This window comes from Durio zibethinus, chromosome 20 (genome assembly GCF_047325235.1).
Source record: "Durio zibethinus cultivar Kanyao isolate XHJ-2024 chromosome 20, ASM4732523v1, whole genome shotgun sequence".
Lineage (NCBI taxonomy): Eukaryota > Viridiplantae > Streptophyta > Magnoliopsida > Malvales > Malvaceae > Durio > Durio zibethinus.
This window is the reverse complement of record NC_143181.1, coordinates 6,541,513-6,685,691: the sequence shown is the minus strand read 5'-3', so window position 1 is coordinate 6,685,691 and position 144,179 is coordinate 6,541,513. Positions and strand designations below refer to the sequence as shown.

Below are 144,179 nucleotides of genomic sequence, written 5' to 3'. Positions count from 1 at the left end.
CAAATTTTGGATAATCTCCTCCATTATATTCAACTAAGGCTTGGAGTTCAAGAGCAATTAAATTTTTATCCAGTTCTTGAATTTTGAATGGATAAAATCCTACTTTAAGTGAAGTTCTTCAAGGTTAATCAATGTCCTTCATAGTAAGCTTCAACTTTATTTTAGCTGAATGCACATAGTCACCATTATGGAAGAAAAACATGATAGCTTCTTTGGTTTACTTTGGTCGAATGTGTGGGAAGCTTGTAGAGTCTTTGTGCAATGTATTCTCTTCATGGCTAAGCAAAAAAAGCATGATTATTTTTAAGTTCTATCTTGGTCGAATGGATTGAGATCTAAGTAAGCTTGTGCATGCTTGAATATGGAACAATATGGGTAGCATGGAGCTTGAATAGTTAGGCCAAATATGAGCTTTACATAATTATATGCATGTTTTGCATAAAATAAGTCTTGAGCTCAAAAAACTTAAGCCATGAAAATAGCATGAAAATCACCAAAAATTTAAAAAATTTTAAAATTTAGCACCATTTTAACATTTAAAATCTCTATATATTTTGCTATTATCACCCTTCTCGATAGGGCATAAACTAATAAAGCCTTCTCACAGCAAGTAACAAAGCTCATCGTCTTAGCCCTCTACCGTCACCAAATGTAAGCTAAATATGATAGCACATAAAGAGCTTTCCACGGTAGATTCTCTTCTAGCCAAAAAACTAAGGACCGAAACTTTCTCCTTTCTTGAAAATTCTGAGGCCAAAGTCTTAAGACCCAACTCAAAAAAAATTTACACCAATCTAAAGTACACTTCCAACGAGAACCTACTGAAGAGTGCTAATGTAGCCAAAAGGTTTTATAAGGTTGCAGTCCCTTCAAGTAGTAAGTATCATTTTAGCTCGATTTTTATTTTACAATTGTTATTTTATTATCTTTCTAAGTCTGAACTTTACTTTTATTTTACAATCTACCAGAAGCTTTTATCTCAGTCCTTCATTCGTGCCAGTTAAGCCTAGCACCACGCATATATGACAATGGCCTGCATGTTCAAGGTTGAAGATGACCTAACTATCTAGAGTGAAGAAAACTAAAAAATGCTAAGTCTCTTATCAATTTACAATCCAACCTCAACATTTCCCATAAGAAAGAGGTCGAGCAAAAAAAAATGGATGAGAAAAAGGCTAAGCTAGAAAGTGTGTAGCTAGAAAAGGCTTCAGCAGAATCAATTAGATATTAGGCTGGGCTAAAGCTCAAGTTGACATTGCTAAGCTGAGGTTTCAGCTAGAGGCTGAGGTGAAAGAAAAATAAATTAAGTAAAAGGCCAAAGAGGTGTGCAGAGATAAGGTCATCTGAGAATTCATGGCCATTAAAAAATACACCCAACTTCAAGTAGAATTTTTTAGGAATAACATTCTTGGGCGTTCGTGCTCGCAAAGGATAAGATGCTTTTTAAATATGTTGACCTTAACCTTGATCTCTTAGACATCAACCTTAATAACATCAGGTCGAGGTCTCCACCACCTTCATCTGAAAGAGATGAAGAAGAGGACAAGGATAAAGCCATAGATGCTGAGCTTGAAGCTACCTTTGCACGCAAGGCCAATGAAGAGTCTGCCACTGCTACTGCTGTTGACTAAGGGAATGCTTGAGGGGTTTTTTTTTCTTTTGCTCTTTTTTATTGATTTTGGTAAATTTTTATCCAAGTATGAGGTCATTGTAAAGACCTCAAACTAGATTCGATCACTCACCAAAACTTTTGTCAATCATTTTTCATAACTAACTGATAGTGATGACCTTGATGTTGTAATGAAATTTAATATTTTTATTAAAGTCTTAGTTTAGTTTTTTTTTTTATTCTCATTAATTATTCAATTGTAAGTTTGAGCTCAGACAAGCTAATCGATTCATCGAATAATCACAAAGCTCAAGCTCAAACAAATTAAGCTTGGACAATTAATAATGACTTGATAAATTTGTCGTCTGATAAATCAGATAAGTTTTAGCTCAAAATAGGTTGGACTTCGCTGGTTAAGTCAGTCAAGGCTTAAGTTTAGGACTCACAATAAATCTTAATCAAAATAACTTTATTTAATAATTTTTGAATTACAAGTATGAGCTTGATTCTGTTTGAGTAATTGGTAGTAAACTTTCTAATTATCTGCATTCCATATCCTCAAAATATGATTACTATTCTTATCTTGCAATCTGTAGATTGCATCATATACGACCTCCTAAACCACGTATGTCCTTTTCAAGTCGAGGTAGCTTGCCACCTCGATCGTTTACTCTTAAAGCTTTAACTTTTTTTAGTACTAGATCATCTTTCTTTATGATCTTACATCAAACTCTCTTCTTGTAGTAGTTACATGCTCCTTACTGATAGGTTACTATTCTATTTAAAGCTACATGTCTCTATGTTTTACTAAATCTAGGTCAACCCTAAAGGCCTCTTCATTTCCCTCTATTGAATAGAGCTTGACTCTCAGGCTAAAAAGATTGATCTTAACAGGCACTACAACTTCTGTCCTAATTACCAAGTGAAAGGGAGTCTCTCCTGTGGAGACTTTTATGGTTGTCCTTAGGGTCGATAGGACTTCTAGGAGCTCATTGACCCACTTGCTCTTAGCTTCATCTAGTATTTTTGTCAAGGGATAAAAAATTATTTTATTAGACACTACAGCTTGTCCACTAGACTAAGGATGGATAATCGATATGAATCGCAAGTCAATGTGAAGGTTGAAGCATTGATGTTTGAACCTTGGGTTTTTAAATTTTTTTTCATTGTCTGCTATGATAAACCGAGGTAAACTAAATCAACATATTATGTTTTTTCATCAAATTTTTTAACTTGGGTTTCCATTGTGGTAGTTAGGGCTTCAATTTTAAGCCATTTCATTAAATAGTCAACCACTACTAGAACAAATCTCTTTTACTCTGTAGCTAGGGTAAAGGGTTCGAAGACATTCATTCTCCATTACATAAAGGTGTCGTAACGATTTTGTGTCCGCCTGATGAATTTGGAAATGAAATAAAAAATAACGGAGTTGCCACCAATCTTTTATGGCTAGGTGCGATTGGCCACCTATTAAAACATATCCTTTTAATGAAATCTTAAAATTAATTAAAATTTATTAAGAAGATAATTTTAGGGTCTGTGCAACAGTCTGAGTTCAGGAATCGGTTACGTGTGGGGAAAGATTAGCACCTCCACAGCGCCCATTTAAAAATGGTACCACTTAACTACGTGTTATCCTTTTATTTTGATAAAAATACAATCTTATTTTTGGTGTGTTTAAAAAATAATTTTCTTGATTTTTTCATTTACTGAAAATTAGTTTTTTTTAGTGCTTGAATTTTATTTGAGAAAAATAAATTAGAACCCTTTTACCGAAATAATTCTTAAAATGTTTCAGTACATTGGTAACATTAGAAGAACATTTTCTCACCTAGAGATTTTTTAGGCATTACTTCTCGAAATACCTTAGAATTTTATCTTTGGGGACTCAAATTTATTTTTCATAAAAAAACTATATCATGCATTCAATGCAGAATGTTACCACATTGATGCACATATTTTTATTTTTTTTTTAAATTTTTTTTAATTTTTTTTTTAATCTTTTCATTTAAAACTTTGAAGAAAATGAAATTTTTATTATATTAAAAATTTTCTATAAATATTCAATACGTTGATAATATTTTAAAAAAATCTTCTCACCTAGGAATTTCTTAAAGCATCTCTACTTGAAATACTTTTAAAATCCCATCATCGGATAAAATTTTTTTTCTCATTTTTATTACTTATTCTTAATTTATTAATTAATTTTTATTATTTTATTAAAGAAAAGAAAATTTTTTATTGTATTGAACATTTTTTATAAATACTCCAATACATTTGTAGCATTTAAAAAAAAATATTCTTACTTAGAGATTTCATAGGTATCAGTACTCGAAGTACCCTTAAATCTCATCGCTGGATAAAAAAATTTTTTTTCTTATTTTTTATTAATTTTGTATTATTTTTATTTAATTATACTTATCAAAAACTTTTATTATAAAATTTATTATTATTTATTATTAATTATTATTATAAAATAATAAAAATTTATTTTGGTAAATTTAAACATTTTTATATACATAAATATTAATAATAAATTTTAAAATAATATAAAATAATATAAAAAATTTTTTTTACCTGAACCGAACAGGCCAACAATCTGATCAACGTGGTCTGGGTCGATTGATGATTCGATCCGATCTGATCTGATTGGTTCGGGTTCGATGGTTTGACATTGGTTTGGTCTGATTTGAGTTGGCTCAACTGGATTGGTCGAGAGGCAAAAGGAGAACGGGTCATCAGGTCGAGTGCACGGATCCCAGGTCGGGTTGCTAGTCAACGAGCGAATCCTTTGGGGCCGAAACAACATCGTTTTACTATATTCCTAAGCGTTGTTATTTTGAAGGCCTATTTAAAGGCCAAATCAGCTTTTTTTTAGTCTTCTTCTTCTTTCTCTCTCTTTCTTTTAGACAGCTCCCCTTCTCTCTCTAAAACTCAGAATCCGATGACTACTCTATCGTACCGACCACTGTTGGTGTCGGTCGTCGTTTGTCGATCGTCGAAAAAATCTAAAATCTTCGATATGAATGTTCCCAGCCTCCTGGGTTTAGATCCGAGCCTAATTTTACGAAAAAAGGCTCCAAACAATGGGGATTTGGCTTGAAAGGTTTCGGCCAAACTAGCTTTTCTTGTTTCTATGATTTTTTTTTTGTTTTCTGTAGACTGACGCTGTGGTTCCCATTCCAGGGACTATTAGTTTGCTTATATTTTGGTGTTTGATTTTTTTGTAGAAAGCTTCTTTTTTTTTATCTGACAATGTTTTTTTTTATTTATTTATTTATTTTTTTGTAGGGTTTCTAGGCTTCTTCCCCCTCATCCTTCTTGCAAGTATTTTTTACAGCTCTATTTATAGAGTAAAAAGAAGATCAAAATCTCAAAAAATCTAAGATTTTGATTACCTACGGTTAGGGCAGCCACCGACTGTCAGAACGGCTGTCGGTGGCTTACAGCGACTGTTAGAATCGTATAAAAAAAAAGATAAAAAAAAGAATCAAGAATAAGGTGAGGACAAACAGACAACTATTTTATTTGAAAAAAGAGAAAATATTGGGCATAAAACCCTTTTTTTTTTTTTAATTTATAAAGTTCCTCTAATCAAAGACTCAACAACTTTAAAAATTTATATTGAAAAAACTCTTCTAAGCAGAGGCTCCACAACTTTAAAAATTCTTAAAAATGCTCCTCTCAACAGAGGCTCAATAATTTTAAAATTCTCATCTTAGAAAAGCTCCTCTAAGTAGAGGCTCAACAACTTTAAAATAACATCTTGAAAAAAAGCTCCTCTAAGCAGAAGCTCAACGACTTTAAAATCTCATCTTGAAAAAACTCATCTAAGTAGAGGCTCAACGACTTTAAAAATTCATCTTGAAAAAGCTCCTCTAAGCTGAGGCTCAACAACTTTAAAATTCTCATATTAGAAAAGCTCTTCTAAGTAGAGGCTCAACAACTTTAAAATATTATCTTGAGAAAAAGCTCCTCTAAGCAGAGGCTCAACGACTTTAAAAATCTCATCTTGAAAAAGCTCTTCTAAGAAGAGGCTCAACGACTTTAAAAATTTATCTTAAAAAAGCTCATATAAGCAAAGGCTCAACGACTTTAAAAATTCTTGAAAATGCTCCTCTTAACAGAGGCTCAACAACTTTAAAATTTTCATCTTCGAAAAGCTCTTCTAAGCAGAGGCTCAACAACTTTAAAAATTTATCTTTTCTAGAAATTGATTTTTCATCTTTAAACAAGTAAATTTTTCTCTTTTGACATCTCTTGTTAGATCATTGTCTTTATATAAACATCAAAATCTTATTATAACTGCTTATGGATGCATGTACTGAGTGCTCTAAATGCAATGCATGTAATGCAATCAAAATTATTCATCATAGTAAAAAGGTTCTCGAAATCTCTCGCTTTTTGCCCCTCCCCTTTTTTTTTTATCAAACTTCTCAACAATTGCCTTATAACCAATCCATTCTTAACAGCTATCCATTGTTTTCTTCTCCAACAATATTTTTTTCTTTAAAAGTTTGCAACATCAATGCTTTTTTCATCTTCTTTCATCTGCCTTTGTCAACTTTTAAAAAGTAATACCAAGATCTTTCATGTTTTTTTTTTTTATCATTTTAAGTTCAAGACAAACAAAATGCAATCACGCATTTCTCTCATTCATTTGTAAGGTGAACAAAGATATCAAATAAGGTAATATAATGGATAGGCATTATTTACAAAGAAGAGCTGGCATATTTCATTAGACTGATAATAAGTGCATGAAAACAAAAGTGTTTGAGTTGAAACAAAAGTGTTTGAGTTGAAACAAAAGTGCCTAAGTAATGATCACAAGAAAATCATGAATAAAATATTCCCAGATTCTTTTTCTAAAACTAAATCAGATGACTTTCTTGATTCTTCAGAACTCATCAAACTACACTTGCCCTTTTTACAAGGTTATCTCTTGATGATGCTTTCCTTTCACATCTAAGCTACCTTTTTTAGGTTTTCGGCTTAGATAAGCCATCATTTTTTCATTTTTTCACTCTTTTTTTTCAAGCAAAATATTTCTTTACAGCATCTAAATTTATCAGAGTAGGTAAATCACTTCCGTCCATTTCTGCGAAAATCAATGCCCCATCAGAAAAAGCCATTTTCACCATGTACAAGCCCTTCTAATTTTATGTCCATTTCCGTCGATTGTCATATTGATTTGGAAGGATCCTTTTCAACACTAAGTCTCATTTCTTAAAGTGATGAGGGTAGATTTTCTTATCATGTGCTCTCATTATCTTATTTTAATATAATTACCCATGATAAAGTGCTGTAAGTCTTTTCTCTTCAATAAGGTTCAATTGTTCGTAGCGATTCTGAACCCATTTTGCTTCCTCTAACTCTACCTTCATCAAGACTCTCAGTGAGAGAATTTTCACTTCAACCGATAACACAGCTTCTATTTCATATACCAAAGAGAACAAGGTGGCCCCAGTAGATGTTTGAACTGATGTTCTATAAGCATGCAAAGCAAAAAACAACTTCTCATACCAATCTTTGTAAGCATCAGTCATTTTCTCTAGGATTCGTTGGATATTCTTATTTGTAGCATTTATAGCCCTATTTATTTTTGAATAATACAGTGTAGAATTACAATGACAGATCTTGAACTGAGTGCATACTTCATTCATCATTTTACTATTTAAATTTTTGATATTATCAGAAATAATTATCTTTGAAAGCTTATATCTGTATATTATCTCTTTTTTTAAGAATTTGTATACTATAGATCGAGTCACACTAGCATACGATACAGCTTCTACCTACTTGGTGAAGTAATCAATCATTACAAAGATGAATTTATGTCCATTCAAAGCTTTTGTAATGATTGGACCAATGACATCCATGCCCTACATAGAGAATGGCTATGGAAAAGCCAAAATGTACAATGCTGATAGTGGAACGTGAATCTTGTCAGCATAAATCTGACACTTATGGCGTCTCTTAGCATAATCAATACAGTCGCCCTCCATTGTCAACCAATAATAACCAACTTTTATGATTTGTCTAACCATCGTATGACCATTTGTATGTGCCTCATAGACTCCATCATGTACTTCTTCAATAATTCTTTTTGTTTCAGCTGTATTTACATATCTTAAGAGTACTTGATTTCGACCTCTTTTGGAGAAAACATCTTCATCCAAGAAAAAACTCATAGCCAACCTTCTGATAATCCTTTTATCATATTTTATCGTATGCTCCGAGTATTGCTGACTTTTAATATATTACATAATATCATGATATCATGCCCTCTCATCAACTTTTTTTTTGACATTTAAGCAATATGCTGGTACATCTTTCACACCCAACTTTATGGGTTGGATCTCAGTATTTACATCTATTCTAATCATTACAGCTAGAGTAGCTAGTGTATCAGTAATTTGGTTTTTCTCTTTGGACAGATGCTCAAATTAAATTTCTTCAAATTGCTTGACCAACTCAGAGATGTATTTATGGTACCGGATTAACTTGGAATCTCTCGTCTCCTATTCACTTCATAACTGATAAATGACTAAAGTCGAATCTCCAAACACATCTAACACTTTAATCTTCTTTTCAATTTTTGCTTGCAAACCCATAACACAATCCTCATATTGGATCACATTATTTATGCAATTAAAATTTAACCTGGCTGTGATGGGGTAATATTACCCATTAGAAGATATCAAAATTGCCCCAATACCATGGCTAAAGCATTAGCAGCTCCATCAAAATATATTTTTCAAGACTTTACAGCAAGTTTGTTTTCTTCAATGGCCATCACATCTTCATCAGAAAAATCTAATTTCATTGGCTTATAATTTTTAACTACACGATCAACAAGGAATTAAGTTATTTTACTCTTTTTAATAGCCTTTTGAGTCACATAAACAATATCATACTTTGAAAGCATAACTTGTCACCATGTTATTCTCTCAATCAATGAACGTTTCTCGAAGATATTCTTAAAAGGATCCAACTTTGCTATAAGCCGAGTGGTATGATGAAGCATGTTTTATTGGAGCCTTCGAACTGTCCAGGCTAATGCATAGCACATATTCTCTAATGGTGAATACTTGGACTCATAATCAGTGAATTTTTTACTCAAGTAGTAGATTGCTTGTTCTTTCTTGTTGGTTTTATCTTTTTGCCCCAACACACATCTCATTGAATTTTTATGAACTATTAAGTATAAAATCAAAGGTTTCCCTAGAACGGACGACACCAATACAAGTGGATTCGATAGGTATTCTTTGATTTTGTCAAAAGCTTCATGACATTTGTCATTCCATTCTCCTGGATCATATTTTTTATAAAGCTTGAAAATGAGATCGCACTTGTAAGTGAGTTGAAAGATGAAGCGAGCAATATAATTCAATCTTCTCATAAAACCTCGCACCTCTTTCTAGGTATAGAGAGGGAATAAATTCTGAATAACCAGTATCTTATCCGAATCAACTTTGATTCTTCTTTTACTGACCATAAAGCCTAATAATTTTTTTGATTTAGCATCAAATGTACATTTGGTAGGATTCAATTTCAACTGAAATCCTCTCAACCTATCAAACAACTTTTTGAGATTGACTATATAATCCTTTCTTTCATGAGATTTTATGATCATATTATCCACATACACTTCTATTTTTTTATGCATCATGTCATGAAAGAGTCACCATTACTCTTTGATAAGTGCATTAACATTTTTCAACCCAAAAGGCATGATTTTGTAATAGAATATCCCTCACATAGTCACAAATATGGTTTTCTCCATATCATCCTAAGCCATCTTGATCTAATTAAAGCCTGAAAAGCCATCTATAAAGGAAAATATAGAGTGCCTAGCAGTATTATCCACTAGAGAATCGATATGGGGTAGAAAAAAGTTATCTTTGGGACTTGCCCTATTCAGGTTTCGATAATCGACACTCTTCTCACTTTTTTATCTTTCTTAGAAACTAACACTATATTGGCTACCCATTTAGGATATTTTACCACTTCCAAAAATCCTACATCAAATTACTTTTTTACCTCCTCTTTAATTTTTAGCAACATCTCTGGCTTTATGCACCTTAGCTTTTGCTACATTAGCTTGCATTTTGGTTTCAAAAGCAACTTGTGTTCTATAATATTAGTGCTAAGTCCTGACATATCCTAGTAAGACCAAGCGAACACATCCATATATTCGTGGAATAACTCTTCTAACTTCTGCCTTTCAACTAGTAAAAAGGATGTACCAACTTTAACCTCTTTTCTGTTTTCATCATCTCTCAAATTTACTAATTCGATAATTTTTTGGTGAGGCTCTATTGGCTTATCTTCATGTTTTATTAATTTTAACAAATCAAGAGATAGTGTGTAATTATCTAAATCTTCTTCATTATCAAGTTTGTCAATATGAATTAAGCTTTTAAAATCGAATATGAGATTATTATCATGATTATCCTTGTGTTCATTATTTGAGACCCTGCAAAGGGTAAAATGAAGAGAACATTGGCACAAAAAAAATGAAATGACAAGAAAATGATTAAGGCAAAAATGAAAATGATTTGAATGAATAAAAGTGAAAGTGAATAAGAGAAATGTATACGCATTTTTCAAGCTTTTTATTAAAATATAAACATAAACACGTCACAAAAGATCTCCTAATGCTCATAGAAAGCAATTAGGGATTTAAAGTTTCATAGTACATTACTTTTTCAAAGTTTTAAAGACAACAAGTAGCTTTATAACTTTTTAATTATCTACCTCAAAATCTAGAGAACAAAGGTACACGATAGCTCTTCATTTCAACTCTTTTTTTCTCCATCATCCACCATTTGAATGATCAGCTCTGAAAATTCTTTCATGAATCCTGCCCTTACGGCGTCAGATAAATCTGAATAAATATATCCTCTCGAATGAAAAGAATCATAGAGGTATAGAATGATCATAGGCTCTAACTCTGGCTCACATCCCCTAAGATTAGCTATCTTCTTATCTTTTTTCTCATTCATCATTTTCATTATGTCCCCTTTTGTTGGCTTATATCCCAAGTCGAATCTATCTTTTTTTTCAAATATGATCGATAGCTTCATGATTTCTTGTAGATTCTTTCTAAGTTCAACTTCAAGACACCATCCCATCTTGGTAAGCTATTTGACTATCATTTTAGTTTTCATAAACAAGTGTGATAAATATAATTTAGCTCTTTCAGTCACATATGTTGCATTGACAATCTTGAAAGATCTATAAGAGCATTCTAGTGCTTCATCTGTTAATTTCACATAAAAAGTATTTATCGATTGAGTTATCAATAAATCTTCTTCTCTTGCTACACATGTTAGCTTTTCTTCAATGATGAATTTAACTTTTTGATGTAATGAAGATGGAACATTACCTGTTATATGGATCCACGGCCTATCTAATAAGTAACTGTATAAAAAAAAGATGTCCATAACTTGAAATTTCACGTTGAAAGTGCACGGGCCAATCTGTAATGGCATTTTTATGTCTCTCAGTACCTCTCTTTGGGTTTCATTAAAGGCTCTCACTATCATATGACTAAGTTTCATATAAAATCCATCAACAGGGAGTTTCACCAAAGTAATCATAGGTATAACATTGATGGATGAGTCGTTATCAATCAAAACCTTAGCTATTATATGACTTTTACACTTTATAGTAATGTGAAGAGCCTTGGTACTTTCTCGACCTTCAAGATGAATCTTTTCATTACTGAAAGAGATATAGTTTGAAATTGTTAAATTACCAACAAGCTGTTTCACATATTTAACAGAAGCATTATGAGACATATATGCTTGATTGAGTAATTTTAATTAAGCATTGCGATGTGACTCTGAGCTTAGCAATAATAATAATAGTAAAATTCTAGCTGGCATCTTGTTAAGCTGTTCTATCACACTATACTCGTTATGTTTTATTAACTTTAGAAATTCACATGTTTCACTCTTAGAGACTGGCTTCTGACATTCTTTTTTTGAGACTATGATAGGATTACTCTGACTTTTCTTTTCTTTTTCTACTTTAGCTTTCTCTTTTTTAGGTTTTTCTAGAGCCTCTGGGATACAACATCTCTTATTTCGAGTCATACCTCTTACGCTCGTTATGTTTGTAGTATCTAGGTTGATTATGATATCATAATCGTACTTTCACGATATTGCTTTATCATTCTGGTATGAAAAAAAACCAAAAACTTTAATTGTTACTATTGGTCGAAAGATGGGTTTTTATAGCCTTGATGTTGACTTTTCATCATAATAAATTGTTACTAGTCTACGTATAAACTTATTCTTTGAATCAATAGTAGACATTTTAGATTTCACCAATTTTTTTCTTTTTTTGGTAAAACTCTATCCGACCCATATCCATAAACTTCTGCACTTTTTGGCAAAATTGGTGACAATTCTCGATAGAATGCCTCAAAGTACCTCTGTGATAATTACAGCTCTCAGTTGAGTTAATCGTTTCAAAGTAATTCTGAAGTTCTAGTGACTTCAATATGTCAGCTTTAATCAAGACTTCAAACACCTTAGCCACCGAAATCTTAACTTCATCTATTTTTTCCTTCACATGACTTCTTTACCCATCAATTAAGACATTTATTGATGGTTTGGTATGGTTCGATAGAGGGTTTCTATTAACATTTTGAGTCCCTTGTTAGTTGGTATCAAAGTGTAACACCTTTTCATTGATTAACCCCTGCACTTTACACTTTAAAGTAGTACAGTTCTCAGTGAAATAACCTAAATTCTCATAGTGATAATCGTAATATGCATTGGGGTTATACCATTTGAGAAATGAAGGTTTCAAGGGTTCAACAACAATAAGAGCAAGTAAATATTTTTCAACAAGTCGAGGATACAAATTTGTGTATGTCATGGAAATGGGATCAAAAGTGAGTTTTTCTTAGGTATTTTTTGAAGCTCTCAGACCACTATTAGAACTAGGTTTCTATTCTGGTCTTGTAAGTGCAGTAGGATGGTTGTATATGGGTGTTCGAAAGGATGGCTGAAAATGGGATGGATAAGCTGATGGTTGTAATAGCTGGTATGATTGATATGGATGATAGATGGATGTAAAATTGTTTACAGGAGGGTAATGGGTTTGGTAGACTGATGCAAGGTAGGACGTGAAACCTCTAAACTATTGCCTCATATAATTTACTGCTTGGGCTTCATTCTATTTTTTTTTAGCTCCACCTTTTTTTGCTCCACTTGTCTCTCCTGTATCAAGCTTGCTATTCTTTATGATATTTTCAGTGATCTCGCCCGATATCACTATATCTGTAAAGTTTTTTGTTGTATTGCCTATCAATTTTTCATAATACGGTGCTTTCAGAGTATTCATAAATAAAACAGTTGTCTCTTTCTCGATAAGAGAAGGTTAGACTTGTGCAGTCACATTTTTCCATCTTTGTGCATACTCCTTGAAGCTCTCAGTTACTTTTTTTTTCCATCCCTTGTAAAGATAGACGATCTGGAGCTAAATCCCTGACATGTTAATATTGTGTAAGGAATGCCATTGTAAGCTTTTGCTAGGAACGAATACGAGTTCTGTATAATTGAACATACCATATAATTGTAGAACCCATAAGGTTATCTTAAAATATGTGCATTAACAACTTCTCATCACGAGCATGTGCTGTCATATTTCTACAGTACATGATGATATAAGTCATAGGGTATTTCGTGCCATCATATTTTTTAAATTTAGAAACCTTAAATTTAGGTAAAATTATCACATCAGAGACCAAACAAAGCTCGATTGTATCTGTAGAACCATAAAAATTCATTCCTTTCACTGCTCTAAGCCTTTCTTCCAATAGTTTCATATTTTTTTGAGCATTAGTATCTTTCACTTTTTCAGGTATCTTTATCTCTAGCTTTTCTCTTTTTTTTGGATCATCTAAATCATGAACCAAGATTGGTTCGAGTGGTTTTTTCATCATAACAGGATTAAAAAAATTTTGAAACTGTCCTGGAATAAGTGTTGATGTCATTCTTGGATAAAGATTGGAATATCTACCAAGAGTAAGAATTTGTACTCTGGTTCCTTGAGAAGGTAAGGGTGGCTATGACTCGAATCCTGAAAGGTATATAGGATTTGTTATATTTGGAGATTGCTTTTAGAGGCTAGGATTTTCTTTCACTATTTTTTCCTTGTCAAGTTTTTTGAGCATATCCATTATTATATTGAGATCCCCTTTTAGTTCTTCTTGAACTTTTTCAATTCTCTCAAATCGACTGACCTGTTCTTATTCCATGATTCTTGTCTGAGTCCTGGTGTTGTATGAATAGCGAGTGGGTTGAGTTAAAATTTTTGAATAACGAGCTATTCTTGAACCTTTATTTTCATAAAAATATTTTAGAAAAATCAAAATGCCATATGTCAAAAATTTTATTTTTTGAAAGAGAATAAAAATGGTACAAATAATGCATGAATGCAAGTGAGAGATATTTGCTCTTAGACAAATTTTATCACTAAAAATTTTCATTGGTTTCATACAATTTTGATTACATGGGATTTATCATCCTAGAATTATATTTATAGAAGTGTTTGACTTGCTCATAATGGTCTTTCGTCTCGTCTAAAAAGTTTACTAAGTGCTGTCCATATTCTCCTATGGGATTGACTTCTTATCTTAACACTTCTACCTTTTCAACCATCTTTCATGCCTTTTTTTATTGCCTTACAAACTTGACTGGTTATGTGCTCTATGTACTGTTACCTTCTTAAACTTTTTACTTTCTACATCATGCAAGCATCTTTTTTTAAATCACATGTGCAGATCCAATCTTTTTTCTTTCTTTGCCACTCATCTATTATTGCTAAAATATAGTTCTTGTGGTCTTGCAGTTGTAGCTCTAACCCTTGGATCATTTGGTGAAGCGATTCTTTCTCATTCAGTACTTCTAGGTGCTTTCTTCTCTCATTCGCGATTATGGCCTTTAGCTTTTCCTTTTTTTTTAACATTCCACCAATCTTGCTGAAGCCATATTATACAACCCTTTCTAATTTTGGCATTCTTGAAAGATTCTGATGGCCTCTTCTTACTTTTTTTGAGTTTTGCCCTTCCATTAGTTCATTTCTTCTCAGAGCTCATCCACTTCACTTTGTCGACTAAGGTAAGACTTAGTGACCTTTTTAGTCTTGAATTGGACTCGTAACCTCTTATTTTTTTGGTATAGATCTTTCAAATCATTATTGATCACATCTTGTTCTTTTATAGCTTTTTTCAATCTGTTTCTTTATATCTCTACTTCATATTTTAATTGTCCCACTTTTTCGTGAAATTTTAAATTTTTTTTTCTTATTTTTTCTTTTTAGCTTCTAACTCTTTCTCCACAAGCTTAATTTTTGATAATTGCATTTCTTTTAAAAAATTAGCTGATCGATGTGAGCTATCATCAAGAGAAAGTATTATATCTTTAGGTCACTTTACTTTTCAAATTTGATAATCGAGGGTGACTTTATCGATGAGAGGCCCTAATCTTATTTTTTATATTTTTTTCTATGCTTAGATCAACTGCTCCGAGGTTCTTTGTAGACTCGATTCCCCGTAAATGAATTCTACTTGGGCTAAGCCATGAATGGCAAGAATAAACTGCTTTGCACCAAATTACCTAAGCACCATTAACGGAGCATAACTTACAATGCCCCATAGCCCTAATAACGACATCCACGGCTCGTTTCCTCCATGATACAATAAGGGCACATGGGGCATCCAAGACGTCATCCATTTGATTTCATCCTCAATAAGCCTTCGTAAGAAAAGGACCCACTCCTCATTAGTCTTTAATGTCAACCATTGGCTTTTACGAAACTCTTTGATTGGTGCCTTATTTCGAAGATAAGATTTTAAAAATACATTTTTTCCACACTTAAAATGACTTCTAACCCACACATATAATAGAGGTGCACACCTTATAAACAGTCTTTTTTCCATTTTATCGATAAAAATTCAATGACTTGATGGCTTCGGCTAGGACTGTTGGTGCAGGATTAATTGCTTGGGTTTCAATTTGCTTAAAAACATCTACCACAGTTATCTCAATGTAACCCAAAATCTTCGAAAAGATTACCATGCCATACAATGCTAGAGCAAACATAGCTAAGCCTTGATCATCATTCAAATGCCCTTGAATGAAATTTCAGAGAAAGTCCTAACGGATGTCGAGATGTTCACCTTTAGGCTTCGCGAAAGAATCTATGGTTTTTACTTTTACCTCCATAAGCTTGGCCAACTTTTTATCTAGATACTGTAGTTTTATCCCAAGCAAAATTGAATACTTTTCAATAGTTGACACCAAATCCTTTTGATTAAAAGTGAAGCATCTATAAGATGGATCCTAAAACTATATAGTTACCCTGACCGACTGTTCATCAATCACTACTGAAATGAAAGATGTAATCTACCCAAATTTTTTACAAAAGCTTTTTTTTCTTTCTTCGCTTAACTAACCCCAGATAATGGTTAAGTCTTCTAAATCATTTTGTGTGAGATCCAAGTGCACATTTTTGGGTAACTCAGACATATAATCGATAGGCAAGCAGTCTTCACTATTTTGTTGGGCTTTTTTTTGACCAAGCATATACTTTATTTTACGGCTCACATGGGATATTGACTGAGGATGAGCAAATTTGTAATTCTATGAGATCCATGAAGACTTCTTAGGAAAAAACTGTCCTAAAGCAAATATCTTGATATAGAACAGTATGATATGATTAAGTAAAAAAGAAAAAGAAAACAAACAAAATTGAGTTAGTGTAAGGATGTGGTTTGAGAAAAAATATTTTTTTGTGTTTTGAGATTTTTTATTTTGTTTTGTTTTGTATTAGATGTAGGTATTTCCTAAGAAGGTGGACGGGGCTCTACGTAAGGCCGATTTCTTAGGCTTATTACATGTTGGGTTTGGATTGACATGTATCTAAAAGTTCTCAAATTATTTTTCATTGTTATCCATATTGGACTAGTAAGACATCCCGATCTTTACCCATTAAAAGCTACGAACGAAAAGGATTCAATTTGAGTGAAAGTATTTCACTTGCCATTATGGAGGTTATCACCTCACAAGGGCATAGGTACTCTACTTCCTCATATAACGGATGAAACTAGGGTATAGAGCTCATGCATGAGATGCATCATGTTATTATATATGCAAATATATTCTAATTTATTGAGAGTAATATATACAGAAAAATAAATCATAAGAGGCATAGTAAAAGAAACACGTATGAATTTTTTTCTTTTTGTTTTCAATTTGTTTTTGTTTTTAACTTTTTTATTAAAAGTGAAAAATAAAAATCTAAGAAATTGATTAAAACTGTTTAAATCAAAATTTGAGAATAACACGTAGTTAATTTTGGCCTAACTCTCGAAAACAAATGGTGTCCCCAGTGGAGTCATCAAGCTGTTGTAACGATTTTGTGTTCGCCCAACAAATTTAGAAATGAAATAAAAAATAACGGGGTCGCTACCAATCTTTTTTGGCTAGATGCGATTGGCCACCTATTAAAACATATCCTTTTAATGAAATCTTAAAATTAATTAAAATTTATTAAGAAGATAATTTTAGGGTCTGCGTAACAGTCTGGCTTCGAGAGTTAGTTACGTGTAGGAAAGGATTAGCACCCCCCACAGTGTCCATTTAAAAACGGTACCACTTAACTACGTGTTATCCTTTGATTTTGATAAAAAATAATTTTATTTTCGGTGTTTGAAAAATAATTTTCTTGATTTTTTTCATTTATTGGGAATTGGTTTTTTTTAGTGCTCGAATTTTATTCGAGAAAAATAAATTAGAATCCTTTTATTGAAATAATTCTTAAAATATTCTAGTACATCGATAACATTAGAAGAATATTTTCTCACCTAGAGATTTCTTAGGCATCACTTCTTGGAATGCCTTAGAATCTTATCCTTTGGGGCTCAAATTTACTTTTCGTAAAAAAACTATGTCATTCATGCAATGCAAAATGTTACCACGTTGATGCACACATTTTATTTTATTTTTTTTAAATTTTTATTAATTGTTTTATTAATCTTTTCATTTAAAACTTTGAAGAAAATGAAAATTTTATTATATTGAAGATTTTCTATAAATATTCCAATACACTAGTAATATTTAAAAAAAATCTTCTCACTTAAGGATTTCTTAAAGCATCTCTACTCGAAATACTTTTAGAATCCCATCATCGGATAAAAGTTTTTTTTCTCATTTTTATTACTTATTCTTAATTTATTAATTAATTTTTATTATTTTATTAAAGAAAAAAAATTTTTTTATTGTATTAAAAATTTTTTATAAATACTCCAATACACTGGTAGTATTTAAAAAAAATCTTCTCACCTAGAGATTTCGTAAGTATCACTACTCGGAATACCTTTGAATCTCATTATCGGATAAAAATTTTTTTCTTATTTTTTTATTAATTTTGTATTATTTTTATTTAATTATAATTATAAAAAACTTTTATTATAAATTTTATTATTAATTATTATTATAAAATAATAAAAATTTATTTTGGTAAATTTAAACATTTTTATATACATAAATATTAATAATAAAATTTAAAATAACAAAAAATAATATAAAAATTTTTTTTTACCTAAACCGGATCGGTTAACGATCCGATCAACGTGGTTTGGGTTGATTTGACGTTTTGATCCAGTCTGATCCAATTGGTTCGGGTTTAGGGTTTGACGTTAGTTTGGTTCGATTTAGGTCGGCTCAATTGGATCGATTGAGAGATAAAATTGAGAACGGATCATCGAGTCAAGTGCGCAGATCTTGGGTTGGGTTGAGGTCGACGCGCGGATACTCTGGGATCGAAATGACGTCGTTTTGCTATCTTCCTAAACAACGTCATTTTGAAGGCCTATTTAAAGGCCATATCAGCTTTTTTTTAGTCTTATTCTTCTTTCTCTCTCTTTCTCTCAGACAACTCTCATTTTCTTTCTCTAAAACCCAAAATCCAGCGATTGCTCCATTGCGCTGGCCATCATCTGTTGATCGTTGAAAAAATCTAAAATCTTTGAAATGAATGTTTCCAGCCTTTTAGGTCCAGATCCGAGCCTAGTTTTACGATAAAAAGAATCCGAATAGCGGAGATCTGGCATGAAAAATTTTGGCCAAACTGGCTTTTCTTGTTTTTGTGATTTTTTTTATTTTTTGTAGACTGGCATTATGGTTCCGTTCTAGGTGCTATTGGTTTGCTTGTATTTTGGTGTTTGATTTTTTGTAAAAAGTTTCTCTTTTTATTTTTATCTAACAGTGTCTTTTTTTATCTATTTTTTTACTTTCTTTTTTGCTTCTCCCCCCTCTTCCCTTTTACAGGTGTTTTTACAGCTCTATTTATAAAGCAAAAAGAATATCAAAATCTTAAAAAATCTGAGATTTTGATTACCTACGATTAGGGTGACCACTAGCTATCAGAACAACTACTAGTGGCTTGTAGGTGGCTGTCAGAGCCACTGTCAGAAAAAAAAAAAGAAAAAGAAAAAAATAAAATAAAATGGTGTCTACAGAAGGGTCAAGGGCTGATGATAAGAGTTAGCTCGATTAATAGGAATTGTTGAACATAGATGAATCTTTGGCACTTGCCAGATCTTTTTACTAGGTCAGTAACATCATTCTTGACAGTTGATCAATAACAACCCTGTCTAAACACCTTGTAGGCAAGTGGTCGGGGTTCGAAGTGATTTTCATATATTCCTTCATGAATTTCCCTAAAGACATAGTTTGCCTTATCATCGTTTAATAATCTTAGTTAAAGTAGGCTAAAGGATCTCCTATATAACTTTTCATTAATTATGACGTGCCAAAAAGCTTTCCTCATTAGAGCTTTAGCTCAAACCTTGTCTTTAAGTAGTTTTCTTATGATCAGGTATGCCTTGATCGAGGTCATCAAAGATATTTTTTCTTTAATCTATTTGATCAATTTTTTTTCAATGCTTTTTTGTGTGAATTCTTCTACTAAGACTTGGCTTAGATTTTTTGTTATCATCTCTAAAGCCAACTTAAATAGGAAGTCTACCAATGTATTTTTTTACCTCAATATTTTTCTAACCTTAAACTTTAAGAAGGTGGCGATGAAGGTCAGTGTTTTGTCTAAAAATTATTGGATCCCTTTTTTTTAGCTTTAAACTCATCATTTATTTGGCCAACCACTAACTGAGAATCATTGTGTATGATAATGTGTTTAACATTCAACTTAGTTGTCAATTTTAGGCCAGTTATTAATGTCTCATATTCGACCTCATTATTGGATACTCTAAATCTGAATTTGAGAGCGTACTGGTATCGTAGGTCTTCAGGGCTAATCAGAGTGAGGTTGGCCCCATTACTGTGGCAGGTAGTAGATCTTTCAATAAAATATTTCCATTTTTTTTTACTTTCTCACTCTTTTCAAACAGCTTGTCAGCATAAGTCGATGTGTATTCTATGATGAAGTCTGTTAGGACTTAGGATTTTAAAGCTATCATAGGGAGCATATGGAAGTTGTATTCACTAAGTTCTACTACCCATTTGATTAGTCTACCTGATAGCTCTAGTTTTTGTAAGACCTGCCTGAGCAGTTGAAAGGTCAATCCATAAATTGTATGAACTTGAAAGTATGACCTAAGTTTTCTAGTTGAAGTAATCACTACGTAAGCCAATTTTTCTATCTTGATGTAATTTATTTTAGACCATGCTTATGAAATATACTAATGTCTACCTTTTTTTTTTTTTTTTAGACTAATGCCAAACTAACAGCCTGGTTGGTGGAGGTTAAATACAATTATAACATCTCATTGAGCTTGACTTTGAGAGAATGGTTAGAGAGAAGAAAAAATCTTTAAACTTTTCAAATGCCTTCTGACACTGAGAAGTCCATCTAAAGTCAAAATTATTATTAAAAATCTTGAAAAAATATAGGCAACGCTCTACCAACTTGGACATAAACCTGCTTAGAGCGGTTATTCTTTCTATTAGCCTCTACACATCCTTTACTAAGGTCAGTGCACCTTTTTCACTAAGGTCGATGCTTTTATATCTAACATGGCCTGAACCTTCTCTAAGTTCACCTCTATCCCCTTTCTATTGATCATGTAGCCAAAAAACTTACCTAATGTGACTTTGAAGGTACATTTACTCATATTAAGTCTCATGTGATGTTTTCTTAAGGTATTAAAGATCTCTTTTAGGTCTTTTAAGTGCTCGATTAGACTCTTACTTTTCACTATCATGTCATCTACATATATTTACATATTCTTATCAATTTGATTTTTGAAAACTTTGTTGACTAATCTTTAGCTGGTTGGTATTTTTTAGGTCGAATGACATGGCTTTGTAATAATAGAGGCTTTTTTCAGTGATGAAGGCCATTTTTTCTTTATCTTCTTTTAATATTTTGATATGATTATGGCCAAAATATATATCCATGAAACTAAGAATGTCATGTTCAATGCTACCATCCACTAGCCAATCTATGTTGGGAAAAGAAAACCTATCCTTTGGAAAGGCTTTATTAAGGTCAACTAAGTCGACGTACATTCTTTATTTTTCACTGTGCTTCTTGATCATGACTACTTTAGTTATCCATTCAAGGTAATGGACTTTCTTTATGAAGCCTGCCTATAATAGGTTACCAACTTCTTCTTCAATAGCCTTTTATCTTTCTAGGGTAAAAGTTTTTTTCTTTTACTAAACTAGTTTCATGTTTAAATTGGTATGCAACCTATAGACCATCACTTCAAGGCCAATTCTTGGCATGTTCAATAGTGTCCAGGTAAACAAGTAAGTCTTATGTTTCAAGAGTTGGATTAATTATTTTTTATGTTGAAGTTTAGTTTCAATTTGCATGCATTTTTTTAGGGTGCTCTCCTAGAACAATATAAACATGAGATCTTTTTCTAGTTTAGGTTGGTTCTCATTTATATCAGGTTTTTTGTCAATTGTTTTTTTCTACTCAATCAAGTCCTGACTGTGTCTTGCAGAGAAGATCTTGAAGTGGCAGTTAGTATGTTTAGTAAAGTAATAAGTGATGAGAATGTAAAGCTAAACAAATGTATGTATTTTCATTTCAACTTCTTCTTTGGTCGATGTATTTGTTTAATCCTATTGATGTTTATGTGTTCATGCTGATTTAAGAGCTTGATCACTTGTAGAATCTGTTCAAAAGTTACAAAAAATTGTTAAAAGTGTGGTTTGTACTGGTCTGGAGCTTAAAAGCTCAGAGTGACTTAAGAAAGTGCTTCTTTCAAATTATTTTTCTATTATTACAGGTGTTTACTCTTGCTTTCTTATTTTTTTCATTCTCGGTTTCTTTTTTCTCTTTTTCTTTTTTTTTGATCTTAACTGAACTATCTATCTATTTCCTAGTCCTTCCTTTCATCATTGTAAAAAAATAGTGTCATGCCATAAATTAGTCTTCCTTAATTTTTTCAATCCCATGAAGTGTTGAAAACTTTATTTTCAAACGAGGATTTAAGTCTATGAGTCGCATAACAAATTGACTAGATTAGTCCATTATCATATTATAGGCTGATGGGACATCTACAACCATAAACTCTATGATTGAGGTGATTATTTTTGGCTCGATTCCCAAAAAAATTGGCAATTAATGGTTCATTTGATGGTTACTTGCTCATTCTCAAATATGATCAAAGTAGTGGTGATCGAGTGTAATTGGTCTTCCTTAATTTTTATTTTCTTTATGGTGTTATAATGTAGGACATTAGCTAAGCTTTCGTTGTCAAATAAGATCTTCTCGATCATATAATTGTACACCACAACTATGATTACTATGGTATTGTCATAAGGATATTGAATTCTTTTTAAATCTTTTGAGCTAAAAGAGATCAGCCTGTTTTTCTAGTCCTTTTCATTTTTTTTGTAAAAGAACCAATGGCCATGACTAGGCCCTGATCAAACTTTCTCTTGGCTAAGGTAGAGCTTCTTCCAGTGATTACGTTAGTTACTCTGACAATAAGTTAGTTGTCAGCGGGTTAACCTTCATCCTATCTTTACTCATCCTTTTAAAATTTTTCTCTTTTATTTTTCTCCTGTCTGTTTTTCCTATTCCTTGTAAGTGCTTTATAGTCTCTTTTGTAGTTTAACCTATTTTGAACTTGTTTTCATTGGTTCACAAAACTTTTTAGCTGGCTTCTTTCGATTAGAGTTTTAATTTCATTATTTAGATCAACACAATCCTCGATATTGTGGCCTCTAAAGGCATATTTTTAGGTTAAGTCCCTTATTATGTTTTGCTTCAATATATTCGACCAACTAAGCTCTAGGTTTCTTTCAATTTACATTAGAATCCTCTTTCAAAAAGTATTCAATATGGTATAGTTTCTTTCTCTATTAGGGTTTTTGGCCTTATGTCATCTTCTTCTTGGGGGAGGATCATAGAAATCTTTACCTTTTTTACAATCGAGGAAGAGATGAACTTTTCTCATTTCAGGCACCGAAAATAAGGGATAAGCCTTTCTCACCTTGGTTATTTCTTATTCTAGCTTTAACATTTATATATTTTTAAGCCATAAGTAGGTCATCGATCAGCTTCTTTAGTGGTTTTAGGGATAAGGTTAGTTTAAAATGATACTCTCTATCATTGAGTTCACTTGTGAAAATGGCTATGATAGTCATTTGCTTTAAACCCTTTGCTTGTAGAGCTTTTGTGTTAAAATGCATAATATAGTCTTTGAAAAACTTATTTTTTCTTTGATGAATTGACATTAGGCTTAAAGTTGTCTTTTTGATTCTTTAACTGCTTACAAAATGGAAAATGAATGAGTGGTGAGCTTTCTGAATGTTATGATTAACCTTGGTTTGAGGCTGTTATACTAGGACTGAGCTACCCTTTTAAGGGTGGTGGCCAGTCCTTTACACAAGCATTTAATCTGCACCTTATACCATCATATTAGTCGTATAAAGTTTTAAATGATCAAAAAGATCAAATGTACCGTCATAGGTTTCCAAGGTTAACATCTTGAATCTTTTTGGAGGCATGGCTTTGTTAATCTCTTCAGTGAAAGATGAGGTCTCTAAGAACTTGAACTTGTCCTCAAAAGTGACTGTTTTCTCTTTTAGTTCCTTTTTCATGGCCTACATCTGAGCTTATAGGTCTCTATTCAGTTGGGGTTCTAAGTTAGTTTATTTTGATTTTTGGTTGTGGCATATGTCAAATTATGGCTGGGGTAATGATAGGCAGCTAAAATATCGTGTTCTCTCCCTGAAGGCTGAGAAAACTTCTACTTCCTCATAACTCGATTATCTTTCTGTAGCTTATCAGCCAAAGGTGACCAAATCGGGCACTTTTGAAGCTTGGAGTAATTATAATGTGTAACATTTGTTTTATAGCTTGTATCTATTTGGTTAGGGCTTAAAATTGTTCTATGGTCTGACCGACCTGTTGTGGGGTAAGCCAGTCTATTTGTTGGCTATTATGTGTTTTCATTTCACAACCGTCTTTCTTTCCTCAATAGCTTTCTTCCTAAGTAGCATGATTTTAGGCTTGACTAATGGATATAAAGCCCCTACTTGGTGCATCAAATGTTTGAGCCTAGCTCCAACCTAAAGGTGTTCTTGAAAGGAAAAAAAAGGAAGAAAACAGTTAGGTGCAAAGGTAAGAAGTGTTCTCTGCATTTTCATTTCGATGCGCAAGTTAAAAATTGGTATGAAAGAGGTTGAAAGGAGAAAAAAGTAAAAAGTTAGGAATAAGATGGAATGGAATGTAGTACTTGGCCATCTAATTTTTTAATTTTTAATTTTTTGAATAATTCATATTAGAAAAAAAAGACTACATACAGACCTCAATAGGATGCTTTTTTTAGTATATTGATATGCATGCATGTGTAAAAATTCATGAATATCCATAGACTATCTCTTAGAGTTGAGGACCACTGATCCACCAAGTATAAAACAAATTCCAGAATTACCGGTATCTTATAGAGCAATAGAACATGACTCTTAATAAGTTGTTCCACTAACAATGAAAATGACTACATTCTATGTATAGAAATGGAACATACATCATTGAAAAATTATTACTTGATTTTTACATATCATTCATTCATCATATATGTATTTATCATTAATAATATTATCTTACACAAGAGTGTTCCTAAATCATTATGTATTTTTTTGGGTCGAGCTATCCTAGAGAGGGAAAATCCTAAAAGCACAGAAACGGTTAACAATAAAGGTTAGGAGTGGTTCTAGTATTTGTGCTCTGACATTCAAGTTAGAGATTGGTTTTAAAAGAAAGAAGGAAGGAGATAGTATGAAAGTGTATTAAAACAAGATAAATACGAGGTACCTGGATGGTACTATTTATGCCTATGAAATGAAGGTTTTTACCATCAATTGTCAACAACCTTGGTCACATCATTACCCATTCTTTCAAATATAAGGTAAAAAGAAGGTCTAGATACGATAAAAACTCTTGATCCTTCTCCTTGAAGCTTTCTTGGATATTCTTTACAGTTCACCTTTTTCTTAGACAAACCCTAAACACTAGATTGACTTGATTGTTGGAATGCGTCTTGGAGAATCAATTTTAGCACCTCTTTATTGTGTTTTCTTGTTGAAGGTATAAACTAGTCCCAGCTCATCTTTTATATCACCATCCAACTCACATTCACTTTAAACACCCCTGACTACCATGTTACCATCGAAAAGGGCTAACATCTAGACTCTTTGCCATAAAGTGAGCTTGACTCGCCTAAAAAGGACTTACCTAACTACCTCTACTAACATCACATTAGGGCATTACCTCACAGTTGACCAATTGGCTTCTAACTTGTTTGGGATTATTAAATGCAACCCATACTCATCCATGTGGTCCTTCCTCAAATTCCACATAAACTTACCATCAATCTTCAACAATCTTGATTACATCATTGCCGTTTCTCTCATATATAAAGTAAAAAAGAGGCCTAAATATGGTAAAAATTTTGAATCCTTCTCCTTTAAGCTTTCTTGAACATTTTTTTGCAATTCACCTTTTTTTTAGGTAAATCTTAAAGACTAAACTGACTTGAGTATCGGAATACATCCTGAAGAACCAATTTCGATGTCCCTTAATTGTGGTTCTTGTTGAAGGTATAGTTCAGTCCAAGTTCATCTTCTAGATCACCATCTAGCTCACCTTCACTCAAAACAATATCAACCAAGCCAATATGAGATTATTCTAGTTTTCGAAATATCTATCCCCTTTGGGTAGATAGATCTTCTAGACTAATATACTTTTAACTGTAATGCTTCATGTTCACTCCAAATTACTAAACACATTAACCCCTTTTCGACAGGTGATTATATAAGGTAATTTAATAATACTCACATTCCTATACATGAGAAAATCTTGAAGTTTCAATGAGTGAGCCACCTTAGTAGCCAAATCCCTATATTAAGTTATTATGTACTCTCACACCAGGAAACTTAGATTACCCATAATTATAGTTTTGTATACATGACTAAGTGTATGCATTTTGATCACTCATTGTAAGATACTTAACTATAATGTATGTCTTTAGATCATTAAATAGTTGATTATTCATGTGCGAGACATTAATAATTAATGCGTATCTTGACAAACCATTATAGATATGATCGCTTCTTATGAGATACTTAAACTGAATATATCTCACTAGATTAATAAGTAATTTATTACATTCAAAATTAAGTGTTTAAAATTTATGACTAAAATAATATTTAATAATCCATAATTTATTCTTACATACTATCTATCACAATATAAATTTAACAAATAAATGATGATAGATAACCTAATATAGTCACACGAAAACATAAATTAGTGTAGACAATAATAAAAATAAAAGTTACTAAATTTATTTAATTATGCACATAATTTAAGGTCAAAAGTACGTAAATTTTAAACAACAAATAAAAAAGGTATATATCTCCAATAAATTCTTAGCATGTAAAAATATTTTATCATAAAATAATTTATTAGAAATCATGTGCATAACATCTAATAATTATTGAATTATGCATAAATATAAAATAATAAATATTTCATACAACAAAAATTTCCAAAAAATACTAAAAAATCATAAATAAAATTTCAACTAGGATAGAAGAAACTGGAGCTTAAATGGTGGCAGGAGTGTCTCCCACGCACCACAGCGCTGCTTCCTAAAAGTGGATTTGTTTGGCCAGCGGGCTACTTCTTTTTCAACCTCCAATCGGTCAAGTCAAACCCAACTGAGGTAGATTTGTCTCGTTTGAGTCTACAACTTGGTTTTTCTTCAATTCTATATGTATTTTTATACTTTTAATGTAATTAAACCCTCAAAACTAAAATTAGAACATGAATTTACAAAATCCGTGCTTTAAGTTGCATCAAAACAACTTAAATCAAGATAAATGAAACAAAACATTTTCGGGCTCAATATCCATGCTAGACTCGCTTTCATTTCTTGATTTATTCAATTTTGATTTTTTTTTCTTTGTGTTTTAATGTAATTAAATGTGCTAAACTTCAATTAACACATGTATCTACAAATTCCATACTTCAAGTTGCATCAAAACAACATGAATCAAGCTTAATCAAATTTTGGGTTTTATGTCATATTTTTACCCATTTATGGTTTTCATCAAAATTGATCAATTAAAACTCAAATTTCATGCAATTAAAACAAATGATTTAACTTTTAAATACATTGGTAACAATATTCAAAAACCTATTTGAATTAAAACATATAAAATATCAAAGTTTTAATAACAACTTGAATTTTACTCAAATCTTGAATAAAAACCTTTATGCCTTGATTCTCTCTCTATAAAATGAATTACTAGAATTTGTTAGTATGGTTTTTATCCTTATTCAAGGCAAACAAAAGCCCTTACCTATTTTCTAGAAAAAATGATTGGAAATTAAGATATTTGTAACACAAAATTTTACCCAAAAACAATGTTTTTGATTCAAGACAAATTTAAAAATAATATTTTGGTTCTCAATCTCACAAAGTGTGCTCTAGTATCACATGTAAGTATAATTTAAAATTTAAAATCTATATGTGATTATTAGAAGATCAAATTTATTCAATTGTGTACTAATTTGGGCAGTTATAATTGATACATATGAACAATAGTAACCTTCTACAAAGAATAGGTGTTTCCCTTCGTTTTTTTTTGTTGATAGTTCTTAATCGGTAGAAACTATTAATTAGAAGTAAAAAGGATCCTTAATTAATTTTATTAAAACCTTAGAAGTTTTCTATCAAAAGTTTACTAGAATAAAAATCTATACAATAATCAAATCATATTATGTAAAGTTTACATATAAGCAATCGTTTTAAATTATCTGAACTTTTAAAATTATATTGTATTAAGATTAAATTTATTAATTGACTTTATTAAATATTAAAATTATCTATTAATAATTATTTATTACTAAAGAAATTCTAACATGCTTATACTGCCTTCGTATTTATATGTTTACCGAGAACATAATTGTAGTTAGCAAACATCACTAGCGACATTGCACTGCACTAAACTACATAACTAGAATAATAATGAGAGGACCGATTCTTTCTAGCCACCAACATAAAACAAAAACAGCGTACTTTGTGCTCTCCAAGTATAGGGACCAATTCTCTCATTATTAGATAATAATTGAGTTTTGATCTTGATTTGCTCTTTCTTAAGTGGTTATTATATAAATATATATATATATATGTAATAGGTGTGATTGGTACCAACCCCTAAACCACTCTCCCCTAAATTTATTTTTTATTGACTTTAATAATAATGCTTTTTGGAGAGATGATTGTGAAGTAAGGTGAAAAGGATCATTTGTCTAATTTATGCCAGTAACGTTTGTTTGGTTACGATTGGGATTAGTTGAGAATAGTAGCATGGATAAAGTAATAATAATGTTGATGAAATGTTCGCTAAATAATTGCTAAAAATCTACATGGTCTAACATTTGGTGACGTAAATTTTGGTCATTCGAGCAAAATGCCAAGTAGCTTAGTGGCAAAAAAGTCAAATTACTCATTTTTAGTTCCAAAGTTATCACAAATTTAAGATTTAAGATTTAATATTTAAAATATTTTTTATATTTTTAAATCTCAAATTACGATATTTTTAAAAAACAAAATATTATACTAATTAGTAAAGTTTTTCTTCCTTGTTTTTGGCAATGAAGATTATTTTGGTTAAATTTGTGTTAAATTGAGCAACGCAAAGAGCATTAGCCAGCTATCATCTCAACGCTCACCACCAAACAAAAATAAAAATAAAAATAAAAAATATTCCAAATGTTTTTCTTACTTCTTCTTCTAACACGAATAACTGCCGCCCTCTCGCATTTTACACAGCCTTGGATCACACAGCAAAGTCAGCTCTTTCTTTCTTTCTTTCTTTCTTTTTTTTTTTTAATTTTAAAAGCAAATAATAATTTGAGTAAAGACTTTAAAACCTCAAAGTATAAACAAATGGTATTTTCAGTTTCATTTGTCCTCTGAAAGGTTTTTAAAGATGAGAGGCCCTTCCCTCAGTCCCAAAGAGGCCCGTCACCGCGTCTCTGCTTCCGCGTCGGTTCCTCTCCTCTCATGCCATTTCTTCATTAAAGTTTAGGATTACTGCTTATCATTCAAGTACCTGTAATTTTTTTTAGTAAAAATGTTTACCTCAATTAGTTAGTCAGATCGAGCTTTTTAGCATTGTTGTTTGTTTGACTAGAAAATACAGTAAGATCTGTTTGCATTTTTATGCGATTTTTTCTTTGATTTGCGTCATAATTATTCTAGTTATTTGAAGAAATTTCCTATTACGATATGTATTTAATATTTATGCTTAATTTTAGCTTCTTAACTGTTGAAAAAAGATCAAATATGAAGTAGATTGAGCTAGGCCAGTCGGCACTCTCTACCTTTAACTACTTAAGCTTTCAGCTGTTTACATTAATTCTTCTTATTTTCAATCTTAATTATTTTTTGCTGGTATTGTGATTTTTTTATGGAATTATTTTTTATTGTAATAGTCTTTGCACGGAAAACTTTCCGAGAAATATGTTTTTGGTATAAATAATGCTTTGCTAAATGAATGTACTATGATCTTTTGACTTCTTATCTGATGAAAACTTTGGACTCTTCATCATGTTTTAATTGATTTTTGAATTTGTGATTTACGCCAAGATTTGAATTGATTGAGGGTTGCATTGTGCTTTTTCAGAAATTTAAAAGTTATGGGATGTAAAGCTTTGTGGAATTAAAGTTAGAAATTAGATCTCAACTTGGAATATTTAATGAAATTGTGAAAGCCAGAGGTAGCAGCATGATTAGTGTACTTGTACTATGCTAATCCTTTTCTTATTAATGTTTTGAAAGTTTTTGGATGTTGCTTGCATTTTTCGAAGTTACTTTCCTTTTGCAAATCACGTTTTTGATGCTTCCGTTTTCCCTCTCTATTGACATTAGATTTGCTTCCGATTATATTATTATACTTTGAACTAAACTATAAACATGCCTTTTTCTATTAAAACTGCTTTCGGTATGAAGAAGCTTTGTTGGCTTTTCAGATTTTTGAATTCTTTCACTCTTTTATTTACTTTATGCATGTGGACTGACGCTATGATAATTGCATTCTTTCAGTGAAGACACAAGCAGAAGAGGTTTTCAAAGAAACAAAGTTTTTAACGATGTTGAGAAGGCCCTCCATGTTCCCATTCGATACAGGAATTGGAATTGCAAGATATCTACCTTGAAAGCTGTGCTGGTTATAATTCTATTGGGAACACTTTTCACACTCTTTCACTCTCCTGCAGTTTATGTTTCAGATCGTCCATCCAATTTTGTGTCTCGGTATATTCTACCACCAGTTTATCTTTCTGTTTATTTTCATATTTTACTCTCTTTTACTTCAATTGTTTTCTTCTTGAAAATAAACCTTGTGTGTGTTTGAGCATGCGTATATAAAAGAGCATGAATGTGAGTACAAGTGTGTGACTGTATCTAACCACCTATCCAGCTAGCATGGGTAAGAACCTCAATATCTCTGCTTTTAACCTGACCACCTTGAATTTCCAGTACCGAAAGGCCAGGAGCAGCGAGTTTGTTGGCATAAATATATATATATGTTTAAGATTACTCTTATTTCTGTTTTATTTTTTAGTTATTTGAAGTAGAATTTCGTTACATGCAGGCCTGGTTTTGTAGACAGATGGATAAGAGAGAGTGCTGCCACAGATTCGCGTTATATATCAATGTTGGATGTAAATTGGGACCAAATCTCGAATGTTATTGAAAAACTGACGGACAGGGAAAGATATCAGGGAGTTGGCTTGTTGAACTTTAATAATGGTGAAACTGATCAATGGAAGCAGCTGTTACCAGATGCTGAGCATGTTGTTCTGCAATTGGACTATTTGGCAGACAATGTAATTTGGGAATCCCTGTTCCCTGAATGGATAGATGAAGAAGAAGAATTTGAGGTTCCTAATTGTCCTCCTCTACCCAGTCTTCAGGTTCCTGGAAAACCACGGATTGATCTTATTGCTGTCAAGCTTCCTTGCAAGAAGTCAGGAAAGTGGTCAAGGGATGTTGCACGTCTACACTTTCAGTTAGTGGCTGCAAGGCTTGCCGCGTCTGCTAAGGGTTTTCACCCAGTGCATGTGCTTTTCGTGACTGACTGCTTCCCCATCCCAAATCTTTTTCCTTGCAAGGACCTTGTTGCACATGAAGGGAATGCTTGGCTGTATACACCAAACCTGCATGGGTTAAGAGAAAAGATTCAACTGCCAATAGGGTCATGTGAACTTTCAGTTCCTCTCCAGGCTAAAGGTTAGTTTCAAACCAGTTTCTTCAAGATATTTGTTCATACAAATTCTTCTATTCTTCAGTATAACTGAAGCTGGCTGGTTGAAATTTTTATGTCAATATCAACTTTTTACCCATTTAGTTCTTTTCACTAAGATAAGAAGCTCTGTTGAGGAAACTTGAATGCATAGCTATAAAGATGAGGCAAAATTATTTTTTTAGTTGGTGACAGTGATTGAGTATGATAAATGAGTCTGTGACATCCTAAATTACTGACCTAAATGATCTTTTTGATCTCTATATTTCTTCTGAGCTAGGGTGGTCTGAAGGAATTCTAGTTGTTGCTGTTCCCCCCTATCCCCATTTAATCTTTTCTACATTTTACTCTATTTTTTCTTGCTGATCTGGAAATTTTCCATCCTGTAATAATGAGTTGAACTCCGGCACCTCTTAATGGGTTACAGAAGGCTTAAACTAACTGAATTTTCTAGTTTCCCAAGCCTGAAAATCTTTAAATTAACTGAAATAAATTTGAGCAGAGTATTTCCATTCAGAGAGAGCACACCGTGAAGCATATGCAACAATCCTACACTCTGCTCATGTATATGTTTGTGGAGCCATTACTGCTGCTCAAAGCATCCGCATGTCAGGTTCAACTAGGGACCTTGTGATACTTGTTGATGACTCAATCAGTGATTACCATAGAGGTGGCTTGGAGGCTGCTGGGTGGAAAATTTATACAATCCAAAGAATCAGGAATCCAAAAGCTGAACCAGAAGCATATAATGAATGGAATTACAGCAAGTTCCGTCTGTGGCAGTTGACTGATTATGACAAGATCATTTTCATTGATGCTGACCTTCTTATACTTAGAAATATTGATTTTTTATTTGAAATGCCAGAAATTTCTGCTATAGGAAATAATGCTACGCTCTTCAACTCTGGTGTGATGGTTGTCGAACCATCAAATTGTACGTTCCAGCTACTAATGGATCACATAAATGAGATTGAATCCTACAATGGTGGGGATCAGGGGTATCTGAACGAAATCTTCACTTGGTGGCATCGGATTCCAAGACACATGAACTTCTTGAAGCACTTCTGGGAAGGTGATGAGGAGGAGAAGAAACAGATGAAGACTCGCCTCTTTGGAGCCAATCCTCCAATCCTCTATGTCCTCCATTATCTGGGCAACAAACCATGGCTATGCTTCCGGGACTATGATTGCAACTGGAATGTGGACATTTTGCAGGAGTTTGCTAGTGATGTTGCTCACAAAACATGGTGGAAGGTACATGATGCCATGCCAGAAAATTTACAGAAGTACTGTTTACTTAGGTCCAAACAGAAGGCACAGTTAGAGTGGGATCGGAGGCAAGCTGAGAAAGGGAATTACACCAATGGTCATTGGAAAATTAAGATAAAAGACAAGCGTTTGAAGACATGCTTTGAAGAATTCTGCTTCTGGGAAAGTATGCTGTGGCATTGGGGTGAAAAAAATTGGACAGATAATGCAACTGCTACTGCTACCCCATCACCTCTTGCTACCAAGAAGGTATCTCTCTCTTAATTATGACTTTTCTTCTTTCAACAAATTTTCTGTGCAGGTCAAATAGTCAACACAAAGAAAAATATACATTGAGTTCCACTAATGGTATTTGAAACTATGTCAGTTTTGAACTTATTGAATATTCAATAACTTTTGTAAAATGCATAGATATTTCTCTAGTTTTGGAGGCATTTTTTGGTTGGATGATTGTTCCCCTACAATACATTATTGCAAAAGAAATTGATGCTTGCTTTGCATTAAACTTTTGTAAGAATAGTTTGCAATCTCTCTTTTTGAGAGTTTCTTTCTCCAGAAGAGTTTGCCCTTAGCTTTGTGAGTCTTCTGAGTCTCATCTCAGTTTTCTTTCTTTTTTACTTCACTGTAGTGTCTGGTAAGCGTTTTCTTGTTTTTTTTTCTTTTTTTGGCGTCTTGGTTAGAGTTGAATCTCTCTTATAGCTTTGTTCATCTTTTGCTATAGGATTCGTCTTAGTGTGCCCTAGGTTTTGTTGTTGAAACTCAGAATTTGTTTTAGGTTTCTTCTTGTTTGGCTTCACATTGGTATCACATTTGTATCAAAGTTTCAGGATTCTGTTTCTTCTGCCACCGATTCGCATTTTTTTAAAGAATTGAATTTAAATTTTAATCCCTAATATAAAAGTGGAAAGTAAGAATAGAATTCGAATATAAAAATAAATAATATTGCATGCAGGTAAAATGAATTATTTTAAATTGGATTAAATAGATTTATGTATGTAAAAATGAATTAATTTGAAGTTTTAATATCAACTCATTAATTACCATTTTATTAGTGTTATCAATTTTCTCAGTTTACATCTTTATATTTTATAGCTTTTTCTATTTTTGTTTTAAAACAAATAAATTACTATGTAATTTATTGATTTAATTAATGAATATTGAAATGTTATTCATATTAAAAATCAAACTTATTTACCAAATGTTTTCGGATGTAAATAAAGTGAACAAAATTGAGCCCATTGTACAATTCCTTTCTATTGCAGACACATCCTTTGATTAACAGTAAAGGATAAGGCGTGGTGTTCAAAATAAGTTTGATAAGCCAGCCAACCGTGATTTCTCACAGCTTAGAAGTTGGTCAAAATGTCGGCTTGTGAACCCTTTAATCAAAGATTCTATGTGAAAACGATGGGATATGCCCAGTTTGCTGTGAGGCGTTGTATTTTACAACACTTCGGCCTTTGAGTCTTAAGAGAGTTGAAGACAACCTGTTCCAGAGACGCTTAATTATCACTCTTACTTCCTGGACAGGCAGGAAGTACATACGCATGTTCAACGCTGTGTTTTAATTATGGTTATTTTCTTTCTATCCAATTCTACCAACATATATTTACTATTAAAAACTACTAAAAATACCCTCGTTAAGTTTGATGTCACAAGTTAAGTGACGTGAAAAAAAATAATAGACACGTATCATTGGAGTTTACAAATCCTGATAGCAGAAATGGGAATGATTAAAAGTTGCGTAGAAAGAAAAACGGCAGAATCCACTACACTTTTGGTTGCCCAGTGGCTGGAAAGTGAAGTGCACTTGGAATATATGCGTTTGTCTTTACCTGTTCCATGCCAAAAGCAGCATATTTGCTTTCATCGTCTTTCATTTTTTCTCTACTTCAATACTGTCTTCAAACTTTGCTTTGATTAAATGGTTATAACTTACAACTCTGTTTTCTTTTGGTATATATACCATTATTATACCTTGCAATTGAAGGAAAAGATCCATGCAAGGGTCTTTTTATAACAAGTTGAGCACAAAGCAATCAGAAAAAAGAGAGAAAGAGAATGTAAGACATAAAAATAGGATAATATACTATTAAAAACAGCAAAATATTGTAGCAGAAATTATTTATTGGCTCAATCGCTCTTCACATAGTATAAAACTTTAAAATAAAAGTGCCCTTCATCCATGGATAGGCGTTCACTAAGCATCCATGCGAATCATGCATCTCAGACCCTCACCCTTGAGCATGTAGTCAAATGCCTTGTTGATCTCAGAGAAAGGGACAGAGTGAGTGATGAACTTATCCAGGTCAAGCTCCTGCAACATTTAGAGATAACAATGTTACTTTTTATTGGTACTTGTATAGATAGAGCAGAACGAGGTAGATTTGCCTCAAGTAAGAAAAATGAAATAAAAGAAATTTTTTTAGCAGAAGCATAAACTCACCTTGTTCATATATTTCTCAACAACAGCAGGAATATCAGATCGAGGTTTGTAGTTACCGAAAAAAGTACCCTTGAGAGTCCTCTCGTTCAGTAGATTCACTGGATGAGTTTTAAATGCATCATCTTTGTTAGGAACACCGACAAGCACAGCAACACCCCAACCCTGAAAATAAGGGATTTCAGCTAAAAAAAGACAAATGTAAACAGATATAATCTCTATCTATGAATAAAGGTTGTGAGACTAAATTACATCATGGACACATTCAAATGCAGAAATCATGGCCTGGACGCTCCCTGTACATTCAACACTTCGATCAACTCCTCCGCCAGTCATCTCAGCAATCACCTAATTATTAGAAGCAAAATGTTATTCTCCATAGAACAAAAAATCACTATTTCATTTCTAGCATCAATGCTTCTGTAATACAATAGTCAATAGCTAGCTACAAGGATGTGCTTCACAAATCAGGATCTCAAACAAGTAGATTATATAATGCAGCTTTTATTTAGGGTGATTCCAGTAACCATACGGTTGTCTCAGAATCCTAGAGGATTTTTCGAGCTTGAGGATCAGAAACGTTAACCATCTGTGATACCATTTGAAACTAAATGAACCGAATAAAGAATTGAATTTTTTAGTGGGAACCAACCTCTTGAACAGGTTTGTTGTGATCTTTAGGATTCACAAACTCTGTAACACCAAATTTCTTGGCTGCAAGAAGTAATAAGAAGAAACATGATCAATTTGCAACTTTTGCTTAACTAGGAGCATAACCAATCTTTGAATAACAACTAAATCAATGCTACCTTCTTCAAATCTGTTGGGGTTCAAATCAACACCAATTATCCTAGAAGCCCCAGAAACTCTTGCTCCTTCAGCAGCCTAAATTTCACAAAAGAGAATTAAGGATAAATCAGTGCAACACTTCTCTAGTTGCCTAGAGGAAAAAACATAAAAGCAACAAGGATAACTCACAGCAAGGCCAACTGCGCCGAGTCCAAAAACCGCAACGGACTGACCCTTTTTGGGTTTAGCAACATTCACAGTGGCACCAAAACCTACAAGCATGGAAGAAAAAATAAGCTGTGAAAGAAGAAATTTATTAACATCACTTATGTATCCAGAAACAGGAAAAAAAAAAAGGGACAGTTGTCCCCAAGTTCCAAACCTGTTGATATTCCGCAGCTTAGAACACACACTTTATCAAGTGGAGCATCTGGATTAATCTTGGCAACCTGACCGACATGGACAACGGTGTATTCACTAAAAGTTGAGGTGCCAAGAAAATGGTAGATAGGCTTCCCATTGATGGAAAACCTGGATTTTCCATCATGAATCATTTCACCCCTATCAGTGTTGATTCTGAGGAGATCACACATGTTACTTTCTTCTGACAAGCAGTGGCGACACTCCTTGCACTCTCCAGTGAAGATAGGGAGAACATGATCACCTGGTTGGAGATCAGTCACGCACTCACCTACACTCTCCACAATCCTAAAGGCCGGCAAGATCAAAGAAACTGGTTAATACATGAGAACTTGGTCAATTAATAGCCAAAAATAAATCAGTGTAAGAATGTTATTTCAGAAACTAATAGGACATCCAATCCAGTTAACTAAATCCCGAAAAATAACTAATTATACATCTTATTTAAACTGTTTTAAGGCCATTTCAAGGTTTACATCTCATCTCTTAAGCATTTAGATATGCACATACCCTCCAGCTTCATGACCCAGTATGCGAGGAAACAGAGGATTTTGTCCCTGCAAAAAGAGGAAAAATGATGTCAATGATAACGCGATAGAATGGACTCAGAGGTTCATATAACAGTATCAAATGTATAGCCTTAACGAAGGAATCAAAACAATTCTAATATTTTCAAAATAAACAGGAATGTTACAGATTGTTCACAGATCATTAAATTACATTGTGGGTTGTCAAAAACATTTATGATCGAAATTCTTTTTCCTAACAAAAGCTACATGGTTTTACCAATTACATATGTAGAACCAATCACCAAAAACAAGTCATAGGAGAAGTGTAACCTTGGCATCCCAGAAGTAGACATCGGTGTGACATAAAGAAGTGAAGAGTATCTTAATACGGACTTCATTCTTCTGTGGTGGTGCCACTTCCACTTCTTCTATTGACAGTGGCTTCCCTGACTCCCATGCCACCGCAGCTACAAACCACAAATATTAGCAAAAGAAAAATGATCTCAAGTCAAAGAAAGAGAAAGTTTTAATAATAAATCCTAAGCATCAAAACCTTAAAATCAAAATAATGAACGAAAACTAAACCCAAAAAAAAAAAAAAAAAAAAAAAAACCAACAAAGATAGTGATTATGTAACCACAAATAAATTGTTTTAGTATCAGACACTGAGATCACCTTTGCAACGGATGACCTGACCAGCAGTACTCATGCCTGTTTAATTTTCTCTGACAATTACTAAAGTAAAGAGAGCCTTCTTATGTAATCACGTTTATTGATACGTAGAAAAATACCACAACTAAGTTCTATTTATAACAAAAGGAGCTATGGCAGAAAAAGCAAATTTACAAGAATGTCCATATAAGTTCTTTGGATTTGGCAAACTGCGTAATGATTAGTCATTGTTTCCAGCCGATCTGTGTCTGGTTTTGGATTAGACCGCTGTGTTTGAAACATTTGGCTTAACCATGGGCGCCTCTGGGAACAGCCACGTAGCCTGGTTTAAGTGCTTATAGTTGTTTTGGATTTCTTTTTTTGGGCAAAGGTCGTGTCAACGTCGGATAGTAAAATATATTAGTATAAAAATACTACCAAAAAATGCTTCGTCCTAAGTACTGTCCACAACGGTTTCTTACATCCAATTTTTTAAACTAAAATATATTTGTATATATAAATATACGAGATTTTATTATTTATAACCTTAATTAACTTTTTTAATAAATGAATTTTAAGAGTTATTTATAGAATCATTATCAAAAAATGACTTGCTAACTATTGTGACCGAGATGATATTGAAGCAATCATCCCGACCTTTGTCAATATATAAAACGACGCAAGATTAGTTACTCATTAACTCTAATTAATTTTAGTTCATTTGATAAATTAATCCAAGTTATCTAAAGAATTATTATTCAAAAAATTTTATTATAATGATATTTATTTAATATAATTAAAATTCTTTTTTATCTACAAAATTAATTTTGTTACTAAAATTTGAAATTATAATAAATAAGAAATTAATTTAAAATGTATTTTCATAAATTCAAAAAAATTTTCACATTCATACTTTTATATATTATTATAAATAATTATAAGTTATAGATGAGAACGGTTTTAAATGAAAAAAAGATAATTTGAATCTTATACTATAAACCTTTAAAGAAGAATAATAATTTTATTTGATTTAATTATCAGGTCAAAATACAAGTTAATTTCTCATACCAGTTCTAAATTTTTATGCCGTGCAACCTGCTTTATAGAGCCTATCATAGTTAATTTTATGGGTATTCTTGTATATTTATCACCTTCTAAACAATTTATTCATATAAGGTAAAAATAGTAAATGTTTAGAAGGTAATAAATGTAATAAATATACAAGAATACCCATAAAAGTCCATTGGTTACATTAAACTAATTACATTTATTACCTTCTAAACATTTAATATTTTTACCTTATATGAATAAATTACAATTAATTTGGTCAATAATACAAATAAAAATAGAAACTAAATAAAAAAAATTAATTATTATGAATATATTTCCATATCTTCTAATTATATATGAAAAATTAAATGAACCTTAATGTAATAAATAAGGAAAGAGAAATTAGTCATTTAACAATTTGACAATAATGATATCATTAAATTAGGGAAGATTTAATTTTCTTTTTTAAAAATACAGATTAGGCAAGAAATCTGTAATTTTGAAAGAAAAATCATTTTAATTTAATGTCTTTTATTACTTATTAGATTATACGGTTAATAATAATAATTTTTTAATACATTTATGATAATGTCTCTTGATAGTAATATAAATACAAATGTTCTTCCAAAAAATTATTAAATAAATCAAATTTGACTTCTTTAATTTTGTTTTACAACAATTTTGTCTCTATTATCTTATAAGAAATTTATTTTATAGTTTTGCTTGTTATTCTTTTATAAGTTTATTAAGGTTTTATTCATATTTTTTGTTTGTGCAATTGTTAGATTTTAATTTTAGAATAACAATTTTATTAACTATATATTTTAGTATATACATATTTTTATAATTTATAATTTAAAGATTAATCTTTAATTATATATATATATATATGTTGAATCTAATATTGCTAAAGAATTCTTTTTTTTTTTTTTGCAAGTTATTTGTTGGTAAAAGTTTAACAATTTTATTTTATTTTAGACAATTACTCGATAAAATTATCTTGATTTGTAAGGCTTTAACAATCAAATGCCAAGGTTGATTGATTAATTTGGATACTATCATACTTGGCGGCTATTCATTGGTTGAGAGCCAAATCATAAGTATTCTCGGATATTATATTGTAAGTCAAGTCGATCTAAAATGATATAATTAATTATGACATGGCTAAATATGTTTTGATTTCAGTTAAAAAGGAAAAAATTATTTTCTAAGTTCGTAATGAATGAAGTTTTAGATGATATAAGGGATGTTAGTTTGTAATTTTTATTAACCTTATAAAAAATGGAACAAAATCCTAAATTTTGTAAACTTTACCACTTATTTCATTTAACAAGTTTTAAAATTTTAGAAATATTCAAACTACAATTGAAACTCTTATACTTAATTTTCTATGTTCTTCTATATTTTCTTTTTTAGATAGACATTATTGATTCAATTCTTTTTTTAGATAGACAGTTCGAGATGCCATATTGATATACCACTAATTAATAATAAAAAACACACACAATATTAAGATAAAAATGCTAATAGTTTGGTTTTAATTTAAGTTCAATTACTTCAGAATATAAGGTATATACAACTCCTTCATCCATTTGAAGAAAACATATGTACAATTATGGTCTAAATTTAATCTATTAATATTACAAAAAAAGTTCTAAAATTAATATAAACAATTTTTTCATATTAATTTTTTTAAACATGTATCTTTATCTAATCAATTTCTATGTTCTCTTAAAATTAGGTGAATCTATGGTATTTAATTTAAAAAGTCAATTATATCTTAAATATTCAATACAAATTTATGACCTTGAAAGAAGTGAAGAGTTTTTAATTGTTATAAGCAAAAATTGAATTGTTGATTTCGCTCATTCCTTTAGAAAAAAAAAAGTAGCAAACTATATTGCTAATTCTTTAATAAAGATAGGAGTGAAAAAAATATAATTATTTTATCTCTTTTAGTAGTAGACTTCAAGAGAGTTAGATTGAGTATATTATCTTTTCTTTTTTTTTTATGAGAAATTAGATTGTGTATATTTTAGATGTTATAATTGTTTTTCTATTTATGCATAGGAATTTTTTTTGGTGAGATTCTTAAGTTTTTGTAATTTTTTGGTTTTATAAATGAAATTATCTTTTTGATTGAAAAAATTTTTTTATATCACACTTTTTCGTTTTGTATTTTAAAATTTTATTTTTAATAATCAAATTAAGCTAATTTATTACATTGTAAATAAAATGATGATAAAAAATTATATAGGGTATATTTCTTAGCGGTGTATTATTGATTTATAAGGTTTAGAAAAATAGAATTCAAAGGGTTAGAAAATGCACATTGATGGGAAAGAATAGAAAATCGGATTCTTTTCTAAAAACTAGTAGTTCATTCTCATTTCATGACCTATGCATATGTAACATGATAATTTTATCATCAATAATCACGAGTTTTATTGATAAAATATTAATTTTTTAATTTTAATGATTAAAATTTAAATTAAGATAATTTTAAGTATAAAAAATATATTTTATAAACAATTGTTTAGTTTGTAAGTAAAGTGTTAAACTCTTACTTCTAGACCCAATAATCAAATTTTAAATTGTGACAATCTCGAATACAAAAAAAAAAATATATATATATATAATTAGTCATCCAATTATATGATTATTTTTAAAATAATAACCTAATTATTAATTTTTAAAATTTAATCACTTAAATTTAAATAAAATATTTTTTAATTACTTAACCATTAATCTTTAGCGATACGTGAATGTGGCGCTCTATTATCAACTATCATGTGCCATGTACCAAAGGGTTTCAAACAGTTTTGGCTTCTATGTAAAGTTGAAGAAAAATGATAACTTCGGATCAAACCTGCAGCAAATTGGCCTTTCCCTATATATGAAGTACTGGAAAAAACGCTTTATCTTTTTTTTTTTTTCAATTCTCATAACAGATAATTGTTTTAAAATCTTGAATTTAGGTAAATTAATTCATTTAATTATTTTTAAAAAATTAATATTAATAAATTCGATATTTAAATTTTAATATTTAATATTTTTTTATATTTTTAAATTAGGAACTTCTTTTCATAAAAAAAATAATTTTGTATTTTGCCAGAAAGTTTTCTTCCTTTCCGGTAATATTAAATTTTTTTTTTTTTCACATGAATCACATCAAGTCCTCTTTCTTGTAAAAACGTAATGCCGAAGTAGATTTTAAAACATCCTTCAATCGAAACAAATTCTAGTTGAAGTTTGATACTATTGCAATAGCTGGCATATAAAAATGACAATTGGTAATGATATTTTGGGTTTTATAATTATCATGATCCATGACCCAACCATGAGTTGTTTACTGTATAATATTTGAGACACAACAACGTGGATGATAAATGATGTCCTGAAATAGGAATTAAGCAGGACCCAAATGACTAGATGCATTTCATAGACCACAAATTCAAAACCAAGACAAATTAAGGTTGGGCAACATATTTATTTCTTTTTGATGGAATGGTAGTAAAGGAGAGGAGACATAGTTTCAAGTAATTAGTGGATTTAGTAATGATTTTAGCATGGAGCCAAACTTCGAATAAATAAGAAAAGCTTTTTTTTTGGTTAGTGCGCTGTGTCTTTGATTAGCTAAAGCTTTGGGTAATTTAAGATTTGATGTAAATACCCTTGCTTAACTAAATTAACTTGACTCATTAAAACCATGGAATGTTAGAATTGTCTAATTAGTGTGTTATTATTAATTAGTAATTTTATAATTTAATAAAAAAGATTGATAAATTTAATCTCAATATGAGACAAGTATAAGAATCCAAATAATTAATTATAATTATTTACAGATGGATTTTACATATTTTATTGGATCAATATGGTTTGGAGGTTGTGTAAATCTTTGATCCGGTAAATCTTTGATGGAAAAGTTTTTAGGGTTTTAATAATATTTGGTTAGGATCTCCTTTTCATTTCTAATTAACGATATATGAAAGAAAAAATTAAACAATATGTTATGAGTATTTGGTGGTCAAAAGAGTATAGTGGTATTTTTTCATGTTAGAAGCCTTCAACAAATAATCAGGGATAATTCTGTCATTTGTGCTGACTTAATATGTCAGGTCGATCTGACATATCTAGTGCCACATTAGCTCGGCACTATCCTTGTTGTCCCTTAGTGGTCTCCCATTGCTTATCTATAAATATGAAGGTCAAGACACCATTAAGGTAGGTTTAGATTGCTCTTATTTCTCTTTATTACTTTCTTTCCGACCTTACCTATTCTGACTTGCACGTTGGAGTGTAAACGTAAGGAACACTTTCTTCTTTTGTCTCTACCCCTCTTTCTTTTCTATCTTTCAAGGATCACCCTAAGATCGAAGCTCGACATAAACATTTGGCACATCAGGTAGGGAAACCTTTTTATTCACTAGTCGTGCACAAAACAATACCACCAAGGAAGAGAACCTTAGAGGAAGGAAAGACTGCCATCCCGGCTAGAACAAAAACATATAATAGCGAGCACTCAGAATGGCTTCCCTCACTATAAATAACCTGACCATAGAACAATTCCAGGCTTGACCAAGCAGATATAGGCCTTTAAACATATTTGCAAACCATAATCCCGCCATAAGTTTTGAAAGTGCTCTACTTGATCACCCTTGGCCGAGGAGCTACAATAAAATAACCAAGTTATGAGGAGCTGGAAGCTTCTTTAGCCTCTAGAGAAGAGGTGCATAATACTTCATTTCACCGTTATCCCAGCCATAATTCAACATATGAAACAACCCAAAAATCCAAATAGATGAACCTTGAATCCCAACCAAATAAAAACTTGGAAGCTTAGATGCAGGCCATGGAAAAAGAGTTAAAAACAAAAGCATTCAAGAACGAGATCAAGATCCTAGAGACCTCGCCTTTCACCAAAGAAATTGATAGAGCCATGTCTCTCAAAAAGGTTCAAAATATTGACCTTAGAAATATATGACGATACTTTCAACCTTTTCAATTATTTGAAACTTTATAGGATTAACATGATGGTGTTGGACATAGACGAAGCTCTAATATGCAAAGGATTGGCTACCATTCTTAAGGGTGTAGCTTTATCTTAGTACAGTAGCCTAGAATCAAGGTCAATTACAATGTTCAAAGAGCTCAGCCACTCTTTCTTATCTAGATTTGTCGGCAGTTGAAGAGTGAAGAAGATAACTTTAAGTTTGATGTCGATCCACCAAGGTCGTAATGAATCTTTGAAGAGCTATGTCACACATTTTAACGTAAAAGTTTTATAGGTAAAAACTTAGAGCAAACAGCCACTGTAGTTATCCTGGCAAGTAGACTCAATGACAAAGAATACCATTTTAAGTTAACATTGTCACTGAACCACCTATAACTCTAGTTGACATCTTGTTGATAGCTAAGAAATATATAAATGCTGAAACTATAATGAAAAACAACCAAGGTGAGATGGGCTCATTCCCTTTCTTTTGTGACCAATGTGAGAGAGGCTTATCCTTCTTCATTGCTCGTAAGAAAGACAAGGATTTCTACAATCCTCTTTCAAGAAAGAGACAACATCCTTAATGGAGAAAGGAACTACATTACATAGAATACCTCTCAAGAAAGGATTCTGATGCAAATTGAAAGAAATTTTGACCTCGAATGGTTGAAGCCATTGAAACAGAACACAAAAGAAGATCTGACCAAAATATGTGCCTTATATACGAACATATGTCATAATACTGAACATTGTGTCAACTTGAAAATCGAAGCTTTGATAAAAAGAGGTCAATTGAGAAGGTTTGTAGAGTAGCAAAAACAAGGCCAAACTAGAATGAACTACAAACAAGATCGAAGAAAACCCTCCCAAGGCAAAAAGAGAAAGCCAAAAAATGGAAAAAATGAAGCCTAAAGAGATGAGCTAATTCAAGAAGAGGTCTAAAATGATAACAACAAGTCGATTTCTAAAGTGATTAATGTGATCACTGAAGATAGCTTAATCTCAACCAAAAAAAAGTTTAATCCAAGCATGGTCATGGCAGTAAGCACCTTGGTAAGGAGAGAAAAAATTTGGAGAAATAAGCCTATCTTATTCAGTCTGAAAGATCTTGAAGGAATCCAACACCTCAATGATGATGTTATAGTGATCACAACTATGGTGTAGAACTATGTAGTCAAGAGAATCATATTTGATAATAAGAGCTCAACCGATGTCATGTACTATGACACTATGAAGAAAATGAGAATCAGTGAAGACTAGCTATAATCGATCACTATGGTGCCAATATAATTTGGGAATAAATAGATATCGATGAAAAGAAAAATCAAGTTACTGATCTCTTTGGGGATAGAACCATAGGCTATTACCACAGTCATAGAATTTATCATTGTTGATGTCCCATTAGCCTATATAACATGATATTAGGCTAGCCTAACTAATCTGTTATATGACTTACAACTTAGCTTCTCATCTAAAAGTGAAATTCTTAACACTCAATAGGGTTGGAGAGGTCAGGGGAGACCAGTCCACGGTATGACAATGTTATGTCATAATAATAAAAGAGAGACTTAGAAAGCAAATTAGAAGTTCAGTCTACAATAAAAGCACTAAGGAAAGGCACACAGTAAAAGTTGATAAGAAGCAAGAAGCTACAAGCAAGAACATAAAATGTAAGACTGACTGACAAAAGTACATTCTTAAGCTGCTCCAAACTCATAAGCTTTAGTAAAAAGAAAACTTTTATTTTATTTTTAAAATTTTTTGAGGTAACTCTCAATATGACTAAACTCTTAAGCTAGCGTAAACAGCTACATGTCATTTGGACCCAGATAATACGATAGTTAAAATATAATATGAAATGAAAAATACAAACCAATTTCATGACATATATATATTAAACAAGTCATTAACAACATATTGATCATCACGTCAGGATCTATTTTTGTAAAAAATGGTCTTGATCTAATCGAACAAAAAGAAATAATTGACCAAAGACTAGACTCGGATGAAAGCTAACCTAAGCTGGCCAAGGATTTGGTAGTCATACCATTCTAGGATAGTGTCCTTGAAAAAAATATGTAGATCAGAGCCAAACTTCAATATAGGGATCAATTAATTCAACTTCTGAGGGATATTGCTAACCTATTTGCTTGGATACCATCTGATATACCTAGGATTGATACTAAAGTGATAGTCCATTGGCTACATATCAATCTCAAGGTAAAACCGGTTCGATAAAAGAAGAAAACTTTTGTCTCAAGAAAATAAAAGGCCATTGATGTAGAGACCGACAAATTACTGCAAACAAGTTTTATCATGTAGGTCTGTTACCTTGAATGGATAGCCAATATAGTCATGGTCAAAAAATATAGTAAAAAATGAAAGATATGTTTTCACTTTACCAATTTGAATAAAGCATATCTAAAAGATAGCTTTCTTCTCTTTAACATAGATCGACTGGTGAATGATAGTATAAAGCATGGTTTTCTTAGCTTTATGGATGCCTATTCTGGTTACAATCAAATCAAAATCCTAAAGATGATGAGGAAAATACAACCTTTATTACTAAAAAAAGCCTTTACTGTTACAAAATGATGTATTTCTAATTGAAAAATGCACGGGTGACCTATCAAAGGCTAGTAAATAAAATGTTTAAGAACCAGATCAATCGTAACATAAAAGTATATATGAACGACATAATAGTCAAAAGCAAAAGCTTGATTGAGCACCTAAAAAACCTTAGATAGACTTTTAACACTTTGAAAAAGTATATTTACCCGAGCAAATATGCCATCAAGGTCATGTCGGGTAAGTTCTTTGATTACATGATCAACCAAAGAGGGATAGAGGCAAACCAAAAAAAGATTCAAACAATCCTAAATATAAAGGCACAACCTTGATAAAATAAGTACAAAGTTAATTGGCAGAATAGCCGTCCTAAATCGATTCATGTTTAGGTCAGTAAAACAATGTCTGTCATTTTTTAAAATTTTAAAAAAATACCTTTGATTTTTATGGACTTTTTAGTGTCAAAAAGCTTTTGAAGAACTCAAAAAGTTTTTATCCTCTGCATCTATTTTGTTTAAGCCAAGATTTAGCAAGATTTTATACTTTTACATGGTCATCACAGACCAAGCCATTAGCCCAGTCTTGATCCAAGAAAAAGGAAAAAAGTAAAGACCTATCTATTTTGTGAGCAAAGTATTGTCAAGGTCAGAAATTAACTATAGTAACATAAAAAAACTAGCTTATGTAGTTGTCACTTCGATCAAGAAACTCAAGCTGTATTTTTAAGCTTATGTGATCCACGTGCTAACTAATCAACCATTGAGATAGGTCTTACAAAAGTTAGAAGTGTCAAAAAGGTTAATTAAATAGGTAGTAGAGCTTAACTAGTTCGACTTGCACATACAATCCAAGTCGGTCATGAAATCTCAAGTGTTAACAAATTTTATTGTAAAGCTCACATCGACTTAACTTAAAAGACAACCCGAAAAAAAGAAGGAAACCTTAGATAAGAAAAATTGGAAGTTTTATATTGATGGATTAGCTACGAACCATAGCAAAAGAGTCGACTTTATTCTAATCAACTGAGAAGGATACAATATCCATACACTTTGATATTTAAGTTTAAGGCATCTAACAATGAGCTAGAGTATGAAGCATTGATAGTTGGTTTAAAATTGGTAATTGAGTTAAATGTTCAACATATAACTATATATAGTGACTCTTACTTAATGGTCGACCAAATCAATGGGGAGTTCGAAGCTCAAAAAGAAAGAATTTAAAAATATCTGTATAAAGCACTGGCCCTGATGATTGATTTTACCAATATTGAGGTAAAACAATAATATGGTAAAAAAATTCTTTGGCAGGCTTCTTATATAAGTTGGCTTCAAGAATAACAACAAAAAGTCTAGACCAAGTCTTGGTAGAAGAGCTGACACATAAAAGTATCGAAGACTAGCTCGTAGGATAAATCATAGAAAAAAAACCTAGATGACGCTGATTAAAGCGTACCTAACCACGAGAGCACTACCTGAAGATAGAATCCAAGTTAAAACGATGAGAAAAGCTCTTCAATACACGATGATTAAAAGAAAATTATATAGAAGATCTTTTAGTTTACCTTATTTAAGATGTGTTGACGAGATAAAAAAAAACTACATCATGCGAGAAATCCACAAAGGAATATGTGGAAGCCACTTCAAACCTTGGCCATTATATTATAAAGTGCTTAGGCAAGGCTATTATTGGCCCATTATCAGAAATGATGCAACTGAATTGGTAAAGAGATGTGATAAGTGTTAGAGGTTTACTCACGTGCAATATTTCTTTTCATTTGAACTCATCCATATCATCACCCTATGGCTCTTCATACAATAAAAAATGGATGTCTTTAGACCATTCACCTTGGTTATAAGTCAGAAGAGACCTATTTAGTAATAGTAGATTATTTCATAGAATAGCTTAAAATTGGGGTCTTGGCCAGTGCTATAGAGGCCCAAGTGAAAAAATTTGTATGAAAGAATATAGTCTATAAATTCGACTGACCTTAGTTTATAATAACAAACAATGGCAAATAATTTGAAAACCCAAGGTTGAAAAAGTGGTGTTCAAACTTTCACATCGACTTGAGATTCGCATCGGTCGCCCTCTCTCAATCTAATGGATAGGTCAAAGCAGCGAACAAAATAATATTAGAAGCCTTGAAAAAAAGACTGGACGCAATAAATGAGAAATGGGCCGAAGAGTTACTAAGGGTGCTATCGACCTTGAGGAATACCACAAATGTACCTGTCATAATGTATAAATCCATGGACCTACCGCTAAACTCAGAATGGAAAGGGGTCGTCACCAATCTTTTTTAGTTAGGTGTGATTGGCTACCTAATTAAAGCTGATATGCAAAACAAATGTTAGGTTCAAAAGTCGATTGCACATGGGGAATGTTATAACACCCCTAAAACGTCCATCCAAAGAATGACACCAGTTTGATTTTGAATTATCCAAGCCTTGCTTATTATTTTTTTTTATTTACCAGATAGTAAAATTTATACTTCCCTTTTTTTTTTAGAATTTTTTTTAGGAAAAACAAAATAATTTTTTTTTTTTTTCTAAAAATAATAAAAAAAATAAGAAAATAAAATATGGTTAAAATAAATAAATAAAAATAAAAATAAAAAAATAAAAAGAAAATGAAAAAAGGAAATCTGCGATCGAATCGGGTCGGGATGCGGGTTAGTGCGCGAATTTTCAGGTCAAAGCGCAGATCTTGGCTTGGCAAAACGATGTCGTTCTGGAGCGGTATAAAAAGCAAGTTTCAGCATTTTTTCTTAAAAAGCTCAGAGCCCCTCTCTCTCTCTCTCTCTACCCCTAAAATCCTTTAACCACTATCTAGAAACCCATCGAAAAGTTCAACTAAAAACTAAAAATCTCATCGGTTTCTGAAAATTTCATCAAAAAATTCAATATAAAATTGGAGAACCCACCGATTTTTGGAAAGCCTACCGAATTTTAGAAATTTCACCAGAATCTCATCAGAAACTTCAACCTTCACCGAAAAATTCAACCAAAAACTTCAATGTTCTTTAAAAAAAACATTAAAAAAATCTAAAAAAAATGAAAAAAATATAAAAAAAATTCCTAGATAGTCCTAACCCTTCCTAAACCTCTTACAACCTCAAATTCATTGGTCACCTGATTAAAGCTGATCTGCAAAATAGATGTTACGTTCGAAAATCGATTGCGCATGGGGAAGGTTATAGCACCCCAAAACGTCCATCCAAAGGATGGCACCAGTTTGATTTCGAATTATCTAAGCCTTGTTTATTATTTTTTTAATTACCAGATAGTAAATTTTATACTTTCCTTTTTTTTATAAAAAAGACATAATAATTTTTTTTCTTTTTTTTTTTAAAGATAGAATAATTTTTTCCTTTTTTTTTTCTAAAAATAATAAAAAATCAAAAAATAAAATATGGTTAAAAATAAATTAATTAAAATGAAAATAAAAAAAATAAAAAAAAAATCTACGATCGGATCGGGTCGGGACGTGGGTCAATACGTGGATATTTGAGTCGAAATGCGAATCCTGGCTTGGCAAAACGTGTTCTAAAGTGGTGTAAAAAGTACCTTTCAGCATTTTTTCTCAAAAACCTTAGAGCCCCTCTCTTTTTACCCCCAAAATTCTCTGATCTCTCTCTAGAAACCCATTAAAAAGTTTAACAAAAAATTAAAAATCTCATCGGTTTCTGGAAACTTCACCCAAAAATTCAATCGAAAACTAGAGAATCCGCCAGTTTTTGGAAAGCTTACCGGATTCTGAAAATTTCATCGAAATCTCATTGAAAACTTCAACCTTCGTAAAAAAATTCAATCAAAAACTTCAATGTTCTTCCAAAAACCCAGAAAAAACCTAAAAAATCTAAAAAACATATGAAAAAATCCAAAAAAATTCCCAGATAGTCTTAACCCTTTCTAAACCTCTTACAACCTCAAATCCACCTTCAGAAACCCAAAATCACACTCAAAATTACAAATCAAACTTGAATTCTTTGTCTTCGAATCCTAAGAACCCTTACTACCAAAATTTTCCTAAAGTTTTCCTAACAATTTCTCTTATGTTTTTTCTTTTTTTCTATGTCTTTCTGTGCCAGAATCAATCCAATTTATAGGCAACCTAGGATCAATTCAGGAAACAGACATAATCAATCTCAGGCTTGATTCCTGGGATTGCATTCTATCCAGACGAGATTTTAGGTCCAAAATTTCAGCACGTTTATGCTGATACGATTTAGGCATTAAAAGTTTGACTATCAAGATTTTAACTCTGATTTTATCACGTGAAAACCAGAAAAAAATAGAAAGAAGAAGAAAAAAGAAAAGAAAGAAAAAAATAAAAATATATAATAATAATAATAATAATAATAATAGTAATAATAATAATAAATATAATATGGTATAATACAATATAACAAAAAAAATCAAAGAAAAAATATTGATAATAAATAATAATAATAATATAATAAAAAAGAAAATCTAATTGGATCTTAACGGGCCAGAATGGGCCCGAATGAGAATAAGCGTAGTTAGGCTCGGCTCTTAACTAGGCTCGGACCAAGATGGGTCCCACTAAGCTTGGATGAGAATGGGCCTGATTGGGCCCAGATTAGAGCAGGTTTTTAACTAATTTTGGGCTAGAATGGGCCTAATTGTTCTAGACTGAAATAGGTATCTACAGCTGTCCCTCTTTGCACATCTTTGTTAGAAGAGGATGTTGCAAAGACCTAGACACCCACTATGGACTCGAATTTAAAAAATGACCTGGACTAAATCAAGGTCAAGAGACCGAGATTAAACCACAAGTGAAATGAAGCGACCAAGGCCCAATTGAAGTAGAAAATGATGATTGGGATGAAATTACAAATCATAAGAAATGATCTAGATTGAGCTAAGATCAAACGATCGGGATGAAACCATGAGTTAAATGAAGCGACCGGGATCGAATCAAGATCAAGAATAAATGATCGAGATGAAACCATAAGTCAAATAAAGAACTGAGTCAAGGTCAAAAATAAATGATCGAGATGAAACCACGAATCATAAGAAAGCCACCACGATCGAGTCGATATCAAAAATGAATGATCGGGATGAAACCATGAATCATGTGACTGGGATGAAACTACAAGTTGAAATAAAGTGACCAAGATCGAGTCAAGGTCGAGAATAAATGATCAAGATAAAATCACGAATCATGTGATCGAAATGAAATCACAAGTTAAAATAAAGCGACCAGGCTTGGGTCGAGGTAAAAATTGAATGACCAAGATGAAACCACGAATCATGTGATCGGGACAAAATCACGAGTCAAAATAAAATGATCAAGACCGAGTCGAGGTTAAAAATGAATGACTGAGATGAAATCACGAGTCGAATAAAGTGACCAAGATCGAGTTAAGGTTAAAAATAAATTATCGAAATGAAACCATGAATCATGTGATCGAGACGAAACCACGAGTCAAAATAAAGTGACCAAGACCAAGTTAAGGTCGACAATGAATGATCGGGATGAAATCACGAATCATAAGGAATGATCTAGATTGAGCCAAGATTAAGGGAGTGAGATAAAGCAAATATATGCCTTATCTAGGATGCAAATGAATCATAGATTGTGGTACTAAGGCTTTTGTATTCTCGTTTTAGAAGAGAAACCATCATATATTATCCTGTATGTTCATGTTCACTGTATACTTTAACAAAAAAATTCCCTTTCACATTTGACATGAAAAGCTATTTTTCATCAATCTGGAGGTGCATCTTTGGTAAATAAACCATCTTTCATCAGCCTAAAAATATGCAAAGAAACCATTAACCTAGAGGCATTTTAGCATAGGAACTTTTGTGTCCACATGTTTGTTCATCCAAAGAAAGCCATAAAAGTTTTTTTTTTTATGGTTAGCCTTTGCCTTTTTCTCTTTCAACCCTTTAAAATAACACACTTCTTATGATTTTTTTTATTATTAATCATTATCCCAATTCCAAAGTGTGATGATGCAAATTATGCATTTCTTTCATTTATGGTAAGGCATAAAGGAGAAGAGCAATGTACATGATTTAGATAATGATAATATGGCTTTCATTTATATGGATAATCAATTACAAATGTCAGTGTGAAGGAAGAAAAATGTACAGGAGAGGCTATTTAAGGGTGACAGTGCCTCCAAAACAAATGATTAGATAATCATGACAATAAATCTCTGATCTCCTTCAAAAACTCAATTAAAACTTAATGCCTGGACATTTCAAAGCTCTTCGAAATTTACTGCCTATGATATGCCTTCCCAGTAGTGCCAATTAAAACCACCTCTGAATCTTTTCCTTTGAGTCCAAACCACCCTTATAGGTTTTCAATTTGACCTTTTTCTTTTTTTTTTTAGAGAATTAAGCAAAATACTTCTTTACTACGTCAGAGTTGACAGGACTAGAGAGTTCATCTCCATTCATCTCCGATAAGATCAAGGCTCTTAAAAAAAAAAAGCTCTTTTTACCACATAAAACCCATTCCAATTTAGAGTCTATTATCATGATGACTTGGAATAATCCTTTTCAACACCAATTCTCTCTCTCAAAACTATCAAGGTCTGACCTTTTTATCTTGAGCTCTCATGATTCTTCTTTGGTACAATTGGCCAGGACGTAAGGCCGTCAATCTTTTTTCTTAATAAAGTTCAATTGCTCATACCGTTCTCGAATCCATTTAGCTTCTTCTAGTCCCATTTCCCTTAAGACCCTTAGAGATGTGATTTCTACTTTTACTAGTAATACAATTTCCATACCATAAACCAAGAAAAAAGGAATTGCTTCTGTAGAGGTGTGCACAGAAGTTTAATAAGCATACAAGGTAAAAGGTAACTTCTCGTGCTAGTCCCTGTATGTTTTAGTCATCTTTTCTAAAATCCTTTTGATGTTTTTATTTGTGCCTTCCACTACACATTCATTTTCAGGCGATACAGGGCCGAATTATGGTGTTTGATTTTAAACTGAGCACATACTTCCTGTATCATCTTGCTATTAAGATTTCTGGCATTATCTGATATAATTCTTTCTGAAAGCCCATATCTATAAATTATTTCTCTTTTGATGAATTTGTAAACCACTGATCTAGTCACTGTCATGAAAGAGGTATCCTCGACCCATTTGATGAAGTAGCCAATCATCATAAAAATGAATCTATTCCCATTTAAAGCCTTTGGTGTGATAGGGCCAATGGCATCCATCCTCTACATAGAAAATGGCCAAGGTGGTACTATAACATACAAAACACTAGGCGAAGCATGAATCTTATCAGCATAAATCTGGCATTTATGGTACCTTCGGGCATAATCGATGCAATCTCTTTCCATCATCAACCAATAATATCCAGCTCGTATAACCTATCTTTTCATCATATGCCCATTTGCATGTGCCCCACATACACCATTATGCGCCTCTTTAACAATTCTTTTAGCTTCAGATATATTTACACAATGGAGTAACACTTGGTTCTTGCTTCTTTTGTACAAAGTTTCCCCATCCAGAAAGAATCCTATGGCCAGTCTTCATAAGACTCTCTTATCATTTTTTATTGCTTGATTCAGGTACTACTAATTTTTTAAATATTGCATGATATCATATACTAGGGGCAGCCATCCTTTTATTCTTCTAATTTGGCATAATGTACTGGCATATCTTTGATGTCCAATTTGATTGGTTAAATTTCAACGGTATCACCAATTTGTACCATGACGACCAAGGTAGCCAAGGCATCTTCAATCTGATTTTTTTTCGAGGCAAGTGTTCAAACCAAATTATTTCAAACTATTTGCATAGTTCTAAAATATATTTATGATAAGGGATGAATTTTGAATCCCTTGTCTTCCAGTCACCTTTCAACTGATAAATGACTAGAGCTGAGTTTTCAAACAACTTTAATATTTCAATCTTCCTATCTAAAGTCGCACGCAGCCCCATAACACAAGCTTCATATTCAGCGACATTTTTGGTACAGTTGAAATTTAATCTTGTTGTAATAAGATAGTAGTGTTCCATTGGAGATATCAAAATTGCTCCAATTTTATTCCCTATGGCATTAGCGGGCCCATCAAAATATATCTGTCATGCTTCACATCATCATCTTCTTCTTCTTATTCTAGAATGACCATCAATTCCTCATCTAGGAAATTAAACTTCATGGGTTCATAATCTTTGGTAGCCCTGTCTGTCAAGAATTCAACAATAACACTTTTTTTATTGCCTTTTGACTTACATATACTATGTTATATTCAGAAAGCAATACTTGCCATCTCGTAATTCTTTCTAATAGTGAAGGTTTCTCGAAGATATATTTGATGGGATTCAATTTAGCTATAAGCAAAATAGTATGATATAGCATGTACTGCTTGAGCCTTTTAGCCGTCCAAGCCAAAGCACAACATATTTTCTCTAGTGATGAATACTTAGACTCATACTTTATGAATTTTTTGCTCAAATAATAAATAATTTTTTTTTCTTATTGGATTCATCTTGTTGGCCCAGCACACATCCCATTGAGCCTTCATGTACTACCAAGTATAGAAATAGTGGTTTTTTTAGGATAAGGGGTGCTAATATTGGAAGGTTCAATAAATACTGCTTAATCTTATCGAAAAGCTTCTTGACATTGTTCATTCCATTCCTTGGGATTGTTCTTTCGAAGAAGTTTGAAAATGGGATCACATTTAAAAGTGATTTAAAAAATGAACTGAGATATATAATTCAATATGCCCAAGAAGCCTCAAACCTCTTTTTGAGTACTTGGTGGTGATCAATTCTAGATGGCCCAGATTTTGTCTGGATCTACTTCTATCTCTCTCTTTTTGACTATAAATCCTAGCAATTTTCTTGATCTAGCTCCAAACGTACACTTAGCTGGATTCAGTTTAAGTTAGAACCTCCGTAACCTTTCAAATAACTTTTTGAGATTGATTACATAATCCTCTTCTTTTTGACACTTGGTGATCATGTCGTCCACATACACCTCAATTTCCTTATGCATCATATCATGGAAGAGTGTCACCATAACCCTTTGATAAATTGCCCTAGCATTCTTTAGCTTGAAGGACATAATTTTATAGCAAAAAGTCTCCCTCATAGTGATAAAAATAGTTTTTTTCATGTCATCTAGAGCCATTTTTATTTGATTATACCTAGAGAATCTATCCATGAAAGAGAATATTGAATGCTGGCTCGTATTATCCATCAAAGTATCGATGTGTGGTAAAAAAAATTATCCTTAAGGCTAGCTTTGTTCAAATCTTTATAGTCTACATATATTTGTACCTTATCATCCTTTTTGGGAATAGGTACGATATTAGCCACCCATTCGGGATACTTGGTCACTTGCAAAAAAGCTTGCATCGAATTACTTTTAACTTCTTCTTTGATTTTTAACAACATCTTCGATTTCATTCTTATTAGCTTTTGTTGTATCGGTTTGTATTTTGGCTTCAATGGTAACTTATGCTCTATTATTTCAGTGCTGAGTCCAGGTATATCTTAGTAAGACCAAGTAAAGACATTCATAAATTCTCAGAGTAAATCTTCTAACCATTGTCGGTCAACAACTGAGAGTGAAGTACCAATCTTGACTTCTTTCTTATTTTCAGGATCACCCAAATTGATCAATTCGACCACTTCATAATAAGGCTCAATGGATTTATCTTTCTGTTCAATTAGCCTCATTAAATTTGGAGACAAAGTATATTCCTCATAATCTTCTTCAATATCGAGTTCATCAGTATTAATTAAAATTTTAAATTAAACCCCATATCATTGTCATGATTATCTTCGCATTCATTTGGAAACCTAAAAGTTAATAGAATATGAAATATTGGCAAGAGACTTTGATGGTGGAATGAATGGAATGGAAGAAATGAACAAAATGAATTCTCCTACTTTTATTGAAATAATAAAAAATAAAATGCTCAAACATGAGATTTCATCCTAATGCTTTTGGGCATAAGTGATTAGGATATATGATTACATTGAAGAAAAATCAGAAACAATAAGTATTTGGATGACCCTGCAATTCTGTAATTCATATCCCAGGGGCAAGGGTAAACCATAGCTTCCATCATCCACAATGTGAATGGTGTAAAAACTTCTTCCCACTTTAGTTTCTCTTTTGCATCCTCTTCAGCTTTTGGAAACATGTATCCTCTGGGAGTGAAAAATCTCATTTAAGTGGGGAAAAATCATCAATTCGTTCCTTGTCCTACTGCTAAGGCTTGGTATTCTTCCATCTCATAACCTAATCATGTTCTATCGTTATTATCCTCAAGCTTTAGGAATTCTTTCATTCTTTGAAAGTTCTTGCCCAGATCGAACCTAATACTCTAACCCTTGTTGACTATCTGATTAATGACAATTCGATTGAATTTAAGCCTTTCACCTACTGCATTAACATGTTTAAAGGATCTGTATGAGCACTCTAATGATTCTTTCGCTGCTTTTACATATGGGGCATTTATGGGTTGGGTTACCAGTAAATCTTTCTTCCCGACCACAATCACCAATTACCCTTCTACATTGAACTTGATTTTTTGGTGCAATGAAGAAGGAATAGCACCTGCCTTATGGATCCATAGTCTTTCTAATAAGCAGCTGTATATTGAAGAGATATCCATAACTTAAAATTTTATACTAAAATCGCATGGACTAATCTGTATGGGTAATTCAACATCTCCTAATACTTTTCACCTAGTCCCATCGAATGCTCGAACCACCATTTGATTGTCCTGGATATGAGACATATCAAAAGGTAATTTTGCCAGAATGGACATGGGCATAACATTAACGGTTGACCTATTGTCAACAGGGACCTTAGCTACTATATGGCCCTTGTATTTAACAGTGATATGCTATGCCTTGGTGTTTCTTCTGTCTTTTGGTAGGATCTCATCATCACTAAAAGAGATATGGTGTGGCACTACCAGATTGCCTGCTAAATGATTCACATACTCCACAGAGATATTATGAGCCACATAAGCCTGATTCAATACCTTTAACAAGACATTACAATGAGGTTCAAATTTTAAGAGGAGTGATAACAGAAAAATTTTAGCTGGCATTTTATTCAATTACTCTACCATAGAGTACTCACTGTGTTTAACTAGCTTTAAGAACTTGCATCTTTTTTTTTTTTTATTTATTCAAAGTTTTTAGAGTATAACATCCCCCACTTCTAGTTATGCCCCATACTCCTGTTATATGAGCAATTTCAGCTTTTAGCACATCTTTTTGTTACCCTTTAATTGTTACCCCACATTAATAATTCTAAGGTACTGATTTATTATCTTTATAAGGAAACGGGCGTGAAACTTTGAGGGCTACTAGTTTGAGAACAAACTTATTCCCAACTAATTATGATTTCTCCTTACAGCGTATAATGATAGGTTTCAGCACCCACTTGTCTGTCATAGCCACCTCAGTATCCTTTAAAGCTTTTAACTCTTCATACGCTCTATTTAACGAGAGTCCATTAGTTTTTGAACTTCACCACAAAAATTTTTATAAAGGTTAATTAAATGATCGGTTCCCCATTATGATATTTACATATCTAAGCTGGGCTAGATTTTTCCACATTAGTGCATGGAGCCACTGGTTGTATCATTCTAGCTTTATGTAAGGCTTCATATAGCTAGTCGAATGGCATATTAAGCTCTTTTACTCTCTTTTTCACATGCCTTTTATCCGTGTCTAAAGCATCAATCATATAACTGGACAAAGGGTTCCCACTGACATTAGGTGCAAAACTTTCACTTGCATCAAAGCTTACCAACCTTTCCTTAATCAAATTTTATGCCCTATATTTAAAAGGGACACAGTTTTCAATAGAAAGCCCCGCCGCTCTGAAGTGATAGTTGCAATGAGCATTAGAGTCATACCATTTGGGGTAAGAAGGTTCAAGTTATTTTACAGAGATAAGAGCTATTAAATGGTTTTTGTAGAGCTCTTGATATAGCTCCATATAGCTCATAGGTATGGAGTCAAAGGTTGATCTTTCTTTGGTTCATGGTTTTCTGGTATTACTTATGGCACTGATTGGATGAACAGGAGACCTTGAAGAATATGGATAAGATGGTCGAGTAGTTGATCAGTATGGGGACTCAGAAATATGATTTATTGTGTGGTGGTATATAAGGTAAGCAGATTGAGTGTAGCTTCTAAATTGCTATCCTTCAAAACTCATAGCTTGAGTTTCACTCTCTTTTTTTAGGTGCTCTTTTGAAAGACTCACTTCCTTCAAGCTTACCTTTTTTATGGTATTTTTGATGATTCTCTTGAAATCACTATGTTTGTAAAGTTCTTAGTCGTATTTCCAATCATCTTCTCATAATAAAGTGACTTTAGAGTACTCACAAATAGCACAGTGGTTTTTTTCTCTGTTAAAGAAGGTTATACCTAGGCGATCACATCCCATCACCTTTGAGTATATTGCTTGAAGGACTCAGACACCTTTTTTTCCATTGCTTATAGGGAAAGGTGATTGAAAGCCATGTCAATGATATGTCGGTACTAATTAATAAAAGATCTAGTTAATTCCTTTTATGTCTTGATATGAGTCTCATCTAATTGGACATACCATTTAGCCACAGATCTAGTCAAACTGTCTTGAAACACATGAATGAGCAATTTTTTATTACTGGCATATACAGCCATTTTACGATGTATATAGTAATATGCATGATAGGACACTTGGTACCATCGTACTTATTAAATTTTGGTACTTTAAATTTAGGTGGCATTACTACATCTGGTATTAGGTAAAGTCTTACAGCATCTATAGATCCGTAGAAATCTATTCCCTCTACAATCCTTAATCTTTCTTCCAGCCTGTTCATAGCCTAGTCAGTTTTATAATTTTTCAAGGGCATAGTTGCTTGTGACTTTTCATTCTCCTTTATCTCATCTACAGTAGGAAGTTGAATGGGCTCAACTGCTCTCTCTACAAATACAAAATTATCATAGCTTTGGACATTTTCATGACCTAGTGCATAAGTCATTCTTGAGGAGTTGTACTTTAAAAGGGCTGCCTGTTGAGGCTAGAAGAATAGTGTGGTTTGATTTTGTGATGAGCCATAGCCTAAAGGATATGCTAAATTAGTAACTTCCTATGAGGTATCTTCTTCTAGTGTTTTTCCTCTATTTATCTTTTCTAAGGCCTCCAGAATTTGGCTCAGCTTTCTCTCTAATGCTTCTTGTGCTTTTTTTATCCTTTTGAAGTTGCTAGCATTATCTTATTCTATCCTTCTTGCTTGAGCCCAAGTATTATACTGATGAGTAGCTATTCCCATACCTTAATACCACAAATAAAGATTCAATGATAATGCTATGGTAATGAATGCATGAATGAATGTGATGCAAATGCAAGAAAACAGAAAAAAGTATTTGCCCCTTGAAAAAGATCCAACAAAAAAAACTTCATTTATTCCATAAAAGTCTGTTTTACATCAAACCTAATATTGTTCCTTTATAGAAATACCTAACTTGCTTATACTGGTATTTAGCCTCCTCAATGAAGTTCAATAGTTTCTGTCCATGCTCCCCTGCTGGTGTGATCAAAACTCTTAAAGTCTCAGTTTTTTTTGCCATCTCACCTGCTTGGATCAAGGCCTTGCCTAGCTGAGCAGTAAGGTGTTCTATGTATCTCTATCTTTTCAACCCCTCTCTTTTACTGCACCACACCTAATGGATAATTCTCGGTGTTATTCCATAAGGATTCTAGCATGATCTGAGAGCCATTGATTTTCTTACTCAACCTCTATGAAAACATTTTCTATGTGGTCATGCTCTTCTTTCAACTCTTCATTTTCATGAGCCAATTTAATATTGTTTATTTTTTTGGCTTGTACTTGTATATGCAACCTCTTATGCTCATATTGTAACTCTTTCAGCTCCTTTAGGACGTCATCCCGTTCCCTCATAACTTTCTGGGCCTTACTATACTCTTTAGAAAATTTGTGGGCTTGAACTTTGAGTTTCTCTACTTTGTTTTGCCATTGGTCTTTTTCCTCCTGCAGCTTCAATGCCTCTTGTCTCAATTTCTCTTTTTCCATCTCATGTTTTAATTTTGAAAGCTATTTATCATACTCTTGACCCACTGGTAAGTGGTAATCCTGAGGCATAAATACAATCTCTTGACCTTTCTTCCTTCTCTAAGCCAAATATCCCTAAGTAACTCAATTTGTGAATGGTCTTAGGCTTAGTCTTCTGGGCTTCTTCTAGGCTTTGATTATGCTATTAATCTTTTGAAAGGTTTCGGGCTCTCCATATGAGAAGTCGAATTGGCCGAGCTTGTGGGTCATGGGAATAAATTGTTTAGCTCCATGCTGCCTCCTACCACTAATGGGGCATAACTTGTTAACCCCTGTAAGCCTAGAAGTGGGACCCTTATCTCATCTCCACATTGGTAAAGCATAGGTTCTCTGCTCATCTATGCAGCTAACCATTTTACTTACTAATAGTGAGTCCTTATAGCAGACATTTTCACTCCTTCTGAGTTCTTACCTCTGGCCAAGCGCTCTAATAGAATTCCCTAATCGAATTTCGAATGTGGAGATAAAGTTTGGTAAAAGCACTTTTCTTGCATTTAAAATGGCTTTTCATCCATACATATAATAAGGGTATACAACCTATGAAACGTGCTTTATCCATCTGCCTACAAAAACTTAGAGATCTGATAGTTTCTGTCAAAATAACTGGTGAAGGGTTACAACCTCTTTTGATTTGCTCAAACAGATCTACCACTTCTATCTCAACGTGTCCTAAGACCTTGGAAAAGATGACCAACCCATATATGGCTATAGTAAATGTATTCACTCCATGGTCATCATCCGGATGCTTAATAATGAAATCCTGGAGAACCCTCTATGGAATACCTTTATGATCACCTTTCTCTCGAATGTATGAATCTATAGTCTTTTTTCTCACTCTTAACATTTGGCTCAATTTTTTATGACTCCCTGACTTGTATTTTTTCATATATGTTCGGTCTAGATACAATAGATACATACCCATCAGAGTCAAATACTCCTTAATTGTTGGTACCAGATCCACCTCATTAAAGATAAAACATCGATAGGAGGGATCCCAAAACTATATCATCACCCTGATTAGTGAGTAGTCAACCTTTACTAACAAGAGATATGCTATATGTCTAAACTTCTCACTGAAAGCTTCCTACCTCGAAGGGGTCATACCACTCTATATGTCTAATAGGCTTTTCAAAGTGTTATGTTTAAGGAGTAAGTGGACTTCTCCTGATAGTATAGAGATGTGATCAGGTGGTAAACAATCCCCTTCTTTTTACTGCCTCCTTTTCGATTCAATCTTCACCTCTATGGGAAAATCACATTTGAACAGCATAGATGAGGCATAAACCTGACGTTCTGTGGAATCGATGAGGAATTTTGCTGAAATAGTTTTGGGCCAAGAATATTATGTAATCTGCGAACACATTCATGAATTTGTGGAAAAAGAAATAAAAAGAAACAAAGAAATTAGTTAGTCATTTCAATGAAATAAAGGAAAATATAGCAGTTAAGATAACAACATGACCTAAAATTTTGGATTTTCTACAGAAAGTGAGAAAATAAGGCTTTATCTATGGTTGGGCTTCCAAAGTCAATTATATGTGGTTTAGGCCACTTCTAAAAGGTTCCCAAATTGTTCCCTACATCATGGTCTATTATAGACTAGTAAGGCACCATAATCCTCACCCATCATAGGCTTCAATCGGAGAGGGTTCAATATAAGTGGGAGTGCTTCGCAGGCCTATGCGGAGATATGAAATCTCACGAGGGCATAGGTACTTCACTCCCTCCTAAAGGTAGAGCCCAGGTGGAAGGCTTATGTTATGCACATGCAAGTGAATGATAGATACAATAAGCATATATTTAGGCCAATATAGATACTAAATAATAAGTCAGACAAATAAATAATAATAAAGTAGATATAAGCAATGAAAAGAACTAATATCAAATTTGTTAGACAAAGCTTGGATAACAAGAAATCTTTTACTGGCTTGACTCTTATAATCGTCCCCAGTGACTCACCAAACTGTCATAACGTATAGATCCATAGACCTACCGCTAGACTCAGAATGAAAAGAAATCGTCACCAATCTTTTTTTGTTAGGTGTGATTGGCCACCTGATTAAAGCTGATTTATGAAACAGAGGTTAAGTTCGAAAGTCGATTACACATAGGGAAGGTTATAGCACCCCTAAAACGCCCATCCAAAGGATGGCACCAGTTTGATTTCAAATTATCCAAGCCTTGCTTATTATTTTTTTATTTACCAGATAGTAAATTTTATACTTTCCTTTATTTTTAGAATTTTTTTATAGAAAAGACAAAATAATTTTTTTCTTTTTTATTTTTTTTGAAAAAAGATAGAATAATTTTTTCCTTTTTTTTCTAAAAATAAAAAATCAAAAAATAAAATATGGTTAAAATAAATAAAGTAAAATGAAAATAAAAAAATAAAAAGAAAAAAAAAAACCATGCGGTTGGGATGCGGGTCAACGCGCGGATATTCAGGTCAAAGCGTGGATCTTGGCTTGGTGAAACGGCATCGTTCTTGAGCGGTATAAAAAGCATCTTTTAGCATTTTTTTTTCAAAAACCTCAGAGCCCCTCTTTCTCTCTCCCCCTAAAATCCTCTTACCTCTCTCTAGAAACCCATCGAAAAGTTCAATTGAAAATTAGAAATCCCACTGGTTTCTAGAAAGCCTATCGAATTCCAAAAAATTTCATCAAAATCCCGTCGAAAACTTCAACCTTCGCCAAAAAATTCAATCGAAAACTTCAATGTTCTTCAAAAAACCCAAAAAAAGCCCAAAAAAATTTGAAAAAATTCAAAAAAATTCTCAAATAGTCCTAACCCTTCCTAAACCTCTTACAACCTCAAATCCACCTTAAGAAACCCAAAATCACACTCAGAACTACAAATCGAATCTGAATTCCCTGTCCTCGAATCCTAGTAACCTTTACTACTAAAATTTTTTCATAGCTTCCTTAACAATTTCCCTTGCGTTTTTTCTTTTTTTTTTTTTTTGTATCCCTCTGTGTTAGAATCAATCCAATTTATAAGCAACCTAGGATCAATTTAGGAAACTGACAGAATCAATCCTAAGCTTGATTCCTGGGATTGCATTATGTCCAAACGAGATTTTAGGTCCAAAATTTCAACATCTTCTTGCTGATACGATTTGGGCATTAAAAGTTTGACTATCAAGATTTTGACTCTGATTTTATCATGTCGGAATCAGAACAAAAACAAAAAGAAGAAAAAAAATGAAAAAGAAAGGAAAAAAATGAAAATATATTATAATAATGGTAATAACAATAATAATAATAATAATAATAATAATAACAATATGGTATAATATAATATAACAGAAAAAAATTAAAGAAAAAAATATTGATAATAAATAATAATAATAATAATATAATAAAAAAAATCTAATTGGACCTCAATGGGCCTGAATGAGAATAAGCCTAATTGGGCTCGACTCTCAAACGGGCTCGGACCAAGATAGGTCCCACCGAGCTTGGACGAGAATGGGCCCGATTGGGCCCAGACTGAAATGGGTGTCTACAGTACCAACCAGTGAAATTTGGTTCCATTTGACATTTGGAATAGAGGCTATGGTACCTATTAAAATTGATCTTTCGAGCTTGAGAGTCGAATTAGGATCAGAACAAGGAAATAAAAAAGCATTTAGGGTTGACTTAGATTTTATCGAGGAATAAAGAGACATAGCCCTAACATAGACAGCAATTTATTAGCAAAATATGTTTGGTTATTATAATAAAAAGGTTCGATGTAAGCACATCGAGAAAGGTGACTTGGTACTTAGAAAAGTTGAAACCTCAAGAGTAGATGATCGAGATGACAAATTAGCCTGACTTGAGAAGAAACTTATGTAATTAGAGAAATCATCTACGACACGACCTACAAACTATAGGATATGAATGGCAACATCGTTCCAAAGACATGGAATACGAATAACTTAAAGGTTCATTATCAATAGCTTGGTCTAAACTAAGCTCACACTTGCACTTTATACTTAAATACAAAAATCAAATCATGCTCAATAAGCCCACGCCTAACCAATCTAACAAAATTTGACTTGTAACTTAGATAAATTCTCAAGTTAATTTAATTTGAGTGATTAATCAAATTCTCAATTCATTTAATCAAGCTCAAACTTTTTTTATTAATCGTGTTTAAAAATAAAGAAAAAAAATTATAATAACAGAACTAGATGAAGCTTGAACTGAATTGAACAAAAGTTTCTATTTGATTTTCTATCAAATACAAAAGATGTTAACAAATGGTTTGTCAAACAAGTTATTCCTATATGAGGTTATTACAAAAATTGACCTTATACATTAACAAAAATTTAAAAAAAAAAAAATCATCTATCAGCAATATCAACAGTAGTAGAAGTAGCATCATCATTAGCATAAGCAGTACCGACTACTTTACGCTCCCCAACCTCATCTACCTCATGTTGGGCCCCAAAGCTACTTCAAGCTCGACGTCCATGGCTTTATCATCATCCTTATTTTCTTCTTCTTTCTCTTTCTCGAGTTGATTTAGAAGAGACCTTGATCTAATATTATTGCTATCAATATTAGAGAGATCAAGGTTGAGGTGAAAAAATTTAAATTGCACCAGTCGAGCACACTTTTCTAAGAGAACTTAACTTTTAGTTAGAGAAATTCATTGAAAACCTTAAACTCCTTAATAGCTTTTTTTTTTAGATATTTTTCCTCTCTCTTATTAGCCTCAAGATCAGACCTTAGCCTCATTATCTCTGCCTAAGCATCATTAAGCTTAAGCTTGGTCTGGTCCTTCATAGATTTGGCTAAGGCTTTATCAACTAGGACAGCCTCTAGCTTTGCCTTTAGCTCGTCATTGTTTTCCCTACTCAACCTATTTTTTGTGGGATACACTAAGATTGGACCTAACATTACCAGAGTGTCTGAGTTTTTCTTATGCTTATTAACCAATACAACCATATCTTTCTCGACCTTCAGTAAGTGGGCCATTACAAGGTAAATGTGGTAGAGGGCTTGCCTGGTGTTGTCTAAAAGCTAAGTTGGGAATTTCTGTTAAACTGTATAGAACAGACTTAAACTTAGCAAAATGAAAGACAATGATAAAGCTGAGCTGAAGTTAGGTAGTACTTACTAAGATAAGAGACCATGACTTTGTAAAATCTCTTCGCTAGGTCAAGGTTCTTGATGAGGTCATTGGTAGAAGCATACTCAAACCTTGTCAAGATCTTCTTCAAGCTAAGCCTTAACACCCTGGCTTCAAGGTTCTCTATGTTGGAAGAAAAGACCTTAACTATTGATTTTTCGGTAAGATGAGGTGCTTGTGCTGATGAGAGATCTCGACCAGTCTTGGCCTTTCTTTTTTGAGTTGCTGAATAGTGCTGCACTAGGGGGTTGATGACCTTATCCCACCATGAGATAAGACCCCGAGCTGAATTTTTTTTTTTGGCTCCTTTTGGGCTTGGGAGTGTATTAGTATAAGGCAAAGTTAAAGTCATCATTGGTGGATATCTTTGCAAAACTAAGCTAACAGTTAGATAAAAAATAGGTTAAAATAAAATCCTACAAGGTTACCTTAAACTTACCCTAGTACTTTGTCTCATTTATTATTTTAGGGAAAGTCAGCCTGTGGGTATCATTAACAAGCTCTCTTTTATGAGTGTACTTTATTATTTTATCTCAATCTGATAGATTCAAGCGAAAAAAACCATCGATGCATTAATCAAAACGTTAAGCACATTTATTATTTCCCATGCCTTGACCTTGGTAACACTTTCGACCTCGATCATACTATCTTTATTTATTTTTTATTTTTGGAAGCAATGGAAGAGCATCTTTCAATTGTTTATTGAGCTTGAACAATCGATGAATAGTTTTTATTGGGTCGAGTTATTACAAAATACCACATTTTATCATTAGGGTATGTTTTAATGGAAAAGAATTCCCTAAATGAAGGAAAAGAATAAAAAATGTTTATATTTTGACAAAGAATGATGAAAACAACTATGTACTATACAGAGTTGAGAGTGAGCTAAGTGATAATCAAATTGTAAGAATTAAAAATTAAAACAAATAAAAAATAAAATGAAAACCTCAAATCGACCATGAAGGAATCCTAATATACATAAAATTGATGTGGCTCCAGTTTATCGGTGACCTAGTTTGAGGAGTTTAGTATTATTATACTCTACCCCTTTCTGGGAAAAAAGAAGGTTCTTGTCAAAGCACGGATGTGATGAGCTGAACACATGTTAAGATAGTCTTTAGGATTTATCTTACCATTTAGTTCACTTATTACATCTTTGGGGATCATACTGTGGTCATAGGGAGTATATACAAAGACCTCAACTAGTTCATCTTGCTCTACAGCATTCTCTTCCTCATCGTCACTTTTCTTAGCCAAGGTACTCTCTTCCTCCTATTCCTTTTCGAAACTATCTTCATCATTAAAATTTTTACCACTAGAAGACTTTGACTCTTGAATAGGAGCAGGATTCCAAGACTAAACCGTGGTTGAGAGTAACTCAATTCCAAGGAAAAAAAGACAAGGTGAAGACCTTTCAAAAGAGGAAGTGATTTCAACAAGAACTGACTAAAGGGGAATAGAAGTGACGATGAGGTGTAAATAAGAGAAAAACCAGAAGTAAAAGAAAATTGGTGAGATTGAACCCCAAAAGAAGAAACAACCAAAGATGAAGGAATGTCGACTATAAAAGATGGACCGACCTGAAAAATGAGAAAAGGTGGTGGATTTTGTAAGTTGAAGTCTATCTAAGCATACAATTTCTCTATGCTCAAGACCTGTTTTCCTCTTACCTAGGCATTTTTTTCATTTTGTCACTACCCTTCTTTGGACATCAGGTTGAACCAAAAAGCCATTTTCTCACAATTATGCTTCTCGATGAATGGCAAGATTAGATTGTCATCATCCTCTCTGAGCTGATCTCCCTTAGGTTTTACCCTAAAACTTCTGACCTCTTCAGAACTTATACTAAAAGACATGGTTAAAAATACGTACTAAAAAAAGTAGAGAAAAACTTTAAAGCTAAAAACTTTTGAGATAAAAAAATTTAGATCAAATTAAGAGCAATGAAAGCAAAAAAATGGAAAATAAAAGCCCTAATAATCTTTTATATAGCTACGCTACAAATTAGATGAATGGCACAGACCACGACACGTGTCAGAGCAAATATGAGAAGATGTTTTTTCTTTTTCCCTCTTAAAATTTTTTCATTCAGAATACCTGTCTCTTCATTTAATGCCATCAGACTGGCCAAATCAGACGAATCCTAAGTCAGACCAACCAGATAAAAAAACTTCTTGAAACAAACCAAACGCTTAGTTCGTCATCAAAGTTCAAAGTATAGACTCGAATCCAAACTCGTGAAATAAAATACAAGTCTCACATCGACCAGACAAACTCTAATACTAATCTCAGACCATTTTGAACAATTATCACCTCAGCAACCTTCAAGCTAATTGTGCACTCAACCTAAGGTATACATGCAAGATCAGGTAACCACAAGGTCAGACCATGGTTTAAGGCTAGTTATCTCCTAATATTGACCCTCATCTATGACGTGGGCTCCAAAGAATCAAATTTCATGTCATTCCCTTTCGCCTACCTGTCCTACACTGAGTGCATTAATCATACATCCAGCAATTTAATACTCAGATTACTTAGTCAAAGGATAAAGTGTTAGGGCATTTGGTGGTTAAAAAGATGTAGTGGTCTTTTTTTATGTTAAAAGGCTTCAGCAGACAATCAAGAGTAATTTTATCATTTGTGTTGACCTGACATGTCAGGTCGGTTATACACATCCAGTGTCACATCAGCTCGGCACTATCTTTGTTGTCCTCTAATGGTCCCCTATTGCTTATCTATAAATATGCAGGTCCAAACACAATCAAGGTAGGCTCAGACTATTATTTCTCTTTATTACTTTCTTTTCGACCACACCACCAATTTTGACTTATGTATCGGAATGCAAACGTAGGGAACACTCATTACATTTATCTCTAATCGCCCTTCTTTTTTGTCTTTCTATGATCACCTTAAGATCGGAGCTTAGCACAAACACAATGGATATAACATTTTCAACTTTACACTCTTTATACTTTTTTATGCTATCTCTACTTCTTTTCTTCTCGATTGACTATAAATGGAGATGATAAGATGGGGATGGTACAATGTTTGCAAATATGAGGCAAAGCCAAAGCTTTCAAATAGCTTAAGCTCTATGGGGATTCTGAGATATGAAGAAGTAAGCTGACATGAGGTGTGCAGTTGGCCACCATGGCCTACCACAACTACCTACCTCCACATGCCCACACCTGGCTAACCTACACCACTCAATCCTTCTCATCTTAGGCTACTCCTCGACTCCACTTTCCTAGAATGTTGCTTACTGTCTCTCTTTTAGTTTCTTTTGTTTTTAACTTTAATACTTTTTTATTTTTTAAAAAAAAGGTATAATGTTTAGTATAAAATTAATTTTTAAACTATGAAAATAACTCTATTGGTATACACAAGATATTTCATCATTAATAACAATAATAACAAACTAACTTTATATCCAATACTTCTGGGATCGGTGGTATGAAATATCAAAAGATGAGTCATGTTAAGTCATAATTTTGAATTTTCTTATGCATTCATTTCTATAAAAAATAACATTTTCATCTACAGTCTTAATCTTCATATAATCTTCTTATTACTTACATCCACATCTTTTGTAGTTTGCCTCTAGAAACTTTGGTCTCTCCCAAATTCAAAAGCTTATTTTTCCTAATTGGTGTATATATATAGGTCTAAGTTTTCATATCCAAACCATTTCAAACGGCCTTCTCTCATCTTTTCATCAATTCGTCATATTTCTAATTTTTCTCAAATCTCTTCATTTTTTTATTTTGTCTTTTTGGTCTTGCCACTCATCCATCTAAACATCGTCATCTTTGTTATGCTCATTTTCTTCACATTTTATTTAATGTCCAACACCTAGTCCTATATATCAAAACAAGCCTTGCAGTTATTTTATACAAACTTCGCCTTTAACTTGTAAAGCATGTTACAATTACACAAACACTCAACACATTTCATCACCTCACCTATCTTACTTGGGTTTTATGAATCCTTTTTTATCTCAACATCGCTGGCACTATCTCACCATCCAACTTAATCACATTAAAACTCGTTTTCTCATGACTATTAAACTTACATTTCATATATTTAATTTTATATCTATTCAATTTAAAGCCTTAAGACTCCCTCCATAATTCTAATTTTGCATTAAGATCATCACAAGTTTCAGCAACTAAAATTATATCATCAATAAATAACATACACCATGATACCTTATCTTGAATATATCCAATGAGTTCGTTTATTATTAATACAAAAAAATATAAAATTAGTACTAAAATCTTGATGCAATATTAAAGTGATAAAAAAACTATCAATCAAGCTTTCATTAGTCTTCATATTCGTTATAACTCCTCCGTATCTTTAATTATTAATGTACTTTAAAAATACTCTTTTCTTTATTAAAATTTACCAAAACATATTTCGAAAAACTCTTATCATATATTTTTTCTAAATTAATATATATCACATATAAATCTTTCTTTCTCGCCGAACCCTTCCAACAAAAGTTTCAATTAATGAATTGCTTCCGCTGGGAAATGTCATCATTGGCTTGCAAATTTTTGATAAGCAATTATCTTGTCAAAAAATATTATTTAAAAAAAAAAACCATTTAGCCAAAAAAATTATAAGTTCGTAGAAAATTACTTAACCTTTCTTTTTTTAAAAAAAAAATATTGATTTATTTTCCATCAAAATCACTGCAAATTATTTGTTGATAAAATTGTTCCATAAAGACTGAATTAAGTTTCTCCATCCATTCTAGTACACTGTAGAATTTCAATCCTTGCCTTGTTCAAAAAACCTGAAACAGAGTTCATAACTCACCTCAACCTCAATGTGTCGCAGGGAGCACGTTAAACATCCATGGTTAAATTGTGCCGCTACTTGCACTAAAATTTGAGATTTTGAGAATCAATTAATTTGGACGGCAACTGTGATGCAAGTTTGACATTTGCACATGCAAAAGGGGAAAGAGCTACTATAACATGAATTCCTCACAAAAAAAAAAAAAAGTAATAAATAATAATAATATACATTGTTAATTTTCATTTAATTCCATGTCGTTCATGGTAATTTTGCTAATATAACCAAGTCCAATATCTTGACATCAAGACTATCATCTATCCTTACAATGCCATCAGTGCCATCCACACCAATTAACTTGCCAGTAACACCCCGAAGTGACCCCCCCATGATTTTGATCTTGTCTGATTTCCTTGGTGCTACTATCTCCATCTCACTAGGCAGGACGATTACTGTATCACCGCTGCCATTTGACCCAAGGGCCACCTTACAGGAGCCATCCTGTGTATCATGGACTGACCGTCAATTATCAAATAAATTGTTCTTTTATACTAAGTTTTTCAAACACTCCAATTAGAGTCAACAACTGCTACAACTGCCTCTAATATCCTTCACCATAGGTGAGGTTTCAACAAGAAATTGGTCCAATCATGAGGTCTAAAAATTACAGTTAATTTTTGGGGGTAATATCTATATAACATGTTAAGAACACTGGACTCAAATGCAAGTATTCATTAAGGAAATCTGTGGATGGTGTGTGCACCTTTTACCACGTAGATCTATTTGAATTATATAATCATTAAGACAATCATCAATTATGTAATTGTAATCAAAAGTAAACCAAGATATTTCACCTCTCAAAGTGCTGAAGTAAGATGATTGACATTAACATGGGAAATACGTAAAATAGTGCAAAAGAAGATAATGTTAAGAAATTGATGGGAGGCATACCGGAAGCACCTCTTGGATAACTCCAAGAGTCTCATCTCCAGATTTGCGCACATTGACCAAAATATCAGGCATGAACCACGGTCCTTCATTGTCAGCACCTGCAAGCAGCTGGATGTTAAAATAAAAGGAAAGCCTTTTCTTTTATTTTCTTAAAAAATTAGAACTGCAATGTAAGAAATAACTCCAGATAAACTTAAGGCACTCAACAAATCCTACAGAAGTACTCAGTTTATTCAGTAGTAACTATTCAAAAATGAATTCCCAGGTTCACATCAGAAAACTAAAAAAAACATTAAAAAAAATTTTCTTCAAGATAAGTTCATCAAATTTGGCACTAAAACATTTCCGATATAAAAAGAATTAGTGAATCATATGAGAGAAATTAAATCCCGTAAAATATCCACTAATCAAAGACCCAAATGAAGATTGTTCAGTTTTCTAAAAGCATATCAGGAAACAGAACTAGCACCTATTACAGGAGACATAAGGTCAAGACCACCGGTTCCTGGTGTCATTGGCTGCCCTCCAGGAGTACCCGGAATATAGGATCCTGAACTTGGTGTCATAGGCTGCCCACTGGGAGTTGAGGGCGTATAAGGACTTGGAGCATTGGCTGCAACAAACATAGATTATGAGTAACACTAAAGAATACTATAAGATTCAAATAGCAAAATATCAGAAAGTACTACCATAAGCCAAACTGCTATCCCTTGGTGTTCCAGCCTCACTATAATTACCGCCAGGAGTACTAGCCCAACCTGAACCAGGAGTAGGTGCTTCATATGCCCTTGAAGGAGGACTTCCTGGCTGAAAGGAGAAGCATCGCAGTTATTTTACAAAGAACCAAAACTCTAAATAAATACAGTAACAAAACAATAACTATATCATGATAGCACCAAATTGTACAAAAATCCTAACATGATACTGTGGACTGGTTCCCCAAGAGGCAGGGTTTCCTTCTTCCCAATTATCCCTATGCAGTCATCATAAGGAAAAAGCCAGTCATTAATCACCGTGAATTTAAATAATTAGTGTAGGATGCTTTAGATAAACGTTATCTACTAACAAACCTGGGTGGACTCATTGGTGCATAAGGATTCCAGGCCCTGTCACGCATAGGTGTTCTCATGCCATCATGGATAGGTGTTGCTGCAGAGAACAGAAAAGTAACTAAATTATTATTATATTACTAAATAACAATATCAGTTATTAATTGGAAGTATCCACACTTAAAGCACAAGAAAACAGTAAATGTGAGAAAAAAATACCTCCAGGATCTCTCATAGGAGTCATATACGGATGCAATGGAGTTCGTGAAGGGTGCATAGGTGTTTCACTTCCCATACCGTATCGGGATGTATCGCTAGTGAATCAAAATAAACATACAATATCAGAGAAATATGGCAATAGGGATTTCATAGTCAAAAAGTAACAAAGGGGATTTTGAAGAATTCATATTTACCGGTAGGGTGTTGAAATAACCACATTATCAGATATAAAATTGCGATCAACTGCAGAAATAAACAAGTTTTATAAGCCATAAAGATACTAAAGCAATGGAGAAAACATTTAAACATTAACCTGGACTTGCCTGTAACAACCTTCATTTGTGACTCCAACTCAACTCGAACTGATTGACCTTTAATATCTACAACACGTCCACGGTAACCCTTAAAAGGGCCCTGGCGAATTTTCACAGTAGTACCAATCAAAGCATCATGCCCTCCTCTTCCACCTCTGTTTCTTCCTCCAGCTGTTTTAAAGAGGCAGAAGTTAATAGCATCAACCTTATAATGAAACTTAATCACTTAACCTTGAGAAAATAATAATTCAAAATTCAATAACCATATAAGTTTCTAGAAAAAAAAGGATAATAAGATCAGCAACATACAATCATATGGAGGACCTCCCCTAGAAAATCTCCTTGGTGATGGTGGTACACGAGGTGGAGTCTTGAAGCCACCAAATCTTGAGAAAGAATCACCCTAAAAGAATGAATTAAGCAACTAGCCCAAATGAGAATGATGCAAAAATTATACCTTAACCACAAAAATAAGAACAGATAAGACTTACATTTCTATCACCGTTGGAACGTGATCCTCCCACTATACAACAAGAATCAGCTTTAGCACATATAAAGCCAGCATGCTCAAGATGATGTCGATCATACACGAACAAGACTCCTTTGTATATGTGCTCTACAGGGCCTTGCTTCCCCTAATATGATAGGAGAGGACAGTTTGTAAACTATAAACTTGTCAAATAACTAATAGAGACAAGTCAAATTGCAAATGAGAATCTTACTTTACAAGGACCCTCAAGGATCCTAACCACGTCTTTGACAGAAACAGTATTCCTATATCTGTCTTGCACATTAAATTTCTTCTCAATCTTACATTTGATTTCCCTCAATTTGACAAGAGAAACCTCCAGTCTCTCTGGAACTCCCTTAAGAACCTAAAAGAAAGTAAAAGACTAAGAGCATATTCAAAAGCGGGGCACTGAAAATCTGGCTATTTCAGAGAGGTTATTCACCTGAAACGCTTCACTTTCTACACGTATGATAACACCAAAGCTATTGTTACTGCACCAATAGAATTCATGAGTTACGACCCCAAATTATCCGAAGACAGTGAGTCAAATTCTTCAGCAAAAAATACTTACTCTAGTAGCACAAGGTCATGAAGCTCATACTCTCCAATTTTTGTAACACCAGTAGTTACTTCAGAGCTCTCTACAACATCATCAGCAAAAACACGGATCTGATAAAACAAATGCCAATTATTTTTCCAATAAGATATTCCTTAGATCAGGACCAGACTTCAAAAGATATATTACTCACATGTTCTTTGGTCGTATCAGATAAAATGATGAGCACATGCTGCTCAACCTTGACAACCATACCAGTTGCACCTTCCTTTGTCCCAGACACAACCTTCACATGATTCCCAGGCTCAAAGTACTTACACAGCTCCTTTTCATTAACAGCTAGAGTTTTCTGCAAAACATCGTCAAAGGCCAAGTATGTCCTAGCAATAAGGAAACCTACATGCACATCGGTGATCAAAGACCTAATCAAAGAATACAAATATTGACTAAATTCTTACAGGAAGGCCTTTCATTTCTGGTCTAATATGGACATTCTCTTCCTCAACCTTTTCAACCCATCCCTTTAAATTTTTCAGATCCCCCTTGACAACAATAACAGCATCACCCTTCATGAAATGGCCTTTCTTCCGGTTTGCAAACAAAGTTGACAAACCAACCATTTCACCTTCTCCATTCCCACTAGGCGTCCGGAACTTTTCGAGTTCATCAAAAGTTGGTTTTATGTTCTGAGCACTAATTGACTTCATTGACACTGTTTTGTACAAGAACCCATCTTTAAACAACATGCCACCAATATTCTCAAAGTAATCACCAGTCATCGGATCTCGTCTACGCTCTACACGAATATGAAGTTCCCTATAAAACAAAAAATGTTGTGCAATATGAAAATATGAACTAAGTTATTAAGAAGCAAAAAAAAATGTGGTAGATTTTCCACCAGAGGTTGGAATCATTTGAGACTACCTTGCTTCATCAACATTCATAAAGCGGGGAGGAGGGACAAAAGCTTTCTTCTTAGCAACTTCTCTTCCTTCCTGTATGAAATAGTAGAAGAGTAGATCAAGGACAATGGAACTAGGAAAGAGAACCAAATAGTTAATACTAAATCTGTTTAATTTTCATAACTGTGCAAATCATAGATAGACAGCTAAACTTCTACACCTGCAAAAGGTCAAAATGCAATTCTATTATAAGGTTTTAACATGCACAATCCATGAGATAAGCACCTAAAAAACAACAATCAATTTCATACCAATTTATTTGCAAGGGCCTGTAAGTCAATCCTAGGGATCAATTTAACAGTGACTCTCTGCCGCACGTTATCCACATCAACTACCTATGAAATGGAAATTAGGAGGTCAGTCTATAAATTTGAAAGAGAATAATTCATGAAAGTGGCAAAGGACAAAAATCATACCTGAGCAAGATCACCCTTATAAGTCCCAATCTTCATTCTGACCCAGGTATCTCTTGAAAGATCAATTGCTTTGCTTTCAACTGATAAAACATCAGTCATTTCTCTTATTGGAACAAGCATAATCTTTGTTCCAAATATATTACGTAGACCTTTGACAGCCTGAAGCAGATCAAAATTGGCTAACAGAAATATACGTAGACATCTAAAGCTAAGCCACTCATAAAAAATAAACCAAAAGAAGAAATTATCACGAACCTCCCTCACATGGGCTTCCTTGTCTGCTTCAATATAAATATAATTTTTGAGGTGATCAAGGGCAATAACAGACCTGATTTGCAATTCAGATCCTTTATCAATGTATTTCTGCATGAGGCAAACTGCGGTCTCTCGTTCACGACCAATCTAGCATGCATAAACATGACCTTAGTTAACTTCCATGACAAATGTCCAAATAATCAATTAACCATTTCTGCCTAAAAACAAAATTCCAAAACTTAAGTTGCAGAGGAAATCATTATCATACCGCACATTTCACCATCCACAGCTTTGGATCTCTTACTGATGGCAAAAGTGCTTGCTGTTCCACATCAGTTGTCTCCTCATCATACTCTGTGTGACTTGATCTTGCATACCTAGCCTGAATGCTTCTCTCAAGAGCTTCAACATCTTCTTGTTCATCCTCCCGGAGTGGTAATGGGCGACGGTGCATCCTTCTACCAACGTCTTCATCAGGTAGATCACCTCCACTTTCAACTATGAAGTCTGCATTTGCAATTGTCAAGCAACATACAGTAAATTGAGGATAAAAAATGAAGCATGAATAGAAGATTCAACAAAGATCATCATACTTAGATATGCCATCAAACCATTCCACACTCGTTATCAGTGAAGTAGCATGCTACAGGACAATCCCATAAAGGTTCACCAGTCACATAATGTGTTGAATATGAAATGCCTCTTCAGCCAATCTAAGCTGCATTTTATCTTTCTCCGGGAAAGGTGTATGGGATAATTGAAAGCAATATTGTTTTGGGAAAATATTGAAAAAGCAAAGAGCAAAGGACACCAGCTGTGAGATTTACATGCATGTTTTCCACACATCATTTATATCCAAGTTATTGCTACTGCTTGACCTTCTAACAAACGACAGATTTAAGCAAAACTGACAAATATGATAAACAAAAGATTCTCAAGCACAATATGCTAAAACGAAGGAGCTTAAAAAAGGAGTAATTTGAACTTAAAAGTAGAGGAAAAAAAAGTTAGCCTGAAAAATTCAGATTGAGCAATTTAAATTTTAAAACAAAGAGGAATTATTAGATTTGCAGAGCATCAGGTGCAAAGTATCCCAACAGAGGTACAAATGCAACAGGACTGTCGAACAAAAGTGAATCAAGAACAGTGAAGAATGATTTTTTTCTGCCATGGCCAGCATAAAAAAAATATAATTTCAATGTAATGGAAGAATCCTTCAAAGAAAAATTTGTAATGAAAAATAGCTGGAAAACTAGAAGCTCATTGAGATTTTAATAATTACAAAAGTAGAAAATTTTCAGATTGGGCAAGTTTTAAAACAAAAAAGAGGAATTCCTAGAACTTGCAGTGCTTCAGGCGCTAAGTATCCCAATACAGATACAAATGAAACAGAACTGTCAACAAACAGTGGATGTAGAAGTGTACATCTAGAAAAGATGCTTTTTTTCTTCTGACTTGTCCAGCAAATAATAGTCATACAAATAACTAAGAACTATGAATTCAATGCAACGAATGGGAGATTTTCACAGACAAATCCAGAATAAATGTTGGAAAATAGAATCTAGTTAAGAATCAAATAATTACAACAATAGGAACTACCAATGTTACTCCTGCTGTTCAATCCCGCCACCAAGAATAAAAATTTCCAAAGTAACAGTCTGATAAGTGCATGCACATCAGAATCAAATACTGCCAACTATATGGAATCCCCTTATTTAAAAAATTTAGTATGTACATATGGCTTTCAAGAAATGTCAATAGTGAGACACAAATGGGTCCCGTAAGAAATTCAGAAAGAGATAAGGTTCAAATTCAGAACCACTACAAGATCAGAAACTAATGTTAAATCATTATATGCCACCAATAACAATTTTCACTTTGTGATATTTAAGAACTACCAACATTAAATCAACAATCCCAACAAATGATTCTGAATTTGTCAACAGCTACTGCATATGGAATATAAATTCCATTTACACAACTGGAATGCAAACTATGGCATCTTTCAGTAAACACAAACACGAAAAAGAAACTACTTTTAATCCTCATATGTAAAAGAATAAGCAGATGCTAGCAGCAGAATCATGATAAAGAGGTTTTTATTAAAAGGGCATATAATTGCAACTTCCAAAAATACTATACTGAACCAGCTTAAGCTTTGAAACTAATTTCTAAAAAAAAATTAAATTTTATTTATCCCAAAACATCATCATTTCGAGCACATTAATCATCACTTTTTTCCACTTCATTACAAATTTCCATACCAATAATCCAAATTAGCAAACTATGAGTAAAACCGTAGAAGGAAAAGGAAATTACCGTCTTCTCCCTCGTCCTCTTCCTCTTCCTCATCGCTATCGACCTGCGCTTCCAGATCAAAAAACTGAGAGCCAACACGCGGAGCCTTGCTATGTCGCTTCCCACCACCAAAATCCTCATCGTCATCGTCTTCATCTTCCTCATCGTCCTCCTCCGCCACGTCATCGATGAAATCAGACCTCCGACGCTTCGTACTTGAACCGCCACGGCCTCTCCCTACGTCTTCGTCCTCGTCGTAATCCTCGTCGTCCATCAACTGCTCCTCCTCATCTTCGTACTCTTCGTCATCAACGTCATCATCTTCCTCGTCTCTTCGTCTCGCCATCCCAGCAACTCGATCGAGGCTATGAGGCTTTTCTTTTCGGATGAATATATACTTTCAATTTTATTTTTTTTTTGTTTGGGGATGGAGAATGGAACCCTAAATAAGGACGGGGAAACTCATATATATATTTTTTATTACCAGTCAAAAATATTTGTATTTTTATGAGAGACGAAGAGGAAACGTTTCAAACAAAGATGGCCAAGGTTTATTTTTCCCTCATCCGACTTTTTAAAAATGGGCCGGGTGGACTTTAATTGGGCCAACTTCTGGGTTTACTAAAGTCACGCTTAAGTTATTGTTTAATATAAAGTCCTGTTTTTCCCTTTGAACGTTTCAATTCCTTCACTTATAAATACATTATTTAATTGTAGTATGCTTCACAGTTCAAACAAAATAGAATTTGGACGTGCGATAATAATATTAATTTTAGTAAAATTAAAAATAGTGATAAAAATAAAATTAATTATTATAATAATAAGATTAAAAATAATTATTAAATATATATTTGAATATAAAAATAATGATGATTGTAAGATGAATTGTAATAAGAAAAAAAATCATTAAGAATATTAACTAAAAAATTACATATAAATAAAATTTTAAATTATTTAATATTTATTAAATTAATAAGTAATTGAAATTTTTTAAAAATAAAATTTACTAATTAATTAATTTATTATGCAGTAAAATTTATTTTTATATTAAATTAACAAAATTATTTTATAATTTTTAAATAAAATAATTAAAATAAAAAAAAAAGTTAAAAGTGTGAACATAAAGGATAAAAATGAGGAAAAAAAAAAAAAGCAAAGGTGGCTGTGAACTGGAGCCTCTCCCTCCACTGAAAAATTCATGCCCACCGCACCCCACTGTAATTCTATTTGGATTTAAAGGTTGCTATTGGCACCTTTTTTCATTATAAACGGACTCACACTAGAGATGCGGTAGATTTCAAACGGATTCAAAGTCAACTTGATCAGAATTTTGGTTTATTAATGGCAACATTTTGCATCAAATAATACAATTTGATAAACAAATTAATAAATATTTTTCATTTAAATTATTCTAACACGTGATCAACTTTTTATTAAATTATTATGCATCACTTATAGGAGTCATTAAAAATTAAATATATATTTCATGAGGATCAACTAATAAATGCATAAAATATATATATCTTTGTTAAACCATGGATGCATGCTATATTATAACGTTATCACGATTTAATGATATATATTTGTATTTGAAATTACTGGAAATTAAATATTAATTATTAAAATAAAAATTATCTAAAGGGTATAAAAAACTCCTCAATTATAATTAAAAAATTCATTCAAATTCTTTTTTATTATAATCAATCAACCCTTTTAATATTATTTGCATTCAATTAAACCAAATAAAAAATTTAACACTGTTGATGTTTTTTAACAACTAAAATAAAATTGCAAATGCGTCAACAAAATAAATAAAAAATTATCATATAGTGCAATTAACATCAATGAAAATTAAATAAAAATAAACTTTTTTTCTTTTTTTTTCTCTATTTTCTCATTCTAAGATCTTATAATAGTTTAATTAAGTATAATTCAAATATTGATTAATTCAAGTTTATCACGTAATTAAATTTCATTCAATTAAAAATTCAATTCAGTTGAAATATAACATTAAGAACTTAATTGATCACAATAAAATATCAAAAACTTAAATGATTATTGAATTTTTGTTTAAAAACTTTTTTGACATTTTTGCCTGAAAAATTCAATATTCTAACGATATATCATATATCTAGAGTACATCCGCTTGTAACAAAAACTAGTTTCTAAGATATTATAAAGTACAAAATAGTTTCGTGCCATTTTTACAACATTCAAAATTATACTACTTTCAAATGAGCCAACAATACGGCTAAAACGAAATGCTCTACAACCTGAAAGAATTAGTGAATAATAAGTCATTCAAAAATTTGACAGCCTGCCAGTGCGAAAAGTGGAGCAAAGGAGCACTGTGAAAAGGAAATGGAGGCCTCAGATTTTTGCGGTTCCCACAGGCCACAACAGTCAAGTCAGGGGCATAGGAGGTTTCCAGTTTGAAAATTCAACAAGATTCCTATTCACAATGGATCCATTATGCAGCCAAAATGTCTCAGCTGACTGGTGAAATTGCCTCACTTTCCTCTGAAGCTCCCACAATATTGCTTGCATAGCAGAACATGGCTCTGATTCTGGAGCATAAACCCACAAGCACCTTACTTCCCTACCACGCGATATCATCCCCTCTATCACCTCATCTGAAAAGAAAATGCAAAGTTGAGTCAATTTGATGCTGCTTAAGAGTAAAATAAGTGGAACTAGAAGCAAAAAGCCCAATTTAACCTGGTATTGAAGCTAGGTACTCCAGAAGTTCCGGGCCTATTAGAGTGGATGGCCATTTGATTGATATCTGTGTGTAGTCAATTACATTCTGAAAAGGTAATTCTACTTGATCTGATAAAATGACCGGAACACATTCCTGTTCATGACAAAAAAACCATTTACTTTATTTCAATTGGCCTCAAAATGCAAGTGTGCATGTGTGTGGGGTGAGAGAGAGAGAGAGAGAGAGAGGGAGAAACCACAAAGAATGACTCATAAAAGCGAAGGGTCCAAGATGACTCTCCACGTGGTGCGAGGCAGAATTTGGCATTGCCCAGGTGCTGAAAATATTCCACTCTTCCCAATTTGTTAGGGCCACTGAACTGTAACTCTGGACATTCCAACTGTTTATAGTGTTAATGCTCATATTTTTTAGCACAAGATATATGAGCAATTCTATTAAAATCATACTACTGCAGCATGTAAAAGAAAGCATGCTAATAAAGATAAAGAGATTTCATGCTTCACATCAGTCAACCGGATGCAGAAAGTGTTGAGAAGCTTCTTAGTGATCTTAGCTTCTCTCACACACACAAAACCCTCAGTAAGAATGGGCATCAATATTCTACCTATATAGTAGATACAGGTAATAAATAACAGTGTTGGGAATATTAAAACCATAAAATATCTTCATTCACCAGGATGCTTAATAGATCAGTAAATTACATGACATCATCTAATAGGATTATTATAAAGTATGCAGACTAATCCATCTGAAGAATAAAATGAGGCCAAAAAGAATAATAGTAGTTAAAGGTTGAATTTACTAGTTGCATTGACGCATATAAATCCTCAGTAATCAAGCTAAAGTTTGAAATTGGAAAAAGGATTGATCAATTTATTAAAAGTGAGACTACTCAGGACTATAAAGTAATGCTATGCTTCCACATTTTATTTTGAAGTTCTATATGAAGCCAAAATTAAATCAGTAGATAATCCAAGGGATGATAAAATTTCATATTCAAAGCATAAAAATGTCACAGAAGGAAAACATACCTTATCTCCATATTGCTTTGCAAGCTCAATTAACTTAAGACGGCCAACCTTTTTTTGGGCCCGGCCTAAATAGTTAGCCAAATATTTTCTCTTTGATAGGAGCAAAGGATGGAAAATAGTAGCCCCAGTTTTCGTCATCCCATCATCAACATTTCCAGGAATGATGATATCTTTCCATGTATTAAAGGCACTTGTGTCTTTCTTATCAGTACGATCTCCCTGAACAATACACAAATCAACATTCTTTTGTTAAGAAAGCCAACATATATACAAGAATTTCAATTTCCAAAGCATTGCTTGGTAAGAAAAATTGAAATGTGAAGAGAAAGGAAACTACGAAAAATTTTAAATGGAGAAAAAAATGGCTTTAACATCATACAATTTGTAAGATAGGAAGGGAATTACAGACAATTTGGTAAGATTTATAATCTTCTACTCATACCCTCTTCTTATCCCTTCTCTAATCATTCCAACTTGGACAAAAAAAGAAAAGGATTGACTTCAGTGGGCCTAAAGATAAATATCCAAGTCTACTATATTCTTTACTCCCACTGTTTTCGCGTAAAATGATTAAAATTTATTTTCTTTTTCCTTTTCCAACAAGCACTTTGCATCTTTCTACCAAACTATCTTAGAAAGAATACCTTAATAATTGCTCACAACACACTTATCAATTCCACATCTCCTATAAGGTTAAGAAACAATTAAAGTATTAGTAGTTCTTTATTTCTCCACTTAGATAAAATAGTAAGTAGTAACCTTTCACAATTTTCCGGTCGACATGTTGAACTCTGGTGGCAATTTAAACATAAACATTATGGATATGGGCAGTTAAGACTGGACCAAGATAATTCTAGTCCCCAGGAAAAGTGAATGTTTCCTCCCAAGCATGTAATTTAACACCAATTCAAAAAAAAAAAAAAAAAAAGAGTCTTTGTCATGGAACTTATGATTTTTCACTGATAATAACTCAAAGAATACAGGAATTCAGTCTCTGCAATCCCCTGTTGGATAAAGAGCTCACATGAAAATCATATAGCCAGTTAACCATTGTTAGATTCAATAAAGTCAAATTTGCCAGGTGCACTATACCTTTATATTGCCTGAGGTGCAAGGCATATAATAAAACGTAGAGGTAGAAGCTGACAATAAATAGTGTCTTTAAAGAAAATCTACTAACTAAACCCATCATGGGAGCACAAACTACAATGAAAACAAATTTTGATTATATTTTTTGGGTTGGTTGTCCAACACTAGAATCAGTCAAATTCTTTGCACTTGCTCAGCTTCTTTAATTGGAACCATACTAATGATGATTACACCATACACCAATGATGTAAGATGGCCATATATTCAACCAATGTTAAGGAACTCAGGCACATGGGGAAAAAAAGAACAGTTGAAGGCATATTAATAGGTAAAAGAACGGAAAACTAAGGCACCAAAGTGAACCATGAACCAACGTATTCCAATCATTCCATAGCAAAATCAAATGCATATACCAAACAGAGATCACAATTTTTTTTTTTTATTGTAAAGGCCGGTACCTCAGGAGTAAGAATTATAGAACGATTTATATAGGTGGCCCAAGATCTAAATAAGTGAGCTCCAGCACCACTGCAATGGCATAAAAAGCAAACAATCTTTGCATCAAAGTTAATCAAATTTAAACCTTACAAAGCAAAACAAACTTTAATTTTTCCTAACAGGCTAACAGTTATACCTAGGGAAAACAAATATGTGGTCACGCCCTCCGGACCGCCTGAAATATGGCATTTGGCTCAAAACCTAAAACAAAGCAACAGCTATTTTATTACCAATAAAGAACTAAAACTAAATTTAAAAAAAATATATTTTTCCAACAATTAAAAGGAAGTTTTTACCTTGACATAAGTTTGATTAATTTCTTTGTCATTAAGACCTCCCAACATCCGAACACATTTAACATAAGCTGGAACAAAGAACAAATCAGCTTCCTCTTTCTTTCTTGTCCGAAAACGAGATCCCGATAACAGCCTGTGGATTTTAACCTACAATTTTTTTTACTAACAATTAAAATTTAATTTTTAAGGAAATTATTCCACAAAAAAAAGAGATTATTCAATTAAATTTAACCTAATAAAATTACCTGAGAACCCCACTGGCCTTTAAGACAAGCATTCGTGGAAACGGTGCCATCTATTCCGTACAAAAGGTGTTTTAAGCCGTCGATCTCGTTCTCGTCGTAGACGTAGATCTTGAGAGAGAGGTGAGACCCGTATCCTCGTTCGGGCCACAATCGATGTCCGACGCCGTTGGTTTGGGCGACGTGTAGGTTGATATTTTGTGATGAACCGTCGTGATTGAGATTGCAGGGTGATGGAGGGAATGCTTGGTCGTAGAGTCGAGTGAAGAAGAAAGTGGCGGTTATGAGGATGAGAGCGCCGATCTGGTGAGTGCGAGTGCAGGGAGTGTTGTGGGGATGCGCAGAGAAGACTCGAGGTTTGTTGCTCATTCCTTTGCTTTTCGGAAACAGTGAACACCAGACTCAACCGTCGATTGGAGCAGTATCTCGCTGAGCTCAAGTTTCAGAAGTGGACGATGATAGTTTCGAAACGACGAGTTTCTCTCAAGGCGTTGCTTAAAAAACAACCCAAATAAAATTTTGGACCTAAGCATTTGGGTCTGAACAAGATGCAGAAATCAAGCTGAGGCCCAGGTGGTAAAAGAAAGGTAAGGGAAGAAAACAATTTTTTTCACAAAGGACGATAACAGTTTTTTTTTTATACAAAAGAGAACAGTAATATTTAGGTCCAATATCGTTAACACGAGATCAGTTGCTCAAAATCAAATCTATTTCTATTGAGGCGAACTAAACGAATGATTGAACTTCTGTTTTGTACTTAAAAAACCATAATCTAAAAATAATAAAATAAGTTAAAAAAATAAAATTCGAATTTCAAATCATTATTATATATAAATAAATTGAGTTTAAGTTTTAAATTTATTTTCTACTATTTTGGAATTTGCATTATCGCTGCATGGTCCATCATAGTTCAAGAGGGTTGGTGGCTTGTTGGATCAAAGTTGGTGGGAACTAATTTGCCAACTGAGGCCTGGAATCTTTTGAAACCCCTCATTCACCATGGCCATCCTCATTTTTTCAGCCTTTTCCCATCTGTTTGAAGCTGCATAAATATTTGACAGCAGCACATAATGTGAACTATTTCCGGAATCCATGCCGTGATCCACTCTGCCAATCTCTTGCATCACCTTTTCTACCATGTCTGTATCCAAATGAATCCGGCAAGCTCCAAGTAAAGCCCCCCAAACTACATCATTCGGCTTAATAGGCATTCTCTTGATTAAATCGAAAGCTTCTTTCAATCTTCCGGCGCGCCCCAGTAGGTCTACCAAGCAGCCATAATGTTTGATGCCTGCTACCAAGCCGTAGGTCTCCATCTTGGAGAAGATATCTAACCCTTCGTCTACAAATCCCCCATGGGCACAAGCCGATAGAAGAGAAAGGAAAGTAATGTCATCTGGCATCTCATTCAACTCTTCCATCCTTCTAAAAAACTCAAGAGCCTCTTTGCTCTGTCCATGAATAGCAAAACCTAAGATCATAGAATTCCAGAAGGAGCTTGTCCTATAACCCATTCCTTCAAAGATCAATCTTGCATGGGCTAAATCTCCACACTTTGCATACATATCCAACAATGCATTCAAAACAAACTGATTAACCGTCAGTCCCTTACCCTTAATAAGATAATGGATTTCTTTTCCAACATCTAATTCACCTAATTGTGCACAAGCAGATAAAACACTTGTGATAGTAACTTCATCAGGTTCAAAACCTTCACTTTGCATTTTCCTAAACATTTCCAAAGCTTCCTTACAAAACCCATTTTGTGCATAACCTGAAATTAATGAATTCCAATTCACCAAATTCCTAACAGGGATTCTATCAAAAATATACCTTGCTTCCTTAACATCACCTCTCTTACAATACCCAGAAATCATGGATGACCAAACAAAGAAATTCCTTGCAGGCATCATCTCAAAGAGTTCCCTTGCAGCCTCTAATTCACCATTTGCAGTATACCCATCAACCATCACTGTCCAAGTCACCACATTTCCCAACTCCAATGGAACTTTATCAAAAAAATGCCTTGCTTTTAAAGTATCTCTACTCTTTGCAAACCCATCAATCATCACAATCCAAGTCACTGAATTTCTTCTAATTGACATCTTCTCAAACAAATCCAATGCAGAATCCCTATCCCCGTTTTTCAAATACCCAGCAATCATCGCATTCCATGTCACCACATTTCGTTCAGGCATCTCATCAAACACCTTCCGGGAATCAGCCAGGTTGCCGCATTTCGAATACATATTCAGCAATGACGAGGCAGTGTGTAAATCAATGGCTACCCCAGCTTTGATTGATTCGGCATGCAAAGATTTCCCATAAGTTTGGGTTGAAGCAGAAGCACATGCCTTGAAAATCAAAGGAACCAGGCCTAAAATGTGTAGTCCGTTTTGGCGTATTTGGGTGTATAAAGAAAGCACTTGTTTGGGATTTCCTTGAGAAAGATGGTTTCTTATGATGTAAGACCAACTGGGTTGATTTGGGTTCGAATTGTTCTTGGCTAATGCTTCTGTAATTCCAATGATTTGTTGTGGAAGGTCGTTTGGAAAGTGCCGTGGGTTTTGATGCAATTTTGTTGTTCTCATGTCTCATAGTTTTAACTATAAACTGTCATTGGAGGGAAATTTCTCATCTTTGAATAGGAAGAATAAGACGGCCAGATTCCTCCTCTTCTTCGTTTTTAAGTTCTACAACAATTCCTAAACAATGGATTTTTTTTTTTAATCATAAGCTGTGGATACCGCTTCACATAATGCATGACAATCTGTGATTCTTGTAGTATTAAATACATGATGCAGGGCTTAAGTGATAAATAGAGTACGATTTTCGTTATATTGTTTGGATTTAAATTTGCTGTGAAGTTTTTTTTTTTTTTTGTCTAAATTTGAATCCATTTAAAAAGTGTAAGAAGATAATTTTTTATTAATTCATTAAGTTTGACATAATTAAATATATATGGATCAATAAAAAATTATCTATTAAGTAAAATCTAAAACTATTGTTCCACCTAACAAAAAATATATAATGACTCTTCACAAAACATGAGCTCAAGTTAGGCCAATAATAGAAAGCTGTTGTCAATTTTTTACAAATGAAAATTACTTTTTTGCATAAACATTAAATCATATCAACAACGGTTAGTAATTATTTTAATAAATATCAAAATATTAATACTAATTCCAATTTTGAACTTTCATAGTGAGATTTTACATGACACATTACAAAAACCTCACTCATGAGAATCAAAAGTTTATGATAGCAAAGTTTCAAGCATTCAATAAAAAATGTTAAGGAACAAAGTATAATACTGGAGCATCAAGCAGAAGCAAAAGTGTTTTATGCTAAGTGCTGCTAGATCCATATTCCATTTGTTCTTGCTGACAATCCAATCAAAGATGTTTCTCTTCCAATAAAATGTCTAGAAGTGAGAAAAGCACTAGCTTTTTGACAGCATATTGCATATAATTCTAACCATTTTTACTTAAAAAAGAGGAAATCAGGAATTTATTAGAAAACATATATTAACTATTTACTAGTAAAGTGAAGGATATGGACTCTGGAGCAATTTGCACTAGAAAGATACATATTTTTCAAGGCAAAGGTGTTATACTCTAGTCTGGTCATCTAGGCAATGTCTTCACTGACAAGTTAAACATCCGTTGATCATTATATTCGCGACTGCTTCAACTGGTCCAATACTTAATTAATATTAGCTAAGTCAATTAATAATATCAATATAAGTAAATTGAATAGTCAATACCAACTCATTATAAAAGATAAGGTCAGACATTAATATTTAATTCTAAATCCTTTACTCGTTCTCACATGCTTTTCCACTTTCTCGGCTTCTCCTCCTTTTTATTTTTCATCATTTATCATGCTTTGTTTACTTCAGTGTCAGAATGTGTTTCAAAGTCTTTATCTTCGATACCTCTGATCATTCCTTCTCTTACAAGTCACTGACCTCCAAATCTGCTGACTAACCAACGTTCCAGCAAGTATACAATTACCAAACCTATAAAATCCTCAACAAAAGGCATAGGTTGTTTCCAATTATGAAATTCTACTGAATTTCTTTTCACTTTAGTCCCATTATGAAGCCTCAGCTGATTGGTGGAATACCCTGACTTTCCTCTGGAGTTCCCGCAGGAGTCCATGCATTGCTGAACATGGTTCTGACTCCGGAGCATAAGTCCATAAGCGGTTCACTTGTCTACCACGGGCTGTTATGCCCTCTCTAACTTCATATGAACAGAAGCAAAAGGAAAAAAAATTTTTTTTGAAAAGTTGAATTATTGATATCTGGCAAACACAATGGTGAATCAAAGCAACCAGGTATAGATTCAATTCAAGGTACTCCAGAAGTAGGGGGACCTATCCGAGTAGCTGGCCATTTTATTGTTATCTGAGTGCAGTCAATTGCATTCTGAAAAGGCAATTCTATTTGATCTGATAAGATTCCCGGAACACATTCCTGTGCAATAAAAATCATTCAAAATGTGTATGAGTTGAAATGTAACATGATTGATCATCAGGTGATTACCTCAATTGGTCAAGGCTTGTCATCTTCAACCAAAAGGTTTTAGGTTTTAATCCTGTCAATAATCACTTGTCAGAATTATATCGAATACAATCATTTATATTAAACTGTTAGGTACGGTACATTTTACATTTTATATTTTAGAAAAAAAAATTACAAAAAAAGATTAATAGAACTTAGTATTTTGGGGAAAGAGACCACAAAGAAATATTCATAAAACTTAGAGTCCATGATGATAATTTAAGACGAATTAGGCAGAACTTTGCATTTTGAAGGTGTTCAAAATACTCAATCTTGGACAACTTGTCAGGAAGACGATGCTTCAGATCTTGAGGCTCCCAACTGTTTTGCAAACCATTAAGACAACAAAATTGAACTACCAATTTAATAATGCCAAAAAAGTAACATTGTTGAGATGGCCGAGTTGGTCTAAGGCGCCAGATTAAGGTTCTGGTCCGAAAGGGCGTGGGTTCAAATCCCACTCTCAACATTAGTTTTGCCAATCCTTGCGCACCACTTCAATAATTTAGTCATCTCATCATCAACGTTGCCCAGGAATGTAGCTGGCATTTTCAAATTTTCTCGGAAAATTCCCTTTATGTATCCATAGGCCATAACCAAAACAATAACCAATTCATGTAAAACTCTTATTCTCAACCTGTTTCTGAAACGAGAGAGTCCCTTGGCACACGACCTTCATTGCCTTGGCTAATGATCCATTGCTCTATAACCCAAAGTGGAATAAATTTCTCAACTGTATGAAGTTACCATTCTGTAAACTTTAATTTGCAAGCAGTTGATGCAATGATTTAATTAATATGACAATACTTCATGTGGTACAGTCCTTATTTGACGGTTGCCTGGTCCATGGCACATATCTGTCCTCCAACTTCTACTTAAGCAAGTTGAAACTTGTTTTTCTGCAATGCGGTAGCAATTAAATTTTTTATGCCTTTTTAAGTAATTTTACCTATTTATTCTTTTTTTTATTTGTGCTTGCTCTTCCTGTTTTTATCGTTTTTATTTCTTTTTATTTTTCATCTTTGAAATGTTGAATTTGTTTTTGTCCTGATTAAATCAAACCTTGTCCGAGGTGAATTTAACGAACTTTCCAACGATAGATCAAGCGCATTGAGAGACTTGCTTCTGAGTCTTGTCATAGGCTCTAATAGAGGATGACATGCACCGGCCATTGCTTTCAAAAAGGGAAAATTTGTGGAATTGTTGAAATTTAGACAAAACTACATTTTGTCCTTTCTTATTGCAACTCCATCAGTGGGAAATACCAAGAAAAAGAGCAAAGTGGCCTTCCCTGAGAGATAGCTATAGCAATTCCTAAATGTAAATAACAAACAAGGAAGTTGCATGCTGTCAAATCAAGGACAACCACCCTTAACCCAAGTTAGTTGAGTTTGTATCAATCATGCTTTAGGAATGTTTAGTCAACGATGGACCTATTACTCGAATTTGGTTGTCGATTTTGTTCATGTTCTGACCTTAAAAGGTTCTAATTCCATCAATTAGTGTTTACAGTTTGAGCCGTTCTTTTCTGTCGTCATTTTCACTTGCCGGATATAAGATGAACCTCAAAAATAACTGTTTTGGTAAGGACAGTAAAACACTTGCAGTACTTTTGGTCCCGTGGATAAAACATGAAGGTGACCAATGGATGGTTGATTTAAGAGACAAAAAAAAGTGTGTTTCCTTCTTTATTTGTCTGGGTTCGAATCTGTTGGGAGACTGGGAGAAGGTAATTTTTTATAAATTCACTAAGTCCAACATAGATAAGCCTACCTAAACCATTACTGGATATACTAGGTAAAGCTCAGGAACATGCCGCTTAATAAAAAAAAAATAACATGTGTCCTTATGAAGCATACTAATCTGCAAAACTCATAAATTTTCGTTGATGATGAAAGGGGAAATAGAGAAGGCCAAAGTTCTTTACAGGTAGAGGCTGGCAATCTTGTCTCAATTGTTTTCCCCATTTTTCTCCTTTACTTCATATTTCATATGGTATTGAATTGACATCTTTGGAGGTTCAACATCTGGAATTCAGAGTGGCTTTTCTTTCTTTTCGCTCTTTAGGTTTCGGTTACATAAAGCAGCACACCATTTGCCAAGTGCCAACTTCAGGTTCTCATGCAATGGCTAAATCATTTTGACGCTAAAATTGGGTGGTGAGATGTTGACCAAATTTACATGGAATTCTCTGAAATGACATTATGGAAACTAGGCCATCCTCAACTTTCAACAAAGGTTAACAATCAAACCGTCAAAGCAATTTCTGATTTTTTTTGCTACACCAATGGAAGAAACAGGAAAGAAAATATTCAAGAGACATTAGCTGCCCAAATTGGGCAATTAAAATAAAGTTAATCAAGCTACCAGAAAATAAAGAATTTGAGAATAAGCAATTGTTCTAAATTCTAATCTCCATGTTGATGTCTTCTTGTGCCTGCAGTAAGATTTCCAGGGCTATAACATCTCTCCGTGTGCAGGTGCAGAACTGGACGAACTTAGAAGCCTTTTCCTTGTAGATCTTTTTCTTGCAGCATTAAGGAAATCAACCATGAAAATTTTGACCAAAAAGAAGGAAGAAATGAGTCATTCAGGAAATTTTAACCAAAGAAAGAAACACTGATATAGATCACTCAGGTAATAATCAGTTAATGAACTTCATCCAAGATTCTTGGAAGTTAGGAGTGCACCAAATATAAAGAGATTAGTGGCTTGAAAACCTAAAATTGATTTAACTACTTTTTCAGCACGTTTCTCTTGACCTCCCTTGTTCTTTTGTTGAGCGTTAAGGGATTTATGGTCCTTATCCAGTACTTCCCTCCTTGGGTTGGTCCACCTAGATTTATCTTCGCTACATATAACGAATTCATAGAAAATTAATTTCTCACAGCCTCCCAACTAATTCCAACCCGAGCAGTCAAGAAAGGAGCAAACTCTCTTACCACTTAACCAACATCCTGTTGATCTTGACCTTTTCAACATGTATTCTTTCAATTAGTGAATGATTCTTTTAAAGAACAAAAAGGAAGAGAAGGCAACTCCAGAATGCTGCAACATTTTTTTTTTCAAGTGAAAATTGCTTCGGTACTCCCTAAAAAATAGTAAAATACATCATCAGCAAACAAAGGTCACTACCCTACCTCTCTGCCATTTTCTAGAAGCATGTAGCTATCATATTAATTAATTATTTGTAGGATAATAATGATCCATTGACCAGATGATCAATTCAGAACTGCCATAACTTTGTAAAAGCATAAGGTTGTCATTAAAAAATTAAAGATGAAAAGAAAAACAAAAGCAAAGCCTTCCCTGCGCTGTAATGGAGAGTAAATCAGCTTGGAAAATTTTTTCCGGTTACATTAACATGGATATTTTCACATGTCATATTGATGGAGGACCCTCCCAATGATTCAGAAAAGAAGTTAAAGTAAATTAAAGCCTCAAACATACGTGATTCCATTGAATTCTACCCAAATCATGCTTTGATTCCATTCCAACATTTGCTTTGAAAATTCAAAATAATTAACATGGAAGAACATGGTAATCAACATAATGAGACACCAATGGATTTTTTTCCAACTCAGACAAACATGAAACGAATGCAACTGTTACTGCCTGATCATTCCGGTCACCTCAAATCTAAGTGTAATGACAGCCATATATATATATATATATCAACCAATCCCGTTGTCGATTCTCTAATATATATGCAAGTCCTAAAATTCAAATAATGTATCAAGTGCATGCATATCAGGTTCTATGAACTTTCTATACAAATTGCTGCTGTGACAGTTGATACAATTGATTTTGTCATAAAAGAAGAAGAGAAAAAACGTGGCAATTGGGCTTTGAATTTCAAGTTTGAACTGCTTCTATTAACGCAGACTTACCCTGGTTCATAGGGTGCTGACAGAAAAACAAATGAAAAAATCAAATAAATATATATTTTTTAAAGTAGCTCATTAATGTTAGGTAAAAAATCTCAATTAATTGAACATTAACATTAGAAGCAAAATCAAATAATTAATTAATCACACAAGAAATCAATTTATTGTGATTTGGATCAACCAACCTATGTTCACATATAAAAAAAAAAGATCCACTAGTTGTAAAAAATTATAAACATACCTCAAAATCAAATACTCATAATTAATATCCACATACTCTTTCAATCTCCTTTAGTTTTATGAAATATTTTCAACTCAAATAAACACATGTCCATATGCACCCATACCTATATGGATTATCTTAATTTCCTCTAACCCATAAGAATGATAATCTTCAATAATTGTATGAAGTATCTAACCAATAAAACCCTATAAATCTTTTACATATTTTTTTCATACATAATCTTACGAAAGCTCCACATATTTATAAATATACAAACTTGTCTATTAAAAATTTATTTTCTCTTAAAATTCTTCTTTTGAAAGTCTTTTTATTGATCAAATAATATTTAGCTAATCTCAAACAAATTTTTTATGGAATATGAGTTATTATTCTCAATAATCTCCATCAATCATCAATTTTCATGCTAAATATGCTTGGTTTAACCTGTAATGTAAGTTTTGTAACAATCTTCTTTATGTGCCTTAATATAAATTGATTTATTAAAACATGAACTCAAGTTTTTTCCTTGAATCGAGCTTCTTTAGGCTTGTCCCTTTTCATATCTTGAACCTTTAGCTTTGATACCACTTATAAGACAAAAAACTTCAATCAATTGAATATTCATAACAGCAAAAACAAAATCAAACAATTAACCAATCACACAAGAGATATCAATTTAATATGATTTGACCCAACTGACCTATGTGGATAATCTCAATTTCTTTTAGTTCACCTAAACCAAACAATCATCATTTTTATGTAGACTCTCTCAATCTCCTCTAATCTACTTACAAATATTTAAATATACAAACTTATAAGGATGTTAATTTTTAACAGTCTTGTGAAGTAATTACCTAATAAAACCTTATAACTCTTGTATATCTTTTTCTCATATTTAATCCTATAGAGACTTCATCTATTTATAAGTATCCAAACTTGTTGATTAAGAATTCATCTCAAAATTATTTTTCTATAAATCCTTTTATTCATCAAATAATATCTAACTAATTTCAATCAAATTTCTAATGAGATTTAAGTCAATATTTCAAATAATTAATTCATGCGTCCACTACTTGGATTCCTACTCCACAAATGAACAAGTTGAATAATTGAGATGGAATTGGCCATTAATTTCACACTGTCCCTATCCACTACTAGAATTATAAATGCAATGGAGTTTTCGATTTCCACGTGTGGCGCCAAACCTTTGATTGGATATATGCTCCAAGAAAAGAAAATTTGTGTGCGTGGCAGTCTTTCAACATTGAGCACGTACTTTGGAAAGAATCGTTTCTTGGAAGGCGATGCAGCCTTCAAAGCCACTGAAACTCACCAATGTGCGTCTTAATCTGATCCAGGCTTGATTTTAAGCTTGCTAGCAATGGTCCCCCAATTGAAATTCATGATCAGCTAGTTTCTTTTTGCCCCCGTGATAGACATTAATTCGTGAAAACATCGACAATTTTGTACTCCAACAAAGAAATTTCAAAATCACATTTCTGTTTTTCATTCAAGAAAATAATTACATTTAGGAAAGATTCGATCTGTTATAGTCATTTATAATTCACATAACGTTGCAAGAGCCAATTGGCCTGGGGTTGGTACTTGGTAATCTATCTGGTTAAAGCTAGAACCACCTCAACCAAAGCCAACAACCACTACAAATTGGTCGACCAGAACCTACAGTCAAGTCGGAGAGAGAAGACATCTGGTTGCTGCTAGCACATGAACAAATTACCACTTTTGCTTTCACTTCGTATGAACTCCCATGTCATTGCAATGTGAACAAAAGTGAAACTTTAATCATTGAGATCAACACAAGGAAAGATGCTACCAATCTTTTTATTTTGGTGTGATTAGTTATCCAAAAATTTTATTTTTTAATAAAAATTTTAAAATTAATTAAGATTTATTAAAAAAAGTTTAGATATGTCAAATCAAGATTAGGTCTAAGAGTACAGTTACGAGTGAGGAAAGTATTAACACCCTCATGTCACCTGTTTGACGAACAATACCTATTAAACACGTGTGATCCTTTAATTTTGATGGTGCAGTCATTTTTATATTTAAATTTAATTTTTTAAAATTTATTTATAAAAAAATTTCTTTGTTGTAAAATTAACATTATTATTATTATTATTTTCGTATTTTATAAATTCTCCAACGCTTTGACAGAATTTATAGAAAATCTTTATTTAAAAAATATTTTTAAAAAATTGACCATTTACAAAATTCTCGAAATCTCACTATAAGATATAGTATTTATTTAAAAAAATGATTTTAAGAATATCTTGACTCTTTGGTGAGTTTTCAAAATTTATTAAATAAATTTTAAGATTATCTCAACTCTTCGATGAAATTCTAAAAATTTTGAACAAGTTTTAAGATCATCTTAACTTTTTGACGAGATCCTAAATAAAAATTATTTTTTATAATAATTAAGGTATTTAATTAATTAATTAATTTTTGTTGTGATTATTTTTATTATTTATAAAAAAAATTTAGATTATCCCGACTTACCAGCAAAATCTAAATATTAATCTTTTGCTTGTATTAAAGAAAATTGAACTCTTTCAATTTTTTACATTTTTTAAAAAATATTTATTCAAAATATCAATTATTATTATTTTATTATTATAATTTTATTTTTTATATTGTTTACATAAACCTTTTATTCTAGTAAAAATAATTTTAGATTATTTCAACTCTATGGTAAAATTCGAAAAATTATTTTTACTTGCAATAAATAAATAAAACCAAACGCGTTCAGTTTTCTCTAAAAATTATATTTAAAAAATTCATTGAAATAATTTATCATTTGCCTTTATTTTATTTAATTAAAATCTTAGTATTTGTTTTTTAATGTTTATTGTTAGTGATAATTATTTACTTTTAATATAAAAATATATATAAATATTATAAATTATAAAAATCTTAAACAAATAACAAAAATAAAATCAAAAATGAAAAATAAAATGAAAAAAAAGAAAAACTTACAAACATGTTAGGTTGGAGCGCGAGTTATGCATATTGATCGAAGGCGAGTCAGATGTGCAAAATGACGTCGTTTTGGTGCATCTATAAAAGGCTTGTTTTTGTTTTTTTTTCCCTTTCCCTTTCTACCCTAAGAGCCTTTCTCTCTAAAAATTCAACCTCTCCGTCAGCAATCGTGGCAACCTAGATTTCGACTGATCGCAGTCACGTATCGATGGTCGGAATCTTCAATGGCGTTAGAAAATTTAAAGCTTTTTAGATTGTTAGAAAATTTAAAGTTTTTTAGATTCCAACAACATTCCCTGAATCCAATCACCAGAAACTTCAAATGTTGCCAGTAAATTCAAACTTTTTCAATTTTTGATGATCTTAAAAATTTTTTTAAAAAATTCTCAAAAAATCATAAATTGATCATTTTTATTTTCTAAACACTCTTTCTAAACCAAATTTTTCAAAAAAAAAAAATCTCAAATATCCTATATCGAGAATTTTATTCTCAGAAGTTTTTTTTGTTTTTGAAAACATTTTTTTTTATGTTTGCTGCTAATTCGTCTATCCAAGAAGATTGTATTTTTTTTATTTTTTATGAATGGCTGTAAAAATTACTCTCTACTTTTTTTCTAGCAATGTCCCCCCCCCCCCCCTTTTTTTTTTAATTTCCCTTTTTTTTTTCCTTGATGGTATTCCCCTTCTTTTTTCTTTAGGCTTTGTATTGTGTTGTTCTTCGTCCTTTTTTCTTTAAAAACTTGGGCTTATTTATAGAGTTGACTAAGATATCAAAATTTTAGAAATTTTGGGCTTTGTGGACTTTATGAGGTTTATGAAAAAATTTAAAGGTCATCAGACTCCATGTTGCAAAATTAGATAATGTCAGGGAGAAAAAAATTATTTTGGTTGCTTAATTTCAGTTACCAAAGTTAAATTATTTCTTTTTGTTTTGATTTTTTTTATATTAATAATAATAATAATATAAATAAAATTATATTTAAATTAAAATAAAATCAAACAAAATTGGTGCCCACAATAATTAGAATGGCAAAACATGTGATCCTGCGAGTAAACTTTAAACCAGAGATGAAATCGTTCGTTCACCTAGAGCTCGTTTTTATTTATCAATGGGAGGCTCAAACAAGGATGTTTCAAATGTGTGATTTTTTTTTTTTTTTTGAAAAAAAAATTAACCAACCTCCGAAAATTCGAAGGAATGTTAGAAACAAAACAATCCCAATATTTTGGTGGAATTAATTTTGATGTTTACGCCTTAGAATCCGTCCAATATCACTTTCAAAAGACCCCCATGTTATATCCAGAGTTGTATAAATAAATAAAATTATTTTTATTCTTTTTAACCTGGTAACTTATTCTATTATATTTTATATTTTTTAATTTTATAATACTTTTAATGTTTTGTAAAAAATTATAATATTTAATAATTTTAAAATAAAATCGATAAATTATGACCTACCTTCGCATGGTCAAATCCAAGGTCCCGTGGATAAAAACAAAACAGATATTTTCACAGTTCTGCAGTTAGTTTTCAACAGTTTTCTTTCTTTTTTATCCCTTCCAATTTTTTCTGTTTCTATATAAACTACCTTGCTTCTTGTTTTGTCCGCTCATCTCCTTGCCATTAGTAAATACACTTGTTTTCCCTTATCCCATTTGGTATTTGGGTTCTCTTCTTTTTCTTTTCTCTTTTCTTTTCAAAGGCTGGAGAGGGATTCAAAGATATAATAATGAATGTTGTGCATTTCATCTTTGGTGTTTTTGGTTGGTTTTAATTACTTTCCATCAAACTTTCGTTTCAATATTCTTCCCTCAGTTTTCATGGTTTTATCTGTTTTCTTTTGTTTGCAGGAAATGCCACTGCTTTGTTCCTATTCTTGTCTCCAACGTATGTATAACAGTTAACAAAGCGACTGCTCTTTCTCCTTTCCCTCTCTCTTATTCTCTGGAAAAAAGCACACACACACACACACACACACACACAAAGATTAATCTTTTCTACGGTTTTTGATTCTTTCATGTTTGATTTTTTTGAAGGATTACATTTAAGAGGATTGTTACAAGTAAGTCCACAATGCAGTTCTCTGGAATACCCTATGTGATGACCTTGCTTAACTGTCTCCTCTCTGCTTGGTAAACTTTCGCATTGATCCAACTCAATTCAACTACCTAATTACCTTACCCTTTCACTTTCCCTGGTCGAATCTCTTATCCGATGGTCTTTTGATTGTTTTTATGAAGGGTATTTATGTAAAGTTGTCCTTGATTTTGTGCTCAATGGATGGTCTAGAATACATAATGGTCCAAAGTTTCTATGCAATGCTCTCATTATTAATCAGTGACCGAATTTTAAATTTTAAACTTGGTTATTTCTTTGATCTTTTTTCTAGATGATGTCAAATTCTTTCGGGTTGTAATTCTCAAGGAGACAAAAACAATGTTTAAACAACAGAAGTGTGGACACCGACAACCCAACCTTCTTGAACTTTGTCTAATTGTATAGAAAAGTTAAAAGTAGCATTATCATTTCTTGTTTATAGCAAAGTCTTGATTTGATATCTAATTTGTCTTGCAATTCCTTAGGTATGGCCTTCCCTTTGTATCCGAAAACAACATGCTGATTTCAACAGTCAATGGAACAGGTGCAGCAATTGAGTCCATTTATGTGTTGATCTTCATCATCTATGCACCAAAGAAGGAGAAGGCTAAAATAATTGGGCTCTTCACTCTTGTACTCACTGTTTTCTCTGCTGTGGCCCTCATCTCCCTCTTTGCCCTTCATGGTAATGGCAGAAAGCTCTTTTGCGGCCTTGCTACTACCATTTTCTCTATTATCATGTATGCCTCACCTCTTTCAATCATGGTAATTAGCTCAACTGCTCGATTTGTTTTACCAAAAAAACCCTATATTTTTTTTAATTGTTCTGATTTTATTCTTTTTTAATGTAATATAGAGGCTGGTGATCAAGACAAAGAGTGTGGAGTTCATGCCATTTTTCTTGTCATTATTTGTATTCCTCTGTGGTACTTCATGGTTTGTCTATGGCCTTCTTGGTCATGATGCTTTTGTTGCTGTAAGCTTTTTTCTCATACCACAGTTAAAATTTCTCCTCTTGGAGTTTTTTTTTTTTTTTTTTTTAAATGGAACTGTAAATGAGAAGTTTAGACTTGGACAGCTGTTCTGTTTTGTGAATTTTTATGAACAGAGCTATCTCTCCGATGTCACTGTCTAATGTAAACGAGTTGCCATTTGTTTTCAGATCCCCAATGGTTTTGGGTGTGGCCTAGGGGCCATGCAGCTCGTCCTTTACTTCATCTACCGCAACAACAAGGGCTCTGAAGAAGCAAAGAAGCCAACTGCTAATGGAACCGTTGAGATTGGAATTGAGAAACCCCACCAAGAGAAGCAAGCAATTGGCAAATTTCTTCAAGATGAACAAGTTTAATTGGTCACTTTCTGGGGATTTGGGCAAGCCCTGGACTGCTGCCTTCACATTGTTAAAAGTCTTTGTTTCGATCAAATTTCACTTTCTTCATCTTTTCTTCCTTTAGTTTTGCGCCTTCTCTGATGAAAAAGCTAGAGTAGATAAATGGGTGGTGACTGCATAAAAACAAAAGAAAAAGGATTGTAAAAGTGGGTCCTTTATGATGTATTTCTTGGCCTGATTGTAGCGATTGGACATTTGGACTGCTAAAATTGACAAATTCCTCGTAATGGATTGCAGCAAAAATTTGCTAAAAATACATGAATTTGGGGAGATCAGCCCATGTAACCTCCTTGATGTAACAAGTGTAATTTTGTGCTCTAAAAAGTGTTCGTTTCTTAGGAAAATTTTTGTGGAAAAAGACCTTGGTTTCTTTCAAATTTGTTGGACGGTTCATGACCATGTAGTTGTAGTTGTCATGGTCTAGCAGGAAGACCTGATCAGGATTGACAAAATGACACATGGAATAATCCTGTTGGCTACTAACATGATTGAAGTGATAGCAAAACAATAATCATGATCGAACAATATGAGAATCTGGTTCATTTTTGAAAGCCTCTTAATGAAAATACTAGATGGAATGTGTTGGCATTCCCCAGATTCTTGTGATCCTGAAAAATATTTAGACAGCTTATTCAACAAAGAAAATGCTATGGGAAAGAAATTAATCTAGTTTTGCTTAACTGAGTGCCCTGTAACTAATATACAATATTTCCAAGGTTCAAAATAATTAATTGAAGTAACCACAGTCAATTTGGAAACCGAAAAAGATGGTCAATGTGAATCGATAAAGAAGCGTCTTTAGGGATGAAATTTAGAGTAACTTTTGCTGCTTAGTTAAAGGAGATAAACCATTAAAAATTGCTGAACAACAATTGTCTTTCTCTACTTTCTTTTAATGAGATGAAAGGGAGATTAATCCAACTCTGAACATATATAGGATATATACTAACTATTAAATCAAATGCAATCATTCTTTACACTTAGCAGGTTTGATATTTAAATTTTAGTATCTATAATTTTTTTATTTTCATACTCGAATTTTTTTATTAAAAAAATAAAAAACTGGAGTATGGTCTTTGTCTACCTCGATTGATAGGGTAAAAAATGTGGAATGCTTGCAATTTGGATTAGGGATTGTGCGCTTAGCTTGTTAAAGGCTGATATGTAGGCAGCCGGGCTTGTCCTATATGCGAGATACTGGCTCTTAGCCAGAATGCCATAACCATGTCAAGCAGATATAGCAGTTCAAGGCCCAAAAGCTCAGCTCAGCCTCCACACCAGAGTTCTTTTGGGTGAAGAAGGACTTATCTAGCAAGACTACTCATCTTGATGTCAAGAAATTTTGGGTTCATATTTTACCAGTAACCTATCTTGGCACTAAATCCATTTATTAAAAGAGAAAATTATCAAATTTATGCCTAATTTAAGGGTTAAAAACATAGAGCAATATATCTGCCCGAACTTTTATTACCAAGAGAAAAAAAAAAAAAAGGGAAGATCATGGTTTGGATTATCCTTATGTTTAGCGACCATACTAAAATTTTGAACAATCTCATCTTTTTTTTTTTTATATACTTGAATATTTTTAGTTCTATTAACAACTTTACTTATTCTCAAGATTTTTTTTTTTTACAAGAAAGAATATTAATTGTATGACTTGAATTTTAAATCTATACACATCTGTTCCCATCCTTATATCACTCACGTTATGATGATGATGATGATGATGATGATGATATATATATATATATATATATCTTTGGTAACAAGAGAAATGTACATTATGACTTTGAGCCTTAGGTCTCATGAAAATAACACTACTTAATTTTACTAGTAAATTCTTTTTCCAAAAAACATGCAAAAATGAAAAAGATAAAATTTTAGAATTATTTAATCTTGTGTGTGCATACATTTATATACAAAAGTATTTGGCAATATTATAAAAATGAATATATGATATATAATGTTTTAAATATATATATATATATATATAGAACTTTGAGGTTTTAAATTCAAATTCCGTTATATGTAAGTTTGATTATCTACAATCTAACCATGAAACACAATATAACGTTATCAACAGGTTAATTTTCCCAAAAACTAAAGTCGAACCAATTTAAAAAAGTGCATTAATCCACTGTTACTTATTCATTTATTATTTGATAAAAGGTCAGGATCCAAATTTTACATTTTGGGTAGACGAATTCATACACTAACAACCAAACCAAATGTTCCGATACTATATATACATTACAATGTGATGCACAAGAGAAATTAATATTGTCATGTGTTGCCGTGCGATGGATTTATTCATTTGACGCATTAAAAGATAAAGGACTATATTATTTATTAATTGAGGTCCCAAAGTACTAAAATAATTATTACAAAATTAATCATAGTAATTATTAATATTATTTCAGGTGCTGTCCCACGTACCATACACAATAACAAAGAAATTAAAGAAACACATGGCTCTAATCAGATGGAATTTACAGCTAGGCTTGCATCACAGCAGCCTGAAAGAAAGAATGTGAATTTTAGGTTAAAAATTTGAGTAAAATCTAGCTAAAGGAAATAAAATAAATACGGTACTTAAACACGTATATACCAATGCAGAGGTTCATTCTCCAACGATGATGCCCTTTCAAGACTAGGAAAGGGCTGTCTTTCCATTTTTCTCGTTGCACACAAATCGCCCGAGCTAGCTCAATTACAGATGTTTATAAAAAAAAAAAAGAAAACCTGTTTTTGCTGAGGAACTGAGTACTTCTTATGCTCTCTATAAAAACAAGAGTTTAAGAGGAGAGAGACAGATACGGAGAAGCATCCAGCCAAAGGCACCATGCAATGGACGTGGCGACCATGAGGGAGCGATTTGAACATTTGGCAGGTTTTTCTTGCATGGAATTGTAGCTTGCTTTCAGCAAAGGATACCAGGCTATAAAGCATGCTAATTAATCAGTGGATTAGAGCAATCCAAGCTTTTTTGTTTTTTTAAGATTTAAATCTTGAAACTGAAATTAAACACACGATCGAGGATCATATGCCTATAACGGGTCAAGATTTGAATCCCTTTTCTCCCCTTTAAACTTCCTCACATGTTAAACAAAAAAAAAAGAAATACAATTAGATTATAGTAGATTTTGGTGAATCTAGAAGTATCAACAGGAGGCATCAGCAGCACATAGTATTAGACCTTTTTCAAGGTGGTCAGTTGCTTTAGCCAGCTTCTGCTTTCAAAATAAGATCAAAATCTTTGAATAGAGACAACTTTGGCCTTATGCAATACATGCATGGCTACAACACTACCAAATTTGAATTATTATTGAAATTTTTTACCATTATAATTAGAAAATATATTGAATTGAAACAAAAATTAAGCTAAAATTTTGCAAAATTATAAGTATGATACAAAAATAAATGGTGCGTAAAATCTTTTACTTGGATTCACACTCACAAAATTGTGATTCAAAGGAAAGAAAATAAAAGATCAAAATTTTTCAAATACTATTTAGATAAATTAATGTTAATCTTACCATTAATTTCATTAAATCCTCGCTTATTTGAATATGTAATTGTAATTGTAATTGTATAGGACAACGATATTTTGGACAACAATCATCATTTAATTATTTTTATATATTATATTGGGGTAATATTGGGATGACCTCTAGACTTAAGCATGATATATACATATATATAGAGAGAGAGAAAGAGAGAATTTCAAATATATATATATATATATATAGAGAGAGAGAGAGAGAGAGAGAATTATACATATCTACAAATGAGCATAATTAAAGAATTTTGTGGTTTCCAAACTGATAATGATAGTAATTAGTTAATATTTAAGCATAATATAATTAGAACCTTTAAAAAGAACAAAAAATAATAATTCCAACAACAAAATTTTTTATTTTATTTTGACATATATCATATATACAACAAAATTTTTTTTGCCTTTGTGGCAAAATTAATTTCCTTGTGTGTGTGCGACAAAAAAATTTTTTTTAATGTATTCGACAAAATGCATACCACAAATTTTTTTTATTAATGTATTTGACAAAATGTTCATAATTTTAGCAACAAGTAGGAGATTTTAACAGGTAAGATTACCCTGCATTAATCAATAATTAACAATATTAAACATTAATAAAACTATATTGAAACTACATATATACAAAGTGTCACCGATGGGGATAAATCATAAAGATACAAAAATTAACATATAAATTCAACATAATGTCCATATATGTACCATAACAAAGAGTCAAATACATAGCAGGCGGGGGTTTTCCATTGGTTTAAGAAGACAGGAAACAAGGTGAGGAAGAAATTAATTAAAAAATAGAACAATTAAGATGAGGGTAGGATTTTGTGAGAAAATGAATTCGAGCGAGTTTGAGTTGGTTTGATTCTCTGTGTTTCTCTACTGTTTGTTATGGTTGAGTGAGAGTTTGGGTCACCAATGGCATGCACCTGTCGAAAACGAGGCCAACTGAACTGGGTATCTCTGCATCTATAAATTAAACTTTTTGGGCACTTTACAAACCCACTTTTGTCTCGATTCTCAAATGTGTAACCGTCTCTAATCTGTATGGTTATTTGGTTTTTGGCCATTGAAAATATCAAACCATCCCTCATTGAACTCTGTTTGAAAGAATGGGTCCATGGGATACAAATCACCTTGCAATACAGACAGTAAAGTGGTAAACTTAGAATGATTTTGACATTTTCTTTCAATTCAAATAGGCTTAATCATTTTATCAGCATTAATTTCTAAGTAAATTAGGTAGATGCGCTTGTTAAGGTGATATTAATTGTGTTATATCGAACCTACTAATTTAATTGTATTAAATAAAAAATAATTTTTATAATAAAAATTTAACTAACTTTAACAAATGCTTTTAAATACCATTAATCGAATCCATACTAATTAATTGTTGAGAAATGTAGAGTCTCTGCGAGAGAAGAAAAAGTTTTTGTACCATCGGGATTTAACAAAAATTGAATCACAATACTATATATTTATTCTTTCCCTTTGCTTTATCTCTCCATGGACTTGCAAATCTCACTTTGGTGTGAGCCAAGGATACCCTATAATAATTATTTACAGCAACTGATTTCATTCTGCCAACAGTTTGTTAGATAAAATATTAAAAAAAAATTCATGAACTACAATCAATTTTTTATATTTTTATTATAGTTAAATAAAATTTTGTTATTTAATTTGTATTTAAATAAGTTTTTATTTAAAACTTTTGTTACAGTCAATGCCGATGACTGGATTTTTCTGTTCACTTGAAAAATGTCATGTCTTGATAATGTAAAAAAAAAAATTAAAAAAATAAATAAAATTTATTTCTAATGTGACCTGATACTGATAGCTAGTCAAAACAACTTGAAAGAAACCATTCCCAAGCTAGATCCAGCTTCCTTCAGGTCATTTTGGCCCGTTTTAAGGTCGTGTTCGACCTTATTGGTCTTGCATATCTGGCATCAATCGGCTTTATCCAACCGGATAATGGTCTGAATAGATTCGGATTGAGGAATCAAGAGTGATAATCAAGAGGAGAATAGAGGGAAAAGAAGGAAAAATGGAAAGATTTTATTTTTTGGAAGAAATAATTTTTTTTTTCAATTTTGTGAATAGAAAATCAATTGATATCGACAGTAATAGAAGCCAACTTTCCATTTGAAATAAAAACTTATTTTAATATAAATTAAATAATAATAATTTATTTGAATACAATAAAAATATATAGATTTATTTTTAAAAAATAAAATAGTTCAAGAACTTTTGTAATATTTTAGCTAAATTTATTTGCACTGCCACATTTTTTTCTTGGAATGTCACCTTAGAAGGTTGATCATCTTTCATGTCGATCTTCAAATTGGACTGATCATTCAAGCAAACCTTTATGAGGATAGCTTTCAAAACGCAAGCAAGCATAAATAAAAACCAGGGGAAATGATTATTTACTTAAAGGCATGCATGTAATATATTAGTAGTGGCTCATATATATATATATATATATATACAAAATACTCAAAACAAATACATTTGCACAAATTGCATCCTAATTACAAAACAAATATATTTATATATCCGATTCATTATCGCCCAAGACCGCAAAAATGTTAGGGATTAATTATCTGCAAAAATATTTTCTACTTCATCCTCGGAATTATTGTTGATCACTTCTAGGGCTGCTTCCTGAAAAACCAAATAAAAACCAAAATCAAGAAGTAAACTTTTAAGGTATAATTATTTAAGGAGCTAGCACTGTAACTGTATTTGTTGATCACTGACCCTGGCTAACTTCATTTCCATTTCAAACAATGTTTTTGGTTCATTTTGAATAGATACTTTCCTCTCATCATGCTCAGCAGATGATGATGATGAAGGGTTTTCCATTTACTTTCTTACAAACAAAGAAAAAAAAAACAGCAAACACACGCTCAAAGATAAGCAGAGGCACAGAAAAGGAGGAACAAATTAAGAAGCTAATTATGTAGGTTTTTCTTATATATATGAGCAAGAAAAAGAGGAAAAATTTATGAAAAGCATCGTCAACGTCCCAGATGTGATTACACTTTGCAGGCATGAGCCATGGCGAAAGAATTTTAATACTAGAAAATTAAGAACCATATACGAATGTCAATAGCACAAGTCTAAAGGGTCTAACCGTTTTCTTGGTTACGGGCATGCAGTAAAAGCCAAATAGGCTTTCGAAATCTCTCTTTGATTTTGGGAATCACAGATGATAGTTTGCGTCAGGCATTGACAATGCTAACCCTGGATCCCGTATGCAAAATTTGTTGGCTCTTCTTATATGAGGAAAGCGCAATGCAGGAATCTGTAAATGATATTTTTTTTCTTTTTTTTGTTGTTAGTGCAATTTTTTGATGACTTTGCTATCAAATCATGTGCTTTTCTATCACATGCTTCCTGGAACCTGATGTGCCACATAATGCACCTGATTACACGTTTCTCAGTTAATGACTTCTAATTGATCTTGAAAGGAATATTATACATCGAATCATCAAACAAAATTTGTTGACTATCTTTGGTTGTCCTTGATTCTTGCTATTGATTTGACAATCCAACTTTTGTGTTTGAAATGCTCACACCATTAAAGTAAGTTTTAATACTTTTAAGATTTAAACTTCGAATTTTTCTTTTAAAAAACGTATATTTCAGAATTATTATTTTTAAATACTTTTTACAAAATTCGAATTTTGATTAGCAAGAAAAGAAAATTCATCTCTGTCAATTGAATTAGGTAAAAGATAGTCTCTATTATTTAAAAATTAATAAAAGTTTTTCACTATTTAATTCAAAAGTAAATAATACACTTTTAATAAAATCAATTGTTGAAATTTAATGATTTTAAATAAAATATAAAAACAAATAAAATTTAATTAAAAATAAAAATATTTTAAACAAATATTAACCATAGATTTAATTAAAAATTTATTTATTATTCTTAAATAAAATAATAAATATTTTTGTTGATTTTTAAATAAGAAAAAGGATCATTTTCCTACTAGGGCTAACAACTCTTGTGGGTCAACACAAATCTTATGTTCATATTATAAATAGCTTAAATTAGTGATGTCTTCTTATCTTTTAAATTTTCAAAAAAAAAAAAAAAAAATGAAAATGCGAGATTTGTGAAATTTCTTAAACATTAATATATCTCCATTATAATCCAAATCTAGCCATATTACTAGTTATTCCAAGTACGTTGGTAAATTTAAATCTTATTATATTAACAAATAATTAATTCAATTAATTAAAATTTATTTTTTTATGAAAAAATTTTAAATTCAAATATTATTATTAATCATTTACTAAAGTCATTTGATATACACAACCTACAATTATTTTTTTAATTGTTGATATATGTTATCCCAAACAGCTTATCCTTCTCTAAATTTTTCTTTAAAAAAATTTTAATCCAAAAAAATGTGTTCAATAATAATAAATACTATAACAAGAGAGATAGGGTCGCAGGGATTATATTGAATCGTACATCACAAAAAAATTAAAAGATAATGACAGAGAAAGGCAGAGAATCTTCTTTTGAGCGGCCGTTAATGGTGCCCTTTTCCGTCAATTTCTACGTAACACGTGACTCAATCTGTCACCTATGACACATCATTCATGGTTACATGTCATCTCAATTCTCATAATTCTTTTTTATTATTATTATTATGCAAATTATTAAAATAATAAATTAGATTAGTATTGATGTGAAGTATTTAATATAATGTTTAAATTTAAAAATTTTTTAATGTAATATTTAAATTATAAATTAATTAATTCATTTGATATTTAAAAATTATTTATTTATCATATGTTATTATTTAAAATTAATTATATTATTAGTAAGTATCACATTAATTAATTAATTTATAATATAAATATTATATTAAAATTTTAAATTTTATATATCAAATTAAATATTTTATTATAATTTAAAAATTATTTATAATATTAATCTTTAAAACTTTTTATGCTCTATTATTTGATGATGATGGGGTATGTAACTAGAGGGTATGCATGCCATACATGTTATGATATGTGATGCTAGATGGGTTTACTTGGGTTAGAGTTAATTTGATCTTATGATTTTTTTTTTTATGTGTTACTCTATTCATAACTTTGAGTCAACTTATTAGCTATTCCTATCATGATCTAGTTTCAAATTTCATAATAATTTTGATTTGCTTACTCTTTCAATTAGAATTTTTTTTTGATAACAAAGTTGTAATGTAAGAATAAAAAATTTACAAAATTTATCAAAAAAATTATAATTATTAAAATTTAAACATATATTTATTAAATATCACTTTTTAAAGATAATGGCATAAATCAATTGTTTTAATTATGATATTGATACGTAACTTATTAGCTAAATATGAAAAATATTTTATTATCCTAGTTCAAGTGTGAATTCTTTTTAATTTCATGAAAAATCTCTAGTGAACGCATATTTTTGAATTTTTTTTATTAAAATTTTGAATACTCATTTCATCTGACAATTAACCTGTGAGAATCGTCTCAATTCAATTCATTGTATTGATCTAAGTTAACAAAGGTGTTAATGAATTCATTAGCCAATATTTCTTAATTAGATTCTTTTTTGTTGTTCTTAATTTTTAAAGTTCTTAATTGATTTTTTTTTTTAAATTAAGGCTAAAACTTTTAAGATATATCTCATGTAAGAAACAAACTTTGATTTGTTTCAAATAAAGATTTTGATTTTTTTAGATAATTTTCAACGGTTAAACACCAAATAACATTACCTATCATTTTCTTTTTTAAATTAAAATAATGTTATTTGTAATTAAATAGTAAAAAGTAAAAAAAATTCTTTTTTAAATTATCTTCTTTCCTCAAACGAGTTTTCCCTTTCTAGCTTTATGATTTAAATGAACTAGTGTAGGAGGCTTGATTTTGCCCAATTTATTAAAGTAATTAAGTTTGAATTTATAGTGATATATACAGTTAATATGAATTAATAATAATTTAATCAGAAAAATTACATAGAAAACTTATAGAAATAATAACTTAAATGATGTGTGAAAGTAAGCATAGAATGTTGATTAAACATTTTGAAGATAAAGAACCATGAAAAAGGATAGTTGCTAAAAAGAATATATCTTGAATTATTCAGTTCTTATAAGCTAGAATGTGTCTTGAAACATTTAATATTTATAAGCTAGAAAATTATCTAATTCAAAAATTGTTTTGAGCAATTATCAATTATCATTGTATGCAATCACTTCAAATTTTCTTGGATCAATTTTCATGAAAAATGCAGTAATTGTCTGGGTTTAGATTGTTGTCAATTGCAAATTGGTGCAAATCTCTAAAAAGCTCTAATGCTTAGAAAATATAACCAAAAATAAGTAGTCAACCACTAACCAATCCTCCCAATGAAGGGATAAAAAAATATATGGAAAGTTCAACCTTTATCAGGGCAACCATTCCTCTGAGTTTACTAAGTGCATCAAACCTAATCTCAGGGAAAACACTATGTTCATGAATTTCAATACTGTAACTTCCACGTCAATCAAAACTATTAGGATTTCCATGTCGATCAAAACCATTAGGATTTAAACCTTGGAAATCCTTAGCCTTAGGAAGCCCTAAGTTAATGAGCCAATGTAGAAATGGATTCATAACTTGTCAAATTAACCACCAACCATATAGTAAAAGATATCAACACTTAAATGTGCCAAAAAATAAATGTGATTCGATAACAACATAGCAAATTGATAATGCAATAATGAGAACTACACCTGCACAAATAAGTTGAGAGCTTAATATTACATTACAATGGCTAGCAATTCACACAAATATATAACTAAAACATAGACTTTAAACCACATCTTTAAGTAGATTAATTCAAGAAGCATAGCATAGTTATGATCTTCATATTTCTTTTTTTCCCTAATCGAACATGAATGATCAAAGTAATGATAATATCCACAATTTATCATTTAAAGAATTCAAAATATCTTTCGAGCAATTCAATACCAATGTTCCAAAGCAATTTTAAGCAAATGGAACATAACTTCTTTCATTAATTGTCAAATTTGCTATTTCCTAATGTATTCTGCAATTGCCACCAACTATTCACTATTGCTATTAGCCAATTGCAAACTACAACTGCTTACCACTAACTAATACTTTTAAAATCACTAACACAATCTTCATGTGGGGATTACCTCATGACCAACACAATCTTTGATACATAAATTGGAATTGAATCATATAATTGCTCCTAGCTAGAGGAGTTAAATCAAAACATATAAAAAAAAACAAAAATACTCTAGAGGATACATATAAATTTATATTTAAATATTGGAAAATAAAGTAAACTTGCATACATTTCCTTTAAGTGCAATAGCAATTCCAAGTGGCTAGCCTTCCTATATTTTGGAAGTAGCATAAAATTTCTAGCTAGCATCTTCATAGGTCTTTACCTCGTAATCAATGTCATCTCATTTATTGCCACTTCTAAACCTTTTGCATTCTGGGTAGCATTTCCAATCCCACAATTTACCATTATTTTTTTTAGTCTTTGGAACCTAACCCAAAATCTCCCACTCAAAAATATTAGTATACAAACCAAAATCAAACCCAACAAAAATTAAAGTCATTATTTGTTACCTAGTGAATATTGGTGCAGTTGAACTCTTGTTTAAGCAAAGGGACAATTTTTTCTAGGTAAGTAGTTTTTAAACAATATGGTTTTTTTGCTTCTAATTTCTTCACCAACACAATCTCATTGTTGCCTTTGTTGTGTTCAATCTCAAACAGAGTTCAAGCAATGCTCATCGGAAAGATACCATATCCTTCATGCAATGCCACAAATTCCATTTTATCCTACATGCAATGTGACAAGTGTCTCTTAACCAAACAACTATCTCTCAGACCAAAAAATAAAAGAAAAAAGGAGAGAAAAAATACACATGTCCAATTCAGATCTTTAAAGGATCCTTTTTATCTATAGCAATATAGATGTATGAAACCCAAATTAAAAAAAAATTTAACTTATCAAGCCTGAAAAATCACTTATATATACTCATACAATCAATAATTCTAATATACTAGTATGAAATCCATAATAAACTAATCAAAATCAATGAGAAAACCTAGCTCAAATAACTATTTTAACAATCAAAGTTTAAATAACATAGCAAAATTCCTTGAAAAAGAAAGAAAGTTGTTGATGCAACAATTATTAGACTATATCCTTATAAAGTATCATCCAACCTATAAGCTTGGCTATGCTCTTACGGTTTTATTTCAAAGTCATCTCGATAAAAAAAATAATTTTTATTTATAAAATCATATTTTAATTTTTTGACCATTAAATGATACTTATTTATAAAATCACATTTTAATTTTTAACCATTAAACATGGAGTAATAATATTAAATGCATGATTTCATTGGTTGAAATTAGAGTTATATTTTTTAGTGTTAACATATAAGTAGATGTTTAAACTCATATTTGTGAGGCATTTTTTTGAAATAAATCGTGAGATTTTCGAGTTAAGGTGAATAATACTTTACAAGTTAAATGCAAGTTTTCATAAGTAGTATTAAAACAATCATCAGTAGGATAAGAGCTAAATACTACACTATAGAAATAGCATCTAGAATCTCAATAAAACTAAGTGTTACACAGTGAGAGCCACATTTAAAATCTCAATGTCTAGTGTGATCCTAATTTTTTAGTTTTATGTATACTTTGTGTTCAGCATGCATGTATGTCAAATTTTAACGGAAGGAGTTTATGACATTATAATCTCATATTGGAAGAATAGTGAGGATTTTGTGATATATTGTATATGAAAAGATCTAAATCCATAATAGTGAGGCACTTTTTGTAAAATAAAATAGTAAAATTTTTGAATTAAAATGAATAATACATTATAGATTTAGTGTGAGTCTCTACACTCAACTTCTTCAATAAATATAATATATATATATATATATATATATAATATGAAAGTCAATAGAATCTGAATCTATGCTTTCTCTATTTTATCAAATAGTATAGATTAAATAGTAAAATTTTTCAAATCATTTAAAAAATGAATTTACTAATCTATTTAATTATAGTATTTTTTTCTCTTAAAAAATATTTTAAGTCTATTCTCTATTAAAATTTTATATTTATAAAAAATTAAAAAAATTATCAAAATTGTCCTTATCACTTTCGATTCGATAAGGGGAAGAAATCAAGTTATAGAAAATAATATTTTTTATTTTATAAGTATACATCTTTTAATAAAAATATATGCAAAATAGATTTTTGAATAGATTAATAAATTAATTTTTTCAAATGATATGAAATTTTTTATTTAATATTTTAAAATGATATGGAGTTTTTATTTAATTGTTTAAATCGATATAGAAATTTTTAGTTAATTTTTTAAAATTATATGGAATTTTTTGAAAAGAATTTTCAAAATTTTAAATTAATTTTAATTTTTAAAAAATTATTTTTATCAAAACAAAATTATTTAATTAATAAATTATATTAAAATAAAATATGAAACATTATTTTAAATTTAATATCTTATAAAAAATATATTTAAAATATAACAAATTTGAAATAATAGCATCTTTTGTCTTTAAACTTTTAGCAAAATTTTATTTTGGACCCTTCTTCTGTCACGTAAGATACTAGTCGATACCATTCACATGGCACCAAGTGGTATTTATCATTAATTTAGATGAGTTTATAAATGAAAAGACCAAATTAAGACAACTTTAAACAATTGAAGATGCAATTAACACTTTTTAAAAATTAACAATCAAAATAAAATTTAACTCAAAATTTAAAAATTACGAATGCTATGAACTCTTTCTTTTTCTCTTAAAAATATTAAATTTTATATGTCCTATGTTTTTGAAATCCAAGATCAAAGAGTGGGAGAACGTTTAACTTTTTTTTCTAATATTAAAACTTATAAAATAAAAGATATTTGACAAATTGGCAATAAAAATACAATTAATTGAAAAATAAGTTTAATAAATTTCAAAGTGTTTTTTTTTTTTTTAAAAAAAACCAACTACTAATTAAATAGGGTTAAGACCAAGTTCAGGAAATTTAACTCACTTGAAATTTCAAAATCTTCTTGGTTGGGTCATTCTTAATTAATTATCTTTTATTATTCAAATTGATTGAATTCAAAACCCAATTCCAAAATTTGACTTATGATATTTCTTTCCCGGCAGCCAAACACCACCAAGTCAAACTCAAACTTGATTAAATTACTTCAAAATTTACAACATTTGATTTATAAACCAAAGCCAATGAAACACAACTGGTTGATCATAGTTGACCAATCTATCTGTTTTTCTAACCAAAAATTCATCCCCTTTAAACAATCAACCGAAAAAGAAAACAAATAAACTACAAATATATTTTAATCATGTCCCATATTTTAATAGTGGCCTACCTGTACTTACAGCTGAGCCTTGGTTTGTATACAGTAAGATTACTCTGCACATGACCTGTAAGGCTTTAATTGTTCACTTAACCCCTTTTTGTTTTCATATTAATTAAAACATTTTTTAGTTTTATTTTTTAATTAAAAATATAGAAAAATGGTTTCTTTAATCTCAAGTGATCAGAATAAGATGCACTATAATTTATCTTAATGATGCATTCGAAATTAACGTCAATGACAAAAAAATTATCATTATAACTAAAAAAACAAAACCATTTATGATCGTAAAAAATGAAGTTACCATTAAACACCAAATTAGATTGTAAAAGTAATGATAAATAAAATAAATTTTGTGAATAAAATTTTCGGTTGAAATAAATTAGTTTTCTCTTCATATTGAGATTGCAATTTCAATTACTGTGGATCGTCCAATGAATCTAGACAGATTTGATTGCAAACATATTAATATTGATTTAAACAAAATAAAATTTTTTGATTAAAAGAATCTCGATTCGATCAGATAAATTTTTTCCAACATGACTTTTGTGATTGTGATTGCTGCCGATTGTAATTTGTAACAATTTCCCACCGCAATATCAATGTCAAACTGAACCTTAAACTAAAGGTATGCTTCTCCATGCTGTAGTTTTTATTTTCATTTTCTAATTTTGTTGTTAATTTGATCTCTATGGGGGAAGGGGTAAATATGTCAATTGAAAATAGAATATCAGCTAAGATTTGGGGATGGAAGTTTCTATTCGCATCTAAAAAATGTTTTTCACATCCACTTTTTTATTAAAAAAAATCATCTTAAAAAATTATTTAATTAACTTTTGATAAATTACATTTTATCCCTTCACACACTTTTTTTTTAGAAGCTTTAAAAAAAACTTATGGATATACAAATCGGAGAGCTTCTAAAAGTTTACATATATGCCCTTAAAATTTACCCAAAAAAAAAAAACATTTCTATCATTTACAATTTTTCATGTAAAAAAATTTTCGAAACACCATATTTCTATATATGAAATTTTAACAAAAATCAAAGGCTTGATATTTGGTCTTTAGACTTGATTAAGTTCAAGAATTATGATTATAGAGTTTAATTCAAGGTTTCAGGCTTACTCCTACGTGTATTCATTTTTTTTAAAGTTTACGAGTTTGAATATTCTTAATTTTTAAAATTTAAAATATAATATTTTTTAATTTTATGATTTCGCGTAAAAAAAATTAATATATCAAATATTAATATACCAAATTTTAATAAAAATAAAAAGTTTGCTTAGGTCCAAAAATTATAATTTTAAAATTTGATTGAATGTTTTAGATTTAATTTTGATTTAAGATTTGAAGAAAGCAAGAATGAATCGGTGAAAGGGGAAAAAAAAAAAGATAAAATGGCTATCAAAATGTTTTTGGTAAAGGAGAATAATATTTGTGGAGCGTAAAAAGTAAAAATTACTTCCTTTGTCTTTTTTTTAAGAACGTCTTAAAATTATATTTTTTTTTGAATATCTAAAATTTTTATTTTTTATATTTAAAATTTTATGAATTTTAAAATTTTTTTAGATTAAGAATTTTGAAACTTTATTTTTATTAAAAAAATTTTAATTTTAACATAAAATATATTAAAATTAATTTTTTTTAATTTAATAAAAATTAATACCATCCAAATAAATTAAAATATTTATATTTGTATTTTAAATTTGGGGAATAAATAAAAAAAAAGGTGTAAAGAGTCTTTTTATTGGATAGAAGTTCTCTATTGGGATACGTGGGCTACAGTAATCATTGGAAATGATTCATCTGTCAGTAAGTGAATGGCATTTTTGTCATTTCATAGAAGAAATCCTCTTTCGTGTTCCAGCCGGAGATTGCTTTGCACCAACCCCAGTCGGCCATATTGAAAAAAAAAAAAAAAAAAAAGGAAAACAGAAAACCAATTGGCCATCGCTCTTTACCTCAATCTCATTGTTTGCTTCTTCGACCTTTTGTGTCATTTAACATTAGAATGGAAGCTTCGTCTCAAGCTTTTGTTAAAAGATAAAGCTCTTCCATTTTCTTCCTTATTAATGTTTTAAGCTGTTATTTTTAAATAGAATTTTGTAATTAAGGGAAGATTCACTTATATCCGTATCATAAAATATAAGATAAAGTGTGTTAACAATGATTTAATTTATTGATAAAATAATAAAATTTTAATTTGAATAATATTTTAAAAATTAGTATTATAAAAAAGAGAGATCGAAGAGTAAAATAAAATGCCTAGTTCTTAGATCTTACTTAATCTAAGAAAAGAACAATTTGGTCAAAGTTCAAACCCTAGAAAATGCGAAGATAGGAGTTAGGTTTCATTGATAAATGTTTTTATTTTTTTTTCCAAAAAAAAATAAACAAACAAAATAAATCCATCAAACCAAATATTAATTAAATTTAAATATTTTGAGTATGCAAGAAAAAGAAAAATTGAAAAATAAAAGAAAGAAAAGGGTATCATTGATTATGATATAAAAGTCTGAGCATGACATTAAAAACTAGAAATAAAGCTCTTATAAAGTTGCGTTAAACAAATAGAAGAATTATATGGTTATGGCAATTCGCATGCTAATGACTAAAAATCATGATTTTAATGATACCAGTTTCTAATATAAATGATGATTGATAACCCATGTTTTTGATGAATGGCAAACATAAAGTATCAGATGACATTATGACAATACCGTATATTCCACTCCAAGATGCATCCATCTAGTGTGAAAAGCAGCCTAGAAAAAAATTGCTCATATAGCAGCTACGGTGGACCTATGACTCCTCAACGGCCATGATTGAGACCCTTAAACGAACAACAAAAGCTTAATTGTGCTTTGCATTAGAGGTGGTATTTGGATTTTTTTTATATTTTTTTTTGTTTATTCAAATTTAAATAATTTTAAATTAAAATTGTTAAGTTGTAAAATTGGATTCAATTAAATTCAAATTATTGATTTTTTTATCAAATCAAATTAATATAATTTTAAAGTTAAATGAATTTTACAAATTCAATTAAGTTTTGTCAGCTTTAATTTAATTTGCATACATCCAATATCCATTCTAATCCTTTTGTGCATCAAATTCAAAGTTATCCATCAAAACGTTTTACCTCATTGAAGCCTATTTTACCTTAGGCATATGATGGTGTAAATAACTCTTTCTTATATAAAAAATTTCATCTCTTCACAAAAAAAAAAAAAAAAATCAAAATAAAGATCTTCTATTTCAATTGATCAAGCTAAAATATCAAATTTTAACTATATAAGTGCGTGCAACATTGAACACATGTAGAACATTGTCAATAATAGAAAGTTCGCTCCACTATCAGCCATCAAGGTTATAAATTTTGACTTTAACCCCCAAATTAAGCTTACCACGATTTGCATGCAAATTGCATTTTCAGTGGATTGATCTATTTGGTCAGTTATATATTTGTATATACAATAAAAGATAAAATAAGGTAACCCTATTTCTCCACTCACGCATTTCTCTCTAATGGTTTTTTTCTTTGAAAATAGTGCCATAGAAAATTCTAATTGGCCTAAAAAAATCCCATAAAAATTTTTGAATTTTTTATTAATTAATTACGATTTATTTTAAGTTTACATTATTTATTCTTTTTTTTGTATAAGAAAATTTTAAACACTGGAGTGAGGTTTTGTTGTTTATAAAATGTTTGATAATGTGAAATGCTAAGTTTACTCTAAGCTTAGATAATAAAACTTCATTTTGTCCATATTTGTAACTAGTAATTAGTAATTAGTGCAACCGAATATTTGGCTTATTTGTGATTGGTGGATGATTGTTAAAAAAAATTCCAAAAAAAATACAAAATTAGTAATTAGCATTTACCGATGTATTTTTTTCACAGGTTCCAAAAAAAGTTTTTTTTTTCTCTCTCATGTTGGTAAAATCAAAGTTTTATTCCCACAATTTTTTCTGATGATCAAGTTAGTATAATGTAAGAAAATGTAGAGAAAAAAGTGGCAAATAGGGTATGTTGGTAGTGAAATCTCTATTATTATATATTATTATATTTATTAGTGTAAGCATAATCGCTTATAATAGACTTAATCCCATGTTATAAAACAATTGCCTTCGACTGATTTGTTATGAGAATGTGGAACTGCCATGAGCAGTTAATACGAATTGACGTCCATCATTATTTAAAAAAATATAAATAATGGCATTGGATCATTAAGAAAAGTTAGAGAAAGATCGTTTTTCTTCGCAACATAAAAAATAAAAAGATTTTAATAAAAGTAGAGAAAGTAATCGGGTATGCATTTCATAACTTTTAGTGAGGAATTCTTGCATTTGATGTGAAGGATTTATTTTGTAGAAACAAATAATTTTTATATTTTGATATTGTTCAATGATTAGTAATTCAAATCAGATTTTTATATCCATTTCAACTGTACAAATAAGTATATATGATTTTATTCGTTTATATGTATTGCATGTGAATTTATCTTACATTGGCATCAAAGTCAGGTTAACTTATTTTTTGGTTCATTTGTGTGTTCTTCATAACTGAAAAAAAAATATGTTCTTGCATGATTGTGAACATCTATAAGAGTTGACAGAATTTTTATATTATTGATATAATTAATGTTGTTATGATAATTCTTGGAATAAGAAAATGCCATGGATATTTTGCCATTTTAGATCATTTCTTTTTTGGTTTTAAGTAAAATTAAAAAAATTATCCTTCTTGACTTTGAGATGTCGGATTACACAAGAATGATTGAGGTAAGTCTTAATCATGTTTTGGACTTGTGTTGACTCGTGAATACATGACTTTTTTCGTATATTGTTAAGAAAATCATAACTATTTTTGTGAGGACTCCCATTATTCCAAGGACACTGGTGTAATTTTTTAGAGTCATAAGGCTAACGGTGAAATAGAGACAATACCAAATGGTTCCGAATGACGATATTGAGAGGCATATCATTAAGGTAAATGGCATGATCCAAAAATTAATCTAGTGTGGCAACAAACACATTAGGAATGACCAGAGCAAACAAGAAATGTTGATGGATACACTTTTAACTTATAGACAAAAGAATCTTTCTTAAGATATCTGGATGTCTTTGGGGAGTGATCTTAAGTACAAAACATTAATTAAAAGTTTTATGAAGGAATACACGAGAATGGTAGCAAAGAAGAGTATGACCCTTTCAGTTTGCCCAAGCCTCCATAATGGAAAATACAAAATTTTTGGAACTCCATGGATGGGTAATGTGAATGCAATACTATAAAAGAAATTTTAAAAATTATTCCTATTCTTAGACAAGTCATTCGAAATGATTAGGAACATGTTTTATTAATATTTAATATGTATATATATTTATTATGAACATGTTTATGGATTTGAATTATGTTTTTATAAGATTTGCTTGTTTGATATCAATATATATATATATTATTGATTATATGTCGGTAATCGTATGGTTAGTTGGAGTTCTAAGATAAATGATTTATTCTATCTTAGAATGATGATTTTGCACAATGAAATAAATTAGTAATAATCAAACACATTTAAATAAAATAGAATTTAATTACGAACATAGTGACATTTTTGTTTCATTTTTATATGAATGATTGTCACTGTTTTATTTGTGACATTGTGGCAAAATCAGAAGTGTGCAATGCTAGGTATTAATTAGTACATCTGTCCTTCAAATATAAAATAATACTTTGAAATGGCTTTTGCTTCTAAAAATATTATTACTGAGTAAAACAATAGTGAGAAGCTAAATGTGGATAATTATGAGATCTGGAGTCTGAAACTTTAGTATGTACTTGAAAAACAAAAAGGTTTTTGGTATTTTGAACAATGTCTTTGATGAGCCCGATGAAGGGAATACGTCCCAACATAAAAGGGACCAAGAAGCTTATAAGGCCTGAAAAAAAAAAAAAACTCCATTGCACGTATTACGCTGCTTTACAGTATGGAGAATGATATTATGCATGAGTTATGGTCTTGTGGAATAGCCAAATGGATATGAAGTGCCCTGAAAGCAAAGTTTAGTATAACTTTAATTATCAAATTGAAACAGCTTACTATCAAGTTTGACATATACAAGAAGTGGCCTAATTATAATATGAAATAGCATGTGAGAGAGATGTCAAATATAATAAGTGAGCTAAAGGAGAATTGCCACACTCTGATAGATGAACAATAGGTTCAAGCTATTATCCATTCTTTGCCACACAGTTAGGAGCATATGAAAGTGCATCTCACCCACAATGAAAGTATAAAAGTTCTTGATGATATTTTTCATCATCTTTAATTGGAAAAAGATTGTATGGAAGCATCTAAGCCTCATGCTGATACTTATATGGTATAATCCAATTCAAAAGAAACTTAAGCTTTAAGCATAAGCCACATGATAGGAACAAGGAAAAAGCTCTTCAGAGGCCAAAGAGTGGCCAAACTGACAAAAGGCAAGGTCCTAAGACTCATCTTAAGAAGAATAAACGAAGAGTCAATTGCTTTAACTATAGTAAAAAGAGTCATTTTGCTCGTGAATGTAAGAAGCCAAAGAAGGTACAAACCCTTAAAACATTTTTAAATAATGTTAAAAGTATTATGTTTTTTTTTTTAATATTGTTGTGATTACTGAATCACACCCTTTATGAATTGTAGACTCAGGTGCCACAAACCATGTAGCACAAGACAAGAACGTGTATGTGGATTTTCATCAAATTTCACATGAAACAAAATAGAACTATGTAAAAAGTAATTCATGGATTGAAGTAAGGGGAATTGGCACCTGCAAGCTATGTATGTGTTGTGGAAAAATACTTATCCTATATAATGTACTTTTTACCCTTAATATTTGACAAAGTTTGATTTTTGTTGTTATTCTTCTTAGTTTAAAATTTGTTTTAAATTTTAATAGTATTGGTTTAAGTTTTTATTTAGATACAACTTATTATAAATCTATATATTTTTAGATGGTTTTATTATTTAGATATTATATTGTACAATAATCTATCATTGATTCTGACATGAATATTGATGTGAATATTTAGCATGCTAAACTTAGCCATATAAGTCAATAAATAATGGATAGATTAGCAAAAGAGGGATTACTAGGCCCTACTGAAAAAGTTAATTTATCATTATGTGAAACTTGTCTAGTAGGAAAAATGATAAGAAAATCATTTGGTAAAGAAACTAGAGCTAAAGTTCTATTATAGTTAATACATTTCGACATTTATGGCCCGGTGAATGTTAGGTCATAAAAAGGAAGTTAGTATTTTATCACATTCATTAATGATTTTACACGCTTTAGGTTCATCTATTTGATTTCTCACAAGTCTAAAGTATTAAACTGCTTTAGAAAGTATGTGACCTTGGTAGAAAATCAATTAGATAAAAACATTAAGACATTAAGAACAGACCGATGGAGTAAGTATTTGTCTGATCAATTTAGACAATTATGTGATAAAAAAGAAATTGATAGGCAGTTAACCATTCCTAGGACTCCATAATAAAATGGTGTTATGGAGAGAAAAAATATGACTCTTTTGGAAATTGTGAAGTCTATTATGGCTCTAGCAAATTTGCCAATCACTTTTTGTGATGATGTATGGTTAACTGCTACCTATATACTAAATAAAATACTTTTCAAATAGGTTACATCAACCTCTTATGAGTTATGGACTGAGAGAAAATCTACTTTCAGTAATTTGAGACCTTGGGGTGTACTGCCTATGTATATAAGATTACTCATCCATATGGCAAGTTAGGTTCTCGGGATAAAAAAGTATATTTGTAAGATACTTCAAGCATTTAAAGGGATACATGTTCATAAGTGAATAGTTAAGTGAGAGTGTAACTGAATTTGAATATCAGGATGTCATTTTTGAAAAGTGAATTTCCAAATAGAGGTGAAATAGATTAGGAAATGTCTTTTTATAAGATTAAGAAAGCAAATGATTTGTTAATTCCAAATTAGTTAATGCATACTCCTGAACAAGAACCAACAATATCTTATCCAAGTAAGAGCATGACTAAAGATGATGAATTTGGTGAATTAGTTTCTTAAAAATCACAAGTCAGATGAAGTAATCATAGAAATATTCTTTGACATCATTTTGACATAGAAATAAAAGCATTTTTGATTACCCCACAAGATGAAAAAGAGCTAAGAAATGTTAAAGAAGCTTTCTCATTTTTTGTAAAAGAAAAATGAATGAAAGTAATAGAAAAAGAGATAGAGTTTATGAGATCAAACCATGTTTGGAAATTGGTTGATCTTTCTAAAGGACATACAATGATTGGGAACAAATAGGTTCTCCAGATTAAGCATAAGTCAAATGAGATAATTAAAAGATATAAAGCCTGTCTGGTAATGAAATGGTATACTTAATAAGATGAAATTGATCATGAAGAAATTTTCTCTCTTGTTGTGAGAATTTAAGTTGATATGCTTAATATTAGCCAATGTAGCCAGTTTAGATTTGGAGTTACATTAAATGAATGTGAAAACTGCTTTCTAAATAAATGACTGAAAAAAAAAATCTATATGAAAGAACATATAGGTTTTATTAACAAAGGTCAAGAATATCAAGTGTGCAAGTTATTAAAATTGATTTACGACTTTAAACAACATTCCAAGTAGTGGTATATTACATTTCATCAAGCGATAATTTCATATGATTTTGTCATGAATGATAAGGACCATTGTATGTATGTCAAAAGAGACAAAGATAAATTTATGATCTTGTCACTTTATGTAGATGACATACTAATGATTGGTAAAGATAAGGAGTATATCACTAAGATAAAAACTTGGTTGTTCTCAAATTTTGAAATAAAAGACATGGGTGAAGTAGCTTACATACTTGGTGTAAAAATTATGAGAAATCATTTCGAGAAGTTGTTAGCTATTTTATAAGAGTAATACATTAAGAAAGTTCTGAAACAATCAATATATAAGACTATAAGCCAATAGCTACTCCTATGGCAAAATGTGAAAGCCTTAGTCAGAGAATGTGTCATAAGACTTCACAAGAAAATGAATAAATGGTAAGAATTCTTACTCTAGTATTATTGAAAGCCTTATATATGATATGATATGCATAAGATTGGACATCTGCTATGCCTTGGGCATGGTAAGCAGATATCAATCCAATCTAGATCAACTTATTGAAAAGTTGTTAAAAGGATATTGAGATATCTAAAAGGTATGGTGAATTATTCGTCATGCTATCAAGGAAGTGATTTGTATTTGGTCGACTATATGGATGACGATTGGGAAAGAGATTTAAATGAAAGAAAATCTACCTCTGGTTATTTTTGTTTGCTAAATAAAGAGCTATTTCATAAAACAATAAGAAACAGACTTGTATAGTACTATCCATAATGAAACATGAATTTGTAACATTTTCAATGGTAGTATAAGAGACTGTTTGGCTTAAGAGATTCTTGAATCATTTGAGATTTGAAAAGAATGAGTCTAACTTAGTGTTAGTGAATTGCGATAGTCAACTTGCAATTACATTCATAAAGGATCTCAAATGTCATTCTAAGATCAAATATATAGATACCAAGTATAATTATATGAAAGACATGGTTGCACAAAAAAAAGTCAACATGTAGTGCATTTATATATATAAGATGATTCTAGATCCATTTACTAAGCTTATACCTAGAGATGTATTTAATAGCCATATAAGATCTGTAGGATTGCGTAGATGTTAAAGCATATTTATTGATTGAACAATTCTATATGAACATTGTATGATAGTTTGCTATTTTAGTTGACATATATTGAATACAATTAATACCAATAAAGTTTAGTACTTTGTTTTGAGATGCATGCACACATGTATATGTATATGTATATGTATATGTATATATATGTTATGATTTGAAAAGTATGTTGGATAAATGATTGGCCTTTTCACATAAGTAATTGCCTTAATGGTTTGGCACCATAGAGATGAGATTAGTTTTAAGTTATGCATCTAGAGCCCAAGTTTAAAATAGAATCATCTTGATAAAGGATCAAGATAAGGTCACTCGATATTGAAATTTATGACCAGAAGTGAATAAATCCATAATTCACTTTGTTTGTCTTAATATGCCAAGTGAAAATCCTATTGATTAAATGAAATCACGTAGAATTGTGGACTCAAGTTAGATACTGAGAGTATTTGAACTATCACTTGTACAATATTAATATATAAATGATGAAAGATATACATTCCTTAAAAAAAAAAGAGTAATACTGTAGCATGTGTTTCAAACCACATGTGCATTATTTGACCAACAAATATAATAGAAAAATAAATCTTTGCTTTTTTTGTGTAAGACCCTTGAGATCAGAGGATCTAATAATTAGTACCCTCAAAGATTTTTGATTGTTTCTAAAAGTTTTAGTTCAATGTTAGTTATCTTAGATTGTTGCCAATGGTCATTGATGATTAGGTCAATGGGACATATCTGGATAGCAGTTGAATTGAAATGAAAAGATTCTAAAAGAAAGAAAGATCATTTTAGTGTCATATTTAGTTGTATTCACAGGTTTACCAACTATGCTTAAAACATCTAACATAATTATGAATAAACAAGTATATCATATAATATGATAAAAGAGAAATCGTGAGAAACTTGAAATGTAATTGAATGGGTCTAGGATGCTACAAACTTACTCTACATGTACTTAAGAGTTACTATACATACCTAATAGTTGTATAAGTGACTAGATGTGATTATGAAATGCTATATTTACCTAATAGTTGTATAGTAACTAAGCTCTCGACATATGTGGTCACACGACTCATTTTCTTACATGAATTCAACACAAAGAATAGAGAAAATGTTCTCGAAATCATGAGAGCTTGGCACCCATTCTGTGCGAGTAGGGGATGTAAGCATAATCGCCCATAATGGACTTAATCCCATGGTATACAACAACTGCCTTTAGGCAATTTTCTTTTAGGAATGTGGAACTACCATAAGCAGTTAATATGAATTATTGCCCATCATTATTTAAAAAAACATAAATAATGGCATTTGACCATTAAAAGAAAAGTTAGAGAAAGTTTGTTTCTTTTCACAACATAAGAAACAAAAGGACTTTAACAAAAATAGAAAGAACAATCGGGTAGGTATTGAATAACTCTCAGTGAAGAATTCTTGCATTCATTGGGAATGACTTATACTATAGAAATGAATCAATATTGTATTGTAATGTTGTTCAATGATCAGTAATTCAAGCTGAGTTTTACTTTTGCTTTTGCTTAACAAGTAAATATATATGATTTTGTTCATATATATGTATTGCATGTGAATTTAATCTTATAGTCAATATATAATAATAAGCTTCTTCAGGCTAATTTTTTAACAAGTTTTAAGCAATTAAGTAGCTTAAGACAACATTTTATTTAAAAAAGCAAAAATAAGAAAAAAAAAGAGAAAATGTCAAATTTTTATTTTTTATTTAAATTTCCTTTATTTTTTTTAAAAATATTTTTTCATGAAAAAAGTTATAAGAAAAAAGGAAAAGAAAAAAAAATGAAAGAAAAAAGCGAGATTTTTTAAAATTTTCTCTATAAGCATTTTTCATGAAACATAACAAAAAAATCTATAACAATAATTTAAAGTATTTCCAAAATTGCACTATTCATTCACCTTAATTGAAATGCCCAATTGAGTTTTTCTTTTAAAAAATTAAAGAGAGAAAAAATAAAGTAACTTTAAAAAAAAGGGATTGTGACCACTATTGTTGGTGCTCTACCATTCATGACAATGGTAATATGAATGGAAATAGGAAAATACATTTAGAATTTTCAAATCTCAATAAAAGATTTCAAATTCAGCATCATAACTTAACATCAAAACCATAAAATAAACTCAAATATAAATAAAAAAAATTAAGCAAAATGAAAAAAGAACATAACTAAAATCAACCAAGAACACAAACAATAGAATACAAAAAATAATAACCTAAAAAAGGCTAGCTACAATACATAAAAGATAGAAAAATGTTTTCAACTTCTTGGCCTAGTGGTTAAATAAGAATTTAGAAGACATGTAAGATTGGAGTTCAAACTCCACCAACCCCATTTTTTTTTTCTATTGACCAAAAAAAGATTTAAAAAATAGCCTAAGAAAATAAAAAAGGGTTTATTTCACTCTCTTAAGGTTTCAAGTTTGGAGAGTTTGGTAGGTTTTTAAAAAGACCCAAATGGTAGGATGATGACAAAGGCCTATAGAATGAGAAAAAAGGTAGTTTGAATACCAATAATAGCGATGACAATGATAGATTTAGGCTTTTCTTTTTTTATTTGTTCTTTAGGTTTTGGGTGAAAAAATAAAGCTCATTGAGAAATATAATCAGATTCAGGAGGTTAAGGTGAGCAAAAATGTATAATTTAGGAAAATTTCAACATTAAAGAATGACGAAAAATAACAAAAGATGGTGATAGAGATGACAATCGGAGTTAGACTCTAGGTTTTAGGGGTGGCTGAATGAGAAATGATTTTAAATAAAGGGAGATTATATAGAGAGAAAAAAAAATAAAGGAAATGAAGGAGGAAAAATGTTAGCTTTTATACATCGAAATTAATTTAGGTACAGTACAAAACTCGAAATGGCATAGTTTTAGGAAAGAAAAAAAATAAGACAGATAAGGTAGCAAATTCAACCTAGATCTAGTGCATTTAATCTTGAATTTATGCAAGCTTGGTCCCCTTGGTCCATCTGCTTTGGGCTTAAGCCCATTTAGGTAACATTCTATAGGCTTTTATGTTTTGTTATTTATTTAAGTTTTGTCAATGTGAAGTTTCAAAAAAATTTCTTAAAAAAAATTCAAAAGGAGATGAAAGAATACTAAAAATAAAAAATTACATTTTTATGAAAATATAAAATAGTGAAAATATTAATTATTTGAAAAAATCATTTATTGTTTAATTCATGTCCTGCTTTCATGTAAAGCCTTGGTGTTTTCCTTTCCTTCTAGAAAAATTTTGTCATCGTTAAAAGCTATATACTGTGGCACCACCAAATTCTCAACTGAATGATTCACATATTTATCGACACATTATAGGCTACATATGTTTGGTTTAACACCTTCAAAAAAGTGTTACGATGCGATTCAGAATTCAATAATAGCAATAGTAGTGAGATTTGAGTTAGCTTCTTATTTAATTGTTCAATAACAGAGTACTCACTATGCTTAACCAATTTTAAAAATTCGTAAGCCTCTTTTTCGAACTCTAGCTTTTGGTACTTTTTTTTCAAACACTACTTCAGGTTCATTCTACTCTACCCCAGTCTTTGCCTTTTTTTTCTCGTCTTTTTCAACATCTCTAAGGTATAACATCTTTCATTTCGGGTTATGCCACCTATATTGGTTATGTTGGCAGCATCAATCTTAGGTGTGGTCTGTTTTTACCTTTGTAGTTTTACATCACAACCAAATATTCATGGCACAACCTTCTCATCTTTGTACGAAAATGGGCTAGGGACCTTAAAAGTCACTGGTTTAGGAATGAGCTCATCTATGATCGACTTTGGTTTCTCCCCATAGTAGATTGTTATTAGTTTTAAAACTAACTTTGATGGTTTATCGATTATAGACACTTCAACATATCTTGAAGTTTCTCTTTTTGCATATAATTCAATTTGATATGAGTCCATGAGTTTCTGCACCTCCAATGAAACTATTCACAAGTTTCAATAGAATGACCAATAACCCCACTATGATATTTGCATCTTTGGTTTAGTACATATCCTCTACAATAAGTACATGAATCTATCAATTGTATCATGTCAGATTCATACAAGGTATCAAATAGCTAACTGAGATGAGTCTTTATTTCTTTCATTTTTCTTACATGGTACTCTTTGTCATCATTTAGAGTATTTATATTGTGGTTGGATAATGGATTACCACTGACATTTGATGCCATTACTCTATTTGTATCAAAATTGATAATTTCATCTTTGATTAGTCATTGCACCTTATACTGTAAGGAATGCAATTCTTAGTGGAATGACTAGCTTTCCCATAGTGGTAATCATAATAAATTGTAGATTCATAACACTTAAGATAAAGGGCTTAAGTGGTTCTAAACGGATATGGTTATTGTAGATGTCTTTATTCAACTTTGTATAAGTTATAGGGATAAAGTCAAAGGTGGGCTTTTCTCGATTATTTTATGGCTCTCGCGAACCACCTATTAGGTTAATAGGATTGAGGGCCTTACAAAATGTTGGGTGTTAGGACTGTATGAATGAGTTGGTGGTCTAAAAGTTGGTTAGTATGTGGGTTGGTAGCATGTTTGTAGAATTGACTGAAATAGGTAAGATGCGGTGTTATTTACAGTGGGATAGTATGTGAGGTAAATTGGTGGTGGATAGGGTTGGTAGTTCCTAAACTGCTATCTTTTGAAATCAAAGCTTGAGTTTCAATCCTTTTCTTTTTAGGTGCCTTTTTAGTGAGATTTTTTTCCTTTCAAATTGTCATTTTTAATGGCATTCTCAATGATTTACCTAAGATCACCTTGTCGATAAAATTTTTTATTGCATTTCTTATCTTCTTTTCATAATAGAAAGATTTTAAAGTGCTTACAAATAGCACTGTAGTCTCTTTCTCAATCAAATATGGCTTAACTTGAGCAACTATGTCCCTCCACCTTTAGTATACTCTTTAAATGACTTGATCACCTTTTTTTTTTTATATTTTATAAGAAAAGATGATCAAGAGCTAGATCTATTACATGATTATACTTGTAGACATCAAATTTGTCCGACCTTGATCAAATTTGCTAATAAGATATTATTATTATTAAATATAATAACAATACAAAAAAAAAACAAACAAAAAATACAAGAAAAGAAAAACACAAAGTAAAGGGTGCTTGAAGCTGTGCACGAGACCACTGGCACCACCCTCTGCTAGGCCCTATGCCACCTACCCAGGCACAAGGCCAAAGCCAGATAAAATAGAAGAAACAAGAGGGGGTGAGAGGCTAATGCTATGGTGCTGTACATGGCACCCCATTCTACCAAACCTTGTGCCACCTGCCCAAGCACAGGGCTACGGTGAGAGCTCTATAAATAAAGCTTCTAGTCGACCCCAAAAAAAGATAAAGAGGAAGGGGGAGAGATCCTGCAAAGAAAAAAAAAGTTTCCAGAATAAAAAAGAATTCCTGCAAAAAAAAAACCATTCAAATAAAAAAAAAAATAGTCCCCTGGAAAAGGGAACCCAACCCCAAAAGTTTTCTTACAAAAAAAAAATCAACTTAACTGTTAAAAAAAAAAGAAAAAAGAGGTTTGACCGAACTTTTGAAGTTCGATTTAGGGCGTTTCAGTGATATTCGAGCAAAACTAGGCCCAAATCTGTCTTTAGAGAGTCGAAGAGAATTTTTTTAGATTTTTTTAGATTTTTTGACTGCCGAAGACGACGGCCAACAGTCGACGACCACTGACAGCGATCGAAGCGACAATGGTGATCGATCCACCAGTCTAGAGAGAGAGGATCTGAAAGGTGTAGAGAGAGAGAACGAGAAGAGAAAATGAGAGAAAATTTTTTTTTTGGCTTTTTATAGAAAGTCAAACGTCAAAATGACGCCGTTTCATTTAAATGATCAAAACGACGTCATTTTGCCCCAGGATCTGCCTGTCAAACCATTGACCCGACCCAAAATCCGTACAACCAACCTGAAGACCCGGTTCCCCTTTCCCTAGATCGATCTAGTTAGACTTGTGATGAACCGACACAGACCGAATTGAACCAACCCTAAACCGCTGGACTGGAGTCGAATCGCTGACCTAACCAAACCGGACCGAATCGTCAAACCGACGTTGACCAATCTGGTTCAGGTGAAAATTTTTTTTTTTTGAAATTTTGAATTTTTTAATATTATTTTTGTTTCTTTAAATTTTATTTTTAATATTTATGCATATTAAAATATTTAAATTTTTTAGAATAAATTTTTATGCAGTTAGAATTTTTATAATTTTGTTAATTTTAAAATAAACTTTAAAAAAATAAAAATAAACTTTATAATAATAATACAAAGTTAATAAAAAATGTAAGAAAAAGAAATTTTTATCCGATAATAAGATTCAAAGATACTTCGAGTATGATACCTATGAAATCTTTAGATGAAAAGATTTTTTTTAAATACTACAAGTATATTGGAGTGTTTATAAAAATTTTCAATGCAATAAAAGTTTTCTTTTTTTTTTGTTATAAAATAATAAAAATTAACTAATAAATTAAGAATAATTAATAAAAAATGTAGGAAAAGGAAATTTTTATCCAATGACGGGATTCTAAAAGTATTTCGAGTAGAGATGCTTTCAGAAATCCCTAAGTGAGAAGATTTTTTAAATATTACCAATGTATTGAAATATTTATAAAAAATCTTCAATATAATAAAAATTTCTCTTTTTTAAAAATGAAAATAATAATAAAAATTAATAAAATTTTCAAATAAAAAATATAAATGTGTGCATCAACATGTTAGCATTTGCACTGCATGCACGACATAAATTTTTTACGAAAAGTAAATTTGAACCTCCGAGGATGAGATTCTAAAGTATTCCGAAAAATGATGCCTAAAAAATCTCTAGGTGAGAAAATGTTCTTTCAATGTTACCAACGTATTGGAACATTTTAAGAATTATTTCAATAAAAAGGTTCTAATTTATTTTCCTCGAATAAAATTTGAACAATAAACTTAAAAAAAATAATTTCCAATAAATAAAAAATCAAGAAAATTATTTTTTTCAAACACCGAAATAAGATTGTTTTTTTCAAAATCAATGGATAACACATAGTTAATTGGTACCATTTTTAAACATACGTTGTGGGGGTGCTAATCTTTTCCCACATGTAACTGACTTTCGAACCCAGACTGTTTCACAGATCATAAAATTATCTTTTTAATAAATTTTAATTAATTTTAAAATTTTATTAAAAGGATAAATTTTAAATAGGTGGTCAATCGCACATAGCCAAAAAAGATTGGTGGTGACTCCGATTTTTTTTTATTTTCATTTTTCAAATTCGTTGGGTGGCCCTAAAACAATTATGACAGCTTGGTAACTCTATTGGAGAGGTTATTTGGGAGTCAGAACAAAATTAACTATATGTTATTTTTAAATTTTGATTTAAACAATCCTAATTATTTTTTTAAATCTTTATTTTTCACTTTTAATAAGAAAAAAAGCAAAAAAAACAACAAATCGAAAACAAAGAAAAAATTCACACATTTTTTTTTTACTACGCTTCTTGTGCTTTATTTTTTTGTATATATTATTCTTGATAAATTAGGAAACATATACATACGATGACACGATGCATTTCGTGCATGAGCTCTATACTTGGGCTTCGTTCCTTATAGGAAAAAGTATGTGCTTTCGTGAAGTGATAACCTCCGTAATGGTAAGTGAAATACTTGCATTCAAATTGAACTCTTTTCATTCGTAACCTGTAATGGGTGAGGATCGAAGTACCTTACTTGTCCAGCATGGACGACAGTAAAGAACAATTTGAAAACCTTTAGATGCATGTCGATCAAAACCAAGTATGTAATAAACCTAGGAAGCTAACCTTAGGTAGCTCTTTGCCCACTCTCTTGTAAAAAAATACCTAAGTCCAAAACCTATAAGAATAAAAGTTGTGTGTAATATAAAACAAAACAAAAATCTCAAAACATAAAAATGTTTTTTAATCTCAAACCACATCATCACACTAACTCAATTTTGTTTTGTTTTTTTTTTTCATTAATCATATCATATAGTTCTGCATGAAGGTATTTGCTTTGAGACATTTTTCTCTCGAAAAGTCTTCATGGATCTCATAAAACTATAGATTTGCTCAAATCTCATGTAATAAAGTTTGTATAGAATTAATGAGAATTTTTAGTGCTAAAATTTGTTTAAGAGCAAATATCTCCTATTTGCATTCATACATCATGTGTACCATTTTTATTTTTTAAAAAAAAATTAAAAAATACAAAATAAAATTTTCAGCACATGGCATTTTGATTTTTTATAAAGGTTCAAGAATAGCTCACCGAGCAAACAATTTTGACTCAACCTCTTCACCATTCATACAATACCAAAGCTCAAAGAAGTATCATGAAAAGAAATAGGCCATTCGATTTGAAAAGATTAAGAAGGCTCAAGAAGGACTAAAAGAAGATCTTAATAGGATAATGGGCATGCTCACGAATCTGGATAAAGGAAAAACAGTGAAAGAAAATCCTAGCCTCAAAAAATAATTGCCAAACATGGTGGATCTTATATACCCTCCAGGGTTTGAACCACGACCAACTCAACCTTCTCAAGAAATCAGAATTCAAATTCCTACCCCCCGAGGATATGCCAATCCCTATCTAGGGATGACGTCCACACCTATTCCAAGATAATTTTAAAATTTTACTAATCCTGTCATGGTAGAAAAGCCATATGAGCCAATCTTGATTCCAGACTTGGATGATACCAATTAGAGAGAAAAGCTAGAAATAGAGATATATGAGAAAGTAAAAGATACCAATGCTCAACAGAAGATGAAATTATTAGAAGAAAGACTTAAGGCCATAGAAAGAATGGATTTTTATGGCTTCATGGATGCAACTGACCCTTGTTTGGTTTTAGATGTGGTCATTCCATCTAAATTCAAGGTCTTTGAGTTTGGAAAATATGATGGCGCAAAATACCTAATGACTTATGTCAGCATGTATTATTGTAAGATTGTGATACATGCTCATAATGAGAAGCTATTGATGCATGTATTTCAGGATAGCCTTACGAGATCTGTAACTAGATGGTATGTTCAACTAGACAAGACTCGTATTCGTTCGTGGTAAGAGCTCACAAAGGCATTTTTTTACACAATATCGACATGTCATGGATCTAGCTCTAGATCGTCTATCTCTACAGAACATGGAAAAAAAGATAACTGAAAGCTTTAAAGAGTATGCACAGAGATGAAAAGATTGGCCGTACAAGTTCAACATCCCCTCACTGAGAAATAAATAACTGTCTTGTTTGTAAATACCTTGAAAGCATCGTACTATGAGAGACTAATAGGCAATGCCACTAAAAACTTTATAGATATGATGATATCTGGTGAAATTATTGAAAATGTCATAAAAATGGTAAGCTTGATGCAAGAGAGACAAGCAAAGCAAAAAAAGATGAAGCCTCTAAAAAGAAAGAGAATGCAGCCCAAGCAGCGAACTACGTAGGGCAATAGTTTAGAGGTTTCACTCCACACCTTACATCAATGTACCAAACCCATTACCCTCATATAAACAATGTCACATCCATCCCTTATCCTTGTTAATCGTATCAACCGCTACGACAATCAGCTTGTACACCCTATTTTCAGCCATTTTTTCAGACACTCAGCTATTTATACAACCATTTCACTGCATCTACCAAATTAGAACAAAAATTTAATCCATGTAGTGGTCCAAGAGCCCTAAGAAATACCAAAAAAAGAATCATTTTTGACCTTATTTCCATATTTTACACAGAATTGTTACCCCACTTATCCAGAATCAGCTTTTGAAACTTATGCATCTAGAGCCCCTTCAACCCCTTTACCAAAATGGTACGATCCTAATAAAAAATGTAATTATCATAATAAAAATCAGGGTCACTCAACAGAGAACTATCATGCACTGAAATACAAGGTTAGAGATCTCATTAAAGCTGAAAAAATAGAATTAGAAACTAACAGTGATCATTGTGTTGTTGAAAACTCTCTACCTTGATATATTGGAAAAGAGATAATCCAAAGGTGTTAAAGCATTGATGTGATGGACAGATAAGGAATTGGAGAATGATTCTATGACTTTTTTCGAGAAATTCTGGATACTTCATTTGGTGTTGCAAAGATGTGGATTGATTCAAAATAAAAAGTATACCCTTTTTTTTCATTTTTACTTCTGTATTAGAGATATGTATGAACTTCATGACTTGTATGAAAGTTGAATCTGAATGCTAAGAGCCTTATTATTTTTTTTTATTTTTTATCTCAAGTTTTTTAAAAAAAAAAGAAAATTTTTTCCTCTTTATAATAAAAAGTCTTAAAAAAAATTTGATGGTCGTTATTATGAACCTACCCGAATAAAATATTTTCATGTCCTTTTCATGTCTCAAAATCACTTAAAAAAGAAACCTTAATGCTCTAAAGGATACAAGTTTGAACTTTGGGATGCCTTTCTTAGGGCAATAAATACTGAAATGATTAATCTAAAAAAAAAGGAAAAACTTCTAAGTTCACTGAAAATCAGGCAAATATAATGTTATTTTATCTAGATGTTGGTGATTTGATAGGTGTCAAGACTATGCTTCAAGCAAAAAGTCTTTTAAATAGCCATGAATACATAAATGCACCATTTTTTCATCTTGGGGGCATACTGATAGAAGAGCATGATTTTTAGTTGCCCTAAAGATTACCTAGTTTAAGGCACTAGGTAATTTCATGATGATGTGTGCAATTGGGATCCAAATAAACCTTTTCAACATGATTTTCATTGTCACATAAACCTTGTTGACTTATCAAGATATGACAAAGATTGGTTGTGTTGTGAGGTATGAAAAAAATAATAATAAAAAAAAAATAAAAAAATATATTGATGGTTACATCGTGTGCTCTAGATATTCAAACGATCCCAAAAAGAAAAAAGAAAAAGAGAGGTGATAAAAACAAATTCTAGGTTTTTCAAGGAATCACTTTTCAATACAAATGACTAGGCTTGAGATGATAAATGGTCATCTTTTTTCATCCTTCCATAAATAAGAAACTATCCATTTGTTATCCCTTCAAGCCTAGTAAATTCTTTCTAAATAAACCTTGATCAAGGATCACCCTTTACATTAGGAGAAAAATACAAAAAAAAATATTTATTTGATGAAGTCATGAAAGAATGCCTGAAGTTGCAGGGGAAAATGTTAAACAAATTGAGTTTAGAAGTTTTGAATATATTCTAGCAAATGTTGATATATACAAGAAAGAGCAAAAGTGAAATAAAAAAAAAAAGAGAAAAAAAGAGATAATTTGATGTTACGAGTAAATAAATAAAAGGGATGAATGGCCAAAAAAAAGTCTTGTATAATGTTCCTTAGTTTGATCACCTTTAAACACATGTTTTGAGCCTATTTATCTATTCCTTTAGAACCTCAAACCTTGGCCTATGTTACATACCTTGAAAAGTTCATTTCGATCAAACATGGATGTTTGAATTGAAGAGTTTGTTTCTTGTAGAATCGTTCATGAACAACTTCTCTTTTGTCCATTTTATTTTTCACAAGAATACTTGAGTGCATGATAAAATCATAAAAAAAACAAAAAAAAAGTAAAAAAAAAATTTAAGAATAAAGCTCTGGGTTAAAAAATTAAAAATGTGCAGTCTAGAGCGAGAAGGGAATTGCAACATGAAAACTTATCACAACCAATGATTGAGATGTATGTAAGGGTTATCGTAAAAAATCTTGGCCTTGCCCAATATGATCTTGAATTTACCAAGCTGATCTTGACATCTATTTAAATACCACATTGTGATATTAAAAAAAGTGTCAAATCTGATTTCACCATAAAAAACCTCCCAAAAGAATTTGTTGAGCCTAAATAAAAATTCAATTTTCTCATGCAGACTTTAGTTTGACAATTGATCATCTTATCCTTTTGAAAAGATAAAATTGTCATGTGCATAATAATGATCACCATTTTTTTAAACAGTTAAGAGTCATATTGTTTCGTAGAGGTTGACTAAGGTATTTTTTTTTTGAGAATTTTGTCATTAAAATAAAATGTTTATAGAGAGGAAAAATAAAATTTTAAAAAAATTTTGAGTAAAATAAATGGCAATATGGGAACGCAAAAGTATGTTTAATCAGTTGAGTTTTTACCATTGTTCGAAGGCTCATTTTCTTCAATTCCCTTTCATCAAGTTTGAATTGGTCATATGCATGTTTGATTTGAAAATGAAAATGGAAAGAAAAGTTGAGAAATCCAAATTGTGAAGAAAGAATGCAAAATTGATGAAAATGAGCAGCAAAGAAAGGATTTGGAATTAAGATGGAAGATTTGGGATTGAATGAAAAAGAATTTTGAAGAAAAAAAAGATTTTGTGCAGTAACATATCTTGACCTTTTTAAAAAAGAAAAATTTTTTTTTTGAGTATTTGAACCTTTTGACATTGCATTTGCATCATTAGCTTGTCCTTCATTGATAAAGCATGTGTGTATTGGTATTTTTTTGAAAAGATATTTGCATTTCATGTGCATCATTTTAAGAAAAGACATTTGCATTTCATTTGCATCATCATTTTAAAAGAAGACATTTGCATCATAATGGTATTCACCAATTTTAGAAGCATTAAAGAAAAAAAAGGTAAAAACATATTCAAAAGATCAAAATTTTTTAAAAATTTCTATGATATGGCACAAGATGAGAGCTTTAAGTCCAATTTAGCTTGCAAGAAGGTTGTTGACCCAGTGAAACCGGCATCAACCAAGAAAAATATTGTGATAAATTATTTCAAAGTTCTCGATGGTGATATTTAAGTATTAAAATTTGCATTTGCATTTTCTTAGTGGTGAAATCCAAAACATTTTCAAAATCACTCGGTGGTAATATTCGAGTATTAAAAAAGTCATTTACATTTTCTCAATGGTGATATCTGAGTGCTAAAGCTTCAATTGCATTTTTTCGATGGTGATATTCGAGTTTTCTTCGATGATGATATCTGAAATCATTTGTATTTTTTCGATGGTAATATCCGAGTGTCAAGGTTTGAATTATATTTCTTGGTGGAAATATCTGAGTGTTAAGGTTTGAATTACATCTTCTCGGTGATGATATCCAAGTATTAAAACTTGAATTACATTTTCTCAATAGTGATATTTGAGTTTCCTTCGATGGCAATATTCGAAGTCATTTATATATCCTTGATGGTGATATTTGAGTTTAAAGTTTGAATTTACATTTGCATTCTTTCGGTGGGGATATCCGAGTATTAAAGCTTGAATTGTATTTTCTCGATGGTGATATTCAAGTTTTCTTCGGTGGTGATATTCAAAGTCGTTTGCATCTTCTCGGTGGTGACATCCGAGATTATTTATCCTTCGATAGTGATATTCGAAGTTATTTTTTTAATGGTTTAATTTAAAATTGTTGAGCTTCTACTAAGATTAGCTTTTTTCAAGATAAGAATTTTTTTAAAGTTATGGAGCCTCTGCTGAGAGGAGCTTTTTCAAGATAGAATTTTAAAGTCGTTGAGTCTCTGTTGAGATGAACTTTTTTTGAGATGAGATTTTAAAGTTATTGAGCCTCTACTGAAAGAAGCTTTTTAAGATAGAATTTTTAAAGTTGTTGAGCCTTTGCTGAGAGGAGCCTTTTTCAAGATAGAATTTTAAAGTTATTGAGCCTCTGCTGAAAGAAGCTTTTTCAAGATAGAATTTTAAAGTCGTTGAGCCTCTATTAAGATGAGCTTTTTCTAATATAAGATTTTAAAGTTGTTGAGCCTCTGTTGAAATGAGCATTTTAAGATAGAATTTTTAAAATTATTGAACCTCTACTGAGAAGAGCCTTTTTCAAAATAAAAATTTAAAGTTATTGAGCCTCTGCTGAGAGGATTTTTTTAAGATAGAATTTTTAATAATGTTGAGTCTCTACTGAGAAGAGCCTTTTTCAAGATAGAATTTTAAAGTTGTTGAGCCTCTACTAAGAGGAGCTTTTTAAGATAGAATTTTTAAAGTTGATGAGCCTCTGCTCAAATGAGCCTTTTTCAAGATAGAATTTTAAAGTTGTTGAGCCTCTACTAAGAGGAGCTTTTTAAGATAGAATTTTTAAAGTTGATGAGCCTCTGCTCAAATGAGCCTTTTTCAAGATAGAATTTTAATGTTGTTGAACCTCTGCTAAGAGGAGCTTTTTCAAGATAAAATTTTTGAAGTTGTTAAGCCTCTGCTGAAAGGAGTATTTTCAAGATAAATTTTTAAAGTTATTGAACCTCTGCTGAGATAAGTTTTTTTTAAGATTAATATTTTAAAGTTGTTGATCCTCTGCTTAGAGGAGCTTTTCCAGATAAGATTTTTAAAGTTGTTGAGCTTTTGTTGAAATGAGCCTTTTTTCAAAATAGATTTTTAAAGTTATTGAGCCTTTACTTAGAGGAGCTTTTTCAGATGAGATTTTTAAAGTTATTGAGCCTCTGTTGAGATAAGCTTTTTCAATATGAGAATTTTTTTAAAGTTGTTGAGTCTTTGCTGAGAAGAGCTTTTTTCAAGATGAGAATTTCTTTAAAGTTATTGAGCTTCTGTTGATAGGAGCTTTTTTAAGATGAATTTTTAAAGTTGTTGAGCCTCTGCTGAGATAAGTTTTTTTAATATGAGAATTTTTAAAGTTGTTGAGCCTCTACTGATATGAGCTTTTTTTAAGATTGAATTTTAAAATCGTTGAGCCTCTGTTGAGATGAGCTTTTTCTAAGATGAGATTTTAAAGTTATTGAGTCTCTGTTGAAAGGAGCCTTTTCAAGATATAATTTTAAAGTCGTTGAACCTCTGTTGAGAGGAGCTTTTTGTAAGATGAGATTTTAAAATTGTTGAGCTTCTGCTGAGATGAGCTTTTTTCAAGATAGAATTTTTAAAGTTGTTGAGCTTCTGCTGAGATAAACTTTTTTCAAGATGAAAATTTTTTAAGTTGTTGAACCTCTGCTGAAATGAGTCTTTTTCAAGATGAAAATTTTTAAAGTTGTGGAGCCTCTGCTTAGAGGAGCTTTTTCAAGATAGAATTTTTAAAGTTGTTGAGCTTCTACTGAGATGAGCTTTTTTCAGATTTTAAATTTTCAAAAGTTGTCGAGCCTCGAGTAAGAGGAGCATTTCCAATTGATAAGAAAAACTTTCTGATTAGTTTAAGTATAAAAAAAAAAGAAAGAAAAACTTTCCCGAACAAATTTGATATCTCTGTCTTTGCACTATTCTTGATTATTAGTAATATGTAGAAAGAGGCAGCTGTAGACATCAAATTTGTTTGACCTTGATCAAATTTGCTAATAAGATAATATTATTATTAAATACAATAATAATACAAAAAAAAAGATAAACAAAAAATACAAGAAAAGGAAAAAACAAAGAAGGGGGTGCCTAATGCCGTGTACGGCACCACTGGCACCACCCCCTGCTAAGCCCTGTGCCTCCTACCCAAGCACAAGGCCAAAGCTAGATAAAATAAAAGAAACAAGATAGGGCAGAGAGGCTAGTGCTGAGGTGTCGTATACGGTACCCTCTTCTACCAAACCCTGTGCCACCGCCCAGGCATAGGGCCACGGTATAAACTCTATAAATAGAGCTCCTAGCTGACCCCAAGAAAAGACAGAGAGAAAATGGAGGAGATCCTGTAAAGAAAAAAAAGTTTCTAGAATCAAAAAAATCTTTTTGCAAAAAAAAAAAAACCATTCAAATAAAAAAACACAGTCCCTTGGAACGGGGAACCCAGCACCAAAAGTTTTCCTATAAAAAAATCAGCTTAGTTGTTTAAAAAAAAGAAGAGAAAAGAGGTTTGACTGAACCTTTGAGGTTCGATCTAGGGCGTTTCAGTGAGATTCGGGTAAAACTAGGCTCAGATCTGTCTTTAGGGAGTCGATGAAAATTTTTTAAGATTTTTTAGGATTTTCCAACCATCGGAGTTGACAGTCGACAGTCGACGATCACCAACAACATCCGAAGCAGCCGATAATGATCGATTGATCGGTCTAAAGAGAGAGGGTCTAGAAGGTGTAGAGAGAGTGTGTGGGAGAAGAGAAAATGAGAGAAACAATTTTTTTGGCTTTTATAAAAAGTCAAACGCTCAAACGATGTCGTTTTATTTAAAAGATTAAAACGATGTTGTTTTGCCCCAGGATTCGCCTGTCAAACCGTCGACCTGATCCGGGGTTCGCGCAACCGACCCGAAGACCCGACATCTTTCTAAATCGGTATAGTTGGACTAGTGATGAACATTTCTAGACTGAACTGAACCAAACCCAAATCGCTGACTTAACCGAATCGGATCGAACCGTCGGACCATCATTGATCGGACATTGAACGGTCTGGTTTAGGTGAAAAATTTTTTTTTGAATTTTTTAATATTATTTTTATTACTTTAAATTTTATTATTAATATTTATGCATATTAAAATATTTAAATTTTTTAGAATAAATTTTTATGTAGTTAGACTTTTTATAATTTTGTTAATTTTAAAATAAACTTTAAAAAAATAAAAATAAACTTTATAATAATAATACAAAGTTAATAAAAAATGTAAAAAAAGGAAATTTTTATTCGACGATAAGATTCAAAGGTACTTCGAGTAGTTATACCTATGAAATCTCTAGATGAGAAGATTTTTTTAAAATATTACCCGTGTATTGGAGTATTTATAAAAAATTTTAATACAATAAAATTTTTTTGGTTATAAAATAATAAAAATTAACTAATAAATTAAGAATAATTAATAAAAAATGTAGGAAAAGAAAATTTTTATCCAAGACAGGATTCTAAAGTATTCCAAGTAGAGATGCTTTCAAAAATCTATAGGTGAAAAGATTTTTTAAATATTACCAGTGTATTAGAATATTTATAGAAAATCTTCAATATAATAAAAATTTCTCTTGTTTCTTTTTTTAAATAAAAAGAATAATAAATAATAATAAAAATTAATAAAATTTTCAAATAAAAAATATAAATGTGTGCATCAACATGTTAGCATTTGCATTACATGCACAGCATAAATTTTTTACGAAAAGTAAATTTGAACCTCCGAGGATGAGATTTTAAGGTACTCTGAGAAATGATGCCTAAGAAATCTGTAGGTAAGAAAGAATTCTTTCAATGTTACCAACGTATTGGAACATTTTAAGAATTATTTCAATAAAAAGGTTCTAATTTATTTTCCTCGAATAAAATTTGAATAATAAACTTTAAAAAAAAACAATTTCCAATAAATAAAAAATCAATAAAATTATTTTTTTCAAACACCGAAAATAAGACTGTTTTTATCAAAATCAATGGATAGCACATAGTTAATTGGTACCATTTTTAAACGGACGCTGTGAGGGTGCTAATCCTTTCCCACACATAATCGACTCACAAACCCAGACTGTTTCGTAGACCATAAAATTATCTTTTTAATAATTTTAATTAATTTTAAAATTTTATTAAAAGGATAAATTTTAAATAGGTGGCAAATCGCACTTAGCAAAAAAAGATTGGTGGCGACTCTTATTTTTTTTATTTTCGTTTTTCAAATTTGTCGGGTGGCCCTAAAATCGTTACAACAATACTAACTAATGAAGTCACAAGCTAGCTCCGTCTAAGAGTGAATGTGGGATCTATCAAGCTAAACATACCATCTTACCACAAAACTAGTCAAGCTATCTTGGAACACATAGATTAGCAACTTATCATTGCTGGCATAAGCTATCATTTTTTTTATAGTATATAGTAACATGTGTGATATGGCGTTTTGTACCATCATATTTTTCAAACTCTGAAACTTTGAATTTTAGAGGAATAACAATATTTGGGACTAAGTAAAGCCCAATAGCATCCATGGAAACATAAAAATCGATTTTTTTTACTACTCACAACCTTTCTTCGAGCATGTTCATATTCTAGTCAGCTTTTGAGTCCTCTAATGACTCAACCACTTTTATCTTTATTTTTTCCTTTTCTTCGAAATTATCTAAGTTGGGTACTTAACTAGTTCTATTATTTTTTTTAGTAAAGAAATGGTTTATATAACTTTGGTAATGCCCTAGATTTGATGCAGATGGCATTCTAGAGTAGGTATACCTTACAAAAAATGTAAACTATTATGGTGGTGTGCCTTGTGTAGACTAGGCTTGATACGAGCCATAATCAGGAGGAAAAAAAAAGATCAGCAACATTTTGTGTCAGATGGTCTAGAGGGCTAGTATTTTTTTTTCTATGCCTTTTTTCTTATTCAATTTATTTAAGGCTTCTAGAATCATGCTCAACTTTCCTTCAAGTTTTTCTTGGACCCTTTCTATTTTCTCAAGACGATTGGCATTATCATGTTCCATTTGTCTAGCTCAGATTCTTATGTTGTATTGGTGTTGAATTGATTGTATAGGATTTTTGGATAGTGGAGCTATCCTTGAACTTTAAGTATCATAATTTTTAACTAGTGGACTTATTTATGACTTAACGTGATAAAAGAAAACTAATTATAAATGCAATCAATAAAAGATAATATTCGCCCTTTGAAGAATTTTCAACAAAAATAAACATTCATTTATTCCACCAAAGTCTATTTACGTAGAATCTATTATTCTTAATTTAAAAAAAATGTTTGACTTGTTCATATTTGTCTTTAGCTTCCTTAAAGAAGTTCAACAAACGTTGTCACTGATTTTCTGTTAAGGTGATCACTTCCTTGAGAGTTTCAACCTCTTCTGCCATTTTTCTACCTTAATCATTGCCTTGCTTATTTGAGTCACAAGATGTTTTATGTACCCTTGCTGTCCTAAGTTTTCTTTTTTGCCACACCGACTTGATATGATAACTTTTCATGCTTTATTGTAAGTGTAGTGAAGTGACTCCTTTACTCATTTATTCTTTACTTTAAAACCTAAACATACTCTCTAAGTGTTTCATTCTCTTTTGGGCTTTAGCATATTCATCTTCCATTTTAAAATATTCCTTTTTCAATCTTCCATTTTCATAAACCAAGTGGATAATATTTATCTTTTTGGCCTCTGCTTGGATGCACAATCTTTTGCATTCTTGATGTGATTCCATCAACTCATTGAGGGCGGTGTCACATTTTTTAGCCATCTTTTGGGCCTTAATCCCTTGTCTTTATGCTTCAGTAGTTATCTTCTTGCATTTTTGGTGCACCTCTAACAAGTCATTAATGGTTGTGTCATGTTCTTTGATGACCTCTTCCATCTTGTCCTTTTACTTTTTTTATTCTTCTTTCATTTTTTTTTTCTTGGAGCTCGTTGGATTTCTTGCTTCAATTTGTCTCTTTCAGACTCAAATTCTTTTCTTGTAAATTTTAACTCTGAAGGTAGCTATTCCATATGTTGTTCTATTGATTGGTAAGAATCTCTAAAAAAGAACATAACTTTTTTCCCTTTCTTGCCCTTCATACCAAATATCTTAGGGTGATTCTATTAGTGAAAGATTTAAGACTCACCTTCTTAGGATTCTTCTAGCCTTGATCATATTATCCACCATTTGTAACATTTTTAGCTCACTATATAGAAAGTTCGATTGAGCGAGCTTATGTGTCATAAGAATAAACTGCTCAACCCCAAACTATATTCGTACCATAAATAGTGTATAACTTGTTGCTTCTTGTAAACCTAGAAGTGGGACCTTAGTATTATTTTTGCACTGATATAACATCGATTTATGATTCATCTATAAGACTAACCATTTTACTTGGGTGTAAGTAAGACCTTGTAGTCAAATCATCCATCCCTTCTTGGATTTGGGCTTTGGCCATTCACTTTCACAGAACTATTTAATTGGGGCTTGATTGTGAAAGTAAAGCTTTAAGAATACATTCTTCTTGCACTCAAAATGACTTTTTAATTGCAAATATAACAATGGTACACATCCCATAAAACATCATTTCCCTTTTAAACAATAATGATTCAGGGATCTAATTGTTTCTGCCATGATTGTAGATGAGGGATTATAATTTTTTTTCTTATGCTAAAAAAAGTTAATCACTTTTATCTTAATATGACCTAAGATTTTGGGAAAAACCATTATACTATATATAGCCAAAGCAAATATGTTTAATCTTTGGTCGTTATTCAGGTGCTTTGTGATAAAATTATGAAAAAACTCCCAAGGTAGATAGTTATGATTACTTCTCTTTTAAACTTGCACATTCACATTTTCTTTTTTAACCCTTATGAGATCAGTTAATTTCTTACAAAATGTTGGTTTCTATCTTTTAACATATATTTTATCTGATGATTAAAGATACGAACCTATCAATGTAGAGTACTCTATTATAATCAGTGTCATGTCCATTTCATTAAAGATAAAAACTTATATGAAGGATCCTTTAATTATACAGCTACTATAATGAGGGAGTTTTCAATTTCCACTAAAAGGAGATGCGTAATATGGTTATACTTTTCATAGAAGGCTGACTATCTGGATTGACCTATACTTTTCCATATGTTTGACAACTCTTTTAAGTTATTTTACTTGAGACGCGGATGAACTTCCTTTGGCAAAGTAGAGATATGTTTTGGTGGTAAGCAATCTCTCTTTTTTTCGTTGGGTCCTTTCTGACTTGACCTTCAGATCATTGGGTGACTCGCATTTGACAAAGGTGGATGAGGTGCAAACTAAATGATTTGTGGACTTCATGAAAGTTTTTGTTAAAAATAGCTTCATGATAGTTTTTTATGCAATCTTTATACATGTTTGTGAATATGCAAAGAAAAAAAAAGCAAAAAATTTGGTTAGTTTCAATATAAGAATAACAAAAAAATAAATTAGTTAGCACATATAAAGGAAGCAAATACAATAGCATGATTCTTAAACTCTAGGTTAATCCTAAAAGGTAAAGGGAAACATGGCTCTACTTATGAGTTAGGCTTTATAAGGTTAATTATATGTGGTTTTACTTAAATCTAAAGATTTTCAAATTGTTTCTTACATTATTGTCCATCATAGAGTAGTAAGGCACTCTAATCCTTGCCCATTATAGGCTACAAACGAAAATGATTAAATTCGAATAAGAGTATTTCATTAGCCCGGAAGGAGACATGAAATTCATGAGCACGCATGCATTTAACTCTTTCCTAAGGGATAGAGTTTGAGTGTAAAGCTCATGTTATATAGATGCAAGTGAATGATAAAATATGGTACAATTATAAACAGATAAAACATTTAAAGAAAAATTTTTAATTTTAACTTAAGCTTTGGATAACACAAGTTTACTAGCCTGACTCTCGGTGTTTCCGGTGGAGTCATCAAACTGCTATAATGTATAGATTATTGGATCTATTGCTAGACATGTTTTCAAGAGTTGCCATTAATATTTTATGTTTATGTGTGATTGGCTACCTAACTAGATTTATCCCATTTTAAAGAGAAATCCCAAGCTTGACTCAGGTATCTTTAAATGATATATTCATGTCTATAAAACCAAAAGTAGGTCCGAGAATACGGTTACGGGTGAAGAAGATTATAGCACCCCCACATCGCCCGCCCAAAAAATGATACCAACTTGATTTCATGTTATCTAAGAGTCTTAAAAATCTTACTAAATAATTTAATATTAAAAAATATTCTTAAATTACTTCAATATGTTAGTCATAATTTAAGAACATTTCCTCATCTTAGGAGTATTTAAGGAAACTATTTGTCACACTTTGAAAATACTCCAGCATTGGATTCATTAATATTTTATA

At 31.5% G+C, this 144,179-nt stretch overlaps 6 protein-coding genes, 1 non-coding gene and 1 pseudogene across 10 annotated transcripts; 3 read left to right on the top strand and 5 right to left on the bottom strand.

Moving 5' to 3' along the window:
* Positions 1-28,955: 28,955 nt before the first annotated feature.
* Positions 28,956-33,123, top strand: LOC111315686 (putative UDP-glucuronate:xylan alpha-glucuronosyltransferase 3). Its single transcript, XM_022917597.2, has 5 exons — positions 28,956-28,974; positions 29,086-29,171; positions 30,231-30,440; positions 30,781-31,418; positions 31,934-33,123. The coding sequence occupies exons 2-5, from the start codon at positions 29,116-29,118 to the stop codon at positions 32,962-32,964; spliced, it is 1,935 nt and encodes a 644-aa protein (XP_022773332.1). The 5' UTR covers positions 28,956-28,974; positions 29,086-29,115; the 3' UTR covers positions 32,965-33,123.
* Positions 33,124-34,764: 1,641 nt separating this feature from the next.
* On the bottom strand, positions 34,765-37,642 carry LOC111315685 (alcohol dehydrogenase class-P). Its single transcript, XM_022917595.2, has 10 exons — positions 37,537-37,642; positions 37,192-37,328; positions 36,863-36,909; positions 36,315-36,640; positions 36,122-36,204; positions 35,953-36,028; positions 35,796-35,857; positions 35,396-35,491; positions 35,147-35,308; positions 34,765-35,017 (listed from the first exon to the last, which is right to left on the bottom strand). Exons 1-10 carry the CDS (start codon positions 37,568-37,570, stop codon positions 34,901-34,903), a joined length of 1,140 nt encoding a protein of 379 aa, XP_022773330.2. The 5' UTR covers positions 37,571-37,642; the 3' UTR covers positions 34,765-34,900.
* Positions 37,643-70,364: 32,722 nt separating this feature from the next.
* LOC111315684 (putative transcription elongation factor SPT5 homolog 1) lies at positions 70,365-78,201 on the bottom strand. 4 transcript variants are annotated; one of them, XR_016330782.1, is made up of 22 exons: positions 77,707-78,201; positions 75,656-75,894; positions 75,388-75,534; positions 75,133-75,291; positions 74,968-75,051; positions 74,679-74,749; positions 74,213-74,570; positions 73,948-74,103; positions 73,770-73,867; positions 73,641-73,689; positions 73,410-73,562; positions 73,179-73,322; positions 72,997-73,090; positions 72,697-72,858; positions 72,568-72,616; positions 72,374-72,468; positions 72,176-72,254; positions 72,024-72,078; positions 71,795-71,908; positions 71,575-71,718; positions 71,106-71,203; positions 70,365-70,655 (listed from the first exon to the last, which is right to left on the bottom strand). XR_016330782.1 is itself a non-coding variant. In XM_089749529.1 (22 exons), exons 1-22 carry the CDS (start codon positions 78,029-78,031, stop codon positions 70,604-70,606), a joined length of 2,943 nt encoding a protein of 980 aa, XP_089605655.1. In that variant the 5' UTR covers positions 78,032-78,201; the 3' UTR covers positions 70,365-70,603. The 4 variants fall into 4 exon arrangements, 2 of the variants coding, with proteins under 2 accessions (XP_089605655.1, XP_022773329.2); XM_089749529.1 differs by having other exon boundaries at positions 70,365-70,669; positions 71,795-71,912; XM_022917594.2 differs by having other exon boundaries at positions 71,795-71,912.
* A 1,630-nt stretch (positions 78,202-79,831) lies between these two features.
* Positions 79,832-84,034, bottom strand: LOC111315683 (putative beta-1,4-xylosyltransferase IRX10). The gene is made up of 8 exons (XM_022917592.2): positions 83,567-84,034; positions 83,322-83,468; positions 83,162-83,226; positions 82,986-83,055; positions 81,439-81,657; positions 80,643-80,786; positions 80,404-80,539; positions 79,832-80,318 (listed from the first exon to the last, which is right to left on the bottom strand). Exons 1-8 carry the CDS (start codon positions 83,930-83,932, stop codon positions 80,089-80,091), a joined length of 1,377 nt encoding a protein of 458 aa, XP_022773327.2. The 5' UTR covers positions 83,933-84,034; the 3' UTR covers positions 79,832-80,088.
* Positions 84,035-84,354: 320 nt separating this feature from the next.
* On the bottom strand, positions 84,355-86,285 carry LOC111315681 (Pentatricopeptide repeat (PPR-like) superfamily protein). The gene has a single exon (XM_022917591.2). The coding sequence runs from the start codon at positions 86,152-86,154 to the stop codon at positions 84,499-84,501; it is 1,656 nt and encodes a 551-aa protein (XP_022773326.1). The 5' UTR covers positions 86,155-86,285; the 3' UTR covers positions 84,355-84,498.
* A 2,233-nt stretch (positions 86,286-88,518) lies between these two features.
* Positions 88,519-88,599, top strand: TRNAL-AAG (transfer RNA leucine (anticodon AAG)). The gene has a single exon. It is a non-coding gene; the product is annotated as a tRNA-Leu (tRNA).
* Positions 88,600-96,852: 8,253 nt separating this feature from the next.
* LOC111314998 (bidirectional sugar transporter SWEET1-like) lies at positions 96,853-98,982 on the top strand. The gene is made up of 6 exons (XM_022916614.2): positions 96,853-97,004; positions 97,092-97,128; positions 97,278-97,373; positions 97,824-98,103; positions 98,195-98,314; positions 98,501-98,982. Exons 1-6 carry the CDS (start codon positions 96,971-96,973, stop codon positions 98,684-98,686), a joined length of 753 nt encoding a protein of 250 aa, XP_022772349.2. The 5' UTR covers positions 96,853-96,970; the 3' UTR covers positions 98,687-98,982.
* Positions 98,983-108,653: 9,671 nt separating this feature from the next.
* Positions 108,654-110,126, bottom strand: LOC111315155 (large ribosomal subunit protein uL5c-like; annotated as a pseudogene).
* Positions 110,127-144,179: the final 34,053 nt, after the last annotated feature.

Excerpts from the sequence above, each read along its gene's own strand:
- LOC111315686 (XM_022917597.2), top strand. The coding sequence starts at position 29,116 with ATGAGAGGCCCTTCCCTCAGTCCCAAAGAGGCCCGTCACCGCGTCTCT. Across the intron at positions 29,172-30,230 it reads CACCGCGTCTCTGCTTCCGC|TGAAGACACAAGCAGAAGAG; the intron begins GTCGGTTCCTCT and ends GCATTCTTTCAG. Across the intron at positions 31,419-31,933 it reads AGTTCCTCTCCAGGCTAAAG|AGTATTTCCATTCAGAGAGA; the intron begins GTTAGTTTCAAA and ends AAATTTGAGCAG.
- LOC111315685 (XM_022917595.2), bottom strand. The coding sequence starts at position 37,570 with ATGAGTACTGCTGGTCAGGTCATCCGTTGCAAAG. Across the intron at positions 36,641-36,862 it reads CTGGGTCATGAAGCTGGAGG|GATTGTGGAGAGTGTAGGTG; the intron begins GTATGTGCATAT and ends GCCGGCCTTTAG. Across the intron at positions 35,858-35,952 it reads CCCCAACAGATTTGAAGAAG|CCAAGAAATTTGGTGTTACA; the intron begins GTAGCATTGATT and ends TACTTCTTGCAG.
- LOC111315684 (XM_022917594.2), bottom strand. The coding sequence starts at position 78,031 with ATGGCGAGACGAAGAGACGAGGAAGATGATGACGTTGATGACGAAGAG. Across the intron at positions 73,868-73,947 it reads CTGATACGACCAAAGAACAT|ATCCGTGTTTTTGCTGATGA; the intron begins GTGAGTAATATA and ends TTGTTTTATCAG. Across the intron at positions 73,091-73,178 it reads GTTCCAACGGTGATAGAAAT|GGTGATTCTTTCTCAAGATT; the intron begins GTAAGTCTTATC and ends TCATTCTTTTAG.
- LOC111315683 (XM_022917592.2), bottom strand. The coding sequence starts at position 83,932 with ATGAGCAACAAACCTCGAGTCTTCTCTGCGCATCCCCACAACACTCCC. Across the intron at positions 83,056-83,161 it reads CACATATTTGTTTTCCCTAG|TGGTGCTGGAGCTCACTTAT; the intron begins GTATAACTGTTA and ends ATGCCATTGCAG. Across the intron at positions 80,787-81,438 it reads CAAAGCAATATGGAGATAAG|TTGGAATGTCCAGAGTTACA; the intron begins GTATGTTTTCCT and ends CACTATAAACAG.
- LOC111315681 (XM_022917591.2), bottom strand. The coding sequence starts at position 86,154 with ATGAGAACAACAAAATTGCATCAAAACCCACGGCACTTTCCAAACGAC.
- LOC111314998 (XM_022916614.2), top strand. The coding sequence starts at position 96,971 with ATGAATGTTGTGCATTTCATCTTTGGTGTTTTTG. Across the intron at positions 97,005-97,091 it reads TTTCATCTTTGGTGTTTTTG|GAAATGCCACTGCTTTGTTC; the intron begins GTTGGTTTTAAT and ends TTTTGTTTGCAG. Across the intron at positions 98,104-98,194 it reads CCTCACCTCTTTCAATCATG|AGGCTGGTGATCAAGACAAA; the intron begins GTAATTAGCTCA and ends AATGTAATATAG.